Source organism: Azolla caroliniana, unplaced genomic scaffold (genome assembly GCF_043228905.1).
Source record: "Azolla caroliniana isolate FFs.n. ecotype wild unplaced genomic scaffold, voAzoCaro1.0.p SCAF_2, whole genome shotgun sequence".
Classification (NCBI taxonomy): domain Eukaryota; kingdom Viridiplantae; phylum Streptophyta; class Polypodiopsida; order Salviniales; family Salviniaceae; genus Azolla; species Azolla caroliniana.
The window spans coordinates 24371389-24497615 of NW_028230437.1; the positions used below are offsets into that span (position 1 = coordinate 24371389).

The 126227-nt window shown below is 37.8% G+C and overlaps 11 protein-coding genes across 17 annotated transcripts; 6 read left to right on the forward strand and 5 right to left on the reverse strand.

The window, feature by feature from the left end:
• Positions 1-2647: 2647 nt before the first annotated feature.
• Positions 2648-4493, forward strand: LOC147867724 (uncharacterized). Its single transcript, XM_087339621.1, has 2 exons — positions 2648-3210; positions 3720-4493. The coding sequence occupies exons 1-2, from the start codon at positions 2761-2763 to the stop codon at positions 4371-4373; spliced, it is 1104 nt and encodes a 367-aa protein (XP_087195747.1). The 5' UTR covers positions 2648-2760; the 3' UTR covers positions 4374-4493.
• A 19678-nt stretch (positions 4494-24171) lies between these two features.
• Positions 24172-32606, forward strand: LOC147867725 (uncharacterized). 3 transcript variants are annotated; one of them, XM_087315518.1, is made up of 13 exons: positions 24172-24286; positions 24394-24912; positions 25813-25941; positions 26222-26267; positions 26410-26492; positions 27932-28009; positions 28093-28146; positions 29053-29178; positions 29279-29333; positions 29440-29540; positions 30030-30098; positions 30495-31632; positions 31666-32606. In XM_087315518.1, the coding sequence occupies exons 2-13, from the start codon at positions 24559-24561 to the stop codon at positions 32229-32231; spliced, it is 2799 nt and encodes a 932-aa protein (XP_087171644.1). In that variant the 5' UTR covers positions 24172-24286; positions 24394-24558; the 3' UTR covers positions 32232-32606. The 3 variants fall into 3 exon arrangements, with proteins under 3 accessions (XP_087171644.1, XP_087171643.1, XP_087171645.1); XM_087315517.1 differs by having other exon boundaries at positions 24173-24286; positions 30495-32606; XM_087315519.1 differs by lacking the exon at positions 24172-24286 and having other exon boundaries at positions 24774-24912; positions 25751-25941; positions 30495-32606.
• A 6523-nt stretch (positions 32607-39129) lies between these two features.
• LOC147867726 (ADP-ribosylation factor 1-like) lies at positions 39130-42109 on the forward strand. Its single transcript, XM_087315520.1, has 6 exons — positions 39130-39327; positions 40278-40348; positions 40557-40676; positions 40790-40908; positions 41519-41600; positions 41807-42109. Exons 1-6 carry the CDS (start codon positions 39180-39182, stop codon positions 41810-41812), a joined length of 546 nt encoding a protein of 181 aa, XP_087171646.1. The 5' UTR covers positions 39130-39179; the 3' UTR covers positions 41813-42109.
• A 1317-nt stretch (positions 42110-43426) lies between these two features.
• LOC147867727 (pentatricopeptide repeat-containing protein At4g13650-like) lies at positions 43427-46086 on the reverse strand. The gene is made up of 2 exons (XM_087315743.1): positions 45972-46086; positions 43427-45702 (listed from the first exon to the last, which is right to left on the reverse strand). Exons 1-2 carry the CDS (start codon positions 46084-46086, stop codon positions 43427-43429), a joined length of 2391 nt encoding a protein of 796 aa, XP_087171869.1.
• Positions 46087-51348: 5262 nt separating this feature from the next.
• LOC147867728 (uncharacterized) lies at positions 51349-56930 on the forward strand. The gene is made up of 6 exons (XM_087315521.1): positions 51349-51949; positions 53235-53783; positions 55385-55465; positions 55547-55624; positions 55787-55882; positions 56139-56930. The coding sequence occupies exons 1-6, from the start codon at positions 51593-51595 to the stop codon at positions 56400-56402; spliced, it is 1425 nt and encodes a 474-aa protein (XP_087171647.1). The 5' UTR covers positions 51349-51592; the 3' UTR covers positions 56403-56930.
• A 506-nt stretch (positions 56931-57436) lies between these two features.
• Positions 57437-59592, reverse strand: LOC147867729 (calcium uniporter protein 1, mitochondrial-like). 2 transcript variants are annotated; one of them, XM_087339623.1, is made up of 3 exons: positions 59430-59592; positions 58740-59227; positions 57437-57988 (listed from the first exon to the last, which is right to left on the reverse strand). In XM_087339623.1, exons 2-3 carry the CDS (start codon positions 59184-59186, stop codon positions 57530-57532), a joined length of 906 nt encoding a protein of 301 aa, XP_087195749.1. In that variant the 5' UTR covers positions 59187-59227; positions 59430-59592; the 3' UTR covers positions 57437-57529. The 2 variants fall into 2 exon arrangements, with proteins under 2 accessions (XP_087195749.1, XP_087195748.1); XM_087339622.1 differs by lacking the exon at positions 59430-59592 and having other exon boundaries at positions 58740-59272.
• A 3599-nt stretch (positions 59593-63191) lies between these two features.
• On the reverse strand, positions 63192-67613 carry LOC147867730 (uncharacterized). Its single transcript, XM_087315523.1, has 7 exons — positions 67455-67613; positions 66128-66237; positions 65812-65961; positions 65462-65733; positions 65145-65255; positions 64973-65047; positions 63192-63870 (listed from the first exon to the last, which is right to left on the reverse strand). Exons 1-7 carry the CDS (start codon positions 67597-67599, stop codon positions 63714-63716), a joined length of 1020 nt encoding a protein of 339 aa, XP_087171649.1. The 5' UTR covers positions 67600-67613; the 3' UTR covers positions 63192-63713.
• An 8145-nt stretch (positions 67614-75758) lies between these two features.
• LOC147867731 (ATP citrate lyase (ACL) family protein) lies at positions 75759-80526 on the forward strand. The gene is made up of 13 exons (XM_087315525.1): positions 75759-75888; positions 76106-76209; positions 77002-77112; positions 77687-77798; positions 78241-78305; positions 78424-78501; positions 78865-78939; positions 79015-79167; positions 79246-79380; positions 79500-79664; positions 79751-79873; positions 79956-80027; positions 80116-80526. The coding sequence occupies exons 2-13, from the start codon at positions 76108-76110 to the stop codon at positions 80191-80193; spliced, it is 1269 nt and encodes a 422-aa protein (XP_087171651.1). The 5' UTR covers positions 75759-75888; positions 76106-76107; the 3' UTR covers positions 80194-80526.
• A 783-nt stretch (positions 80527-81309) lies between these two features.
• On the reverse strand, positions 81310-86708 carry LOC147867732 (glucose-6-phosphate 1-dehydrogenase 2, chloroplastic-like). 2 transcript variants are annotated; one of them, XM_087315527.1, is made up of 11 exons: positions 86306-86708; positions 84855-85096; positions 84323-84417; positions 84121-84235; positions 83815-84020; positions 83595-83744; positions 83264-83384; positions 82887-83116; positions 82112-82312; positions 81604-81898; positions 81310-81566 (listed from the first exon to the last, which is right to left on the reverse strand). In XM_087315527.1, exons 1-10 carry the CDS (start codon positions 86559-86561, stop codon positions 81643-81645), a joined length of 1872 nt encoding a protein of 623 aa, XP_087171653.1. In that variant the 5' UTR covers positions 86562-86708; the 3' UTR covers positions 81310-81566; positions 81604-81642. The 2 variants fall into 2 exon arrangements, with proteins under 2 accessions (XP_087171653.1, XP_087171652.1); XM_087315526.1 differs by having other exon boundaries at positions 81310-81898.
• A 1994-nt stretch (positions 86709-88702) lies between these two features.
• Positions 88703-96788, reverse strand: LOC147867733 (uncharacterized). 3 transcript variants are annotated; one of them, XM_087315528.1, is made up of 19 exons: positions 96650-96788; positions 96170-96277; positions 95406-95478; positions 95084-95192; positions 94502-94578; positions 93855-93917; positions 93727-93784; positions 93584-93650; positions 93077-93161; positions 92885-92974; positions 92417-92497; positions 92024-92155; positions 91888-91938; positions 91283-91426; positions 90677-90826; positions 90140-90265; positions 89756-89818; positions 89464-89676; positions 88703-89094 (listed from the first exon to the last, which is right to left on the reverse strand). In XM_087315528.1, the coding sequence occupies exons 1-19, from the start codon at positions 96730-96732 to the stop codon at positions 88912-88914; spliced, it is 1956 nt and encodes a 651-aa protein (XP_087171654.1). In that variant the 5' UTR covers positions 96733-96788; the 3' UTR covers positions 88703-88911. The 3 variants fall into 3 exon arrangements, with proteins under 3 accessions (XP_087171654.1, XP_087171655.1, XP_087171656.1); XM_087315529.1 differs by lacking the exon at positions 96170-96277; XM_087315530.1 differs by lacking the exon at positions 88703-89094 and having other exon boundaries at positions 89533-89693.
• Positions 96789-110453: 13665 nt separating this feature from the next.
• On the forward strand, positions 110454-113104 carry LOC147867734 (protein SHOU4-like). Its single transcript, XM_087315531.1, has 4 exons — positions 110454-111650; positions 111750-111905; positions 112096-112310; positions 112695-113104. The coding sequence occupies exons 1-4, from the start codon at positions 110682-110684 to the stop codon at positions 112885-112887; spliced, it is 1533 nt and encodes a 510-aa protein (XP_087171657.1). The 5' UTR covers positions 110454-110681; the 3' UTR covers positions 112888-113104.
• Positions 113105-126227: the final 13123 nt, after the last annotated feature.

The following is a 126227-nucleotide window of genomic DNA, read 5'->3' on the forward strand; positions in this document are numbered from 1 at the left end:
TCATTGAATCATGTTTTGGTTTAGAATGATATCTAATTCATGAGCTTATTATGATTAGACATATGTGTGCATAGGTATAAGAGTGATAGTGAATGAATCCTATAGCACGGAGTTGTTGCTACAAGAACCTCTTCATCATAACCAAAGATCATCAAGGCCCAAGCTATATGTAAGAAGGAATCCAAACTTTCATTTTATTGTGGATACAATCATCTCACTGCATACAGCATTTGTGGGTTTGCAAAATATAATATATAGATAGATAGATAGATATGTCTGCAAAAGGAAATTTGTGCTCTTGTATGTTGTTTTGTCTTGTTATGGTTGGTTGTGACTAACTTATGATGGTTTATGTTATTGAGCAAGTGTGAAACCCTTATTGATTATCATTATTGATGAAGATTCTACATGTATGTGTCAAACCATCATGATATTTGTTTCTTTTTTATGTCTTAAGTAGGATAGTTTTTGTGGACCGAATCTATTTGTATGGTCTACTCTCACAAATTAATACAACAATGTCAAACTCAAGATTAGAGTTTCTTATTCTACATGAACTAGAAAAATGCAAGTTAACTTAGTGGTAGAGTGTCATTAAATCTCTTGCCAAGTGAATTGGTGTAGGTAATGTAAAGAACACTAAAGGGCTTATATTATCTTATGCATTCGGATGGTTCAACAAGATTATCTTTAATGTGAGTGTCTCATTTCCATAGTCACTTGCACCCAAGGTTCAAACTTCATATTATGATGTTATATGCTAATGCATATGAAAGTGCTATCTAAACATTTACTTTGGTTCTTACAGATGAGCAATATAATGCCCAATCACGTGTTGGGGACAAGAAGGGTGCTTGGTTCATCACCGCCAAAGTGTGCTAAACAATGTGGTCTTTGCAAGCCATGTCGGATTGTATTGATCCCAATTCACACCATACCATTAGGTGTGTCACAGTACTACCCATTGGTTTGGAGATGTGAATGTCGTGGAAAACACTTCATTCCCTAGTATATTTTGGTTGAAGAAAGACACCACAAGCTCATGCTAGGTGCTTGGCTACCGTTGGAGTGCTATCCCAATTGTACATTGTCAAAAACATTGTGATATCCTTTTGAAGGCCATAATATTGGCATCACATGAAAATAGGTTTTGATTCATATGGTGCTCATACTAAAAACTGAGGTGCACGGATATTGATTACTTCATTTTGTAAGCTTGTGTTGAAACTATTTAGTGGATATTGAAGCATGACACATTAATGTGTGGATATCTAATACTTAATTTTGTAATGTTATATCGAAACTATTAAGGGAATCATCACAAATACCTCATGCATCTCGCTTATAATTTGTGGTAAAATGAGATGTAGTAATAACACATGGTTAAGTTAAACTAATGACCTTGCCTTGGGCAAACGAGATTGATCAAGTAGCCTAATTGGCCTAAATCTCTTTCTAGATGATCCCTCCCTTAGACTTGTCTCACCTAATCTCTAATTAATTGACTTGCCTAATGTTGTGAGAGAGGAGAAAGGAAATGGAAATGTGAATATAGTTTGTTTTCATAACTAGTTTGAAATCAAAAACTCATGAATTGTCGTTTAATTTTCAATTGATAACTTTATACACTAGTTACTATGTTAAATAGTCTCTATTTTCAATTGATAACTTTATACACTAGTTACTATGCTAAATAGTCTCTTTTTCCTGTAGCAACAAACTGAAAATTTGTCGTTCATGTGTTTATATAAAGTAGGGAATATTCTTTTCCTACCTTGCCAATGAGGAATTAATAAACCTTTTGGTTGGATTTTCTTGCATGGTTTAGCACCCACTTTCAAACAACTAACACCTCGTCAAATTGAAAGGGTTGCAAGGTTTGCTGGTAGAAAGAGCAAAGATTTGATATAAGAAGCATTTATGTGAACTAAAACATGTGGATTGAATGGCATGAACAACTTTCGTGACATGTATAAGAATTTCATGAGAAATGGAAAACATGAGAAGTGTTGCTCCTTTAAAGGCGATGATGATGATTATTCATCTGTGGTAGGCCAATAACGTGACCAATGCATTGCATTATTATAGCCATATTTGTGTATGCAAAGGTTAAAACATTTGTGGCACACACATTCCTCCTAACATTTGTTTTACTTAGGAATGATCCTATGTTGAAGGGTTTGGGTCATTGAAAAGAACCTTACTTGTCAATAAATAACTAGATTCCATTCCATGAATAAAATAAATTGAAACCATAAATTGTTGAAGTGTGTTACAATACAATACTGAGTAGACATATCAACATCTGCTTTGCTAAAGAGGTGGAATTTAAGCTATAGTAGAGTTTGTTAAATTAGTGACAAATTAGGGCAAGTATACGTTAGGAAAATCCGAATTTTTTTTTTGAGAATGTTGCCCCTTTATGTAGTTTCCTTGAGCAAGCAAAGAAAAGCATATATTTGAATGATGGTATATGTCATCTTCATGCACCAATTGTTAATACCCGTAAATAAAGAAAAGTATATACTTGAGGAATCACCATTATCTTTAACTTAGTACCAAAATAGATTGATCAGAATCTAAACTAAAATAGCAGACTAAATTTGATGAAAGATGCTATAGTATGCTAGCTTTGGGGAGTTAGAAAATTATTCAAGAATTTGGATTCCATACTTGGATATTGATTAAAGATTTTGAAAGAGAAACTATGTAAGGGAATATCATAAAATTTGGAAGATAAGTGCGCACAAAACAAAAACCATGGGGTTGGTGCAATCTAATACAGTGACTGCTGGCAGAGAAGATGGATGGCAAGCAATGCAACAATTACCACCTCAACAAGATGTATTATCGGTTAGGACAAAAACAATGCCACCTTCAACAAGGAATTTGCAACCATGGGACCATGGTAATGCTGGGGCCATTATTCCATCCAGCTCTAGTAACCCACAACAAATGCTAGGGTCTTCTTACAACGATCCATCGATAGAAGTGTGGACAAACATCTATTTGGTGTGTTGTGCACATAGTAGTAGTAACAACATGCCAGAGCTCATTGGAGGTCGAATGCCATCTGAGTTGTTGACCTTTGAAGGGAAGCGCCAGGCCAAAGCAGTGGGCCACTATTTCCTTTATCGTGGTCTCCAATTTGATGCAATCTTCACCTCTCCTTTAGAACGATCCAAACAAACTGCATTTCATGTTTGCCAGGTATACATACACATGTTATTCTTCTATTTTCCTCTTGCATTCAACCGCTTCAAGGCATGACATGCACACGCACGTGCACTCACACAATCACTTCTTGGTTGCATGCATTTGTTTGAATGTCTAGCCGTGGAAACGTTTGTGGCACATTTATGTGTTCGCGCGCGCACACACTTACCATAATATCAACTTAGGAATATATATGCATTATTACACAAGTTGCAATCATGGGTCACAAACACATACAGGGTGGTCATACACAAACATTTGCAGCATCCAAATCATACAATCAATATAGATTTTGTTTATTCATATATGTTTTCTTACTCTAGAATCGATACATTTTCACCCCATTTTTCAAATCCGTTTGCTAGTCAATTTTGATGAAGAATTTTATTAATAGGAAATGTTACGAGGAAGAGTTACATAACTTGTTTCCTAAATGCTTTCTTAAATATGTTGTTGCATTGAAAACATTACATCATTCTTATTCGACATGGAATAAGTATTAGGAACTTAACATTGGACAAGAAAAGATTGAGTTTGGGGAAGCTCTAATGGAAATAAGCCAAGGATTATGGGAAAGGTTACACAAACATGAAGTATACACAAGAGAGCATCTTGCCATGGTTTATAACTTGCATCAAGATTTTCATGCTCCCGGAGGTGAATCCCAACGTCAAGTTGAATTCCGAATGATGGACTTTATAAACAATGTGATCCTTAATAAATCTATACAAGCTGCTAACCTCCATATAGATTCACGAACATACCGTTACACTAAACAAATCCCCTCAACACCAACATTGCAAGTTCATCCTCTAGAGGACAATGTTAATAGTTGCCCTAACATGCTTGTTAGTAAAAGCAATAATGAGGCTATCAAACCAATTGAAAATAGACGAATTCATGCGACATCACCATCTACAAACATTGTAGATGATGGAAGCATTGATAAAGTGTTTTCTCAACAAATGTCACCTTATAATGTGCTTATTATCTCTCATGAGGTGGCTATAAAATGTCTTTTAAAGGGAATTTTAGGATCAAGTGCTCACATGACTAACCACATCTGTATTGACAATGCTTCTATTACCATGTTAAGCCATTCAACGCATGTTGGTTGGAGAGTCATGCATGTTAATAATATTTCACATCTTGTATGAAATTTGGGAATGGATAATATGTTTGGTCAAATGTAGCTATGATGCCATATTTTCACCATCTTAAATCTTGGCATGTGTGACTATGGTAACATTTATATATCCTGTGTAAATTTTCTTATACCTTTGAAATTTGAATTCTCAAAATTTTCGCACCTTGTTGAAAACCTTTATGCACATTTTGAATGTTTTGAAGGTCATCAATCTAATGTGACCAATTATAATCACAAATCAGCTGAAATAGTATGCCTTGAAAGAAACTTCTCAAAAGCTCACTAGATTGGAGTGTGTGGTTCATACTTTGAGCTTTTCTAGATTAAACTAAAGACGCCATAGGCCTTTCCGTGTATGAACCGCACAAATTTCTCTATTTTAACATTTCACCAAATTTATGTTCCAGAATTCAAAGGACTATTGTACTTAACCTCTTAAAACCCAAGAGGATATAAAATAAGAAAGGTGGGAACAATGAAACTTTGCAATAAAATATGCATTCCGTTGAAGGTGAAAAATCTCTTACAACAAAAGGGGATATGTGAGAATAACGATCGACAAATGCAATCATATTTGACATCATTTATTTGTGTTTCAAACCCAATAATCCTATGCTTGACCGCCTTTAGTCGTGAAAACTTTATGGGATAAAAACTACAAAAATAGTCCTTGACAAACTCGCAAGTTGTAGTTGCGTAAAAGTGCATAAGGTTAATGTCTCGCTTGGGAATCTTAATCATGGGACAAACTAATGCAAAGTTTACCCTACTTCTATTTTTGAGATGTATAGAGATATGAATGCCAAGGTATGCAATTTATATGACTACCAACTTATGGGACAAACTTGGATCAATACCAACAAAAAGGTGGTGTGGTTAGGGTTAATCTCGTGTGCCAATAAAATAAGCTTCATCCAAACTTTGAATGTCATATAGACTCCACAAGATTTAGACTAATCTCATCCAATACACCTCTTATACAATTAAGAAGATGTTGAAGAGAAAATGCACACATCACATAGTAACCAGTTTGTGTTGGGCTATAGGAATTTGTAAACTATTCTTCAATAGTTACAATACTCTCTTCCCACTCGTAACGTTTAAAAGATGTTGAGCTGAAAATGTACTAACTAGATGAATGTCAATTCTCTCGTCCAATCATGGCTTTTCATATGAATTATTCAATGTGACATGAATCCATGTTATGAAAAATGGAAATAGATTATAGGAAGTCATTTGGGCCAATATGCTCAAAGTAATAGGTATAACGTTTTCGCGAGATTTGTCAAGACGACTCATGAAGTTTTTGCTAACAAGCTAGAAATGAGGCATTCTTGCAAAGAGGCCAAGAAAGGTCAACATATGAAAATGTCTTTTCAAAAAAATTGTCTTACAATCACCTTTTAGGCAAAAACAACTCATTAAAAAGCCAAGAAAGACAGAACACCTCACTCAACCAAGCTTGCAATGTTAGACTGGATCTATAGACGACACTCTAAGGAAGTTTCTTTTGGGTAGGGATATCCTAGTTTCAAAGGGCAAAGTTTAGGAAACAAACACATAAACACATAGATTTTAGGCCAAAACAAAGGAAATGAGTTTTAGAGAAAATTAATGAAAGGGGTGTTTTGATGAGGAACCAAACCATCCCTAAATTTCAAACGGGAACGAGGGTCACGAATGAACTACGTATACAAAATTAGATACAAATCCCCGATGGAGAAATCTTCATACGGAGGGGTTGCAACTCTTTTGGATTGCTATATTTTCTTAGGATGTCATTGACAATGGCATCATTGGAGTGGGGACCTTGTCGTCGAGGACATATGTACATAATAAGGTGGTGTGCCCAAAATAAGAAGAAGAACCAAACTCGACAAAACCCTTCTATTCCCTACCCTCCTCTAGACACCATGGCCTTTTGTGTTTGAGTGTGGGATGATGTCCAAAGAGCTAAAGTGTTGGTCCACATTTGGTCAAGTGGGATTTGTTGTTCCAATTCGAGAAAACCCAGATTTCGATGATAGGTAGCTCGGAAAGTGATAAGACGGTGGCACGTTTTTCTCGGCCGATGATGATGATGATGATGATGAACGATGGCCAGCAATCACGTGGGCGTCCAAAAGGCAAGAAGAGAGGATGGCAAAACTAACAAAACGAGGAGGTCACAAGAGACAGAGAGACTATAGGTAGGTAGGTAGGCAGGCAGGTGTGTGTGTGTGTGTACGCGAAGAAGGAAAGGTCAAGAATTGGGATGGGCGGGGTGGGGAGATAAAACTGAATGGATTGGATGGAAGAAATGGGCGAGCGACGGTTGGGCTGATGGTCAGGATATGGAAGGTAAGGCGGCGCGGCCGCCCAAAGCCCCACAGCCCTCCAATTGGGAGGAGGAGGAGGAGGCGGAGGCGGAGGATCTTCCCCCCCTCCCCCTCTCCTCTTCCTCCTCCGCCACAGGCCCTGGACAAAGTAACAAACACACACTCACTGCCCATAGCCATTGCTGGGCCGGCCACTAGCTATAGCTACTAGTATGTCAGAGCTGTATGGCAGCAACAGCAGGCCCAGCTCCCCCAAACCCCCTACCAAACGCGGAAGCTCCGCCGCCATTCGTAGCGGCGGCGGCGGCAGCGGCGGTAGTGATGCCCCCCGAGCCCTAGCCCAACACTCGGGACCTTCCGAATTGTCACCCGTGGATGCGGGAGACGATAGCGCTGGAGCCGACCCCGATCCCGATCCCGATCCCAACGTCGATCCCAATGTCGATCCCGAACTCGAACCCGAACCCGAACCCGACCCCGACCCCCGGCATACCCCGGAAGCCAGCACCCGGTATCGCGGCATCCGCCGTTACGCCGCCGGCGACAACTACCGCACCACCTACGTCTGCTGCGTCACCAACCGTGACTCCCCCCACAACAACCGCCAGATATGGCTGGGCCGCTACTACGAGCCCCAGGCGGCCGCCATGGCCTTCGACGTCTTCTGCCTCTTCAACCACCGCGACGCGCACGTCAACTTCCCGGCGCTGCTGCCCTTGTACTCCCGCTTCGTCCCGCGCCGCTCCCTGGACGCCCACGGCGCCTTCCTCCCCATCTCCGCCGTCGACCTGGAGATGATCAAGCACATCGGCTTGGGCCTCATCCGTGCCTTCTGGCCCGACTCCTGCGCCGCCATCCACACGCGCCGCAACCGGAAGGCGCTGCCTATGCCCTCCGCCGCCCAGGCCGGCGTGACGGCGCAGCATGCCGCCGCCCTGCAGGCGGGCTACTATAACGAGATCGAGGATGGGGTGAGAGTGGCGGCTCTTGTGTTCATGAGCACGCAGCGTGCATTAGCGCAGCAGGCGGCGCAGCTCCTCGGGGCGGCGGCGGCTCCGCTACCTCCTCCACCACCTCCTCCGTCGGTGGCGGCGGCGTCTCCGGCTCCGGCTCGCCACCAATCCCATTCTTTCCCACCTGCATCTAATCTCATGATCCACACCGCGTCTGTCCCTGTCCTTCCACAGTCGCCGCTCCCTGCGCCTATACGAGCCAGAAGAAGATTCCTGTCAGAAGAAGAAGAAGAAGAAGAAGAAGACTACTCCCCCCCCCCGCCGCCGCCACCGCAAGCCACAAGGCTCTTAGGAGCTCATGCTGACCCCCAAGTCTCCCAAAGGCAAGGACCTCTCACCGCCATGGCTCTCAGTTTCCCACACCACTTCTATGGATCTTCATCCGCCTCTTCTTCTTCTTCTTCTTCAGCTCCGCCTCCTCCGCCTGCTGCTGCTGCCGCCGCCGCTCTCTCCAGACTCTTAGCCTCCCTTCCTCCTCCTCCCCCTCCCCATGAACCTACTTATTCACATGACATCCCTACCATGCATGCTTTCCTGGGTACATCTTCGGGCGGTGGTGCCGCCACTACAGATGCGGAATCCCCGATCCCGCCCCCGGCATTGCCTCCACTGTCTCCCACTCAACGAAGGCCGATCCCACACGAGCTCCAACTCTTCGACATGCCCGACCGACAATCACCACATCCTCCACCCCCAAACTTAGCACCTCCGCCATATCCTCCTCCCCCGATAGTTAGTTCCTCGCCGTCAACTCGGACCCTGCCATCCTTAGAGCTGTCCCTAGGATCTTTTGTCCCATCGCCCTCTAGGGATCCAATGTCTCCATTGGGTTATATACAACCACCACCTAACCAACAACAACTAGTACAACAACCATGGAACCAACGACAACAATGCCGGCAACCTCGATTGTTCACTAATGTCGGAAGTGCCCACCAAGCACTTCCGGAAGCTGCCGACATTCTGCCGAGAGCACAGCAAGCGCACGACCCTATCGCCTCGTCCATCTCGAATTCTTCGCCAACCTTAGGGGAGCTTCATGTGAGGATGGCCAATAGTAATTATAACTCCTCTTCTGCATGGAGGTCCTCCAGTAGTTTTCCACATTCAGCACATACGCTAGATCCTCATCCTAACCCTCATGATTATGAGAATGAAAGCAAAGAAGAGAAAAGATGAAGGTTGAGAGAGAGACAGACAGTAATATGTGTCAAAAAGTGTTCACAAATCATAATAATACTAACGTAGGCTTCGACTTCTCCTCCTCCTGGTGGTAGTATTCCTTCTATATATAACCCACAAGCATTCCTTTGATGCAGCTGAAGATCTAAATTTTGATTAGTGTTAGGGATAATCTTGCCAATGTAAATTTCTCTCTTTTTTCTCTTATTGAATCTTTGATCCTGATCACACACTAGTAGTTTGACCTTATTTGTAAACAAAGATATCTCCAAGTCTCATAAGATTGTGTGTCAAAATCATTCATGTTTTCTTGAGTTCTGATCATTGATAAACATCATTCGATATAACATGAGTGTATAATAATACATGGGCAGACCTATACTTGTAATTCAAATTATAACATTGGATTTGCTTGCTCGAAGAAAGGTGGTCTACAATACAATTTTCTCTTTATTGTGTATGTGTATGTGATAGCTTGATATTAATACTTATTCTTGACTACCTTTGGGATCACATGACACGTGCATGGAACATATCTTGGATGTTATATATACTTCTCCCATAAAAACCTAGTGAAGGATGAATATCTCGTCTCCCATGCTCAAGATCTAAAGGTGATTCACGAGGAGTATGATGACTTGTTAGATAGGCATGATAATATAAGTGTTATACTTAACTCTCACTTCAAAAAGTTGATGACTAGTAATTGAGTTTTTTCTAATCATGCCAAGTAACTTCTTAGCACATTTCTTGAATTGAACACGGTAATCTTTTTTCTAGTAAGTGTAAGTGTCATCGTGAAAGAAAAAACACCACCACTACGAACTTGCAATGAACTTTGGATCCCTCTAGGATTCAGACCACCAAGATTAACACATCAGTGCATTCTTCATCAATGGCTATACTCCCAAAGTATTGTTGAAAACATGATGACTATATTTCCAATGACAATTTTTTAAATAGCTTCATTTATGAACTTGCCAACCATTTATCTTAATTCATCAATGCGTACAATAGATAGAATTTGATTATTTTCCTCACCCTTGACTGCATCCAAACTCATACGGCACTTTTGACCTTCATGACATCCATTATGAAATCATTTTTATTTGGCCTACATTTCTTAATGACACTACAAGGTATGTACTTGGGCAAAAGGCATAGCTTCAATGACCTCACACAAAAACCAGGGAGAGAGAGAGAGAGAGAGAGAGAGAGAGAGATAAAGAGAGAGATTAATGTATTCTTAGATAGATTTTGGCACATTAGGCAATCGGTTACAATAATGGGATGTGTACCCATTCATCAAAAGTAAAAATAAAAAAACAAAAACAAAAATGGTTTAGAGTGGTACAAAATTGTTATGGGATGCAACATGTTCTATAAAGGAAGCGACTATGTGTTGAGACTAGTTTCATTCCATTTGAGTCTCTCAAAAATGAGTGGGGGGTTGAAAGGTTTCAATGCAAGTGCTGACCATAGCTTCTAGGCAAGGGTAATTCCCGTTCCCTTATTCTTAATTGCTTATGCACGGCAACAACTGAGTTTGAACCCCGTTATTCGAGGGCCCGACCATAGCTTCTAAGCAAGGTTAATTCTCACTCCCTTATATTCTTAATTGCTTATGCACAACAACAAGTGAGTTTGAAGCCCGTTATTCGAGGGCATTTGGTTGCTCTTTGGTTTTCTACTTCAGTGAGGGAGAGGTTGAGCAACAAGGGAGAGGTTGAGTAGTGTAGGTGTGGGCGAATATTAGATGACTAGCATTTTGTAGTTTGTCGTCTCTATGCCCTTTTACCTCTAAGATATACTTGCCTAGTGTCTTTATGTCTAAGGTATCAAATCATTATGTCAAGATGGTGGGAGAGGATCCAAGTATGTTTTAGTATTTAAATTCTCTTATCTTGACATAAGTTAGACATTTACATGTAAAATGGTACTCATCCTCTATCTCTATGTGACATAATTTACATATCCCTTCCTCTCTTGGAACTCATTATCTCATCCATTTTCAATCTCAAGTTAGTGGGATGATACTCTAAGTTGTCCAATGGCAACCCTTAGTGCATTTGAAAAGAACATATCTAGATATTTTGGTCATATAATAAAACCTAACTCAAAGAATTGCATAAAATGCTCCTTTTAGTACAATGTTTTAGATAGGAGTGGATCTAGTGTGTTGATCCATCAATGGTTAGTATAAAATTGCCATGTTTCGTGGTGTATCACTTTATGATGGTTCCCATGAGAGATTAAAGTTTTACTACAATATTATACCATGCGTCTTGGCAAAAGGTCGAGTTCTTCCACTTTGTATCTTAGTGTGAACACATCCAAATAGATAGGGCTTAGTATATAAGCTCTAACCTAACACTGTAACAACAACCTTCTTGTATCTTGAGTCCTGTAGAGAGAGAGAGTTACAAAATAACGAGAAACTCCATTGAAGCTCCAACTATGTGTCAATCTATTGTTTTCTTCCTTGTCGCATATCTGTGTTGTTTGTTGTGCACATAACCGACAGGTCCTCCCATACTTCCGCATACATATCGAACCCTATATACGACAACTGGTATCAGAGCAATCTGTTGTTTAGCGGCAACAAAACAACAGAGAAAGCTAAAAGAAAAGACAAGGTCAGTAAAAATCTCATTTCTCAAAAAGAGCATGGCTTCAACATCCGGTACAGGAATTGAAATCCAGAAGTTTGATGGAAAAAAATTTGCCCTATGGAAAGAGATGATGCATGATGTGTTGATCATCAGAAGACAGGTCGAAGCCATTCGACACAATGAGAAACCTGCTTCGATGACAACCGAAGTGTGGAGATCCATAGACAAAATCGTGTGCTCCACCATCCTAATGCATCTGGCCGAAAACGTCTACTTCAGCATGGCCAAGGAGACAACAACATTCTCGTTATGGGAGAAGTTGCATGTTGTGAATGAAAAGAAGTTCTCATCTTTGAAACTGATACTAATCAAACAATTGTTCAATATGAAGATGAGAGAAACCGATACAACCACCTCCCACATCAACACCTTCAACTGGGTGTTGTTTGAACTCTCCTCCCAAGGGATTAACTTCGAAGAAGAAGTGAAAGCCCTTGCCCTCCTATCGAGCTTGCTGGCGAGTTGGGAGGTATTCTACACGATTTGCCAATAGTTGATGAAATTTAAATCTAGAGGAAACAATCGGCCAAGTCCTCACTGAGGATATTAGATGAAAATCGATGGGAATCACCATCGACGAGTCGGCAGAAGCCCATCACTAGACCGAGTCGATCGACCGAATTAGTAGATCGAGAGAACAAGCAAACAAAACCGGTCGGAATACCAATCGGTCGAAAACGAGGGGAGACCGACAATGGTTGAAGTTGAGAATGAATCGATCAGGAGAATTCTACACCCACTGCAGAAAAGCCAGTCACAACATTTTCGATTGTTGTTTTCGATCAAGAGGAAAGAGAATGGTCGGCGATCCGAGCGGAATCGAGGGCGATTCGACTCGAACCACTCTCCAGTTGGAAACGAAGTCAATGTTGCCGACACCCGATCGGGAGAAATCCTCTCCTTAGAGGACTCAATGATCGGAGAGGTCCTCTACAGTGCGCAAGACACACATACGTGATTGCTGGATTCTGATGCCACATTCCACATGACCCTAAACATTGAATGGTTTTCAAACTATTCAACCGACGTCAGCGGCACCGTCCGACTCGCAATGGGCAGGAGTGCAGAATTGCAGGAATTGGCGAAGTACCAATTCAATTGTCGAAAACTTGTACCCAATGATGGCGATCGATCTAAAAGGGGCTGTGAACGTATCCGAGAAGACCGACCCAAACTTATGGCATGGCCGACTTAGCCATATGTCTCATGCCGGACTCGATCGGCTAATGGCGGTCGGTTACATCCCAAAACTCTCGGCAAAGACGGACTTCTATGAGCATTGTCGATATGGGAAACAGGCCCAAAGTTTGCACTCTCTTCACTATGAGATGGTACGACAACCTAGAGCTCGTACACACAAATATATATGGGCCTATGCCCGAGCGATCACTAGGAGGCTCCCAATACTTCATCACATTTGTAGATGATTGTACACGGAAGGTCTAGGCCTATTCGATTAGGTTGAAAGACGAAGCGCTCGAGGTCTTCACTCGGTGGATAACTGAAGTGGAGAACCGGTCAGGATACAAAGTGAAGACACTCTGATCTAACAATGGCAGTGAATACACCTCCAGAGCCTTCAAACAGTACTTGCCCAACAAAGGGACCCGGCATCAAAATACCATTCCATACACACCCATGCAGAATGGAGTGGCAGAACGGATCAACCGAACGATCCAAGATAGGGTGACGGCAATGCTCCAGCAAGCCGGAATGAAGCTGGAGTTCTGGGCTGAAGCATTGTAAATGATAGTTTACTTGATAAATCGAACACCGTCGAAAGCAATCAGGCCCGAAGTGCCACAAGCACTATGGTCAAGCAAACAACCGACCTATGACAGACTTTGTATATTCGGATGTGACGCCTATGCATTCATCCCTAGGGAGAAGAGGACCAAATTGGCACCCCATGAAACAAAATGCATATTTCTCTGTTATGGAACCGATGGGGAAATCGGCTACAGGCTATGGGACCCAGAGAACCGGAAGTTGATCCGGAGCAGTGATGCGATCTTCAATGAAGGCTCTATTCTCTCTACACAGAACCAACACACAATACTGGGCAAAAGGTCTCTTTTAAAATCAATTGAGACGTCGTAGAAAGAGCAACCCATCGGGCCGAATCGGTGATTCGACAAACAGTCGAAATCAACTGAGCCGACATCACCCCTACCTACCCCGAATCGGCAAGGGGTCCACTAGTCGAAAATGGGTCGACTACTCGATTGACAAGAACTGACAAAGATAATACTTCGAAGGCAAAATCTGCCATGTCAATCAATCCCAAAGAAGGGAAGTATGACGTGACACCGGCGAAATCCCTCTATAGGGGCGAGTCATCCAATAGGACTCCTGACATCAGTGGTTCAACAAGTACCGATCGACCGATAGAGCCGATCGAAGGATCCGAACTGATCACTTTGACACCTACGAGATACGGATGAATTCGAAGGCCAACAAAGTTCTATCAATCGGGTCTTGACTACGTCAACTACACCGATGTAGGCAAACCAAGCACATACGAAGAAGCTATAGTTGCACCAGACACCGATACATGGCTACAAGTCATGCAATCTTGGATGGACTCGATTCGACATAATCAAACATGGGAGCTGGTCGAACTACCAGCAGGATGGAAGTCGCTACCCTACAAATGGGTCTTCAAGTACAAACATGTATCCGACTTTGAGAAACCCAAATACAAAGCTCGGCTTGTCGCGAAAGGGTTCAAATAGAAACATGGAGTTGACTACAACGAGATATTCTCACCAGTAGTCAAGATGACCACCCTTCGGCTCCTTCTTAGGGTCGTGGCGACAGAAGACGTGGAGCTCGAGTAGCTAGACATAAAGACGACATTTCTACACTGTCATGAACAGTACTAAGACAGAGAAGGAATTAGTACTAAAAGAAGTATTAGTACTAAGAGAGGTGAAGAACTCTCGAGAGAAGGAAAGAGTGAGTGAGAGGGAGGGAGAGAGAGATCGAGAGAGAGAGAGAGTGATGATAAGAAAAAATATATATTATGTGAAGAGAATGTACAATAGTAGCTAGGAGGCTTAAGACTGGCGTTGAACCGATTTGGTTCGAAATAATGCCTTGTGCCTCCTTTTATAGTGTTCTAACGAATATTCTTGAAGTTTCTAGAATGTTCCAGAGGCAATGGGACGACCATCGACGACTACTACAAAGGCAGGACATGGGAGTTTTCTGAGAGATATCCGATGAGCTTGGGCAAATTTCCTATCCATGAAGCAAGAATTAGCTCCGGAATCTAGAAGTGCTAAGACATGTACTGGAGGAGTACTTTTAGTACTAACTGTTACTTGGGCTACGAACACATTGCTAACTTGCTTAGAGGGAATGGAACCACTAATGGGCTGCACAGATCTAGGGTTGTCCAACCAAACGACTCCTATTTTGGCTGGACTTAGTCGTTTAACTCTTCTTCTAACTGACTAAGGACATCGAATTTGTTCGCTAGATTTGGGCTATTAGTACTATTAGGACTATCAGATATCCCTACTGAAATAGACTCGGGTTTAGTACAATCAGAACTAGCAACTATTTGGTTTACCTGCATTCTTGGCCTATGGGGACAGTTTACCGCGATATGCCCTGGTCCACCGCAATAAAGACATAGTCGGTTTGCTCGGCGTCGTTGCTTTTCTTCTTCCGATAGCGGTCCACAACGACGTCTGGTGTCAATTTCCATCGGAGTTGGAGTACTTACTGGAGGCGCATTATATGACTCCCTCGGAAAAGGTTTCGCTACCACTGAGGTGTAGGTAGGCTCTGATCTTGCCCTCGGAATCTGGAATTGTCATTCCGAACGTCGTTCAAAGAGGCGGTTGTCGCATCTCACCGCGCGACTAATTGCTTCTGTTAATGACTTTGGCTCTTCGGGGAAGGTCAAGAGTAAATCCTTGACATCGTTGCGTAAGCCATAACGGAATTGCTCCATCAATGCATGATCATCCCAAGGGATATCGGCCGCGAGTAGGCAGAAATCTGCAGCGTATGCGGAAGCTGGACGATCACCTTGGCATAATCGCCGGATTTTGTTGATTGCATTCCTTATGTTGTCAATATCTCCAAAACAGGCCTTAAACTCACTTATAAATTCTTCAAAACTGTTAAGTAATGGAGAATCCTTTTCCAACAATGGAGCAAACCATGGTAACGTTGAGCCACTAAGGAGAGTGCCTACTAGTCCCACTCGTGATTGTTGAGCGGCAAGCTCAACTGGAGCCGGATCGGCTGAATAAGCCTGAGCCAGTAAGCGAGATGAATCGGTATGCCGGTGAGCAACCAAGCCGGTAAGCAGTAAGGACCGGTGAGCTGGGGAGCCGGTATGCCGGATCCAATCCGTAACCGGAAGCCTAGTATAGGTTAGACTACTAGGCAGTTATAGTCTCATAGTTAGTGTCAGATGCTTGTGTGAGCATTGAAGTACACCGTACTTCTAACAGTCCCATGTGGACTTGTATAAATAGCGCTGATGAGCGCGTTGTAGATACAGAGCACAGAGTATTCATATAATTTTGGAAAATAGTGTGTTTTGCTCTCTCTCTCTCTCTCTCTCTCTCTCTCTCTCTCCCACGTACTCTCTCTCTCTCTCTCTCTTTGTGTATTGTTCTTTCTAACGCTTCCGCAAGCAATCTTTTACAGTGATGCATCGATGGGATATCGAGAAGGATGCATTTGTATCACTAAACGTACCTGATTCAAAAAACCCCTAAACTGTGATCGGGTCCCATCAAATTTTGCAGGAAAACCGATCTTGGGTTCTTTGTGAATCCCTTGAGTGCTTGATCCTTGTTGTTGTAATGATATGATAGTCGCTTCGAGTTGTTGTACACGTAGCGTCAGCTCCCCATGTTGTTGTTGTTTTTCAATCGCTATTTGTTGAAGATCCCCCAACAAACGATGCTTTTCTTGTTCTAGTGCTACAAATTTCTCTTTTAAGCACTGGAGCTCCGAGAAAACAGATTGGTATTCCTGAGTGCTAACAGTTTCCATTTTACTAGGGAGGATAAGAGGATTAATAAGAAGATAAAAAGAAGAGGAGGAAAGGAAGATACAGAAGGAAGATCGACCAACAGAAAATCGGTTCAAACTGTCAGGAACAGTACTAAGACAGAGAAGGAATTAGTACTAAAAGAAGTATTAGTACTAAGAGAGGTGAAGAACTCTCGAGAGAAGGAAAGAGTGAGTGAGAGGGAGGGGGAGAGAGAGAGAGAGAGAGAGAGAGAGTGATGATAAGAAAAGATATATATTATGTGAAGAGAATGTACAGTAGTAACTAGGAGGCTTAAGACTGGCGTTGAACTGATTTGGTTCGAAATAATGCCTTGTGCCTCCTTTTATAGTGTTCTAAGGAATACTCTTGAAGTTTCTAGAATGTTCCAGAGAAATCTGGAATATACATCAATTTTCTATAATAAAACATAAATGAAAATAATATTCTACGTATTACAATGTATGGTCTAATGGTCAAGAGCTCGACCCATGTAGCATAAGGTCATGGGTTCGAGTCTTGCCATATCATGACATACACGGAGATCTGGAAGAAGACATCTACATATCTCAATCGGCAGGCTTCACAATGACAAGGGAGGAAGGTCACCTCCTATGTCGACTGAAGAAAAGCCTTTATGGCTAAAAACAAGCGCCAAGGATGTGGTACCAGAAGTTTGACTCCTACATTCGACTACTCGGCTACAACCGGTTCGACTCCGACCCATGTCTATATACTCGGCAATTGGTCGACGAGTCCTGGATCTATCTGATCCTATATGTTGACGACATGTTGATTGTAGGAAGCAATCAAGCCGAAATCGAAAAGCTAAAGCAGAGCCTTCACAACAAGTTTGCGATGATGGAACTCGGACAAGCCCGACACATTCTGGGAATGAGGATTGAGCCAAATCGAACAACAAAGACTCTCTGGCTCTCCTGATCCGACTACATGCAAAAGTCATTGAGGTGCTTCAACATGGAGAATGTGAAGCCAACATCAACACCACTTCCGACGTTGATCTGACTATCGGACAAAGACTCTGCTTCGACGGATAAGGAGAGAGAGCTCAAAGGAAAGATACCCTACGCATCGTTCGTAGGAAGTATCATGTACGTGATGGTGGCGACCCAACCTGACCTTGCCTATGTCGTAGGGGTCGTAAGCTGCTACATGTCAAAACAAGACGGAAGCATTGGGAGGTCGTCAGGCATATCTTCAGGTACCTAAGAAGGACCAAAGATACACAAATGACTTTCAGATCAACAAACCCGACCGAAGTCCAAGGCTATACTGACTCTGACTATGCCGAAAATATGGACAATCGGAAGTCGACATCATGATATATTTTCATCTATGGCAGCGGGCCATATCATGGAGGTCGAAGCTGCAAGAGTGCATAACTCTGTCCACCACAAAGGCAGAGTACATAGCAGCATCAAAATCCAGCAAAGGAAGCCATCTAGTTGCACTGACTGTCAACCGATTTCTCGATGACAAGTCAAATCAACCAACCAACACCGACCATTTACTACGACTCACAGAGCGCGATACACCTCATAAATAATCTTGTCTATCATGCGAAGACAAAACATATTGAGGTGCAGTATCATCACATCCGAGAGCTCGTAACAGAGAAGAAGCTCGAAGTTCGGAAGATCAACACTGAGGTAAACATCGTTGATTGCTTGACGAAGCCACTCCCAAATCAACGCTTTAGAGCACTAAGGAAAAAGATGGGACTATGAGAAGCGACCGAGTAGAAGAACGCCGAGTGTGGAGCAGAAGTTAAGTCAAAGACATGCCCGACCGGACGAGCCGACAAGGCAAAGTCAAAAGAATCGGAAGCACAAGAGCAAGCACAAGCTAACAACAGACGATCGACCCAAAGCCATAGCGCGATGTCGGGGTAGTTGTGGTTTGTGCGGCGAAGTCGCAAGGACTAAGGTTAAAAGGAGTTGGCTATATATTTTATCAGGCTTGTGCAACAATGTTAGAAAGATTAAGGATAAGAAGAACAAGAGTTAGAAGTAATATGCAAGAGACGGATGAGCAAAGATAAGAGATAAGAGACAATGTATGATTTAAGAAGTGAAAATGTATTATAAGAATAAGGTTTATATTAACAACACAATATTTTACCAAAGTTACAATGTCGATCACAAGATGAAACCCTTCTCTACCAACTCTTGATTTGAACCCTCAACTTCAACTCCGAGAGACAAAACATTTCCCCAAATGCACTAGCTTCTTTGCTTGATTATATTATTTGATTTCTTACTTTCTCTTCTTGATCACCCTATTTTCCCTTGATTCATCCCTTAATTCCTTGCCTCTCTTTATAAGTTCTCTCATGCATATGATGATATGGGGGTGCATGGCATGCATGGCATGCATGTGATGCATGATCACCATTTGGCGCACATGCTTTACATGTGATGCATGATAGCCATCATGCTCATCTAAGTTCTAATGTATGAAGATACACATGTCATAAGTATGATGATAAAAATATAAGTATAGAAAATAACTTGTCCTAATGGTATATGCTTCGTCCTTGGTGTGTGAGGTTATGGGTTCAAGTCTCTCAAATGTTACTTAACACAATATTGAAGGTTGTTTTTATATCGTGAAGCAAATCCTTCACGACACCCACCCCCTCTGAACTTGCACATTGGATGTGCAAAGTTCATCCAAAATCTTGAAAAAACTCTTCATTCCCTTTCCGAATTGGATGTTTCCTGAAGCACTCTTTGTTTCTTTCATGGTTAGGCCTCACGGTTAAGAATTGTATTGTCTTCCTTCCATCCTGAGTCTTGATCCTCGTGAAAGCCAAACCATCATCAATCACGTTTGTTTCCATCTTTATTACATTGATGTATGGTTGACCAAGGATGACAAAGTAGGTTGATCTATCATGCGCAAAGAAATTTTGATCCACCGACACATCTCCCATTGTTACTTTCACACTGGGACATGCTCCCAACAGATCCTCCATAGTCTCTGTGGCAACTCTTATTTTCCACCCATGATCTTTGTCGATCTACCACCATCCTTGAGCATAAAATTCCGATGAAATCATGTTAATCTTTGATCCATGATTGATCAAAGCAATACATGGAATTTGTTGCTCCCTAATTTTTGCAGGTGCCTTTGTTGTTGCTTGAGCCCAATGGTCCCTTATATAATGACTCCTATCCCCTTCATGAATCCCAACATCATTTATCTTCTTTAAACTTGCACCATTAATTGTGCCACAATCCAAATCTTGGAGTATTGTTGCACACCCTCCCGTAACTTCTTCCATCAAATGTTTTATATTTGTCACACCTTCTATGTCCGAAGCAAGCGTGAAAGTTGGGTATGTCTTCCATTTTACTTTATTAGCTTCTTTTGACTCAGGAGCATCCTTTTACATCTCTCTTCTCTCTTGTTCTTGTGTCTCATGCATTTTAGCTAGATTAGCCTCCTTGGCCCTCTTTCGCTTCTCTTCCATTAGTACATCTTGTGCATTCACTTGGGCAAATGCTGATAGTGAGTCGACCGGATCATTCCATCTAGTGAAGTTTTGTATTTCATCACCCGCTCTTTTTAATTCATCCACTCGAACCTTCCCTTTTCTTTCATACTTCGTCACATCTTGCCAAAAGCTAGATCCACCATATGAATCTTCTACTGGTAACCCTAAGGTTGTCAAAGATTGTATTGCTTGAATTGTTTTTATCTCAACATCTTTCATTAGCTTTTTCATTCCACCTTGCCCGAAGTTGAGTAGGAGTGGTTGTCGTGTCTCGGTCGAGTGAATCTTACCATCTTGATAGTAGATTTTATCATGATTAAGAGCGTTCCTATGTTCTTGATAGTCTTTCTTATGATGGTTGATATTGTCACAGCACATACACCTTCGGATCATTCCACCTCCTTGCCTTGACGAAGTTGAGCTTTGTCCCGATTCTAGCTTCGTCACTTCGATCGACAAGTCTTTCATGCCTTTCACCAACTCACGCAAGAGTGAATCTTCTATTTTCTTCTCTCCCAAGTTGTTTCCCATTTTGTCTCCCTTCCTCTCAGGCAACTCCATAAACCATAACTTTCTTTTACAAAAATGGTTGCACACCCTTTTCACCTCCTCCTAGTCTTTGGTAAGTCCACTTGGACTATTCTGATCTTCCAGAAGCATTCCCAAGTCCATCCTATCTTTAATATTAGTGTCTTGTAGAAACAATATTATTTTATCTGGCATTATTATATTTCTATCCCTAACATTTAATTGCTCAAATCTTTCTGAAAACTCTTTTAACACTTCCAAAACACTTAAATGTTTATTAGACTCTACCCAATCCTTGAAAGCTCGCCTTGTCATCCTTGACATATCGTTGAGGTTGTATTCATTCAGTAATGCTCTTTCGAAAGTTGCCCATGTCTGATGCTCCCTCTGTAGCTCTTGGATCCTTTGTTATAGCCCAATCGTAGCAGCTCCCTCTGTAGCCCAATCGTAGCGACTCGACTAAAACTATTAATTTTGGCAGCTTTGTCGACTCCATGTTTAAGAATTTCTTCATTGTAAATCTTCAAATATCTTGTTAAATTTATACCTTCGAAGATTCCTACTCGTGCAAGAATATTGTCGACGGCTTTGTCAATGCTTGCTATCATCCCTTGCTCCCGCATCATTCGTTCCATCATCGTATACATAAATAAGCCTCATTTGCTCCTCCATTTTTCCTTGTCGTCGCCTTCACGTCGGGTTCACCAAATTTGTCAGGGTAGTTGTGGTTTGTGCGGCGAAGTCGCAAGGACTAAGGTTAAAAGGAGTTGGCTATATATTTTATCAGGCTTGTGCAACAATGTTAGAAAGATTAAGGATAAGAAGAACAAGAGTTAGAAGTAATATGCAAGAGACAAATGAGCAAAGATAAGAGATAAGAGACAATGTATGATTTAAGAAGTGAAAATGTATTATAAGAACAAGGTTTATATTAACAACACAATATTTTACCAAAGTTACAATGTCGATCACAAGATGAAACCCTTCTCTACCAACTCTTGATTTGAACCCTCGACTTCAACTCCAAGAGACAAAACATTTCCCCAAATGCACTAGCTTCTTTGCTTGATAATATTATTTGATTTCTTACTTTCTCTTCTTGATCACCCTGTTTTCCCTTAATTCCTTGCCTCTCTTTATAGGTTCTCTCATGCATATGATGATATGGGGGTGCATGGCATGCATGAGATGCATGAGATGTATGAGATGCATGATCGTCATTTGGCGCAAGTTCTAATGTATGAAGATAAACATGTCATAAGTATGATGATAAAAATATAAGTATAGAAAATAACTTGTCCTAATGGTATATGCTTCGTCCTTGGCGTGTGAGGTTATGGGTTCAAGTCTCTCAAATGTTACTTAATACAATGTTGAAGTTTATTTTTATATCGTGAAGCAAATCCTTCACGACATCGATACACTTCATAAATAATCTTGTCTATCATGCGAAGACAAAACATATTGAGGTGCGGTATCATCACATCCGGGAGCTCATAACAAAGAAGAAGCTCGAAGTCCGGAAGATCAACATTGCGATAAACATCGTCGATTGCTTGACGAAGCCACTCCCAGATCAATGCTTTAGAGCCCTAAGGACAAAGATGGGACTACGACAAGCGACCAAGTAGAAGAACGCCGAGTGTGGAGCAGAAGTTAAGTCGAAGACCTGCCCGACCGGACGAGCCGACAAGGCAAAGTCAAAAGAATCGAAAGCACAAGAGCAAGCTTGAGCTGACAACAGACGATCGACCCAAAGCCAAGAGCCAAAATCGGACATGAGCCGATCCAAACAAAATGAGCCTACTCGATAAAAGATGTTGCGAACAAATCGATCCGACCGATTCAGATAACCAGTCGAATCAAGTTAGAGAACGACTTCACCTCTGCCTACTCGGCTAGATGCCAATTGATTCGTAACTATAACTGTAGATTAAAATTGTAATCTAGGTTTACGGGGGAGATAAACCCATACAATTGTAAGTATAAAGAGTAGTCCTTTTACATGGGAGTTTGTTGGTATAAGAAGGCCGACTCCTTCCACTTTGTATCTTAGTGTGAACATGTCCAAATAGTTAGGGCTTAATATATAAGCTCTAACCTAACACTGTAACAACAACCTTCTTGTATCTTGAGTCTTGTAGAGAGAGAGAGAGAGAGTTACAGAATAACGAGAAACTCCATTGAAGCTCCATTTGTGTGTCGATCTACTGTTTTCTTCCTTGTCGCATATATGTGTTGTTTGCTGTGCACATAACTGACAAGTCCTCACATACTTCTGCATACATATCAAACCCTATATACGACAATGAGTTAGTCTCTCCGAACTCCTAAAGTGATGGAGATGCCTTGAAAACTTGACGAGATATCCTATCTAGTGATTAGCTATGTATCCTATTAATAAAAACTATAGTTGGAAGAAGTTTTTCTACTAGCATGGGGGATAAAGTGAACCATGCTCTAATGATTTCATGTGGCACTAATAACATCGTGACAAATGGTCTCTCTAATTGTGACCACGTGAAATATGGTAGCCCTCGACCAAACTACTGTTGCATACATGAGGGAAGGGGTTACTAATGAGTTTAGGCTCTTAAAAGCATGCTTGGTGGCATTGTCTCTCTAAGAGTGAGAGGGACACATATCATCTTGTTAGTCTATCTCTTATGTTGTTTGTGTCATCGAAAATTTACCTACACTTAAAATGACTCTAAGATATACATATGATCTTACTACCTCAACTTGTCTATTAGATAGAGTTAGGTGACATTTCGTCCTAACCTAAGCATATGTGTGGAAGATAAGAACTTTAGTTATCCCCAGATTCACTACCAATCTTCTTTGTGCGCAAAAGTCATCTAAGGCATTAAGATGGCTTTGTAGGTCATGTTTTGACTCAGAGAGTAAAACTATATATCGTCTGCAGAAAGCAAGATATTGAGTTGTGTGCCCCCAGGTCTACTTCGTTGCCTCCCTTAAGAGTCGGTGATAGGGAACCACCTTGTTTTACACTAATGGTGCTAGTGAAGCAATTGGATAGGCCACCCATACGTTGTACGCACTTGAAGGCTTGCTCATATAATGTAGAGATGGCCCAAATCATTTCATCTAGTATCTCAAAGCTTTTAAGCCTATCAAACAAACGCTTTTGTAGGGACTGTGTTAAAGGCATAACGAAAGTTCACAAAACAACGATATAATTTCCTCTTGCGAACCTTGGACTAGTCAATTAAGAATCTAAGCATGAAGATATGGTCAGTAGTAGAAAAAGGCTCATCTAAAGCCGGCATGTTCGGTTGCTTTGAAGACTCAATGTGTCGATATAAATCTTTGAGCTATGCTTCCATCATTACACCATATAGTGTAGAGAGAGAGAGAGAGAGGACATAGTTTCTTGAGACAGAGAGGAAAAGAGCAAACGAGAGAGGCAAAAGAAAATCCTAAAATTGTTGTAAGCTGAAGGAGTAGTAACATAACTATTTATTCTTGAGTTTTACGAAGGGTTATAAAAGCAAGTTAATAAATATTTCCATATTCACATATTTGATCTACACAGAGGGAGAGAAGGGGTAGAGAAGAAGAAGAAGAAGAAGAAGAAGAAGAAGGGGGTTTATTTCCAGAGAGACCCACTTCAACAAGGAGCTCCGTCTTCCTCTCGCCGCTTTCCAAGGTAATCTCCTGTCTCCATGAACACACAGAATACCTAATCTAAACAAGGAAAACACGATTCTTGTTTCAAACCCTTGCTTCTTCTTCTTTTCTCTTCTGATGCCAAAGGCGGCGGTGCTCGTGATCCTGTGATGAATCTATCATCCATGGAAGAAGCTCTTTGATTGAGAGAACAATACTACCGGTTTCCACAGGTTTTTCTTAGGTTGTCTAGTTTTGGGCGGTTTTCATTTTGGGTTCTCTTCTTTTGGGATTTTTTCTTCGGCTTCAATCATGGCCATGCCTAGTGGTGAAGAATGGAAGGAAAACCAAGATCAGTTCACAGCATCTATGGATACATTCACACCATCAGTAAGAGCTTCCGAAATCTCAAAGGAAACTCATTCCATAGTATCTCAACCAAAAGAGATGCGAGGAACCCGGACTGATTTTGTTATACCTAAAAACAAGCTCTCTGGGGCGCTTGTTCCAGTAACTAGAGCTAGTAAGTGGGAGCCAATCGAGTCAAAAACAGAACACTTTCCAAAGTTAGAACATTTGTCGAGTTCATCTTCGAGGAAGACTAAATGGGCGCCTGATTTGTCTGAAGATCCTGATGTGAAACGACGACGAGCCCTTGCGTTACAGGTAAGCATCATACTTGCTTGGTTTATTTCATGTATTTGTTCTCATTACAATGAATCTCACTCTTTTGGAAATATTTAGTTTGATCTGAAATATTGGGAATGGGCAAAGAGTAGGGGAGATTTTAGAAACTTAGCCTTCATATTGGGTGATATATGAAAATTACTCTGATAAGCCGTATACATATCAACTTATGCTCATGTGCAAAAGGGAAAAAATAGTTATCCACGGATCAAAATATATATACTTGTGACCATGCTTAACTCTGTCGTAGATGATCAATGTGGTTAGTAACTAATTGCTTATGGTTAATGAACTTAGTTTAGAGATTAATTCTGCATTAATCACATAGATCTTTTCTCAACTAGTCTGATCAAGTTCACATTAATCTCTTTATAAAAATATTTCATCATCTACAGTGGCTCCATAAATTGTGATAAGAATCCTAAGGTTATTATGTAAGATTCTCCAAAATTAAATAGTTTAGAGTAAGTGTAATTACTTTACCTTTCCTATACAAGGACATAAACTCATCCCACAATGTTGGTACCAACTTTGTTGAACATTGTAAGGGGCATCAAGAAGGAGCCTCAAATTTAAACAAGAATAACTACATTTCCCTTTCTGACCATGACATAATAATTCGATAAATTGGGAAAACTGTAAGAGTTAATTTTTTATGTATAACTCAATATGGAGGGCGTTTTTGTAAATTTCCCTAAAAGTAGTACATTCTGAAGGGCGATGCATTTGAGTTTGAAGATAGGGTGCTAGGGGGTGGCCAGAGGGTTTGAGGTGAAACACTTCCCATATGGACACCATACCATAATATATATTCCAGGTGCAATGTGTGTGCATTAAGCGATGTTGCTACCTGTGTCTGGTGCTACACATTTTGAGCAGACTCGGGCAGAGCAGCTGGCTGCACAACTGGAGTCTGGTAGCTTGGGAATCGACTACAATGAAGCAACAAGGTCTCCTTCACCACCACCTGTCTATGATTCATTTGGGCATAGAATGAATACTCGCGAGGTCAGCATATATGCTTTTTTCAAATAAACAGCTTGCCAAATAAATAAATAGTGTCAATTTGTTACATGTCACTCCTAACACCTTGAATTTGAATTATATCACTATCTGATTATAGAATAACACAGCAGAGGTCATCGTACTTTTCTTTTAAAGTAAACAAAAAAACGAGTGAATAAACAAATAAAACAGTGAATATCGAAGATAAGTTGTTATGTCTTAGGATTAACTCATGTTCGATGCCTATCAAATTTCAATTATCTATATGTGACTATTTTTATAGGCGAGGAAACGAGAACAGCTGGACATGGAAAGACGAGATGCAATAGGTGAGCCAGAGGCCACTTCACTTTATGTTAATGAAAGCTTAACATAAAATTTCCATTTTTGAATTTGGTTGATCCCACGGGCTAATCTATTTAAAGGTGATTACAGGCTACTTAAAACTTTTTGTTAATCTTTTGGTTGTAGGGGAATGCCTGAAGCTGAATCCAACATACAAGCCTCCACCTGGGTACAGGCCTGTACTTAAAGAGGCCAAATTGTACATTCCGGTAGGTCAACTATTACATATATTTATTTATTTAAAATGTATCCTCTTCTCCCTTGCACATTGTAATTGTCAATGATTGCTTCAGCTAATTATTGCACATTATTTTTATCTTTATATAAATATTTTCATTTCCATTGCTTTTGCTTTTTAGATAATTTCAATTTCATTCATTTGAACTTATAGGTTTTGGGGTGCTTCTCTTGAAATTAGTGACTTCGATTTTAGACATTAGTATCTACGCTGTACAATCTAGATGTTGGTGTATCATATTATCTGAGACTGTTTCTATTTGGATATGTTATTAATAAGTATATACAGTATGCTATTTTTGAGATGGCCAAACTTTGTGCATATGCTTAGACATCTACGCATTGATTTATTGTCTACAGTTATCATCATCATTTTCTAGATGATCACCAAAGTTTATATCTTTGTTGTGTATTCAATTAAGTTGGAATTGCCTATTAGATCTTAATGTTTTTATATGTGTCTTTATTCAGATTATGAAAAGTCTTTATAAAAAGTCTGCTTTCCTGTCTTGCTTTTGCTGTTTCCTTTTTTGTTTCGTCCTGTATCCTACTGATAACCATGATGCAACATCTTGGCCATTTTTTCCCTCTTTGCTATATATCTAACCCAATAATATGGATCGTCACTGTGTACAATGTGCATAATAATACCTTTCACTACCTGTGAATAAACTCCCCAGTATTTTGTACCTGGTTTCTGATGGGAATAGTTTCGAAGTAGCATCATTACAATGTAATGGTCAATCTTGCATTGCATATCATGAACATGAAGAGCTTCCACTGTGCCATGTGGTCTTGTTCTTGCTGATGCATGTTGCTTCCTATAATGACTGCTCAAACTGCAGATTTATTTTAGGCATTGGAAGTATTGTAACTGACTTGAATATTAGTCATCTCAGGCACGTGTTATCATGCAATGCTGAATAAGACCTTCACTGTCTACAATAACTAAAGGCTGTGCATATGTAGTTCTAATTGCCACCAAAACAGTACTCAACGCTCATAAGGATTAAGACCTTGTACTCAGATGATAGAGTAGACATTATTTAAGAGTGTGATATCAATTTGAAAGTGTATTCTTAATGTAGTTGCAAAGTGTCAGATTTTCTGTTTATCTTTCACTTGTTAGAGCATGAAGTATTCTCCAAGTATTTTGGTTTCATCCGTGAGTTGCTGGGCATAATGGAACTGCTTAACTCAACACAGATGCAACAAACTCACTAGCCAAAGTATACCAGTTTGCTATTCATATTCTTTGTGCAGTACAAATAAGCTTGAAAATGGAAGAATTACCTTTCTGTTCTTGTTATACTTTGTTTAATTTCTACTTAATAATAGTACAAAATGTGAAGCACAATAATTGAAAGATATTAGGAGATTTATAACCGACCTTAGAAGATTTTTTTATCAGGTAAAGGAGTATCCAGGATATAATTTTATTGGTCTGATATTGGGACCTCGAGGAAATACACAGAAACATATGGAAGCGGTATATTCTCTCTTTTGCATTATCATCCATTAGACTTATTTAAGAAATTTGTAGAGCTTGACAAGTACATATATACATGGCAGGAAACTGGTGCAAGGATTACTATCCGAGGCAAGGGATCCATCAAAGAAGGAAAGGTATTTTCTGTAATTTATTTCTGGGAAATATTATAATTGGTGATAATTATGAAAAGTTCTTAGTTTGGATGTGAAAATGAAATGGACACTCTTTCTCATCTTAAAAGAGTGGAGAGTCCCAAATGTTCAAAGGTATGTCTTGTGCATAATCGATTGAGTTTCTTTTTCCCCTGAAACCTCTGTTTCGATGTGTACCAATTAACAAGGAAAAGGATATCATGTGTGTTTGAATCATTTCTTCAGAAATAAGAAATTTAATCGAAGATACTTCTACTTCATAAGTGCCTCTTGAGTCTTCACTTTATTACTGACACAGGCTATGGTCCTCAATGACTTTAGTTGGGAAATCTTAAATTCTGTAAATGTGCATCTCAAATTTACTGGGAAATCTTAATTACATAGATTTCCATGAGTTCTATGCAATTTTAGATCAACCAGCCTACACTGTTCTTATTTCTCCGAAAAAACAGAGCTGACTAATATTTACATGTTTTTGTTTTATTTACTATCTGGTAAGATTTGAGTTTTTTCCCTAATGCTCTTGAAATATAGTGTAATGTCGTTCTTAGTTGGGATCCATGCAGCATTGTATAAGTAGTATCACTCTTTGACAATGCCTAGCTATTTACAATGACGTATTCATTAATGTATTATTTATCTGGTCACTTCTGGTGTATGTTTCACTCTTTATTGCCTTAGCATATGCAAACGCTGGATAAATTGTGTATTTTTTGTGAATTGTTTTTAGACCAATAAATCTCTTTTCATCAAAATTGCATGATTTCTTCAGATTTTTCATTCTTCATATTCAAATGGATTCACTTTTTTGCTTGGATTAAAGGGTGATAATTGTGTTTGCAATATATGATTAGTTTATCTAAACATGTCTTAACCTTTTGGTGGCAGGCACCTGTTAAACATTCAAAAGAAAATGATTATTATGAAGATTTGCATGTACATATCTCAGGAGATACATGGGAAAAAATTGATGCAGCAATAACTCTCATCAAGCCACTTTTGACACCTGTTGATGTAAGTCTTATGGGTAATTTTCAGACGTTTTAATGAACAACAAGGTGTACCAAAACTTTCAAGATTTTCTTATTTTCATTCTATGTGTTACTTCAAAAAGGAGTACAGGAATGTTCATATAATGAAGCAACTTCGAGAGCTTGCAGAAATCAATGGCAAGTGCTACATTTAGTTAATCTCACCTTTAGTTGTCCCACTATGACAAAAACGTTTCCCAGATGATAACCATTTTATCATCGGTTTGAAATATTATTGATGCAGGAACCGTAAGAGATATTACAAGATTTTGTGGTATATGTGGAGAAATAGGACACAGAGACTGGCAATGTCCCAAGGACAAGCTTCAATCTTTTCAAGCAAAGGTAATTAATGATCATATTGGCATATTTTTTACATCACATGATGATATTCCAATGTTATTTTCAAAAGGAAAGAATCAAACAATGTTAGAACATAGTTCCAAGGTGAAGGTTCCCTTATCTATTAACCTTGAAAATACCAAGAACGCCTTCCTTTGCCTTATCATTTCACTTTGTTTCTGTGCTGTTCAAAGCTTCCTTAATAAGCCCATGGGATTATGCTAATGAAATAAGATTTAGCCATATTACACATACACTTGTTCTAAAGCTGTTTATTATGAGAGAGAGAATCAATTGATTACAAACACTTAAAACCCTTAGTACTGATCAAAATTCAAGTTTGTAAAAATTTATAGATAATAAATAAACCTGCTAAATTCTATTAAGCATGGAAACAGGTGATGGTAATGATGTGTCAATAAATTTTGTTAATTTTGGAACATAAATGAATTAAAATATAGCAATTGATCCTTGTTTTATTATCCTCTTCAGGTTATCTGTCGGCTATGTGGTGATGCCAGCCACCCAACATTTGATTGCCCTATGAAAATTGGTGGAGAGGTTGGTATTCAAATATTTTTGCTTCTCTTAATGGGGTAGTGAAATGCCATAATGAGGGTAAAGGTATAATAAGGTGGTCAATTGCCATAATGAGCTAAAACCATAATAAGGTGTTCAATTTCCATAATGGTGTTAAAGCATACAAGAGTGGTTACTCTACCAAGTTAATGCATAATTAGATACTGCTCAATTACTAATAAAATAGGTATTGTCAAGAACTTTACCTTCTGACCACCATTTTCTGCCTCTATTTGTGGCAAATAAAGGCAAGTGCGGCTTATGGGGCAGGGCCCTAAACCACTCCCTATATAACCTTCAGTTGGAAACGTGTAGTTTAAATTTATTCAAGTATATGAGTTTAAATTTATTCAAGTATATGGTGTTGTCTCACTGCAGGGAAAACCAATAGACAGGGAATACTTGAATTTCCTCGAAGAGATAGGTATTGGACGAGTAAATTCAGAAACACCTTCAGCCTCGGCTGTGGCAGCCAAGGTGGGAGTTGATTCTACTACAGCAGAATCAGCACATTCAGGCTCATCCTTCAATGCTTTCATGGCTAGACCAGCGGCTGAAGGTTCAGGTGGAGGTGGAAGCGGAGGGTTTCCTAGGCTTCCTTTCCCACCCCCGGGACCAGCTAGCATGCAGTTTTTCAATACTATTCTTCCCCGCCTTTTCCAAGGTATGTTTCGAGGGTCTTTTCCAGGACCAGTAGGTCTTGCGATGATGGCAAGGATGTTTGCTGCTTTTGGAGGAAGATTTCCTTTTCCTCCTCCACCTTTTGGTTTTAGACCTAATATGCGTCCCCCGCCGATGCCATCAACTACTCTTCCTGAGGGTGTTTCTCCCCCCATACCAGTGGACAACACAACCAATGTCGGGCCCGGAGATAATAAGGCTGCTTCAGAGCAAGGTACTTTTAACACAAGTGATACACCAATGGAAGGCAGAAGCCTTCTCAATTCACCAAGTGTATCACATGGAACTACAACTGAAGCTCCTTTATTTTCATCCACACCGTTCCCCTCGAGTATTTCTTCAACAGTTGCATCGGCAATTCCACCTTTTCACACCACGTCTGGGGTATCGTCCTTTTCATCATCATCGGTGGGGGGTATGAATCAATCAGCAATGTTCCCCTCATTTAATTCTACAGTCGCCACTGAGGTTCCATCCAGTTCACACTGCAGCATCCCAAATCCACCAATACCAGAGACCTCACCTCCGCCATGGCCTCCTTCAGAATCACCTATTTCAGCTCCGTCAAATCCATTGATACCACCATGGCCTCCAGCATCAATTACTCCCATTGGACCATCTAGTACAGTATTTCCAGTTTTGCCGTCAATCCGACCAGTTTTGCCTTCGGTTAGGGTTCCAGTTCCAGTTCCAGTTCCATCACAAAGCCTTGGTTTCACACCACTAGGAGGCCCAGTACATGTTCCTCCATCAGTATCTGTGAGGCCAGTTATACCCTTGATCCGCCCCGCTTTACCAATGTATACTACGCTAAATTCAATAGATACACAAGAAGGTACTAGATTCACACCGCAAATGGCACAAGAAGTTTCTAGATTCACACCTATGACACAAGAAGCTTCCAGATTCACACATATTGGTCATGAATCCTCTAGATATACACATATGGCAGAGGAAACTTCTAGATTCACACATATTCCAGAAGATGCTTCAAGATACAGATATATGGCAGAAGAAGGTTCTAGATTCAGACATATGGCAGACGAAGGTCATAGGTTTGCATCTGGGTCTGCATGGAATGTGAACATAGATAAATATCATGTGAACACGGACAGCTATGCCATGGGTGAAGACAGGTATCCAGTTAGTGAGGACAGGTATCCTGTGAGAGATGATGGGTATCTCGCCAACAGGGATGGTTATCACATCAACAGGGACAGTTATCATGCGAACCCAGGTGGTTATTCTCAACAATCTCGACCTTCATGGGTTCCATCTCACTATCCTCAACAACACCAATCTTTTACCTCAGGCTATACACCATCTATTGCCTACCCTAGAACAACATTTACTCCCGTGGCCCCGCTACCAGGGGCGGGTCCTTCTTTTGTATTAGAACCTCATGGAAATCCTGCTCCCAAGTCTTATTATTAACAGGAATAAATTCAGTGTGTGGAAAGCAAATAGTTTTTTCTCATCTTTTGAAACTTACTAATGTATGTTCAGGTATCTGATTCAAAAAGCAACAGTTATTTCTTCAAATGAAATATTGAATGTTCACGGCAACCTTTGTGAACTTTTTCAATCCATTTAGTTGGAGGTTTTATGTTAAAAGCATTTCTTCAGTTGGCCAACTAATTATAATGCGGTTCTGAGCAAGGAAGATGTCCCGTGTAGGATTTGAGCCAAAGCACTCTTTGGAGTGTAGATCACGTGTAAGTTTAACACTCTAAGAGCTGAATGTAGCCATGTCATTGGGGTTTTGCTGTACACAATTTTTTATGTTCGATGGTTGATTCTAGTTGTATTATTTATGTTAGTGATCCATACTCAATGGAAGAAACCTTAAAACCTTCATTTACTCTGGTTTGGCTAAATGAGTATAGTTAACTAGAATGATGAAGTATATAGTATGTCTGGCTCCTCTGAACATTTTCTTAAAAAAAGGTTTCTATATGCCTCTGAACATTTTCCTTGAAGAAATTGTTTCTCTGTGAACTAATGAATCTTGCTAATGTAAAACTTTTTAACTACATTTCAATCATTCATGTTTTCAAGCTAAAAGGTCTTGAATTGACTAATAGTGTCTAGTAGGATTTATAATGGGTTTATAGACTAAAACATGTTTTTATCAAAAAATGATGGTGCAAATTGATCTGGACGAAATGGTAGTGGGTTGGTTATCTAATTGTGGTGGTATTAATTGTTTACTAGGGTGTATGGTTGGTTAAAAAGATTATTTTGAACTAGACCAAAGATTATTTTGGTGCAAATTTTAAGAGGGTGCATAGATAAAATTTTGGTAAATTGGGTTCTCAATGATCTTAGTTATTTGTAATTTGTCATTGTGTTGATTAGCATTTGATCTATCAACACTACCTTTGAAGTTGAAGAAAGTGATGGTTAGATATGTGGTAGTTTTTGCATTTTTATTTTCCATGTATTTACAAAGTTTTTTGTAAGGTGACTCAAGAATGATTGTGTTTTTATTTTACTTGGATTTGACTCAAGGTAAAATTTGGCCTATTTGCTCCTCATTGATGTTGGTGATTTGAGAGTAATCTAGTATTTTTATTGATTGCACCTTAGTTGCTCTTGAAGAATCATAAACCTTCAAAATAGGATTTGTGCATGTTTAATGAGCATTAAACCAATGCGAAAGATGACATGACTAATGATGCGGGTGAACTAATGGTGGCCAACTATGGACAAGGACTATGATATTGTTATATCCATAGATAGAAAGTGCAATATCGACATGAAGTAAAAATCCCTCTCATAGATCCCTCTGTGTGGAAGTAAGGGTAAGTCCTATTTATGATGTAATGCGAAGGAAAATGTTCATGTTCTTTATTAAGAAAACTAATCATACTCTAAACCCCCAATACTAAAATCTAATTGAGCGAGAAATGACAAGCAAAAGCATACAAAACATTGCCAATTGATTAAAAGAGATGTGATGGTTTTGTCATTTTTATTTCCCATGTATTTACAAAGTTTTTGTAATGTCAAGAATGATTGTGTTTCTTATTTTACTTGGATTTGACTAAGGTAAAAGTTGGCCTATTTGCTCCTCATTGATGTTGGTGATTTGGGGGTAATCTAGTAATTTTGTTATTGATTGTACCATAGTTTTGCTTGTGTAGAATCATAAACCCTCAAAATAGGAGTTGTACATGTTTAATGAGCATTAAAAACCAATGCATACGATGACATGACTCAACCTAAAGAAAGATGATGGGGGTGAGCTAATAGTGGCCAACTATGGGCAAGGACTACGAGATTGTGATATCCATAGATAGAAAGTTCAATATCCTCATGAAGTAAAAAAATCCCTCTCATGGATCCTTCCTTGTGGAAGTAAGGATAAGCCCTATTTAGGATGTAATGTGTAGGAAAACATTCATGTTCTTTATTAATAAAATTAACCATACTCTAAACCCCCAATACTAAAATCTAATTAAGTCAGAAATGTCAAGCAAAAGCACACAAAGCATTGTCAATTGATGCAAACAACAATAAGTTGTAGATTCACATGCAAATGTTTCTTAAAATTCTTATATTTTAGCATTTTGGTGCAATGCCTTTTTACATCTTTCTAAGTGCTTGCATGGTCCATATGGCCTTTCTTGAAATCTTTATTTTTTTGAGCCAAGATTTGGGGGCTTCTGTCTATCTACTCGTCGTTGCATGAAGAACAAGATTTTATTGTTCATGAATTTCATACTGGGCTTCTCTCCTTAGCTTCATGCACATTAATAACATTTTGTTGTTTTAGATTAGTTTATACCTTCAGCTTTTTAACATGTAGACCATATATAAACCATTGGTGTGAATTTACTATTGTGTTGCTAAAACGAATTACGTTAGTCAAGCTCGGTAAATTCATACCTCAGAGTTGATGAATAAATACATAATGTGATTGTCATGATGTTAAAGCAATCTTACGACGCTATATGAGTAAACACATAATAAGGCATTAAAAACTTGAACTTGTATGTCTGCGAACTATTCCATTTTGACATTTTGTATTAAGCCGCTTATGAATATTCGTATTCATTGAGCAAGAGGATTCTTGTTTTTATTTTCCAAAAAAGAGGATTCTTGTTTTTAAATCTACATAATTCATTGATTGGGATAATATTTTCGTTTAGTACAAAATCTAGATATTACAATGTATGTTGAAAATTTTAATTTGAAACAAGGAACTCCATAACAATAAAAAGGAGAATGTATGGTGACTCACCACCATTTCTCGAACCCGTCCCCCCCTTATCGAGCTCATCTATGATCATGGCACTAATCGATGTCATTTAGTTTATCACAATAAATTAAGTAATGATGACAATATCTATTCATTATGAGATACTAGTTAATGATAATGAATATCCTATGGGTTGATGAATCTCCCAAAGAACATGTTGTCAATCTAATATTGGGTTTTACAATAACGAACACCTCAAACAAAAATATTATTTATTTTTTCAGTATACTACAGCTCCTTTAATGCATTAAAATAAAATTGGATGATAGTGATCTTTTCTATTTTTGGGTAATGTCCAATCAAATCCGAAAGAAACTAACTTTGACCTTTGATAACGTGCCCATTTAAATGTTGAGATCTTCATGTGCTCTTATCCATTATAATGCTATGGTGTGTTGGTTTTTTGTTCTTGAAGAAGTACAATGTATGAGGTAACGTAAGGTCCTAGTGCCCAACACTTGATCCATATGCAAGTAGGGGCGTATTGATGGTGTCAAAAAAGCACAATTTGGTTTGTGGCTTTTGAAGCCCAATCGGGGAGTGAAACAGAGCATGAAACTGTGAGCTCCCAAGTAGTGGGAGGAGAATCGAATCCCTGACCGCGTGCCTATTGAAGAATGAGTTGGCGACTTGTAGGCATTGGCCCGGTTAAGGGGGTACCCCGGGAGCCATAGTGAAAGCGAGTTGTATGTGTTTGCATTGTTGCTCAAGTGGCCCAAGGGTTGCATATGCTCATGAACCAAATGAAAAACTATAGACAAACATATTCCCAAGTGTCGAGAGCATCAAGATCCTTTTAAAGTATCTCTAGTGTATCAAAAAGAGCAAAACATCATCCTCATGGAGCAATATAGATATTATAATTTATTACTCCCATAAGAGTAATATATATTGAGAGCCGGTCTATGGTAAGGCCATATAGGCCTAAAAGAAGTATCCTTGCTTCACTCTAATGATGCTTGTATTCTCGTTGTAACATTCTCATATAAAACTTTTATATTGTTCATTGCATATAGGGTCATGTTAGACAAGTAACAACTAAGTGAGTTGAATAATTTCTTTTTTTGTACTTTCGTATGTAATTCTTATTTTTCACCTGCTTTGAACTAAATTTATTTATGTATATTTGGTGAACTTATTCTTCAACAAAGTTGAGGGATTGTTTACCTTTCAAAGTGCATTTTCAATAGCAAACATTTTTTGTGAATTGTTCCACGTTGTGAAGGGCTTTCATGATGGGTACAACATCGTGCTTGTTTTTAACAAGACTTAAAACCACAAGCTGAGAAATTCAAAGTACAAATTGAACCACTAAATTATCATGTTTATGTTTTGAAGCTTTCCAAGTTCAATAACTTTAGAAGTTATCATGATGTTTTTGAGATGACATAGAAGGAAGAAATACGCTTTTTGCATTGGTCTTTAGCATGCAATGTCTTGTTAAGGTTTTCCCAGGACTTGTTCAAGTGTGTTATAAAAAAATGTATATATCTTCCAATTATTAGTGCTAAAAAAATTTACATGTAGAACAAGACATCATCAAGGGCAAGAGGCATTTCCCAAAAATAATGTGAAAGCTAACCCATATATCAACCTGGAAGTTCAATTTTGGTTGAAATTATATGAAGACTTATACTATTTACATGGTTTCCACTTCAGGAACCGATGCACGTTTGTATGCCTTCTACACGTTTAGGAACCAATGGGCCATACATTACCCCATATATTTTCTCATACACATGCTCAACTGTAGGATTAGGCCTACTCCAATTGTATGGTTGTATCATATGATGTGCACGTGCAATCCAAAGGCATCTTCAAAAGCAAACAATTATCAATATGGAGATTCCATCTTGACATAACCTTACTTTGACTTTTGTTCATTTATAGGCAAGGTTAAAGTAGACACAAAACAATATATTAAAAACATGGTTGAAAGGTGAATATAAAAACAATGGGCACTCAAAGGTAAGGTGAAACTACACAATAGCTTTGATGTAGAGATATTATTTGATCCCTTGCTATCGAGACAAACACTCTTCAATGTAGGGAAGACGATGCTTCCACAATTGTGTTCAATGTAATGGGCTTTTGTAGGTAGGGTGGAGACTAATTAGACATATGACTCGAGGATGCATCAAATTTCCCTACAATATATTGGGAAGTAAGATTAAAAAACAGTGAGGTCAAAACTAGCTATACATGCTTTGCCTCAATCTGCAAAAGCTCATAATGCTAGCTTTGTCATTTAAAATGCAAGAATCCCAATGGAAATCGTTTAGGGCTTCCAACCCTCTTTCATGACCGCATGTGTTTAACATGTGGTTGGGGAGAGATCTAAAACATTAGCTCAGCCTCACCTACATAATGTCATAAAGTTAAGCCAAATAACGCAATGTACCTAATGCCCTCTATGTAAGCTCATAAAGTTAGGTTATACAATGCAATGTACCTATTGTCCTCTATGAAAGCTCATAATGATAGGTCATAAGTCATAATCTAGGGATCATAGCGATAAAATATCTAGAACCTATGGGGGATCGACGACTTCATTCCTTATGTACTCATCACGAGTGTATCGAAGTTATGGAATGTTAAAAGTAAGGTGGGAAAATTTCTAGATCTTCATGTAAATCTGAAAAGTAACCCTTGTGGCATTAGTTCAATCCTCAGCTAAACCCTCTTTAACACTATAACATGCCATCACATACTCAAATGACTACCCTCAAAGGCTATAGTTTGCCATATTCAAGCGATGGGATCAGATGATCAGGAGTTCAGGATATGAGTTCATGAATACACACAATTTTCGAGATTTCAAAGATGATTTTAGTTTTGTGAAATTCGACGGTTGAGGTCGAGTGGAATACATAAAGCATTTTTTTAAATGACTATAATTAACCGCATGCGGCATCACATAATATATAGGTATGCTATAGCGGAGAAGGGTAACCAGAGTTGGGTTTGAGGTTCATAGAACCAGGAGAGTAGGCTTAAGCTTTGCACTTAACTTACATTGAAGAACTTAGGCCCATAGTACGTAATATAGTCGAATGCATGAGCAAACATTTGTTTTTTTCATACGAATGCAAACGAATGCGTATGTTCTCAAAACATTCAAATGTTTTTTTTTATTTTACATTTTTTATCTTAACTTTCTTACCTTTAAAAAAAAAGTTACCTTATAATAAATGATTAATACAAAAGTACGGTATTTACTAGCAATGGGCGCGGTTCGGTTTCTTGGCCTTGAAACCAAACCAAACCATTTATTTATATTAAAAACCAAACCAAACTGTTTAAATTTTATGAAGCCATTGAAACCGAACCATTTAGAGCGGAACCGTTTATGAAAAATTTAGAACCAAACCAAATCAGTTTATCATAAATCAAAACCAAACCAAACCTATAAACTGATAAACCTATAAACCTTTAAACCTTCAAAACTTTTAAACCTTAAAACCAAACCACATAAGCCGAAACCGCTAAACCACTAAACCGTGAAATTCAAAACCGAACCGAACCCGATAAACCACTAAACCATGAAATTCAAAACCGAACCGAACCGAACCGGATCATAATATTTGAAACCAAACCAAATGGTTTATTTATCTTTGAACCAATAAACCGTTAAGCCATGGCTTAAAAGGTTCGGTTCGGTTCGAGCCGAAACCGTGCCAATCGCTAGTATTTACCAAGCTGCGAGGGTGTTTACCATACTCGAATGGTTGAAACAATCGCGAATGCGAAAGCACGTATGGTTCCATAGTATGCAAGTTAGGCCTAGGCCCTATACCTAATTTACATGTATGGGAGGAGGGGTAGGCGATGCAATTTATGAAAACGACACAAACCACTCACCTATTTATATCCCTGCCCCCCACGCAGTGTCTGCGTCTCTCTCTCTCTGTGTGTATGTGTCTGTCTCTCTGAGAAACAAAACAAAGGCACGGACACAGACAGACAGTCGAGACTCTCGAGCAGGAGACATAGCCACGAACTAGCAAGGTCACTCAGACACAGAAACAGAAACAGACACAGACACAGACACAGACACAGACCCCCTCTCCCTGTGCTTCTCGCAGCAGAAAGGGGAAGACCCCAGGAGATCTCCGAGAATGGGCCTCACCTTCACCAAGCTCTTCGAGCGCCTGTTTGCCAAGCGGGAGATGCGCATCCTCATGGTCGGCCTCGATGCTGCAGGGAAAACAACCATCCTCTACAAGCTGAAGCTTGGTGAGATCGTCACTACCATTCCTACCATCGGTAAGATCCTCTCTTTCATCCTCCCCTTCCATTCATTTCCTTCCTTCCTTCCTTCCTTTCTTTTTGTTCTTGGTTGTCGATCCTTCCACATAGCTCTTTTTATCTGATTTATTTAGATCTTATCTTCAATCTTTGCTCCTCTTTTTTTCATTTCTTGCGTTTCTCTTTTATTGGTCCTTTTGCATTCTCCCCGAAATTATTTTGGATCTTTTGTTTTGCTTTCGTTGACAGCTTCATATTTTCGACCTTTAATGTGTTTATACTCCCAAGAAAATCTCTCCTGTTCTTTTTCTTTGATTTTCCTGCATCTTAATGCCCCTCTCCTACCCGCGTATTGCCTCGCAAATCAGAACTACCTTTTTCCCCCGGTCATTGATATTTGTTTTCGTTTTGAAAGCTTAGATCTGTGCAAGATATGTCGATCTACGTATACATTTCGAAATGTTACTTAAATTCTGAATGTTCTTTTTCGGTCTTGTAATCTGTGAGTAGTTGAAGATCTGTGTCTTGTTCATTCTCCGAATGCATTCACAAATCTTTCCCCATCACATAACCCTCGAACAACTTTAAGATCTGTCGTATGATCATGCTTTTGAATATATTTTCTGAGTGCTCTCTCAGTTCGGTAGTCCATGTCCTTTATTGAATGCTTTCATTCTCAATCTCTCTCCTTAATTACTTGGTAAGCAGTTTGCAAAGTAAAAATCCTTGTTTTTATTGTGCTATTGTGAAGATGTGATACATCATCTCTTTTGTTATTGACAAAATCGCTGTCTAAAACGGCAAATATTTTTAATCAAGCTCTGCTTGCTGGCGAGTAACTTGTTAAATCAATATCTTCTATTTTCACAGAATCTTTGAAGTTTTTTTAATGTCACGAATTCTTTCACCAAAATAATTCTTGGTTCCATTAAATCATTAATTTGTACACGATTCCTTCATTTGTTCAGGTTTCAATGTGGAAACTGTGGAGTACAAAAACATCAGCTTCACTGTCTGGGATGTCGGAGGTCAAGACAAGGTTGGAATGAAATATTTTTCGTTTGTGTATAGCTTCATATGATATGTTCAATAACCATTTCCTCGCAAATTCATCCTCTTACCGCTACTGCTGATCTTCTTCATATGCTTGATTTGATGTTGAATGTTGTACAAAACCGTTGTATGTATGTTGTGGTATGTTTATAATATTGTCTTTTTTATGCTGGCTTTATCTTGTTTTTGTGCAGATTCGGCCTCTCTGGAGGCATTACTTCCAGAATACACAAGGTCTCATATTTGTGGTGGACAGTAATGATAGAGATCGTGTGGTTGAAGCCCGAGATGAGCTCCATAGAATGCTGAACGAGGTTCGTTTTGATGTTGTATTCCAAACATGCAATGTTTCAAGTTGAATTTCATTGTTACCGTTAAACACGATCATTCATCTCACTGTTGGAATTTAACATTATAATCACTTCAGGATGAGCTGAGGGATGCTGTGTTGCTTGTGTTTGCAAACAAACAAGATCTTCCTAATGCTATGAATGCTGCTGAAATCACTGATAAGCTGGGTCTACATTCTCTTCGCCAGCGCCATTGGTATGTTTGTTTATACGCTGTTAAATGGGAAGTTGCAATATGCATCAACAGTGTAGATATTATCTGATTCATATGATTCATATGCTAATAAATATGGAAGAGTGAACATCTGCGCTTGAAGTATACATCTTTAATTTAAGACACTGTGTGCCTAAAATGTGAAGACCTTGCTTGGAGTATATGCCTAGAATGTAAGACTCTCTTTGCCAGTGCCATTGGTGTGTTTCTATTTACACTGTTAAATGGAAGGTGGCAATATACATCAACAACGTAACTTTTATCTTATTCATGTGATTTATACACTAATTAATATGGAAAAGTATGTGAATTGGAGTCTTATGGCTTGAAATCCATGCTTGAAGTATATACCTTCATCATGTAAGATACCATGTCTGGATTGTGGACCTAAAATGTGAAGATCTTGCTTGGAGTATATGCCTAGAACATGAACACACGATGCTTTAAATGTATACTTGTAATGTGAAGAGCTTCTTGAAGTATATGAAGACGTGATCTTTAAGTATATACCTATTCTATGAAGACCTTTGCTTGAAGTATATATTGCCATAATCTATGTTTCTTACTTGTAGCTTTTTGTATTTATATTCAGGTACATTCAGAGTACATGCGCTACTTCTGGAGAAGGGCTATATGAAGGCCTTGATTGGCTTTCAAGCAATATTTCAAGCAAGGTATATTATTTTAGAAGAACACCAAATTATCCATATGTTTTAAAACTACCAGAAAGCCCACGTGTAGTAGTAAATCTTTTACCACAGAGGGCTGTTTGGTAAAGTTTGGAAATGTACGGGATATTCTGGTGAATGCCATGTCCTTGTTTGGTTTTAAGGTACTTTACGTTAAGAGCTAATATTGCATTGTTTTTTTATATGTGCAGTCCTGAATATTTGAAGGGGTTTTTCCTGGTTATTCATCAAGTGTTGAGGTAACTTGATGGGAGTATGTGGTTTGAAGAAGTATATTTGTTAACTGGACACTTATCATCATTGCGTAGGTTCATAGGGATATGCAATAACTGCCCGTGTATCTTATTTTACCAAGTTTTTATTTTTATGTTCACATCCTCAATTTGAATTTCTTGTGCGAGTTCATGCAATGTTAATGATCACAATGCTGACGCTACCAATTGTATGGTCATATGATTGTCAGTGGAATGCAAAGGCAAGGGTGACATCGTTGACGTCCTGTGTTGAGTTTCCCTTAATCGTTTTTGTTTTTTTTGTTGATTTTTATTTGTTCTCTATCAGATAACTTGTGTGTTATGTGAATGCATTTCTTATAATTGCAGTTAGATGCTTCTTAGGAGGCTTTCTTGAGGTTATTTATTAGAGCCTAGGACATGTTGCGAAATCCTTGTATATTTTTGTTTCAATGATTAATATATGTAAATGTTATCATGATGGTAGTGAAGGTAGAGAAGTGTTGCTATGTCATTTTAGGCACGTGTTGCAAATCGATAATGTTCTTGTATGATTTAGCGACAATGAATGTTACATATATTACTTATTGATGGGAATGAAGAGATTGTAATTACGTTGCATGTGACTGAATTAAAAATTGTTGATTTTTTGTGTGTGTTAGTTTTCCTCAATAATATGATTTGGTGATCTTATATGTTGGAAGTCTTCTTGTATGTTTTCGTTTCAATGAATGGAGTATTACTTATGATAGAATGAAGGGCTTGCAATGACGTTGCATGTGACTGAGTTGAAAATTAATAATTTTGTTGGATTAATTTTCTGAAGTAATGTAATTTTACAATCTTGTATGTTGTATTTAATTGATAGGAATGAAGAGCTTGCAATTATTTTGCACGTGACAGTTGAAAATTGATAATTTTGTAGTATATTAATCTTCCCAAATAATGTTGAAGTGTTCTTTCACCCTCTCCTAAACGTTGTATTATTATTGATGGGAATGAAGAGCTTATATATTAGTTTTGTTTTTTCAAATAATATAATCCAACGTTTCCATTTTAGTGAAGGGTAACAATGCTATTGCACATTATCACATATTCTTAGCCATCTCATGATTCACAGGTTGCCCTTTGGGTTTTATGAGTATTCAAGTGATGGGACATGCTTTAAGTTGCATTACAGGCTATTCAAATCCTAGACTGATCTTACTTGAGGGGCTTTATATGAGAAAGGAAAACACAACATAAATGTTATGGAATAATGATTACCTCGAGTCGTGATTGTGAAGGGATAAACAGGGAATGTCTATCTTGTGTAGGCTAATGAAAAATTGACACGGGTTGAACTAACTCAATATAGTTTTGATGTGGTCCTTAAGAGGATGGGAGCATTTAATGGATTATATTGTTGGATTATATTGTTTTAATTCATGTGGATTATATTGTTTTAATTCATTAGCATGCTGTTGAAGGAAAGCTTAACAAGATATTAATGTAAGATTCATATCAACATTTCATGTTCTTGGTTTTACCCATCTTGGCTTAGTTCATTAGGGTCGAAATTATTCAATCACTAATACATTAAAAACTTGCCATTACTATTTGTTCATGACTGACATCAACAATGATGTTGGAGATACACACATATGCAGCAGTTCCTGTTTCATCCAATCTCACCACTTGTTCAAATGCAAGCTTTCCAACCTGAATATTCCTCCACTTTCTGCAAGCTCCTAATATCTTTTGCCATACAATTACGTCAGGATGCAATGGCATGTTCATAATCATTGCTACTGCATTGTCAATTTGGCCAGCTCGGCCGAAAAGATCAATGATGCAAGTATAATGATCCATAATTGGTTGCAATCCAAAACCATGAACAAAGGCCTGCAAATATATTTGGCCTTCGCTTAGTAGACCTTCATGACTACAAGCATTAAGAATACTAACCAAAGTGACTGTATTTGGCTCAATGCCAACTTCTATCATCCTATCAACAAGCTCGAAAACAATCCTGCTCTCACCAAGTTGGGCATATCCAGTGATTAGGGTTGTCCATGAGACAACATCGGCACATGGTAGTCTATCGAAAATCACTTTGGCTTCCACAAGCATACCACATTTGGCATATGTATCGATCAGAGTGTTGCTAATTAAGCCCTCTGATTCAAGACCTTTCGTCGAAACCTCAATGTAAATCTGTCTCGCCTTTATTGTAGCTCCTATGCTCCCACTTGCTTTCAATGCACAAACAAACGTGATGATGTTTGGAGAGAGTCCTTCAAGTTGTAGCCTATCGTAGCAACCAAGTGCTTTCTCCCCATGTCCATGTTCACACCAACCAGATATTAATACATTCCATGTGAGTAAATTTTGGACTGGAAGCTTGGAAAATATGTCCTCAGCTTCTCCAACTAAGCCACATTTGGCATACATATAAACCAAACTACCGCCCAGTAGCACCTCTTTTTCCAGGCCCTTTTTTGCAATATCAGCATGTATGGTTATACCTTTGTCTACATACCCTACATTTCCACAAATTTTCAAGATACACACATAAGATATTGCATTCAAAGAAATTCCCTCTTGCTCCATTTCTTTGCAACACTTGAAAACCTTCTCATTGTTTCCTAGTTCTGTGTATCCAGCCATAAGTGCCGTCCACGTAACAACATCTCGATCCAGAAGTTTATCAAATACTAGCTGTGCTTCCCTGAGAGAGCCACATTTTGCATACATATCGATCAAGGCACTACTGAGGAGCAACTCTTTTTCTAACCCTGCTCTAGTGATTTCAGAATGTATTTCCCGACCTTTGACCACCATCAGCATTCCGATATTACCACAAGCTTTTAAGCTGAAAACGTATGTTATAATGCTCTTGGCCATTTTGTAATGCTTCATCTCTTCGAAACAACTGAGTGCTGCCATATCATGACCATGTTCAACATATCCAGACATAAGTGCATTCAACAAGATGGCATTTCGATCTGGAAGATTTTCAAACACTTTTCGGGCTTCTATAAGCAAACCACATTTCGAATACATATTCACCAGAGTACCACCAATGAGAAGCTCGGATTCAAACCCTTGTCTTGAAATGTTGGCATGTATTTCTTGTCCTTTCAGAGTATTCCTTCTGGCTCCACATGCTTTCAAGGCCGACATATATGTAATGGAATCTGGAGAAACACCTTCCTTACACATTTGCTGGAAATAGTGAAGTGCTTCCTCTTCAAAGCCATTTTCCACAAATCCTATAATAAGTGCATTCCAAGATATCACATCTTGCAATTGAAGCTTTTCAAATACTGCAAGTGCAGTTTCGAGCAGACCACATTTGGCATACATATCAACCAAGCTATTCCCAACGAGTAGCTCTGTTTCCAACCCTTTCTGGGCCACATTTGCATGTATTTCTTTGCCTTTATGAACGAGCTTTACACTCCCACAAGCTTTTAAACAACAAACTAGAGTGGGTGAATCGGCTGATAGGCCAACAAGCAACATTTGTTTGAAATAATAAAGTGCTTTTGCACCAAATCCTTGTTCAGCATATCCAGATATTAACACTGTCCATGAGACTATATCTCGATGTGGAAGCCCATCAAAAGTTTCTTGAGCCTTCTCAATTGAACCACATTTAGCATACATATCAACTAAAGAACTACCCACAAATGCATCTCTTTCCAACAACCGAGTCGATGAGATATCTGCATGCAGTTTTTTACCACTTTCAATGTCATTAAGAGCAATGCAAGCCTTCAACAAGGCTATATAAGCATAGCCACTAGGATAGAATGTAGAAGAAATCAGACCCATTTTCTTATATACTTGTAGGGCATGACGAGATTGCCCTGTTTTAACATAGTTTGTGATAAGAGTATTACAGGAGAATTGATCAGGAAATAAAAGCAAGTCAAAAACATGTTGGGCATGGTTAATGCTCCCAAGCTCAACCAATACTGAAACAAGATGGTTTCCTAATTCCTCTGGGAGGTCTTTTTGTGATGTGAAAACATCATATAGATGATGGGCATGAACCACATTCCTCTCTACTCTGCATCTATGGAGTAAACTCAAGAATTCTACAAAAGAGAGAGGATGGTTTACTAACATCCTTTACCTTGTTTCATTTTAAGGATATTATTATCTCTTTCCCAAGTCAATCTTCCTCTTCCTGTCTTTCTTTTTCCTTCCTGTTTGTGGGCCTTCTCTTCTTCTTCTTCTTCTTCCACCATATTGGCAATGAATCCAATGTGGGCCTTCTTTTGCAAAGGCTAATTTTCTCTGTATCATCATGACAACTCAAGGGAAGCAAAGAAATGGAAATGGCTTGACAAGGCTGCTTCTTTGTTCCTGGAGAGCTAGAATGTATGCAAAATGAAGAGCGAAATGATGGTGGCTAAACAATCTCAATCTGGATGATGGGTGAACCAACAACGTTGGAACAAACATAGGAACTTAGTTCTACACCTCTATATTGGAATGGATGAGAAACTCGTGCAGGTAATTCCATGACATTTCTGAATCTCCAACCTTAAGTCCATGTAGAGCTTATCTTGAGGTGTTAAGTTAGGATGTGATCAAACGATATTGGGCATCTTCCCCTGAGTTTTTGAAATGCAATAGTACAATACAATCTTGGTCCTAAATTCTTTCTAATCACATACACATTTGGTCCTAAATTGTGGAAAAACTTCAACTATGTAGTTACACACTTGTGCCACCATAAGAAGCATCAAATAGACTTTTCGGTTGACAATCAAAGGGAGCTACATAAATTGTCTTGGTAGCTCCATGATTCTTCGCTCATTATACCTACAAATGGCTTCTTCCAACACCTTGGGTACACTACGCCCTCATGGAAATTCTTTATGCCAAATCATCAAACCCAAGGGCATAGTGGACGAAAAGTCTAACTAAGCCTTACAAAGGGTGCACTTTAGGAGATGCTTATGTGTATACTTTGAATTAGGTTCTCACCTTGGGAAAAGGAGAACACTTCATTCTCTTTTGGGTGAGGTATTTATTGCAAAGGATTGGAAACGATGATTCACTTGTCATGACATCTCCATCAATATCAAATTTTATCCATCAACTCAAGGTCAATCTTGGACATAAGTTTCCAAACATGCAACTTGGATAATCCTTCAAGTGCATGTTTAGTCCGTTTCCTATTAATTTATGAAGATGAAACTATCTTTTTTCCATAGGATCAGATCTTGGGCACTTTGGACCATTTGGATAACATGAAATCGTGTCACATTTGGTGAACCGCCTCAAGACAATTTCTATATGATTGCCTACCTATAGTAGGCAAAAATCTCTCTACAAACATGTCAATTTTATTTTCAATGCTTGAGTGTCAATATTTTGTATTTTTTTTATTGGTGATTTATTATTATTATATGGTTGTTTAATACTTTGGGAAGTTTAAAGTTTACATTGAGTAAAGATAAAGGTAAAAATCCTCGTAAAATACAACCAAGCCATAGATAACGATAAAAATCCTCGTAAAATATTGGACTAGTAAAGAAGTGGTATCTAGCAAGAACAATGGAGGCCATAACCTTGCTAGATATCACTTCTTACTTGGGTTTGGAGCGAACCACCCCAAGGTTACCATCTACATTTTCATCAGCAAGACAATTGAGAGTGGGTGCCAACCCCTTCCAAGCTACTAATTTATATGATAAATAATCAAACGAACTTTGATCCCTACCTATGACCTAATCACTTCACATCATTAATGATAAAACCAAATCCAATAGAAACTTCGCCATATTTGAAGACACAGTAAATCACCAATACCATTAACATTCATTGTTCCACCTAAATAATATTAAAATACAAAGATTAGGCTTTAAGGGTTGAGATTGGAAAAGTGATGAGAGAGAGAGAGAGAGAGAGAGAGAGAGAGAGAGAGAGCTTAAGCTTCATATCTAGGGATTAGAGCGAGGAAGAACCCTACAAAAAGTTTATAGTTTCACTTTTATAGTTGGTCTTTATTTAACATTATTACAATTATGTCTCTTTCAAACTTTATACCGATTAAAGTTATATATATATATATATATATATATATGTATATGTATATTAGTTATATATATTATCGTTTTCTCTATTGACGTATATTAGTAAAGTGTCTTTGTTGTATTCATGGATTGTAGCACAACGTCGAAGTTGGGGTTTCTAGCAAATACTAAACTTCCCCCTTCACCATCTTTTACTATTATTATGTAAAGTGGGAGTTGTAGCATCTTTCAATATCCTTCTTGAATGTTTGGTTTTTACTCAGACATTGTTCTTGCAAGGTCCGTGCTCAAGGACATCATTGGTTGTGTTAAGCACCCACCGAACATAGCATACCCAACGAAGATATTGGTATCTCATTCTCTATATTGTTCAACATTCCTGAGGAGCCTCTAGTATATCCATGAACTATAGTGTAGGACGTGAGATATTTGAAGAATCTTTACATACTCTTACCATATCCCATCCTAATACATTCTCTCTCTTACCATCACTTCTCATTATTCTCTTCGTGTCCCTTTTTGTCTCGCTTACTTCTAGTTGTCGAGCTCTCTTGAAGGATGCTTCCCTCACATAATATGACGCTCTTTCATTGACTCAATAGATATAGAATAAGACATGTAACCACATATTGATTATACACATGGTTACACTTCTTTTAACCTAAGGTTCACGCCTCTTACATTTCAACCATTCTTTAACTACATTGGATCATGCTACATCCCCAAGTTCTTTCACCTTCATCTCTCTTTTAATACATGCCTTGGCTCTGGTTTTATACATTTGTTAAGCTAGGTCCTCCATGACGATGTAATGATGAGGAGACCCTTGGCAATTTGTCAAATTGCATGCCTTCTCTTGAATGTTAGAACTCTTGATTGACATGTAAGTAGTGCTCGATTCACTCCCTTGGTTTTATGCACGACAACTAACTTCGTGAATGTTACATCCACTATTGATATAAGTTGGCGTGTAAATGGTTGTATCTTAAAGATACGATTTAACACACATAATAAATAGTAAGGTATTAAAGCAAACAACCACAACCTTACTGCAAGGCAATAATACTTTGTGTGTATCATAAGCATGCTTCCCCAAGTTTTGAGCCACCAATTATGGATTCAATCCTTTATAATCTCAACTTTAAATTTAAATCTCAATTCTAAGAGAAAGTCAAATACATGGCGGTTGATGCTTCCACATACTCTAAGAGGTCAATATGAGGCAATAACTGGTGAGCCTGATGATGTGTTTCGTAATCAACAAACATTTTAGAGAAATGTAGACAAAAGCAGAAGGTCTTCACCTCTTTTGGGGAGAGCATAAAGTGGAGATATGCTCCATCGAGGTGCTTTTTAATACCCCCATTATGGAAGGATCCCAATAATAGATGTGTAAATGTAGTTGTGTGAGGGCTTTTGCTATTCGACATGTTGGTTGATGTGGGTATGGTGGTTGTGTTTTCATGTATAAGTTCTTGGAGCCTTTAGGCATCTTTCCATTAATATCAAGGTGAATCTTCAAAATAAAAATCTTGATTCTCAGGTCAACTTGATCATGCAAAATCAAATCATCTACCTTAATAATTAGAGATACATGTTACATAATAGTTTGAAATGAGCATGGAAGTTGAGGTGTCACCCCACATATGTGGTTGTGTTGATGCTACTAACGTTGGGTTGACAAGCAGTCACATGACACATTGTGATAAAGAGGTGGGAAATCCAATTATACGTTATAAAAGTGACCCCCCAACTTCAATGTCCGAGAGGAAAGCAATTTATTGGACTATTTGTAGATGGACATGCATTTAAAAGATGCCAATTAGGATCCAACTCATGCCAACAAGTATCTGACTATGCCTTTTCATGTCAATGCATTGACTTTCAAATAATAGATCCATAATATGTGGATATCCAACGAATGTGAACTAACAAGCCACTCACAAGAAGTGGAATGACCTATCAAAACAATGAAGTCAATGCAAAAAGAAAAATTTCTGACATGCACCAAATTTTTTGGGGCTACAACACTAACTTGGAATAAATGCACACAAACAAATCATCAATCATGATTCATACTCGAGGCAACAAGGTTTTCCTAATTAGTCGCGTGACCAATTGAGTCTTACGAACCGCATTCTGGGACCACGATTTTTGTAATAACTTAGTTGCCTCAATGAGTTTATTCTAAAATCAATGAAAATTGGTTTTCCATGCAAATCAGGTATTGCCAACGGTTATGTACTTTTGTGGTGAAATAGAGAATCAATTTTAAATATTCATACCACAATATATCAACTTTCTACTAAATGTTCCATCACGTGCCTTGTAAACACCACAATCTAGTTTTAACTATTGAAAGTAACATCAACATTTATCTGACACTTCATTTTGAGCTTATTACCTGGTTCTTGGGTATAAAGGAGGGGCATTTCAAATGTTAATGTAAATAAGGCAACACTTCATTTTGAGCTTATTACTTGGTTCTTGGGTATAAAGGAGGGGCAATTGAAATGTTAATGTAAATAAGGCAACTACCTACCACGCCCTTGAAGTTCATCAAGTTACCTGGTTCTTGGGTATGAAGGAGGGGCAATTCAAATGTTCACGAATGTAAATAAGGCAACTACCCGCCTTCCACACCCCTGAACTTCCCAACTTGATGCCATTATGAAATGTACACCTTGAACCCATGACATTCTCATCTTTAGTGGACAACCTGACCAACTAAGCTACATCCACTCCTTATGTTTTTTCGTATCTCTATAAATTTTGATACTTATATCCCCATCATGGCCTAGGCCTCGTCCATCCCATAGATCGCAATCAATCTCCCATGGATGTTGAATAGATCTCTCCCTATCACACACACACACACACACACACACACACACACACACACACACACACACACACACACACACACACACACACACACACACACACACACACACACAACGTCCACCACTGTAACATAACTCTTCCATTACTTCTGATCAAGCATTGGTTCAAACACGGAACAAATCGTCTCCATCGACTCGCTTGGTGTTACCGTCCCTCTCATCCCCAAATCTCAGGGACAAAGGAACCATGTTACATGGTCCCCCGACGAGACGAACAGTAAAGACATGGATGGAGTGTGTGCCAGTGGAGATGTACCGAGGGAAAGGAGAGAGATGTCCGGGCGGGGGGGGGGGGGGGCGCCCAAGTGTGAAACGGCGGGGGATGCTTTCAGCCATTAAACCTGCTTTGAGCTTTATTTAAAAAAAGGCTTTGATGGCGATGGCGATGGCGATGGCGATGGCGTGATGGTGGTGGGTCTCTGCTGCCTGCAGCTTCTTTGACAAAGTAAGAAAGACGAGAGAAGAAGAGAAAAAAAAAAAGAAGAAGAGAAGAAAAGGAAAAGGAGGGTTCACGATCCTAAAGACGAGAATGTAGGGTCAACAGGAAGGGAGCAGTGGGGGGGGTGGGGTGGAATAAGAAGGAAGGAAGGAATAAGATCCATGGCCGCAAGAGTTTGAGAGCAAGACAATCCATGGCCGCTGCAGGTACGAGCTTTAAGTTGAAGAGGGAAAGGGCGTCAGGAGAAGAAGATAAGGGAAGATCCATAGCCTTTTAGAGAGTGAGCGCGAGTAAGAGGAGATAAGATTTCAAAGGCATCTCTGCATATGTTCGTTTACTGCACATACATACATACATACATACATATATGTATGTGCATGTATTTCTGTTATGCGCCATCGCCATCGCCATAGCCATGCGAGCGTACAGTCGAAGGCGAGCAACAAGACGATATTTGTTTAGTTGCTTGCTGCCTCTTTGTTTTGCTCCTCTCTTCTTCCTCTTGCTCTGGAGTCCTCTCAACAGTCCACCAAAGGATTTCTCTCCCTTCCCGCCACAATCACAGCAACGTTCTTCTTCTTCTTCTTCTTCTTCTTCCTTTCCCTCCTCTTCTTCATCACTCTCAGATCCTCTGCTTTGTTTGCATCCCTCTCATTTTGGTATCTTTGGCCGATACATGAATTGCTTCCCTCGTGTCAGAGGGCTGTGCATTTCTCCGTCTCAGGTATGCCTGCATTCTTTGCTTGGTTTAAGCACTCTAACAGGATGAGATTTTATAGAATCTGTTTGCAATTGATAAATAGATAAGTTGATTGTATGATCAACCTTGGAGGTAAAAGTATGATTTATGTTACTCAAAGATCTTTTACGCTCTAGCATGGTCTACTGAATCTGCCAGCAAATTAATAGACAAATAAATTGATTGTATGATAGAAATATGAATCAAGATACACAAAGTAGCATTTTCCTGTTCAGCTATCTTTGAAATTAAGACGCATATAGATCATTTGATCGTAATATTGTCCTCTCAGGTCAAAAATGAGATTTGGTACCGAAAAGAAACGTATTCCTGTGTAACATGGAAAATCAAGCAATCAATCGACAATATTATCACCCTGGGAGGTCAAATATGAGAGACATTTTCGTGTGTGACATGTTCCTAAGAGAGCTGTTCTTAATTGAGAGATAGGTAAATTTGTGCGATCATGTTCTGAGATGGAATTTGGTCTATGATACCTTAGAGAAAGACCATATTATCATCTCTTCAGAGGCCAAAGTGGTTGATGATCACGCAGCATTCCTAGTGTTATCAATGGTGGTTTCGTCCTTGTTAGGGGTTCTAGAAAGCTAGTATAACCTTGTAAAAAATCTTAAAAATCATGCCCGATGTCCTCCTATGCAAGGCATTCCAAAGGGACATGTTCTTGTTGTATGTTGATGCAACACAAGTCGCATCTTCTCAATATTCAGCTAGCCCTCAATTTCTATTTTTAATGCGTGAATATGTGTGCATCAGTGTGACAGCACGAATCACTCATATCGGCATGGGTAGCCATCCTCAGTAATCTGCCAATGTTGAGTGTTCATGCAGCATGTACTTTTAAACTCTTTGAAGGATGTGAAAGTAGATTGGCCTTCTTCCAGTTTCTAGAAGTATTAGAGAGTACGAGGGTGTACTCTTAATCCCTCTTAGCAGCATATAAATTTCTTTTGCATTTTCATGATTTCATTCCATAAGCTTGCTGAAATGCTTCTTCCCAAACTCAGATCCATTAAATAGATTTTGCACCATGCACGCATCGAATACTATTGCTCTAATATTCCATCTTTGGGTTGTGTTTAAGTGGCACATGTTCTCAAATTCATAATATTGGGCTGTGCTGGCTTCTTTTCTTCTAGTTAGAAACATGTTTGAAGTGTGTTGGGTAGGTATGTCAACTCTGGGATATTTGTATCTATGCACCACTTCAATTTCCTCGTTTTAGACAGAGGCATTTTTATATTTTTAGGTGAAAATCTGCGAGAATCCTTCAATTGGCTCTTCCAACAGTCCATCCATCTCAATACCAAAGGCATGTAACCATTACAATGCAAAATCATGTGAAGTACCATCAATTATGCGATTTGATGGTGAACGGCTCACATGTCCTGTTGCATACTCTTCAAGTTGCTCTATACATGAATCAAAATGGATAAGTGGTTTGTCCATGGTGGCAGATCAGCGTTACCTTCCTTATGGAAGGCCAAACCCTCACCATGAGGCAGAAAAAATCATTCCAGCATTATTGATGCAGCAGAAGTTGAGGGAACTCCTTAACAGTACCTTATATTGGTTCTCATACCAACAGGATCTTTCAGAATGGGCTAGAGGATTTTTAAAAGCCACTGGTATGGATATCAGTGTCAAATTCATGCAGTTTCCCAAACAAGATGAAGAATCCATATGCTTTGAAGATGCAGTCATATTTTCTGGACCTACAAATCTATGGTACATCCCAGATGTGACCTGGAACGAGTGGATTCGTCAACAAGTTTTGAAGTATTGCTCCATTCCCTCTGTAGGTAAAGTTGACCTTTTCTTTTTATGGATTAAAATTTCAACCGCATATTATGACTTTGTTTAAAGTTATGTCATTAAAGAAATTTTGTAATTGATCTCAGTTTTCCGCATGAATCTTTTAGTGGCTCTGTTATATTAAAAACACAGTTAAAACTCCAAATCTCCGTAACTGATGTCAGTTATAGATTTTGAAAGCCCCTTATACCCACAAACCTCCATCAAGACTACAAACCACCAAAGCTGCAAATGTAAAAGCTCATTTCAGAAGGTTCAGTTTCCTCTTCTCTTCCTAATGCATTGGCAACCAATCTATGAAAGTATAGCTGTCGAAGAGCATACGTGGTTTTGAGATGGATGCCACTGATTCATTTTCACATAAACAATTATGAAGAACAAATAGCCTGATATAATTTCTTTATTATCTTCATGGAAGAAATGGCAATATTGTACATGATCATATGGCATTTGCATGTGGTTACTGCCACAAAATAGAATGTGGATAGGAGGGAGAGCTTGCCTTCCGAAGTTGATTGTTTCTGTTAGACATGCACATTCCATGGGTGTGTGTGGTACATATCCATTCTCAGGCGATATGCATATGCCGCTATTAAGAAATCAAAACAATGGGAGTAGCAAAATTCTTTTGAATTTGTTGTCAATGCAAAGAACAAGTGCTGATTCAATTCTCATGCACATCATCTGTCAGGCTTAGTGATTTCAATTAATCAATTTTGTCAGGTATAATGTACCAAACAACTGTTTGCTGTTTGTGATTACATCATTGCAAGCTGGAGCTTTCACATAGATAAAACTTCTTGGCCAATGTTTCCCTTAATTTGAAATTTGTCCCTAAATCTGCAACCACAAGCTCTCATTTAATAACCTTGTTGGTGCATCTTTCCTTTCTCTGGGTATCCACAAACATCGGAATGGAAATATAATACCAAGAAACTTGGAAACTGCAAAGTCTGTAGCAACCAATTTAATTTGTCCGGTGTCCAATACCCAATGATCTACTACTGGATATGTATTTCTCCTTGGTTTGCACATGGTGTTTTGGCTGTTAAAGAGTCAGCCAAAAGTCCTGGTTCTTCCACTATGGCAGCATATTCATACCTACTTCAGAAGAGGCAAGGAGTTGATTTTGCTTCATGGTGAAGAGTTGAATCACATGGAGATGCTGGTGGACTCATCTTAGTTCATTATAAATAAGCACACGTTTTCACTTCAATCATCTTATCATCACAAACATTCTGAATCATAACCTTAATAAGGTGGTTTTTCTCCATTCTTGTGAAAATATTTGTTCATAGCCAACGAAGCTTGATATGCTGATCTTACATTGCTACATCATTTATAGTGATATTGTGATTTTTGTATCCAGCTTGTGATCATGGTTGTATCTGAAGTGTTTTCCTTGTCCTCTGTCACTGAAGTTTTGTTAAGCTTCAACAATTCATGCTAAAGCCCTAACCTGTTGGATGCTGACTTTTGATTGTCTTGTGTGTGCTGTTCTAGATATTGTATACTCACTGCTGGTATTACTAACATATTATCAGTTTGTTACTAACATAATTTGTGCTTTCTTCTTTCCTGCAGCAAAATGCCTCTTGGCCTTTGAAAACAGCAGCAATTCTTGACCGAGCAGGTCGTACACGCCACTTTGCAAATAAGCAGCTGGTAGTGTGTGCTTACTTTGCTTTGAAATTAGTTGTCAAAATACTTGTGACTTTTCTCAGGTTTTGTTTGAGGTTCTTGCAGGTAGCAAATTCAGTCGAAAAAGTGCTTAAAATCCCTGTTAGGCAGGCCTTTGGTGGAGTTGGGTCTTTCTGTGAGCAGGTAAAAAATATGATGAGTTGGTGAAAATGAATTTTATCTGCAGCTTCACGATATCAATGATGGGATTTGGAGATGTTCAAATTGCATTCTGCAATAATAATCACAAACAATACCTTGGGGTATGCTTAGAACTTCATGCTTAAGCCAAGAATGATCATGCAGGTTAAAGCTGTGGTCCAAGATGATATTCTTATTGTTCCCCATGGGTCACAAAATACAAATCTCATTTTTGCTCGACCTGGGACAATTATAATTGAGGTCTCTTTCTCTCTACCACGTGGCTTTGCATAGCATTTTTATGTAATATGATGTATGTGACTAAGTTCTCTTTTCTTGATTGGAACATTCATGTGCTAGTACTAGAATAGCCGGCTGTAACAGTGAAAGAGATGATTTATAATATTCTATTATATGTTTAGTATCTTGACAATCTACTTTTCTGAAATCTACTGTGATATCATCGATATGGGCAATATCTCTTATATTGTAACTACTGTGCTTTTGTGCTTTTTAGGTGTTTCCTTATCTATTCTACACCGATGCACTACGTAACTTGACACATGCAGGAGGGGTCCAGATGTTTGCAGTTCTGGGAAAACAGCCAAATAACTTTCTTATGTGGCTCTTCTCCTTGGTTGGGTGGGATCTATGTTACTTTCATATCAGATGGTGCAAGAACTATGCACGGCAACAACCCATTATTGTTGATATAGTAGAGTTCGAGAGAATATTGATTCAAATATCCCAAAGTTATACTCATCCTCCCTCTTTGCTATAGTTAAATTCTTATGGACACAAGTCTTATGAAAGTGATAATTACTTGCGGTTTTTGTAGCTTGTATTTGTACCGTTACTATGACATTTCATTTCAATCTTGTATTGCAGTTATAAGACCAAACATTTTAAATGGGTTCCTGTCTCTCTCACTCTCTGTCATTCTAGATCATTCTCTAGGGAGATGAATGCAGCATGTGATGGATGTCTTGGATAAACAAAGTGTTATGCATAAAGTTTATCGATGCAAGAAGAGGAAATCTATTCTTGATATGGATTGTCAATTCAAACGTTGGGAAGCCAAGGATAGACAACATAATAAGGTGGACAAGCTACAAGCAAGATGGAGGGAGAGATGGTAGTGATGATGTATTATTGCCCTGTTTGAGTCAAATAAAATAGAACACCCTTGTGTATGGAGATCTTGTTGTCACTCATGTTCTGGTTGACGGAACTATGTATGTACATAAGCAGTACAATATTACTTGCATTACAATGTTTGAGCAAAATGTAAGGTTTTCATGGAATAAAATGGACGTGCAAAAGAAATAAAAGCCTTCAATGTAAACAACAGCCTCAAGATTTAGAAAGGTTAAAGACATCATTTATGAAGTATGTAAGCTTTATATTGGTGTTCAATTCATCTATACATTCTAAGATAAAATGTTGCATGATTGCAGCTCGTTTTAAGCATTGAAATCTTTCTAATGGTTTTCCTTAGTCACTATCATTTTCTAAAGTTTTATCAAATAATGCATTCCATCTTCATTTATTTTTTACAATTTCAGTTCAGAGTGTTCAACTCATTTACGTTAAAAGATAAAGCATTTAATGATTGCAAAGGCAAACTTGAGCTTTCTAATGGTTTCCATAGTCACTGTAATTTGCTAATATTTTACCAAATACTTCATTCCAGATTGATTTAGTCTTACAATTTCATTTCAGTGAGGCCTAGTATTGCTGAGAAGCCTAATCTGACAAGTTTTTTATAATAACCATATTTCCAGATAAAAAATAGTTCAATAGCATCATGGTACACATGTAATGGCTTGTTTTCTATTTACTCTGTCTGAATGTCGAGTACCAATACTCAATAGTCAAATCTCTTGCTGTCTAACTTCTGTACAATCATTATGTCCTGAATGAGTGAGTAACATTTATTTGCTGTTTATCATAACGAGACAAGCAACATTGCATTTGTAGCTCCTTCAGCCTCTCAAGGTCAAACTTCTTTTCCCTCATTAGCTTTTTTTGTTTAGAAGAAAGCAATGTGCACATGAAATCTCGATATGACGGATCTCTATTGGTAATAACAAAAAAGAAGAAGCCTACCCAAAGGCTACTCGAGGTAACGAAGAATGTGATAGGCTCCATAACATCCCAGGAAAGGTCCCAGAATGTGAGGCGGAAGAAGAGAGCTGATTGTGCTGCAAAAGCACCCAAGGATCCCCATAGCATATTTCGCACTTGTTGATGTGCAATTTTGTCTATCTCTGCTTTCTCCTTTTCAAGCCTTGCAAGCTCCTTTATTCTTGGATCATCATCATGAGCTAAAGGTAAGGGTATAGCCTTAGATAATAATTCAGCAACCTATAAAACACAATATTAACTGACATATTTTAGACAGCAATCCAAGTAAAGAGCAACATTTAAAAGATACAAACTTCAAATTTTAGAGAAAAATCATGAGAAACCGGTGAAAGCTCAAAAATCAGACAATTTTTTAGTGTGGAATCTAGCAAATTTCCACTAACATTTAATAGCATTTGAAAGAAAACATGCATCGGAAGTGAGCTAAAAGAAAACATATTGACACTTGGTATACTCAGTCCTCTATGGTGTACATGGATTAGAAGTATGGAAAGAACTCCTCATGTTACTTCCCTAGATATCTAGACACACTTGCACTAATGTGTAATGCCCATGTTAAGAAATTTAATACCCTTAGTTGGAGAGAGGCAATGGCCAAGGGAAATAGGAACTCAATCTCTCATTTTCATAATCCAGCATCTGATTGCATGCTTAGACAGAGGTTAAGGAGTCCAACCTCTTGTTTATTATTGAGCAATCATCACTCTTGAACCCATGTCAGATCCACTTTTAACAAGGGATTAAGCGCACAAATCAAGTTAGATAACAAGAACCATTTGATGACCACATTGCAAGCTAAATGCAAAATCAATCTAGCCAACGATACCCTGTTTGAGGGCCAAGCTAAATGCAAATTCCATCTATATAAATGGAACCATGTGAGTGCCACTTTACAAATTATGATCATAACTCGATTTAGCTAGCAAAGAAAGAAAACAAACAAAAGAAGAAGGTATAAGATAAGCTATACCCGTTGAGGATCAAGGAAAACTCTCTTGCGAAAAATAAGTATCACCCCAGCTTCATCAAGCCTCTTGATCACTTGCTCAGCTTCGGCATCACTGATAGCTGAGCCAATTTGCTTGCAAAGCTTGATTGCATCATCAAGAGAAATACTATCAGCGGTTCTCTTGGATCCAAATAGATGTTGTTTGAAATCATCCAATTTCATATGTTCCACTAGACCTCGGGTTTCGTTTATAGATAAGGATCCTTTCTTTTCTGAGAGAGGAGGGGATAATGTGCTAAAGAAGTGGCAACTCCTCCGATACAAGTTATATATGGAATCTATTTTTCCCGAAAGATTATCCGTGGAAACTATTATTCTAATAGATCTAAGCTGTTCATTATGAGGTCTGGAGTTAGCACCAACAATAGCTCTTTGTATCAGCGCAGATATAGACTTTCTTGATGCCATTTGGGTTCCCACAAAATGTAAACCTTAATCTTCAAACAGACCTACAAAATACTGCGCCCATGTGAAATTTGGCCCAAAATCGAAGCCCTAATCTTTTACACAAAACATGAGAAGGAAAATTTTTAAACATTGAACAGCTTCCATCGTAAAACAAACAAAGAAATATGGAAACCCAAACTTTTACCCATAAAATCCTTCTTTCTGCTATGGTAAAAACGGAGCATATATATATAACAAGCACACCTTGAGAGAAACAGAGGCAGGGGGGGGGGGGGGTTTGGGCAAGAACCGCAAATTCGAGTGAAGCTTATGCCTCAGAGCTCAGAACTCAGAACCCACGAAGCAATGATAAGAAAGAGGGAAGAGGAGAAGCCATGAAGCGATTCTGCTCACTCCATGTGTCTGTGTGTCTCTGTCTCTGTCTCTGTCTCTATGTCTACTGAAGCAAGCGATGGAGATATTTTTTGGTGGTGGGGTACGGAATCCCACAGTATGTATGTATGCATTGGATTCCTATTTTTCTAAACTTAGTTAGTTGTGTAGACAAAAAAAAAAATCAGAATTTATGTTAAGGGAAGAAGCTCCTTCACAACACCTCTCTCTCTCTCTCTCTCTCTCTCTCTCTCTACAAAATAAGAGCTTCTGTTATAAAATAAGATTCACAAGGAAGATAGTTCTCTCTCTCTCTCTCTCTCTCTCTCTCTCTCTCTCTTGTGTTGCCATAGCTAACAACTTCTCCCTCACATGTATCTTGGGCGTTGGATAACAATCAGCAACAGTTCAGTTTAAACGAACCGCGAAACCGCAGCTTAACGGTTTAAACGGTTCGGTTCAGGTTCAGGTTTTTTTTAACGGTTCGGTTTGGTTTCAAACAGTCAATCAGAAACCCGCGGTTTAAATGGTTTAACGTTTTCTTTTTTTTATCAACAAAATTTTAAATTTTGTTTTTAAAAAATCTTTTCATTTTTAGACCTTATTCTCACATTTTAGGAACATCTTTAAAATTTTAAAAAATTGAAATAATGAAATATTTTAAATTTAAAAAATTTAAAATTTGACCTAAGTTGAAAACCGAAACCGAATCACGAAACCACAGTTTTAATGGTTTAACAATTTCAAAAAAATAATTAATGGTTTCATGGTTCGATTCAGTTCGGTTCAGGTTTCAAAATTTTTAAACGGTTCAGTTTTGACCCTCTCAAACCGAACCGAACCATTGCCAATTGTTAGCGTTGGAGAAAAAGGGGGCAACTTTTTTGGCTTGCTATCGATCAACAAAAAGAGATCAGTCGACCGTCTGTAGCCTTAGTGAACCAGAAACGCAAGTGTGTGTCTCCTTTTTTCGAATGCCCTACATATGAGAACCCCTTAGCGCGATTGTGTTTCTTTTTCCTTTTTTGTGATGCATACATTACCATTAGAAAACCTCGATAGTTGAAATAAAGAGATTCATTTCACTTTGTAGACAATCATAAAGAGATATTCCTGAAGAGGACTTGAAGAAATTGAAGTCGGCAATCCCGTAGGGTTGATTGAAAGTACAAGTGGTTGAGAGAGACAAGGCAAAACATCGACCATGGTTGGACTAGCATAACCGTGATCAAAGTCACGTTTTGCACATGACTACTAGTATACTACTTGTACCACTAATCGAAGGATATAACTTCAATGGTTATCATGTCAAGCTCAACAAGAATGGAATGTAAGCAACTTTGGTTATGAATGGTGGCAGATCTTACAATGTATTTGAAGATTTGGGTCTACCTTTGAGATTTACTCTAAAGAGGTGTGGTCTAGCGATAGGCAATTGCTTTTTGCATAGTTCATACTATGTCCAGTTCCTCATCAAATTTGGATTACATTCTCAAATTTGGCAAGTTGTCACATACTTATCAAAATCCAAGACAATGAATATTTGCACAATTTCTATGGCCCAAATTAAATCTGGAGATGGAAGTAATTTTTCTTTGTTTGAGATATTAGGATATATATAAGTTTTCATATTTGATGGTAAACATGGAGTTAAAAAGCATAATCTACAAAATCTTAAGGGAATGTTTATCTTCCAATTTGTTTACTATAGCAAGTCAAAATTCTCCTCAACAAAGTGTTCTTCTACCATTTGTTCTTCACATTGTCTCATACCTATGTAGTCGTGACGCAAAATAGTTGTAATATTGTAGCGTTTTGAACATGCAAGTAACATCATGTATGTTTTCATTTAGAGAGAGAGAGAGAGAGAGAGAGAGAGGGTGGTATGCATATTAGTATGCTTGTGAAAATTTTCTAATGTAGATATACGTATATACTATAGGTAAGTAATTGCACAAGCAAAACATTCATCTCACAAAGTATACATCATCCTTATGTATAACACACATGGATGATAAGGTGTTATTGTACCCCTATTCATATGGATGATAAGGTGTTATACATCATCCTTATGTATAACACACATGGATGATAAGGTGTTATTTGACCTAACAATATATGAAAATTTGTGAACCAATATTCATACCTAGTAACGTTAAGCACGGGAACACACGACATTCATTCTCACATATCTTGGGAGAGCATGTGTACGAAAGTTCATGCATTAACATTCATACCTAGCAATGTGACGTAAAACAACTTAATTCAATTTCCCTCATGTTTTCTAAGAGTAATGAGGAACTAAGTCTAGCACTACGTCAAAAGTCGTAACACATACGTACAATTTTGTGTGGAATAAAAAAAGTTTATGGCACACATGAAGGCAATTCACGAAACTTCCAATGATTGTAAATCACTCAACCATTTTGCATGATTCAAGCATACTTCATTAAGCTTTTGAACAACTTCTACATATTTTTCTAGTTAGAAAAAAATGAAAAAGAACCTACCTTGATTTGATTGTCAGAGTGAAAATATGATATTCTCATAAACTTGAACCTTGCATGTTGTGATCATAGGAGTTTTTATCATGTTGATCACAAAATGTTAATGGCTGATATTATAAAAGTTAGACAATAATATGCATAATGCATGTGTGCCAAGCCATAACTATTAGACAAATGCATGATTTATCATAACTATATTTTTCTTTTGGAACTCTTTTAAGTTTGATATGCCAAATGTTAAATACATAATGGCTTCCTAAAAGCAAATCCATATGTAAAACACATCAAAGTTGGTGCAAATTCTTACACCTTGCAATATATGATGGATTATGCATTATAAGAGGTTATCGTAAATGCATTAACATTTTAATGCATGTGTGGCCAAGCCATAACTATTAGACAAATGTGTGGTTTACCATAACTAGACTTTTCTTTTGGAACTCTTTTAAGTTTGATATACACTATGGTAACTAGAAAATTGCTTCCTAAAACCAAATCCATACATAAAACACATCAAAGTTGGTGCAAATTCTTTCATCTTGTATTGATGGATTGTTACATTATGTATCATAAGAGGTTTTCGTCAATGACATGAATAGATTGTTAAGAAGCAATCATTTACAAAGAATAACGTAGGTTGTTTACAATGCAAGGGTTTTTTCTTGCAAGCATACTTTTCAATGGTTGGTGCACCTTTGACACAATTGTTTCAACACTCTAAGCAAAATTTACGGACTTCCTCTCTATATCGTCTAAAACTTAATAGCTTACAGCAGAGATTCTAATGTTGAAAAGATTCAACATTCAACATTAGTAGCATGTCTCACATTATCTTTAATCAACTGAAAAACAAACAAAAATCATGAAGAATCTCTTATTTATGTTCATTTTCACTAGGGCAACTAACCTGCTTTTACAGCCTACTTTTACATCTTACAGCCATTTCCACTAGCAAGGTTTCTAACTTTCCCAGTATGGTCTTGAAACCTAACAAAAGTCATTATAGGATATAGTACAAGACAACAAATACCTCAAAAAAAAATAGTACGCCACAAGTAGAACAATTCCTTTAGCACAAAACAAATTTACTTATATATCTGTTTCATGAGTTCATATAGTCATAACACAACAAAGTAGAGTTAAAATATATGGTTGAATGATCAAAAGTAATAGCAAACAATATTCCAATGGTGCTAAAGAGTTTGCCAAACTTCCCACCAACATAACAAAACATGTTGCTGAAATAATAAGTTAAATAGGTAAATGTCATCAGAGGCACTATTTTCGAACCATCATTTATTTTTTTGCCCTATTCAACGGTGAAAATAAACCAACTTTTCCAAATTACAATAGTGTCAACAACACTCCCCATCGCGAGACTCTTGGTTGGATTGGGGGGGTACCCTTCCTAGCCCGTATGTGAAATTTTGTCAGACCAATCTTAATGTTTATGTTAGTGTAGTGTGACAAAATATTCAATTAAATATCATTCTGTGTTATCTGATATCATCATTGTTATGGTTTCTTCTGTAAAAAGGTTGCAAATGAAAAGAGTAATTTGTCAAACTGACAAATTCTTACTCATTTACAAGCTTCTTTCATTCCTAGCTACAGATTCAAAAAATTCAAAAGCTATCTTTTTTACAAACTATAGTACCACTGATTGACAAATGTGTGAAGTGACATCTAACTTCAATGACTTCCATATGTTAGATCTTTCTACCTTTGCTTTCATCAATGAGAAGAAGCGAGATATCCATTCTTCATGCTCCCCATGTAAATTCAATTCACCTGGCACAGTAAAACTGCAAAAAGAAGCAAAAATAAGACATGCATACTTTTTTTGACAACATGAGTGAAATATCAAATCAACGATGCAGTGTACTACCCTATATATGTCAAAAAAGACTCAGTTTTAAGTTTACTATTAATAGCCCTATAATCCATGGATTGGGAGTTCAAATCCGTTAGATTATTAAAAAAATAGTATTGAAAACGATCACATTTTTAGTTTAGACTAGTTTACCCTGGAGTCAAATTCCACTTTTGCCTTGGGGCCTTATAAAGAGAATGACATTTTCTATGAATAATGTAATGATGAAAAAAATTGATTAAAAATGAAACCATTTTTAAGTTTGTTACAGAGTATGCCTGATATATGAGCAATACAATCAACTCAATGATATGCAATGAATATAAAAAACACACCAAATTTATGCCACGAAAACCTGTGAGCGTGTACAAAAGTGATGTAGAACCATGACGATTCTGAACCAGGAGAAGTGTCTCATCAAACGTCAATTCCAACCCCAAGTTATCCCATAGAAGTGTGGATCATTGCTAGGGTAGGCTTAGGTGATTTTTCACAAGACAATTAATTTATTTTTGAAATCATTTTTTGATGCTCGAGATGATTCATCAAGATAGGTGCTAGAGACAAATCCCCATTGGTTACTAGAGATGAGTGTCCTTACGACAACAAAAAAGGGGCACCGTTATTACCAAATTTGAATAAATGATCACTTATGGCCCAAGTATGTCTTGAACCTGTGACCTTTATATTACTAGCCAGATACTCCCAACCAAAATTCCCTAACCTTTATGGGCTAGAGTCGAATCATCATTGGTTACTAGAGATGATTAGTCCTTAGGACTACAAAAAATGAGCACTGTCATTACCAAATTTTCATAAATGATAATTTTTGACCCATCTATGTCTTGAACCTGTGAACTTTTATGTTATTAACCGGATACTTTTAACAAAAGTCCCTAACCTTTATGTTCATTGCCCGATAAGCCATAGGTCAAGAGTTCAAAGTTCAGTGTCATCCTCAATTGAAGGTGAATGGAACAATAAACAAAAGACAAGAAAAGGCAGTCAATTCTTAAGTTTGTTAGAGAACATACCTCATGATGTCATTTGTAGCAATATCATGCATTTTTTCTTGTTGCCCTTGTACTGATGGGAATGCCAAAATCTCCCTACCTTGTTACAACACAATTCAAATCAAATCGAGGCAATTTATTACAAATAAAAATAAAACTGCCCTATCAAACTCTTCCTGTACTACGAACAAACCTTTGTAGCAAGAGCGTGTACCGATGTAGTGAGGTTGAAGACAAAGTCTGCATGGCTTTAGATATATTTTCTTTCTTGAACAAATAAACAACAGGATAACCCAAAAGCCACCTGCAACAAAATACAATGTAAGAAGAATGTTAAGCTACTTTCACAAATAAAAACCGTTTACTCTTGTATATAAATTCTAACAAGATGAACTCTCGGCAATATATGCCGAATATGGTTTTACTCTATTTCTTTGTGCAAAAAAGTGAGGAAAAACCATAGGATAAACATAAATAGATGAAAAAAGAAAAGAAAATCGGTTTCTGTACCCGTTTAATGTAGGCAAAGCAAGCTCAGAACATGACAAAATGTCGCCCAAACCAAGAAGGCGAACTGTTAAAGATGAGGTGTGAGTTTTGTTCTTCTCGCTTTCAAAAAATTGATTCATAGTGAAAATTGATTCAATATCGGCAACACCATTTTGGGTATCGCACTCCATATATAAAGAGTAAAAACCTTTAGAATGCATGTGTGAACGTAAATGTTCGCAGAAGTATGCAAGATGCTTTGATGCCTCTTGCTTTTCTATATTTATTGCAAACTGCAGTTACAGACTCTGGTCAATAACAAGAAGCTGAAAATATATGACATATATCAAAGAGCTTAAAATTATACCTACCCTGGGAAGGATATCATCAAGGATGATAAAGTCCGGGTTTACTATCTCTTTCAAAGTTGCATCCATGTATCTCATTAGGTTATTGGGATGAATAATGTATACGATATCCTCAATGCACATAACTCCCAAGTGAAATATAAGTTTGAAGTCCTGTTACGAATACTGCACATATGAAATTTTTGTTTCTCCTTAAATAATTTTGGGTATTCTACAAGGTAAGTTATTCCTGGAAAAACTCGGAGGAAATATTGATGAACTACTCAAAAGAAATTTTTCTGCAGGACACATCTTCTGGAAAGATTTTTTTTCTTTTAACCTGTGCAAGAAGATTCAAGAGTATGAGAAGTGGATTTTGTAGTCCTGATGCATCCCATGCATAATCTACCATAACAACGTTGCGCAAACCTGTGCACAAGACAGCTATATCTGCAAAAATAGACGTACAACTTATTGCAATTTGTTTTCTCAAAATACAAACAATTCTTCTACTTCTAATCGTATGCCTTCCAAAGGAAGTCATTGAACCGGTAAGTCTTTGGTTGGATTGTCACTAAATTCTCATCATGTGCACCATAACAGAGCATCAATATGGAATTTATGATTAACAATCGGCAACAGTTCGGTTTGGTTCAGGTTTAGGTTTTTTAAAACGGTTTGGTTCGGTTTTACCAGTCAGAAACCGCAGTTTAAACGGTTTAACAAATTTTTTTTATTTTTTTTATTTTTTTATTTTTAAAAAATTTAAATTTGTTTTTAAACAATATTTTCATTTTTAGACCTTATTCTCACATTTTAGGAACATCTTAAAATTTTGAAAATAATGAAACATTATAAATTTTTAAAAATTAAAATTTTGACCTATATTGAAAACCGAAACCGAACCAGGAAATCACGGTTTTTACGGTTTAATGGTTTAACGGTTTGAACATTGTTTAACGGTTCGGTTTGGACCCTCTCAAACCGAACTGAACCGAACCAAACCATTGCCGATTGTTATTCATGATGTGCAAAAGGTAATGAAATGCGTATCAAAGCACCAAAAAATTCTAAAAACACTTCTCAAATGTAAGGCAAACTCAACACAAGGACATCAACGTTGATTCAATATGTGGAAATTTAAATGCATAAATTTCATTTGGAATAATTCATTCATTCATTCTGGAAATTTTAATAAATTCATATGGATTTTTGAATGAATCTATTTTTAAAATTACTGATTCTATTTGGAATATATCATATGGCACCCAAAAGATAGCCTCCTATAATCTACTCAATTCCCTCTTCTTAAAATTAAAGCGCCAATCCTTTATTTAGAGATTCTAATGAATATTCAGTGATTTTTAATGAGCTTATTTAAGGGTTTTAATGAATTTATTTTGAGATTGTAATGGATTTACTTTGGGATTTTAATGAATTTATTTAGAGACCTTAATGAGTTTATTTGGAAATTAATGTAGAATAATAAAAATCATCCTATAGAAACATGGGGTGTTAACCCTTTCTCTGCACAGAGATGAATATATATGTTGATACCCTATGACAATGGTGAAGGATAAAACTATGTGTTTTAAAAATAAGAAGAAAAAACAAAAAACTTCAAATTTTTAAGAGGGATGGGATGTTGGGATGATTTTGACACATACCCAACAGAAGTCGTTTCTTAGCAGATGCTTTGAGACGCCATGGAACACGAAGGAGGTAACTCTGCAGAAGCTTCTGATCCAGTTTCTTTAAGCTCTCTTCATCCTCAGCACGCATTTTGTTTCTGCAATGATGAATCCTTTCCATCCTCTAATAAAACTATAAATCTAGCCCTTTTCTCTATCCCCATTCACTCGATCGACCACTACAAGTTATGAGTTCTGAGTTCTAACCCATTCGCCCGATCGTTAGATTCTCTACTAAAAGTTCTAACCCATTCACTCGATCGCTAGATTCGCTACTACATTTTCTAACCCATTCGCTCAATCGCTCGATTTGCTACTATAAGTTATGCTCGTGATCATGAATCAATGTGATTTGTTTCATACCTCCGCACAAACGTGATTTAGGGATTGCCTCATTAAACCTCTCGCTAGGGTTTTGGATAGCAAGCCCCCTCATTCGTTGATATCTAGAAGTTGTAGTTTGAAAGTATCTATAAATCAATCAAAATCTAGCAAAGATATGCATACATTTCAGGTCTTTTATAGACTGTGCTAGATATCTCAAGGCATAGGCAAAGTTGCTCGAAGGGCTATTCGTGAACATAATTGACCTCATTGTATGACCAGGTAATGTCATGTGCCTTGTAGTGGGAGTGTGGTACATTGAAAAGATGGCATGTATTTTGACAGTGTTGATCTTCAAACTATTTTGGAACATATTGGCATTGCTCTATGACTTGGAAATGTCACGTGCCTTATAAGTGTTACCTTGACAAGGTGATACGAATTTTGATGGTATCAAAGTCGGGATAAGACACTAGAGAGTCGAGATGATGTCAATAATGTCCTCAAGGGGGGGGGTAATGGTAATTGTCAAGTTGATGTCCTCCTCAATTTTGGATGACGTAATGGTAGAGATAAAAAAGGGACATTAACATGGTTGTAGTAGATCAATTCATCAACTATAGGCTAAGGCATATCGAGGTTAAATCCCATGTAAGGTGACAAGCCATGTATTGTGCTTCACTTATCATATTATAGATCTAGGTACTAAAGTAAGCTTAACATAAGGATAAAGAAAAGAAAGATAGAAAGCAGAAAGAGAAAGAAGGGTGCCGATCCACCCGACCACCCCCGAGCGAAGGGATCGAGACGGACTCGAGCCTCGATCGGCATCCCATACCACTGCCGTGGCGTCGAGTCGTACCTGGTGCTGGCGCGCTCGCTACGAGAGTTGACCCACCACACGAGCAGAGTCTCGATGTAGTCAAAAGATGATCAAATGAGGGTAGCTAGGCCTCTTATTTATAGCGATACCCAAGGCCCCCAGGCAAGTTCACACTTGACCTAATGGGTTGTCTCAATCCCGAGGATTAAAAGTAATCCTCCCCTTCTTTACACTCTCGTTTAACCCTCACACTTATCCACGTGTATAGAATACTACGGTAAATTCTTACCACGGGATATTATATGGTCATGCCCGTAACATACTCCCCCTCTTTAAAACATTGCACTCTTGCAATGGAAAGTTAGGGAAGTTAGTTCTAAGAGTATTTTCGCGTTCCCATGTGGCATCTTTTATTGATTTATCCATCCATTTTATTTTAAATTCTCGGATTTCTTTAGTACGTAATTTTTTTGTTTTAACATCGAGAATTCTTTCTGGTACATGTGGTTTAGAAGATAATTCTTCAGAAGTAACCAGAGTTTCAGTCGTAACTGTATTGTCGCCAGAACCTAGAAGTTCTTTTAGACGACTCACATGAAAGACTGGATGAATTCCGACACCATCGGGAAGAGCGAGATGATAGGCTGATGACCCAATGCGTTTGAGGACTGTAAAAGGTCCACAAAACCGTGGGGCTAACTTAGCGCACTTACCCGTAGACAATGTCTTAGAATTGTGAGGTACACGTAAAAATACCTTCTGTCCATGGTTGAATACACGAGGTTGCCTATGATGATCAGCATAAAAACGCGCTCTATCTTGAGCTGTTTTTATATTATCTCGTGCAATATGCAACATATCTTGCATATCCCGAAGAAAGTTTTGCGTACTTTGCAACTCATCATGATGTATATTAACATCAATCGGGGCTCGTGGCTGAAAACCATACATCAACATAAAAGGACTATATCTCGTCGACGTATGCTTGGAGCTGTTATAAGCAAACTCCAAAATTGGGAGATAACGTTCCCATTTTGTTGGTTTTGCACCAACGTATGCTCGAAGCATGTCCTCAATAATTTGATTTACTCGTTCTGCCTGTCCATCGGATTGAGGATGATCCGTGGAGCTCATGCTCAACGTAGTTTCTAACTTCTTAAAGACTTGTGTCCAGAAGTCACTAGTAAACTTTGGATCTCGATCACTCACGATATCCATCGGTAACCCATAAAAACGAAACAATTCATCAACGAATTGGTACGCCAATTCAGGAGCTGTTACCGTGGTTTTAGTAGCAATAAATCTGGCCATTTTAGTTAGTCGATCAACGACAACCCAGATGGCATCATGACCTTTTTGGGTGCGAGGAAGGCTAACAATAAAATCCATGGATATACTTTCCCACTTATTATTGGGAATGTCCAAGGGATGTAAAAGTCCTGCGGCTTTTAGTCGCTCGGCTTTGTTAACCTGACACTGGTGACATTTAGTCACATAGCTATGTATGTCAGGACGCATCTTAGGCCAATAAAATTGAGTGGAGATGAGAACGAGTGTACGATGTATTCCAGGGTGCCCTGCTGAGGGTGCATCATGGCATTAAAAAAGAATCCTCTTTTTGACCTCGGATAAATCTAGAACACAAACCTTCCCATTACGGTAGAGCAAACCGTTAGCAATGTGGAAGTATTCCTTCGAGGATGTGGTGGTGTCTGTTCCAGACTCAACTCTTGCCCAGTATTTTGCGAAATAACTGTCATCAGGATACTTTCCTCGAAGGTGATCATAAAGATCTGGTGATATTGCAGTGAAGCTAAGCATGTTAACTTCACGGATGCGACTTAGTGCATCAGCGACAGTGTTCATGGAACCTTTACGATATCGTATGGAAAAATCAAAGTCCTGGATGAGATCAGCCCATCGTGCCTTACGACCTTTCAGGTCTTGTTGGTCACAAAAATATTTCAAGGACTTGTGGTCCGTAGTTACCACAAAGTGATTTCCATAAAGATAATGGCGCCATGTTTTGAGCGCATGTATAACTGCAAATAATTCCTTTTCTTGAACGGTATACCGACATTGAGCAAAATCAAGTTTCTTACTCTCGAATGCTATTGGTTTACCATCTTGATACAAGACAACACCTATAGCATAGTCGCTTGCATCGGTTTCAACCTCAAAAGGTTTTGAAGGATCAGGTAAAAGAAGTGAAGGAGCCTTGCAAACCAGGTCCTTGAGTTCCTTAAAGGCGAGGTCTAGTGTAGCATTCCACATAATAGGTTTTGTAGACTTACGCGTTTGACCTTTTAAAATATCAGTAAACGGCGTCGTCAATTGGGAGTAATTACGAAGAGACTTTCGCAAAAACCCCACAAAACCAAGGAATGATCGAACTTCTCGAATATTCCGAAGAGTGGGCCAAAGCTTGATTTTCTCAATGCGAGAAGGATCAATTTCAACTCCTCGTTCGGTTATGAGATGTCCTAGATAAATAATTGATTTCTTGAAGAACTCACATTTTGAGATCTTCGCATAAAACTGTTTGTCACTCAATGTTTGTAAAACAAAGCGGACATGTCTAGCATGTTCTTGTAATGTACGGCTATAAACTAAAATATCATCCAAGAAAATAACGACAAATTTTCCAAGTTGTTCTCGAAAAATGTCATTCATTTCTTGTTGAAAAGTAGCCGGAGCATTGGTCAAACCAAAAGGCATAACCAAAAACTCGTAATGGCCATAGCGCGTACGAAATGCCGTTTTAGGAACATCGTCCTCACTTATTCTTATTTGATGGTAGCCAGTACGGAGATCAAGTTTCGTAAAATACCGAGCTCCCTGGAGACGGTCAATTAGATCGTCAGCCCGGGGCAATGGATACGAATTTTTGATCGTCACTTTATTCAAGCGTCGGTAATTAATACACATACGACATGTGCCCTCTTTCTTTTTAACCAAGAGAACTGGTGCACTCCATGGAGGTTTACTATAACGTATATAACCCATTCGTAAATAGTCCTTGAGTTGCTTAGATACCTCATCTTCTTCGGATCGACTTAAGCGATACGGAGGTATACTTATTGGTGCAACACTAGGTACAATATCTATACGATGGTCTATATTACGTTTAGGAGGTAACCCATCAGGTAGTTCACTTGGAAAAACATCATGAAAATCATTTAAGATTTCATCAAGTTGTTGTTGTTCAAAATATGTTAATGATTTTTGGATTTGGGTTCTAGCATGGTGAACATAGTCTTCTAGCGAGGAAAATTTCCTGCTAGAGAGGTTCATTAAAGCTTGTGCTGCCTCAGTTCGAGAGGGAGGTTGCAGAAATTGGCCCTTAAAAACCGTGACAAAGTCTGTCCAGGTATCGGGCAATTTCCCCATAATACGGAGCCCACGCTACCAGGCGGCGGCCTTACCCCCGAGTTCTCGGCCGACATATGCAATCTTCGTACTATCTGGCGTGGGATAGAGCTCAAAATGAGACTCCCATCGTCCCAGCCATGTGCAGATTGCTTCTTCGGTTCTTTCCTTTTTGTCTCCGGTAAATGGCTTAACGACAAATGATGGTTCACCTTGTCGCTCATCAGGTCTATTAGTCTCACGTTGTAGACTAATGACACGTGCCTCAAGAGCACTCTGAGATTGCTGAAGTTTGGTCATCTGTTGAGCGGTGAAACTAAGGTATTGGGTTATTTGTGCCAAATACATCTCAGTGGACATTTGTCCAAGAGGATTCCCTTGAGTTCCTTCCGCTTGAGCGGATGACATCGGGTCGTTAATTTGAGCCATTAAAGATTATTTCTGGAAAAGAAATAGGATAAGGTCAGAGATATAGTCATAACATCATGTCGTGATGTAAACATATCATGGGCGAGCATTAATCGATATCATTATCTCACGTCAATACCCCTCTAGACGTATGAGATGAGGTTCAAGATCAGGTTACATGGTAACACAAAGGTGTTTTAAAAACCATGGGGGTGACAAATAAATGTCTTTCCCTGATCTCTATATCAATTTTTTTATGTTGGCTCCCCGAGGCTCAACCATGTATGTTCGCATCATGAATAGTTTATACACGAAAAAAATGTGAACAATAAACTATGTTTCGGTGCCCACATAAGTGGTTTCGGCTCTTTAAGTCCTATTACGAGGACCCCGAGGTGCACTTAGACCTTAAGTCTAAACATGTGTTATAGTCATATGTATCAAGGATGTTGTATGGTCTTGGTCATATTTGAACTCGAGACCTCGAGAACAAATACATTAAACACTTGAGCCAACCAAGTAAGTTGTTGTTCTCGAATGCTTAATGTTTGATGCGTATAAGAGATATGCGAGGCAATTGATCATATATGTTTTTTTAAAAGAACATATATGTCAAGGGTCCTTATTTCGCCCTCATTTACCAAAACTATGTTGGTACGTTACCTAACCTCAAGTCTCGTAATTACGATGGCATACGCCAAAGTGCAACCTAATGGTGAAGCCAAATGAACCCTTGTTTCGTAGTAGGCTCACGTGGGCCATCACATGGTCACGTCATTACGAATGCCTCTCGTAAGAACGAGCTCATGGAGGCATCGTATCCATGTAACGAGGGAGGGATGTTGGATACGTGTGTCATTGGAGCGACCTCACTTGAAGTGGGTCAAGCCCTACGTACTCAACATCATTATGGCTATTGGCGTTTCTTTACGTAACGAAATCGAGGTCATCAACGGGGTTATCAACAATAAAAAATTGTTGAAAAAGGGATGGTGACCACGCCATTCTCACAAAAATGTGAGGACGGCCACCAACATCCTTTTCCCGACAAGGACAACTTTCGATATAATCACGTAATAACGAATATACACATATGTTTACTTATCACATATATACGATCAAATACGTATATATGTGACCACATATGCCTATATTAAACATATCGTTATATTAAATAGCCACAAATGATGTGATCGAGATACGTAATCGAGGTATATACCTCTACGCACACGAAACATCCACAAATAAGAGATCATCATAATACGCAATGGAGGTATTGACCTCTTACGCATACGAGACCAAACGCATATCGTTTACAACAAATCAAGGTATTAAACTCATACGCAAACGTAACATATGTTCGTGAACGTAATACGTAATTGAGGTATTAACCTCGTACGCATACGACACTCATCACATATTATTAATATGTCAAACGAGGTATTGACCTCGTGCACATATGTAAACGTTTTAGATAATCAACTAAAGACCACTACAACATCATTGACTTAATGAAAAAAATTACATATAAACTAAACACATGATTAGATGGGAGAAGAGAGAATAAAAAGAAAAATTATGGAAAGAGTTATCGAAGTTCTTTGTTGATCGTTGTCTGGATCAAGGCCAACCACACAACGATCGACCAGCATCAATCAAAAGACAAATGAAAAACAAAGAAACATTAGTACAAAAATCTGATACCTAATATTAGAGATCTAAGTACTAAAGTAAGCTTAAGATAAGGATAAAGAAATGAAAGATAGAAAGGAGAAAGAGAAAGAAGGGTGTCGATCCACCCGACCACCCCCGAGCGAAGGGATCGAGACGGACTCGAGCCTCGATCGGCGTCCCATACCACCGTCGTGGCGTCGAGTCGTACCTGGTGCTGGCGCGCTCGCTACAAGAGTTGACCCACCACACGAGCAGAGTCTCGATGTAGTCAAAAGATGATCAAATGAGGGTAGCTAGGCCTCTTATTTATTGCGATACCCAAGGCCCCCAGGCAAGTTCACACTTGACCTAATGGGTTGTCTCAATCCTGAGGATTAAAAGTAATCCTCCCCTTCTTTACACTCTCGTTTAACCCTCACACTTATCCACGTGTATAGAATACTACGGTAAATTCTTACCACGGGATATTATATGGTCATGCCCGTAACATATCATCTCACAAAAAGGTTATTGCATCTAACCCTACTATCATATTTTCATTAAGAGTGTCGACGTCGTGATGATCGCATGTTGTTGGACCTCCAGTACAAATTGTTCATTCATGGATATTGGGAATCCATTTTGTGCATAATGAAATCACTTCCCAGTGAGATCATGCCCATGGAAAGGGTTATCGAATAAATGCTTCAGGTTCAAAATAGTCCCTCACATTGACTTCCTAGAATCCCACGGAAGCAAACAAAAAGATCCAAAAGATACGTAAAAGCAAAACATTGTATTTTAGTTGGATGCAAGATATCAAAATAGGGTTTGGAAGATGGAATGCAACACATTTTCTTCGTGATGCATCACTAGACTCCTATGTAAACGAGGCATTTTTGCAACGCTGATGTATCATGATACGGGAAAAATGTAGAGGCTTACGCTTCACACATTATACTACGTATGCTGCATCTAACTACAAAAGCATATTCATTGTCAAATGGGGAAACCGTAACATCCATACATGTCATAGCCTATCCCATTGTCTGCCATCTGAACCACTGCTTCCATGCAACTTACCTCACACATGCATCGTGATGTGAGACAAGGCGTCGGGGCACAAAGTGATGAGAGTACTCGAATATGCAAACGAGTTTGTGAGTATCACACTTTGAATACAAATGCTCTCTCTCTCTCTCTCTCTCTCTCTCTCTCTATCTTTGATCACATTCGACTATGATTTTCCACACGTCTTCGACCAAACCCCAAAGCCTTGCACGAATTTTCTCATAAGAGTCACAATGTGCACTCTCTCAATTGCAACAATCGTTGGTAAAGTTCCTTCTTGAGCATCAAGAGCCGTGGCTCACTTTGACATGTATTACGTGAAATTGAGTATTTCCGGTCTCACAGGTCATATGATGTTCTACCGTTTTCTTTGACCCAATGGGGGGGTGCATTGTGAGGATACAAGAGAAAGACAAACATGCTAATGGAGTGAGTGAGAGTTGTTTTTATCACACAAATTGGTCATAAACAAACAAACCCTACACAACTTGAACCGAAGAAGAAGAAGAAACAAAGAAGAAGAAGAAGAAGAAGAAGAAGAAGAAAAAAGGTCATTGATCCAACATCTATCTCCCTAAACAAAAAATTACTGTTTCTGCACCTCTTCTTCTTCTTCTTCTTCTTCTTCTCCAAGTCTCGATCGAGAGAGAGGTTTTTCTCTGCATTTCTTCTTGTTCTTCTACTCTTTTGCTTGAAGTCTCGATCGGGACTTTCTCTTTTCTTCCGTCTCCGTCTGTCTGTCCCTGCTGCGAGCTCGTCCAGGTTTGTCTGTCTCGTCTCTTCGCATCTCTGATGCTTATCCTTGTTTTTCTTTTGCCCCTGCCTTTCCCCGTTACTGCATTTCTGATGTCGATTTTCCTTTTTTTAAATTTATTACGCCTAACCTAATTTTGCTTATATCTTCGCCTTTCGGATTCTTTATCTAATTATCTGTTACTTCGTTTCTGATCTCATTTTTTGGTTGTTTCCATTTCTGCAGAAATGGCGATCAGAGCTGCTCGCCGTACAGCTTCCCTCTTGCGATCGTCTCTTTTCTCGTCGCAGCATCAGCAAGTTCGTCACCTCAACATCCATGAATATCAGGTCTGTTCTTTTCTCTTTTTAGATCTCAAAGGTTACCGCAGCATTTCATTGTCTAGAAGAAGCAAAGCAGATGAGCAAAAACGTGTTACCTTCTGTGATTTTCCCATGAACAAGGAAATATATTATGAGAAAAACGCTACATTTTCGAGTTTTCTTTTTCCCTTCTTCTTTTTTCTTTCTCAAGTGAAAGAGCTTCCTTTTCAAAGAAGAAGAAAAAATTAGATCAGGAAAGAATGCTTTTTGATCTGAAGAGTATGATTTTCATTCTCAAAAAATGAAGATCAAAGGAAGATGATAACATGTTTCAATCTCAAGAAAAGTTATTCCTTTCTAAAAAAGCAAACAGATCGGAGAAGAATACTTTTTGATGTCAAGCATATGCTTTTCCTTTCCATAAGAAGCGAAAAAGACGAGCAAAGAAATGTTACCACATTAAGCGTACGGTTTTTCAGTAAGAATCAAGAAAGGAGCTTAAATGCGATCCTATTGTAGAAAAGAAGACTACCATATTTTTGAGTTTTTAGGGTTTCAATGACAAGGGAGTGGCTTTCCATTTCAAGGAAGACGGGAAAAGATGAGAAAAAGCATGTTATCGTTTCAACTCGATTTTTAAGAGGTGAAAAGAAATGCAAGAAAGAAAATGAGAGGAAGAAACCTACTATCTATTAGGGTTTTTTAGCTTTGTTGATATTGATAATGGTTTTTATTTTCCCTTCCAAATATGAGTGAAGAATGCTACCTTTGTACAAACTTTTGTAAGGATCAAGTCAAAATATAATCTTCCTTTTGCAGGGTGCTAAACTGATGAGTCAATATGGAGTGAATGTGCCTAAAGGTGTTGCCATATCTTCTCTCACAGAGATCAATGATGCACTGAAGCAAAACTTTCCCACTGATGAGGAGGTATGTATGGGATTAAAATGCATCTTGCTAACATTGTACTTGATACTTGCGTGCATATATGTATGCCAATTATAAGGGTATCCTGATATCATAGTTTTTATTGTATGAAAACACTTTCTATGCTTCAAAAAATTTCCTATTTGTTCCGGCTGCGTATATCGTGAATATGCTAAACTAAGTGAGTCGTCATGGTTATCATATAATAACAAAGAGTAAACTTATTAGATGTTCAATTCTTGCTTGATTCTTCATCTGATATGTATGTTGGCCTAGTATTAAATAAAATTGTTATCTATCTATGTTTTGTGTGCTGTATTCTTTTTAAATTTTATCTAATGAAATGTGAGAAGCAGTGAACTTGTAAGTGCTAAGTTGAATTCATGTGCGGGGAATGCAAGGAATGTACATAATGAGCTAGATGGCTTATTTTATGCAATTTATATTATCCTTTTTACATATAGGAAGTTGTGGGTTTTAAAAGCTAGCACATGTATTGGTTCATATACAGCAAATGCAGTCACCAAAAGCTGACAGCTCTTTGCATTTTATTTTTGTTGTGGACTGTTGTTTGCAGCTGGTTGTGAAAAGTCAAATATTGGCTGGGGGTCGAGGTTTAGGAACTTTCAAAAGTGGATTCAAAGGTGGAGTACATGTCGCCAAGAGGAATGAAGTGGAACAAGTTGCAGGTTTGTGTATATTGTCATTTCAATTTTTTCAATTTAAAACGTGAATTGGAAAATGTAATGCAGATGGGCCTACAAATGGGATAGACCAATACTTGGACAGGCTTATAGCTGTACTCTATTTCAAATAAATTCCAGCTACTTTCCTATACAATGTTTTGATTGAATACAGAAGTCCTGCATTAAAGAGAATACCAAACTTCAAGATTATCCTATTTATCGTGTTATTTACCCTACAATTGTAAAGTTAAGATCCTGAATCATAAGTTCAGGTCCTACATGGAAACTTCCTGGAAAATCACATGACATGTTGCTGATTGGATAGGGTCTAGGTGGTTTACTGGTTGAACTGTCCTTTACCGTTGACATTGAAGATGTGAGAAATATGAGAGCATGACTTCTATGTACACAATTAAAACTGATTATATATTAATTTTCTATGTAGGCAGCATGCTAGGTGGAATCCTTGTAACTAAACAGTCTGGTCCTGCTGGTAAACCCGTAAATGAGGTAGACTATATGTTTGTTTTCTGAGTGAAAAACCTAAACACACAATTATGAAGTTAGTAAACTGAAGTGGATCTCTTAGAACTGTTTCTCTGTCTATTAATTTCTCTTTTTGGTGTAGGTATATGTATGTGAAAAGCTCTCTCTCGTAAATGAGATGTACTTTGCTATAGCTCTTGATCGTGCCAGTGCTGGACCAGTAAGTATCCTTTCCATATATACCCCATAAAATTTAGATGCAAACGTAGACTATGCATATAAATTTATTTTGCTTTTAATATCTGTTCCTAGCCATGAGTATGTAAGCCCATAACATGGTTAGGTATAACAGAATTAATCAGGATAGTGAATGGGTATAGGACACTGAATAATGGGTCTCCTATAATTGTGAAGTTTCATCTGTGTATATAGAGCTGAAACAAATGTTAGCCATGGATAATAGTCTTAATGAGTTGTGGTTCCAGACGTCAGTATTGTGCCTAGATTTATTGAGTTTCTTTTGCTCATTAAAAGACCTGAATACTGCTTGATAAAATTTAGGTCTGATTATTGGCTACTTTAGGTCATTATTGCATGCAGTAAGGGTGGAACCAGTATTGAGGACCTTGCAGAGAAGTATCCAGATATGATCATAAAGGTTTGAACTCTTACAGTCTCTGTATTATGATATCATCTAAACTTGTCTGACTGTGAAATCTCTGGAAGGGATCAGGTCCCTGTGGATATATGGACAGGTATAACTGATACTGAAGCTGCAAAAGTGGTTGATGGTCTAAATCTGCAAGTCTCAGAGAAGGCAGCAGCTATTGAACAGATTAAAAATCTTTACAAATTGTTCAGTGAAAAGGATTGCACTCTACTGGAAGTGAGTATATTTTTTGGGATTTACTGAATCTTAAATGGCTTCACCTAATGTCCTAACACTTTGTTTTGTCATCTGTAGATCAATCCATTAGCAGAGACCTCAGATGGAAAACTGGTTGCAGCAGATGCAAAACTCAATTTTGATGACAATGCAGCATTCCGACAACAAGATGTATTTGCGTTGCGTGACACTTCACAAGAAGATCCCAGAGAGGTATTTTAGGGAGAAACTCCAAAATATCTGAGTTTTTCTTTGTTTCCCCAAATGGCCACAATTATTGTTTGACATGTGATTTCCATCAATAAACTCATTATATTTGAAATTATATGTAGGTTGCAGCAGCCGAAGCAGACTTGAATTACATTGGTCTAGATGGAGAGATTGGGTGTATGGTTAATGGTGCTGGCTTGGCAATGGCCACAATGGACATTATAAAGTTGCATGGAGGCACACCGGCTAACTTCCTTGATGTCGGAGGCAATGCATCAGAAGGCCAGGTTTCATAGCAGTGCCATCTTTTTCTCAACTTTAATCAAACCCTTGTATAATATGTACATCATTCTATTTTCTTGTATTCCTGAAGGTTGTTGAAGCATTCAAAATCCTGACTTCAGACTCTAGGGTGAAGGCAATTCTTGTCAATATCTTTGGTGGCATAATGAAATGTGATGTTATTGCGAGTGGCATTGTTAATGCAGCGAAGCAGGTGTAACTGACATCATGATTCTTTGCGAATTGGAAAATTAATTGGATTATAGCTACCTCTTAACCTTTGATTATTGGATTAGGTCTCTCTTGAAGTACCTTTGATTGTTCGATTGGAAGGCACAAATGTTGATATGGGGAAGAGCATACTCAAGGTAATTTTTTGTATGCAGAGTTTACACCGAGCTTCTGCTGTTTTCCCTAATGATGCTGATCATGTTTTCTTGTTTGAGATATTGTCAGGAAAGTGGAATGACGATAATTGCAGCTGAGGATCTTGATGATGCAGCCCGGAAAGCTGTAGAGTCTATTAAGGTGTAAAGCGTCTAAACAACTATTTTGGCAGCTTTATCTGCAATTCTCAAACGCTTTCATAAAATTTTGTGCCCAATCTATACATTTGTATTACATGGCCATCTGTAGCTCAAAGGCATTGGAGCTCAGAAAATTATGTTGTGATGATTGAGCAGTCTGTCCTTCCTAAAAACGAAAATAATTACGTTAAAAGGGTTTAGGATCTGAAAATCCACAACAAAGCCTTTCATTATACTTCAATGTTTTATTCTGACAGTCAAGCAGTGATGATTTTGACAAATAATGTGGCCCCCAAAGATATACTTATTACCAATATTTTGATAAAGCATTTTGGGCTTATATTTTTTGTTGAGTCACAGGAACCTATCACTGTATTTCCTAGGCCCATGTTTTTGATGTTTTGATCATGTTCATGAAAATCTTTTTTGGATCTTTGTGCAAATTATAAACAAGAATCTTATTTAGTTTATTGATTTTTTAGTCTATTGATGATATAGTAAAGGAGTTTTCATGTTTATGTCTCCTTTGGTTTTGATGTTCATTGTTACATCCTTGCATTCATTCAATTCGAATTTCAAAGTATGATTGAAAATTTGAAAACTTCAGCCTGTCGTCTATAAAATGATATATTGCAGGAAACTGGGCTTATAAACGTGAATTTTGATTGGGAGAGATGTAACATTCAACTAGAAGGGGGCAGTATAGAGCTTTTATAGACGACAGGCTGAAGTACATGTATCTCTTCTAGTTTTTGAGACTACTGTCATACATGTACGCAGTTATAAGAAACATACATGTAGGAAATATACAGCGTAATAAGAAACCCATTAAAGCAAATTATGTATAAGTTCTTGAATGTAAGTTATATAAGTGAAAAGCATGACTAATTATATAATTGAGTTGTATATAATTGAAGAGCATGACTAATCATTAAAGTTGGTAAATGTACCATATACTCACTCTCTCTATGGTGCCATTATGCTTAGTTTCTAGTGCACATACTGAACAATGATTGTTATTATGAAACTTTTAAAACTTTAACAAGGATAAAGATACTTTTGCTAAATGTTCAAAACTAAAACAAGAAAATATTCACCTAGAACAGGAAAGACATTCAAAGTATGGACAAAACTTTACTAACAATTAATGATTTGTTTTGATACATTACTCTCAAGGCACCTTATTGTTGAACAATCCACAATGAATTGAGAACCTCCATTCAATGAAATCATAGATAGATTTGAGTTTCTAGCACTATCTATGAAGACATTGTCACTAAGTAAAATTTCGCTTTAAGGGGTATGAAATAAATAAGCTATATCTTCCTTTCAGGTTTTGAGGAGTTGTCAGCTGTTGGGAAAAATACCCTCCACTCCTGGCTATTGTAATAATTCACACTGCCAAATTGTCTAGTACAATGGGGCTAACCATTTACCTTCAGCACACAACTCTAGCTTAGGCTTTCACTTCGACATTCATATCTCCCCATTGTACATTGTATTTTGCAGCCAAATAATATGCTCCAGCAGGTCCACGGCTCCTGTATGGATAGAGTTCAGGAGCCACCTTTCTCATTTCAAGCTCTTTGAGTAAAGGCGTAAAGATAGCCCATGCAGCATCAAGCTCATCGCTACGAATAAAAAGTCGCCTTTCACCTTCAATGGCATCTAATAATAAGCGCTCATACGCATCTGGTATCTCTCGTGAGTACCTGCATCGATTGTGAAACGAAATCTCAAGATACCAGGACCGAAATTGTTGGGTATTCACCCCTAAGTCTTGAACATTAGTAGAGTACCCTTAAGTTTTCAAACAACACAGGTAATCATTTAAAGTTTGAAAGATTAGGGTAATTCGTAATTGTTGGAGTATTTTCGTGTCTTTCCATTACTGTTTTAGGTTGAAGATAATGAAAAGTGCCAACCTGTCAGCATAATGCAAGTTGAGGTTACTTCGATCCAATCTCATGCCGAGTCCCGGTATCTTGTTATTAATCTTCAGATAGATAGCTTCATCTGGCTGGATTCGTATCACAAGTTCATTAGTAGCTTGATCCATGTCCGTTCCAAAGCTTCTTTTATATAGATTCCCTGGTACGTGGCGGAATTGAACCCTAATCTCCATCCTAAGAACATAAAGAAGAGAATGATGCTACAAGATAGGTTTACCTAATTTCTCCATTATTGGATTACCTTATGAATTATAGGCTTAGAGGTGTAGTGTGATTCTCAGTCATTTGTTATATGAACTTACGTCTACTGCAAACCACTATCATTTAATTATCTGGCTCTTCTATCACCATTAATATATGCACCTCACCCGAGGGCTCATGCTCACACAATTATTGTCCATAATCTATATGAGCATCCCAGAATCTAGATGAATTAAATTCTCTAGTCAACGCAAGTATGTATCATCAACAATATATTAGATTACACTATAATCCTGTAAGCTTGCTTAAATATCCTAATATACTAATAGGTTTACCCTAATTGGTTTTAGCATTTGATGCTCATTATGGAGACATGACTTGTTTATATGTCAAATGGAAGTAACATTTGCAGGCCCAGCAATATTTCTTTACATACACCATGGATAGATTGAAACGTATTGAGAACCTTGAAGTTTATGCTAGTCCATGGTACTATGGGAACAGGACCCGGACTTTAAAATGACAATTGAAGATGAGAATCTCGTACCTTCGACTGTGTAAAGCTTTTCCAGCTTTCAGAAGGAAAGGTACACCATCCCATCGGGCATTATCAATGAACAAAGCTGCAGCAGCAAAGGTGGGTGTGATGCTGTTTGAAGGAACGGTTTTATCATCTGTGTACCCTGGGTACTTCACTCCACCCCTTACATGACTTTTGTACTGTCCAACCACAACATCATCCAAGTTCAAAGTCCTCATCGATCGAAGTACTTTTACCTGAAATAAAACAACTTACCATGAACCAAAAATGTAAAGCAAAATTTAGAGAATTAAGGTGACAAAAGATAAGGAAGCTTTTCAATGATGAAAACCTACAAACAATGTCTGAAAAGCAAGAAAATAAATAAATAAAGTATTTGTTACCTTCTCATTCCTCATATCCTCTGCATCTAAACTCACAGGAGGCTCCATTGCAAAGAGAGCCACCAACTGCAGTAAGTGGTTCTGCATGATATCCCGTATAATACCATAGTTATCAAAATAACTGTAAGATGAAAAAAATCACCCATTAATAACAATGCAACCATCACACGATATAGCCATGCATCATATTTTGTTGCTTATGCAAGGTTGTGATCTTTAATGATATATTATTGTGTATGCATGCAAGTCAATAATTCTATGAGGTTGCGTATGCAAGGGTGCCGCTAATGATATGGTGCTGCAAATTCAAGGGTTGAATTTGTATAATTACCCTCCACGGCCCTCAGTTCCAAAGTCTTCAGAAAATAGAAATTGAACATTTCTTATGTATTGCCGGGACCATAACGGTTCAAACACAAGGTTGGAGAATCTTAAAATCGACAGGTTTTCAACGAGTTCCTTTCCCAAATAATGGTCTATCCTGCAAATACATGATCTTTTAGATGCAATAACTCACATTTATCAGAATCCATTAAGTTAAAGATATGAACCTATAAATCTGTTCTTCTGCAAAAAATTGTTTGAGGCCTCTTGTCAGCTCGGCAGAGGATTCTGAGTCTCTTCCAAACGGCTTTTCTACAATAACGCGAGTCCAACCTTGGGTTGAGTATGAAGCACCGCTGGCACATCTTGCAACATCAATAAATATATTGGGTGGGATTGACAGATAGAATAACCTATTGGCAATCCTGCTTCCCTGTATGAATTTCCAAATAAAATGATGCTATGATAGATATAACCCATTAATATATATTTTAGATTGAATGACATCCTGACAAACATTGCTACAACATTACCTCATGAGCCTTTAACTCTGTGTCTAGTTTCCTAAAATCTTCTACGGAGTCGTACTGTCCTGTTTGATAGAAACAACGCATCAGAAATTTCTCCATTTTATCGTCACAGTTTTCCCTGGAATGAATTAAATCTCCAAAAAATGAATTCACCATTTTTTTCTGAAAAGATCACAAGAAGTATAAAAAGAGAAGAGGGAAATACTGCTGATCAATCCTGCAATTTAGTGTTTCGCTAATTGTCTCGCGAAGATCTGCATCTGTCATCTTGCTTCGAGCATATCCAAAAATTGTGAAATGCTGAAACCCAGATTAATTGCCATTATATCAGACTTATGTGCTTATCACTCAGGCCAACACAGAAATAGTAGGCAATACTTGTTAAACTAATGTTAGAAATAAAGTAAACTAATGTTTAATGAAAGAAATAAGCAGAACGAAATGAAATATTCAAAATGGTTGCTTGCCCAGACACATCCGTAAACCCTAGGTCTAGCATCCGAAACATGGGCATTTGTGTTTTCCACCGGGAGGCTTATTTTGATTACTATTATTAACTCCTAATCAAGTTATGTGTGAGCAGATAACATACAAGTAATACAGAAAGGGTAACTAAACCATACCTATCCAGAGTAAAATGCAAGGATAAAGCCACCCAAAGGAAAATCACCTATCTCTCACTGTAATAATTAAATATTCTAAAACAATGGCATTCAATAAATCAACATGTTTGTCACCTTTGGGAGGCAGCCTTCATAGTACAGAGCAAATAATGCAGGGAAGATTTTCTTCTTGGCGAGATCACCAGATGCACCAACAACAGTGATGCTCACTGTGGATTCACCTTCATTATCAGAAATGGGGAGAATTCCCTCTAATGAGACATCTTCTGTTTGATATAATGTGCCATTGGTTTCTACTACATCTTTGCTCCTTATTGGAGAAGATAATAAATCCATTGTTTCCTTCGTGGCAATACCTGTGTTAAATAAACATCCCAAAACTGAAACACCCTTTAAGAGTGTCAAAAGATAATAAGTTTGCATAAGGAAAGTTAAAACAAGCGTACAGGAAATCATGGCACTATAGCCAGGATAGTATTTCAGTGCATAGAGGCTGTATGTACACTAGACATTGGAATGTAGAACTAGAAACTGCAATAAAGGAAGCCAGACAAGTATAAGTTAGAAACCTAAAGGTTGAATCGCCTGAAGAAAAAGAATTACAACAAGATTTGGAAGCATAACCAAGAAAAAGCACTGTAGCTGTGAAAATTCTAACCATGCAAACAAGTAACAAAAACCTAAACTGAAAAAGATTTGAGTTCATAAAGCGAATAAAGGCAATGTGGCTGGGGATATTTACTCATGAAATGAGCAAGTCAGATTTGGTAATTAAACTTAAAGATTAAGACTCCCTAAAAAAGAACTATACCCCAAACAAAAAGGACCTAGCCTAAACCCTAATATGATTAACGTGAATAAAGGCATTGAAATGCAATATTTAACGCATACAATGGCAACTCAGAGATGAAAAATAAACCTAATAACTTGATCACTCAAAAGAACACTAGACCCTAAATCAAATTTAGCTGCATAAAGATAATGATGGCACCGCCACCACGGATTTTATATTTTAATGCACACAATGTCCAATTCAGCTATGAATTTAGCCTCCATACCTGAATTGTTCATTGCATGCATTAAAAGGATTGAATCACTATGGAACTCATCATTTAAAACATAAAAATATTGAAGTTTCCAGGAAGATTGAAGAACATCTTCAATTCCTTCCAAACCATTTAAAATCAGAATATTGAATCTTCCAGAAAAAAGAAAATAACCTTAAACCTAAATATTGAACCACCCAAAACATAAGAACAAAACTCTAAATCCATGAGAAACAGCCGCTAAGAAAACGAACTACACAAGAGATTGAATCGCCCAAAACAAAAACTAAATACCAAACCTAAATATCGAATGGACAAAAACAAGAACGAAATTGATTAAACCCTAAATCCAAATATTGAATCACCCAACAAAGGAACCAAATCCTAAATCCTAGTTGAAAAGTGCAAACTAAAGTTTTGGAAAATAGCAAAAGGGCCAATTAAACCCTCGAACATGCATGGAACATGCAAATTAAGAATGTGGGAAGAAAAGAGACAGGGGGGGTCTTGAATAAACACCTTGGGATGATGCAGAAACTGATGACGGAGATGAAAATGGAGATGGAGATGAATGTAAACCCACACGGGAAGACAAAGAAAGATTCATCAAAGATCTCCATGGGAGCTTGGAATTACTACTGCTCAATGTTTTGAGTGCATGATAAGAAGATCGCTTCTTCTTCTTGTGGGAGACCAAAGGAAGCTGAATATGTTGTTGTCTATAAGAAGAGGCTTCTTTAAGTAAACTTCCACAACTCTGCAGAAACGCCTCCATTGAGAAGAGATGAAGAGCCTCTCTGTCTGTCTATCAATTGGACTCAAAACCTTGTTTCCGTATGGTTAGTTTTTGCACTTGTATTGTGTTTTAGGAAGAAGAAGAAGAAGAAGAAGAAGAAGAAAGAAAGAAATGGAGTTGTTTGAAAGAAGCTATAACATTTACATATGTACATATGTATATGTATGTGTATGTATACACAACATGCTTTGGTGAGAAAGGAGCAAAAAGCTCCTTTTTGTTTTGTTTTTTTGGTTATAAAGTTGTCACAGGAAATGAGTCTTCCCAATTTGATTGAAATTTGTTCTTGCACCTCTCTCACACTCCTTTTCTTAGTAAACTCGAATCCTCGACTCGAGAACTCTCGGCTCACCTCTCCTTCATCTCTCAGGTCTGCGATGCCTCCAGTTTCAAAAATAATAATCGGTCCTCAACCACACGTAGTACTAACAAGTGTATCGAGTACAGGGTGGGTTCAAGATCGTTCCAAATTTGATTTGCCACGAAGCACTGAAGCTTCCAATTATATTTGGAAACCCCTTTGTTTTGTAAACACGAAGTTCTTATTGTTTTGTGGTTGGTCATTTAGCATGAAGTGACTTATGTATGTCCCTCATTCATGGTTACCCCCGGAGACATAATTTCATGTTGGTTGAGTGCAAAATCATTGGCCACAACAAAAAAAAGGTGTGATGGGTTTTATTTTGTTTACATGGAGTAATGGTGCATGAAACGTAGTGTAATGGGTGGTCTACATAACTCCTTGTTTTCGTATAGCAAAAAATCACAGCAAAAGTGAGGTTGACAAACATCCTATCCATGTTGTAACCACTAATCTTAACTAGACGCATCTAATTAATTTCAAAAAACTCATTTGACTACTTTGGTAGAAAACTAATACATATGAAGATTTCTAAAAGGTGGTTCGATTATGTGCTAAATAGAGATAACGTATACTTGTAAAGCAAAACTTAACTAATTTCTTCCTTAAACTTTAATTGCCAAATGAGTGATGACAGTTTGCTCATTCAACGATGGCCTTTTTTTTTCAAAATCTCGAAAATTCATGAAAGATTGTGGACACTTTGTCAATCGATTTCTTTCTAGTATTAAATTGAATGAGTAGAAAACGGAGCAAAACTGTTGGCTTCCGTAAACAAGCCTATCCATGGTGTGTTTAAGCAGATGGGGTATATCAATTGGGTCATATAGGCATACAACCAAAACTTTCTAAGAAGAGGTATTGACAAGCCATCACAACCACATAACAAGATGTTATATATGCATACATATGGGGCCAAAGGCCAAAGGAGAACCCCTTTTCCCTCCTCATGTAGTTCTTTGGACTTCAACAAATGAAGGAAAGAGCCGTAGCACTTTTATTCACCCCTAGCCACAAGCCATCCCCATGTTTTGCCTCATACATGAACTCATTCCTCCAAAGCCCCTATGGAAAAGAGGAATTAGTAAAAGAGCTTGATTTTCAACTTGCTCGAGGCTAGATCAATTCGTTTTGGGTAAAGTGGAAACAACACTAAAGATTCAACCTCATTGCAGCAATACCTAGAGTCTATTGCCAATGCATGTATGTGTGAAAATCTCAGGTTTCAAAGGAATGCTCTGTTCTCTCATACGGTTCTCACTAAGGATATATGCATGTAGTTGCTCTGCAGAAATCAAGTGAAAAAGGAGAGTAGAAGAAATAGTAGGAAATAGTTGAACATCACTAATCATCACAGATTGATATTGACCTTATTACATGCAAGGTAATTGATTGTTGGTAGTGAAGGAGTCATACAAACAAGCAAATTTAACAAGCACAAATTTGCTTTCCCTACTATGTGTCCACAACTCTATATAGTTTCTTAATGACAGAAAAAGAATATAATGCTTTGGTAATTCAACAATATCTTCAAACAATGGCGGATCTGGATCCAGGCATTTCTGGACCTTTTATAAAATGCAACGTTGACATTTTGAAGTGCTTCCATAAATAAGAACTCAGGACTTTCATAATTAAGAATATTACTTTGCTCACACCTTCAGTTTTGTGTCTAGTATTATGAATTTGTTTGCTACACATTTTTTTAACTTCCTAAAGGAGGCGTTAACAAAGATACACCTGTAGTACTTTGTATGCATTTAGAGAAACTAAAATGAATTTGAGCTGCCATTACAGATGTGTTCATGCATCAATACATGATGAGCTAGACTCATCCTATACCTTGTCTGACAATCTGATTAAATAACTTCTGTATCATATGCCAAAAAAAATGTTTGTGACAAGTCACATGCCCATCATTCGTAACAATTTGATCTAAGACACAAATGCAGTTAACATCTTGTAAAGTTATTCTCGGCAGTTCAGAAAAAACCTCTTGAGTAATCGTGCCTCATAAGAAATTGTTACCCTTCCATTATCTCCTTCTGGACCGTTGATTTCATAGTCATCATTTGTTGTATATAATTTTTTCGAGTTTATATCAACAATGTCCAAGAATTCATCCATATCTACATATGTTGAGTCCCTCAGCTGTAGGACAAATTTGAGCCAGCATCTCTAGTATTAGAAAATATATCATTCATTGATTGATTAACACAATAGTATCCATTCCTGTTTCGGATATTTGCCACAAAACCTCAAGATTTTAAACATTTTGTAAGAATACCCACCTCTTTAAGAACGTTTTCAGAACTGTGTGAGGGTGGGGTCTTCAAATAAGTTTTCAGAACCCATGGTTATTCAGGAAAGCAAACAAAATGTTAGGGGAAGGGTACATTTAGAAGTTTGTTCCCAGTTGATTTTTATAGTGATCATCTTGCAAAGAATTTGAATCATTTTATTGTTCTTGGCAAGAAAATACACCATAGTTAGTAACATTGTAAGTTCTTCATTTTTTACCGTGATCATCTGCTTTGCAAGGTTGTCTGCGAGAGCTAGGAAGCATCTTTTCGTATAGAACCAAGTTTCAGAATCCAGCTTCTTATTGATTGGGTCTAAACTCTTAATGATTCGGCTTATCCCAAACTCGAAATTTTGCTTTGTACAATATAATGTTCCAATAACTAGGTTCACAATGCAAAGATGAAGAAACTGCCCTTCCTTTTCCTCGTCCTACATCATACCGCTTCCTTTCCATTAGCATTTCAAAATCAGAAATTTACCTAAAAAACAGTTTAACTAAACAAACAACCTCATATTGTGCCCTTTCCTCTTCTTTCTCAATCTTTTGCATTAGATCTTCTGCCTCGTTATTCTATGAAAAAGATGAGCTTTTTTTATCAGTAGGATGTGTACAAAAAACATTACGATATTATTCGGCAGTGTTATAAAAACATTAAATGGCTTTTCCCACCAAATTCATAATATTTCATAAAATTATCAGAAATTCTCCTTATGTTTTCAAAATGTTTTGTAAGTCTCAACATAGCCAATATTTCAGGCAAGTTTTTACTAACCCATGCAAGTTTTTATTCTAAACCCTTAACTTGTAAAAACCATGTTTTAATTAAACATTGTCTATACTTTCTATTCCTCAAGATTTTACTTAAAAAAGACACGTGAATAGTATTAATACCCGGTTTGTCATTATGTAGGAGACACATAGATTTGCAAGAACAATAGCTGGTGCAGCCAGAATGTTGTCTCCAGATTTCTTCACTATGGGTTCATAGTACTGAATTGCTTCCTGGTACCTATTATCCTGCACCATAATCACTGTATTGTTATAGAAACTTTTAACTACTTTTATTATTATAAAAACAGGTGTTTATTTTGTTCTATTTTACTTAATTGTTGCATCTCTGTGATATAGGTTTTTCTAATGGCTCTATTTACAATGTAGCAAGAGGAGCATTCATCACATTATCCTTAGCATGTAGTGTCTTTGTTAGAAGAGACATCCAGAAAGATGTCGCCTTGATTAGAGCATCTAGAAAATCGGAATCTTGCAATATTTTCTCCCTAAGATGCTATTGGATGGACGACAAAAGAATGGCATAATCTTATGGTAAAAATCTCAAAGACTTAACAGATCCTAGTAGATAAGAGGATGCAGGTTTCTTCAAGTGTCATGTTTTGTTATATACAAAATTAAATCGCATTTAATTTTCACCTGCATGAAGAAATTATGAGCGACATTCAGCCTCCAAACAGAATGTTCGGAACAAAAATCAGATGATTGTTGAAAAATGCGATCAACTTGCATGTAGTTGCCTTTATCCCAGAAGATCTTTGCCATTGCCATGATGACAGGTATATAATTCTGTGAAGATCAAATTAACTATCAGCAAGACTGAAAAAAACTCTGAAATACCCCTGAGATTTTCTTTATTTCTCCAAATGCGCCTGAGACTTCAGTACTTCCCAACACTTTTGGTTAATCCCCCAGAAAAGAAGAAAGGGGATGAGTTGACCATATATTTGCTGAAATATCACATGTAACTGAGAAAAACGGTGTGAAATGACCATATTATTGCTCAAATAGCACATATAATGGCTCTTCTTGGCGTTATTCAAGGGCATCTGTGAGACTGGAATAAAAAAACTTGGAGCATTTAGGAAAATGCAGAAAAACTCTGGGTATTTCTAAGTTTTGCCCTTGAGACTACCAGTTGACAATTTGATGATGCAGCAGAAACATCTTTATCAAAAGTCGAACAAAATTACAGGCCTTGTTTAACCTACTGAAATGTGAATTTTATACCAAACTATAGCTTACTTCAAGCAATCTCTCATAATCCAAAAGACACTTTCTATGGGCATTGTGATTTCCCGATATATGTGTATCTTGCATTTGCTTGATAAGACGCCTCATCGCTTCTCCATACCGTACAGCCAATTCACTCAATTTTTGATAAGATTCCTATAGACATAACATAAAAATCACCTTAAATCATTTGTAAATCGGAATAGAAAAAGAACTTGTTAATTCAAGCCACATCAAGTTTCTTTCTGCAATAAATATTGTATGCACACCATTTTTTAAAGAATTTACCATTTTATACATTAGATTGAAACATTTGTAATAATCCAGGGAAAATTCTCATCCAACTAAAATTTTGGCCATATTTCCAGATCCATTCCAATCTTCTTTAGAGACATCATATAATCTACCTCTTGAAGATACGCACATGATAACAGCCAAACTTCTCCAAGAAATGTTCAAAATTTTTGTTTCTTGGGTATTGCCAACCCAAAGCAGGTGGTCTACAAAGTTTTGGAATTTAATGATATAGAACACATACATGTGCATGTACTCCACAAAGTTAATTTACTCGGCATTACAGGATTAAGTTATTCAGTATCTCAAAAAATTAGACATACCACAACAGAAGTCCGAGTAAGAATGATGGCATCCAAAAACTCTTTCAAATCCTGTTTTCGAGCATTCAGTCAGGTTATGTTGGATGAACAATATAAATAATGAAAATAAAGAAAATGGTCTATAATGAGCACAAACCTGAGATATAACCTTGGACGTCAAATCTGGGTTTTCTTCCATTAAAAGAGCAGCAAGATCAGTCAATTGGCCTGATGGCTTGCAGTACAAAAGCAATAAATTCCTAAATGTTTCGGGTGGGAATGGTGGATTCTGCATGATACTGTTATCAATCAAGATATATCCATCTGAGGAGATACAATAAAGAGATCATCTGCATTGTATGATATATCCTTATCAATTATGCATGACCATTCCATGTGAGTGAATATAATGTGTCTTTTTATGATGAGACAAATCAAATGTAGATTTTAATAAAAATTAATTCCGTGTCACAGGTCATTTTGACCTTTACAAGACATCAATAAATCTTTACTTCATTCTTTCTCTATTTCTAAGACCAAGAAATGTCACCTGTAAAAGAAAATTCAGTTTACGGAATCCAGCAGCAGGATCCACATCCATGTAAAATAATGCTTGATTGTGTAGTGTCACCTGTTTAGTCATTGGAAGATATACTAAAAGATCTTGATCAATACAACCCTTTGAACTGGAAAAGGAAAAATATTCAAGCACTGAAATGTAAAAATTTAACTGTCAAATATAGGCCCACTGAAAGCTGGTTTGTAGAAATAAAAGGAATGACTGCAGGTAATTTGATAATATCCTTTATAAAGAGATTACAGCATGCTGATGCAGCTTAAAACAGCGCTATTAAGTCATGAATGTGAGTACATGAGGAAATTGTTGTCCAATTTGCAGCCAATGAGCTATCTCTCTTCCTGGAAGTCCTTAATCTTTTTCACTCACCATTTTCTGATTCTTGCATTATATATATCCAGAATGTTCTACAGATGTTTGAAGTTTGGGGTGAAGTATTACAGAGTCAAGTTCTTCTTCAGTCCGCGGTGGCATATCATTTATAGTGACTTTTGCAGCATCAATGTTTCCAGTAGCATATTCAATTGCTGCCTGCATAAACAATTTGCATGAGAAATTAAAATGCCTTCAGTAACTTACACACGGAATAGTTCAGCTCAAGTATTAATATAGAATAAGATATACTACAGAGACCTTTAGGTTGAAGGCATCCACAAGTTTTGACGATTTGAGAGTGTGACTATTTCCCACACTACAAAGCTCCATACCTTCCACATGACTATAAGGTACAAAAGGCACATGAAAAACTTACATTTGTGATTTTAAAGGAAAAAAGTTCAAAATACCCCCTAGCTTACCCAAATGCCCCTGGTCATATCCCCCTAGCTCCATACCTTCCACATGACGTTGAAGTACAAAACACGCATTAAGACTTATACTTGCTATTTTATAGGGAAAAAGTTTAAAATACTCCCTCCATTTCCTTATCCAAATGCACCTGAGAAGGAGACGGTGAATCCATGTAATTGCCATAGTTTAGCCAAAGGGGATGAATCGATTATATAATTTCTCAAAATAATATATATGGTCTCTTGAGAGGGCTTCAGCAAGGGCATTTGGGAAATATTGAAAACTCAGGTATTTCCAACTTTTTCCCTATTTTAAATGTCACAAACTATAGTTATATCAATTAAACCATACCTTCCTATGCTCAGTTCTGGATACTCTTGTAAGCCGTTCTCGATCATCTCTGACAAAATCTTCAAAGCTGCCCAAATGTTTGAATTCGTCTGAAAATGTGTCATGCGAATATCATTAAATGACATAAAATAATAAATGTTTACCTTCAACATAGCGCTTTAGTTGATAGAAGCAAAGCGCTCTATTGTAGGCCAAATCAGGCTGCAAACGCACAAGTCATCAGCACTTGAATACACTCTTATATCCTTGTAGAAGTAACATTAAGAAATACCTGAAATTCCATAGCACCTGATGCATCTTCAAACTTCTCAAGTGCTTCCTCATAGGCTTCCTCCTGCATAACCAAACAAAAATGAATTCTGAGGTTACAACATTCGCTTCAGTAGGAAAGAGATGGTTAACAAAATGTGTTTTCTGCACTTGCAATGCTTCACGGATGACTGTGTAAGTCGAGTTTCCAGAGAAGATGAGCACAAAAGAAGATGTGGCATCATGTTATCGATTCTAGCAGGATATTCTAGAGGGTTCCTATTATTGGTCATGGCGCACTTATATTTGATTCTGTACGTTGGAATTTCAGATTCTGTGAAAAGTGCAATTTAAAGTAGTGCGCTGAATATTGCATAAATCAAAATTTATTCTAATATGTATGAAGCTACATTAAGCAGATCCCTCGACATCATCTTCAATGTTATTCAAACCAATTCTTGAATGTTGCAAAAAACACCACGCACTTCAGATCATGTAAAAAACCTTTACTGCAGTCTGCTATTATAGATTCATCAAGATCATCTTCAATGTTCTTGAATCGATTTGTGAATGTTGAAATGTACAAAAGATTAACTTTTTTAAAACAAGTTGCGATTAGCATGTAAACATTAAAATATGAATGAAATCCGAAGAGAATATATGTTTGACCTTATATAAACAGCATCCCAAGTTTACTACAGCATCAAAGTTCTCTTGCGAACTGTTCTCCCATATCTGTCTGCTTCCTTAATGTACCAAAATACAAATATTGAAGAGATCATAATTCCACTCAGATATATGTTTGAGATCACTTAACAATATAGCACAATCTTGAAATACAGACGAGATCATCTGAAAACATTGTAAGACACTGCAAAAATATGTACGAGATAATTTGAAGATATTTCAGAATAATGCAGGAATATGTGGGAGATCATTTGATGACACAATTGCGTACAGCAAAAATATGTATACATAATTTGATGGCATAATAGCATAATGATATCAAAGAATTGCATCATAATAGTAATGATATTGTTGAATTTCATACCTATTGTATTTTGACAGAATTATAGCATAAGGCAGAAACATGCAAAACATAATTTAAAGAGATTATAACATAACAATATTATTGATGATACCTATTGGATTTAAATGCATTTTAGAATAATGATATCATAGAATATCATACATATTAGATTTGAAGAGATTTTATAGCATTGTGATGTCATGATTCATAGAATAGCAAACCTATTGTATCATCTTGCTCGAATTTAATGCAAGCTTTCAAATTCTCTACTCTTTCTAGATTACCATCAATTGCATGGCATGCTTTTTCTGCTGCATCTAACATGGACGCCTGAACAAATTATATGAAGTAAGAAACATGCTTTTCAGATTTTCATTTACAGGCTAGTTCTTTGACATGACTGTACTACAAATTATAAGACTATAATGACCACCTTTTCATATTTTCATTTATCTGTTGCTTCATCATGTTAAACAATGTATCCTGAGAGATTATCCATGTACAATGTAAGTTAAAACAAGAAAACTTTACAACAAAATATACCTTATATAAAGACTGGGCATGGTAAATTTGGTATTTCTGCTCCAGTGGATGTAATCGAACAAGCTTTTGGTACCTGAACCTCAAAAAATGGAATGAAGAATAAATGTCAGATCTCAGATCAGAATAAGAAAAAGAATGAAAGTAAAAGATGGAAGGTAAGAAAGGTTTTAAAACGTAGCATGTATCATTTCTGCACATAAAAATGCGAAATGCAAGTACAGAACGGAAAGAATGAAGCAAAAAAGCAAAAAAAAGTAGCATGTTCACAGAAGATTAATCAGAAATGAAAGTAGAAATGGAAAAGAAAGAATGGCACGTAAAGCACTCATATTTCCAGATTAGATTAATCAAAAATAGGAAAAAAAGTGGATTTTGAAGCAGAAAAAGTAGAAACAGGCACAAGAATTTGAAACAAGGGACGTCAAGTCAAAAGGTAGAATATAGCATATATTACAAAATGCTAATCAGAAAGAAAAGAAAGACATGGAATTTGTAAATCAAACGAACGAATTTAGAAATATAGTAAGATTTATCAAAAAAGCAAAGTGAAATTTTGAAACAAAGTCAAGAATGCATGTAGCACAAGCATCAGACAAATCAATTTGACATGACATTGATCAGAATCAAATGAAAAACAATGTAAGCATCAAAAAACTGATTTGAAAATCAGAGTAACGATTTGAAACAAAGAAAGCATAAAACAAATCACCTGAATTCTGTACTAAGAGTGATCAGGAAAAAAAAGGACAATGTATAAATCTTACACTGAAGCAGAAGCATCGTAGTTTCCAAGATAGTAATGGCAGTAAGCAAGGAGAGAGAGAGTAGCCTGACTGTCAGGAAATGAGACCATGACCTGGTCTTCGAGAAACCTGTAGATATCAAAGAAAGATGAAGAAGAAATAAGAAATTAAGGAAGCAGAATAAAGAATTACCTCATGGAAGGCAAGGATGATCTGAATATGAATAAAACGGGGAGAAATATATATATAGATATAGATATAGATATATATATTAACGGAGCGAGAGAGAGAGAGAGAGAGAGAGAGAAAGGTCCGAAGAAACGGAGAATGGAGAAATGAAAGAGGAAGAAAAGTGGATAGAGAGGGTGAGAGAATGAAGAAAGGAGAGAGGATGAGAAGAGAAAGACGAAGAAACAGTAGAGGTAAATAGAGGTTGACGAGAGAGAAAACGAAGAAACGAGAGAGACTGTGTGTGTGTATGTGAGAGAGAGAGAGACTTACTTGATAGCTTGGCTATGGTGAGAATCTCGGATGAATCCATAGAGCAGACCTGTAATGCTCCCTCCACCCTGTAGCTTCGCCATGGCGACCGACTCACAGCAATGAGAGAGAAGAATCGAATGAGAGAGAGAGAGAGAAAGAAAGAAACAAAGAAACAAAGAAAGATATATATTAACGTCTTCTAAGAGGCCGAAAATGGCCTATACGTACATATAATACCAAACAAGAGATTTCATCTTAAAGTGTTGTCTCGTCGTTCAGAGGAAAAAGAAATGAATAGAGAAACCGAGAGAGTGAGAGAAAGAAAGAAAGAAAGATAAATTAACGTCTTTTAAGAGGCCAAAATGGCCTATAAGACCGAATAAGAGAGAGAAAGAAAGTCACCAAGTTTTGGCAGAAACTCTGGAAACAACAACACGTGAGGCGATTTATCACGTTCCAATGGCTATTAATACATAAGTGCCTACCGGTGGGAGCATGGCAACGTGGGAACCTTAGCTCTCCTAATTGTGTAGAGTGCCCACATGCAGTAGAATCAATACGACATGCTTTGTGGGACTGCCCAACGTCCCATTGAATATGGTCGTGGATTGGCCACTTGTTGCAATTATGTCAGGTTCAAGGCTCAATCAAGTGGGGAAATATATGTTGGCTATCATGGCAGACCGCAATTGGCAGATACGAGCATCAGGATGAGGGGATGACTTTGGTGATAAAAGCACAAGAGGTCTTTTTCTCCTCTAATGGCAATGTCCACTCCACTCCTCTTAATGACAAATATCAAGAGATGTTGGAATTGGTCAGCCCAATAACTCTTTGGATTCTATGGAAACAACGATGTAGGTGAGTCTTCTCCAACCAAACCGCACATCCAACAAGGTTACTGCAAGAGATATGGAGTGAAATTGGAGCCACTCTAAAGAGCCAATATGATGGCCTCAAGGACGGCTCTGAGGGAGTTGAAAGACAACGAATAGTCTTCATCCAACAATGGTCATCCTCTCCCTTTCTTGAGTCAATGGGCATCCACATAAGATGGAACTATCACGTCCCTTTAGGGATTTGTACATACTTATCACATTTGTAAATTTTTATAACTAATGGAAGGAGGTTTTTTTGGAAGAAAGAAAGAAAGATAAATATATTGACGTCTTCTACGGCCAAAATTGGCCACCAAGAGAGAGAGAGAGAGAGTGTGTGTGTGTGTGTGTGTGTGTGTGTGTCAAGAAGAAAGACAGAGACAAAGAGATTGTGTGTATAGCTCAGTTCGTAAGGTTGCCCAATGGAGACCCGGTGGACAGAGAGATTGTGTGTATAACTCAGTTCGTAAGGTTGCCCAATGGAGACCTGGTGGACAAAGAGATTGTGTGTATAGCTCAATTCGTAAGGTTGCCCAATGGAGACCATGTGGATAGAGAGATTGTGTATAGCTCAATTCGTAAGGTTGCCCAATGGAGCCCAGGTGGTCATGGGTTTAACCCCTACATTCCACAGTGGCATCTAGTGAAATAAGAGAGAGAGTGTGTGTGTAGCTGAGCTAAACGTAGCTCAGTTGGTAAGGTTGCCCAATGGAATGACCAGGTGGTCATGGGTTCAACCCCTACATTCCAATCCACTATAGAGTAATAGAGAGGTGGGAAATTTGGGTTTCGAACCCAAGATGTCCCAAGATGTACTACTAATAGTGTAAACGACTTACTTACCACTAGGGTAAGCTAATTACCATAAAAATAAGACATGTGTGTGAGTGTGCATGTGTGTATATCTCGAGAGGAGTGAGAGGGAGAGAGACCCCGAAGTTGCTCAATTTGTTGGATCAATGTGGGTGGGTGTTTGTTGTGAACGCCCCCTTTCTCCGTTGATTCACGAAAACTCTCCCAAAAAGCAGATAGTTTTGATTGCATGAAAAATGCAAAAGACAACACGTACCATTGCTGATACCCTGTTTGTATGAATAAATCCGAGGGGTAATTTCATCGTTATGAAAAAAAACTTAATAGGGGTGCATCCTTTCCCCTCTAAAAACCGACGTATAGCTAGTGCATGTGTGCTATTTCTGATCTACTTAGCATGAAGAATAAATATATTTATATACTTTGTTGGGGCCAATTCACGTGATGCCTTATGATGCTGACACAATTGGCATCTTGTTGGTTACAAGAACATGGCTTCAAACAAAATTGAATTGTCGAACACATGGTGTGTCCAAATCTGCCATGTGTCTAGTCAATCAAATAATACTTCCAAGGACTTGGCATAGGTCTTTTCTGAACATCAACGCTACTCTTATTAACCAAATCAACTCATAATAGGTGTTTGCAATGAATGCACACAATGTGTGATATGCTTGGTGTGAAATTAAATCATAAATTTTTGGAAAAAGGAAAAAAGAAAAAAAATCATAAATGTGCTTTGAATATGTAATTTATTCAAAAAGATATCCATAAATCATGCGATGATCTCATTTTTGTTAGACTTGATTGGTGCTAATCACATGCAATGGTGCGATTTTTAGTTTGTTTTGTGGGTTGCGAGAAGATCATGGAAGGGGTTGAGGTAGGATTAACAAACTAATAGCATTAAAGATATTAAGACATGTTGAGTGGATTGCGAAGAGATTAATGGAAACATTAGGATGCCATATAATATCTAATTCAAAGGGATGAACTATGAGGATGGTTTTGGTTATTGCTCTAGACCATTCATCAATATCATGATTATTGTGCGAGCTTAATTAAGATTTTGATACATGCTTGATTGCTCGTTGATGCCATCATAGTTTTTTTTTCATGCAAGGATGTTATAGTCTAATAATTAATTGCCATAACAGCATCCTTGAAGAGTCTGACGTGACCTATGAAACTTTGTTCCGAAACAAAACATTCATACTTCCTCATATAAGCTTTGTGAATACGAGGAATGTACATTCGATTAACTCCCATTTAGAGAATAAATTTGTCTCAATATCAATTTCTTGAAGTTCATACAAGAATAGAGTTTTCAAAGCACATGAAACTTTTCGCCCATATAAAATTATGTGCAAGGGTAGGCTCGATAATCTACGTTCCTATGGAAAAAAGTGTACATAAAAACAACGTGCTTTATAAAGCATTCTGATCTACAAATCATTTTTGCACTTACATGTTGCTTCAGTGGGTGGATAACAATTTTCGCATGTGCATGATCTCTATGGTTAACACAATGACTTTGACGAACAACACATCAAAGCCCATTGCTTAAACGTGGAATCAACAACCTTACATTTCAAATCTCAAGCTTAAACCATGTATACACCAAAATACATTTGAATTTCAAAGTTTCAATGAAGTAGGTAAAGGAATAAGTAAACAATCATTTGTGGTGAGATCTAAAATCTCTTATATAAAGCTATAAAGTTAGTGCTTTTACACTCTACATGACATACGGTGTCTTGTTTTATATAAACGCATGTGGCGTGCATGAGAGAGACTGAGAGAGATTTAGTGCAGGTCATCAGTTGGTAAAGGTTGTTCAACAAAGGCAATAAGGGCGTGCACTCTATCCTTACACTCCCGAAGGCCAAGTATGGGGAACAGTATAAATATGTTTCAACGGTACGGTTTCTTGTCCCTTCAACCATCAAACTGGCATAGAACATTGTCACATTTTGATTTATGTAGGACTAGAATTATTGAATGTTTGGGTGTGGCTGCATTATTAAGTCTATGGCACTAACTTTATATTTTCACATTACTATTCAATACACATAGATGAATTTTGTAATGTGAATGAAAATCAAGGGCATGCTCATGAGTACATATTTTCATGAGTTGGCAAAATGTTGTTCCATAATAAAAGTGTAAGAAAATACATGTATTGCCATTGTTTACAATATGAGCCTCTCTAGTGCGCCGAATTAAACTGTAGCAACTTGACATACGTTGAGATATATGGTCAAATCAAGAATCATAATCAAGATTGAGCTTTAATCGACGATCTCTAATATATTAAATTGGGAATTATTAACAAGATCAAGTACCAACTTCAAGTTGCAACACTAGGATCATGAGTTAATGTTTGGTATTGACATCACCACAGGATGTTCGATCAAGATCAACACTAGATAAAACGACAATGATTTGTTTCTAATCGTTGTACTCTTAAGGGAAACTAAGAAATTTGTTCATGTCAACATGATATAGCCATTTCTTTTGGAGTAAGTTGCTAATGTGTATAATCTAGTACAAGATCAATATCGAATGTATAGGCTTCAAATCGTGGCTTGCAAGCTTGGAAGCACATGATTACATGACATAGTAATGTTGATACTCACATATGCATGTAATCTAGTTGTAGTTAAATCTTCCACAATGATTTGTCAAGGAACCAACTCTTTTACATAAGTGATGTTTAAAGGCAATGTTATGAGAGAATGGTTAACATGTAATTTACACTTTAACATATATAATTAAAATGCATGCTCATATGCTTATGATGATATTCCATCTTAATGATTTTTTGCCAACTGATACACAACCATAACATTGAAGTTAGTGTCAGTTAGAAGGCCAACATGAGCTTGGATGCTAAGGGAGATCATAAACTACATGGAAATGTTTTTGAATATTCATGATCAATGCATGACTTGAGAGTTGTACTCGATGGGATGGTTTGTAAGCATGATAAGACACCAACATCTAGAAATATCGCTTGCATTTGATAAATGTTTCACTCTTTATCTTAAAGTTTGCAATTTGTCTCCTTCTATCTAGTGCACCTAGTTGACTATAGTAGAAATCATGAGCTTCAATGTTTACATTCCCTTGTCTTTTCCTTGAGGTTATTTTTTGTTTCTTTAAAAAAATCGTAGCTAGCAGTTTTAAACATCAAGCAAATAGGTTCGTTCCATAATAAAACAACAGGCACATGATAAATTGAATCTAAATAATAAAATATTGATTATAGAAATGCTTATTTTGAAGGGAGGAGAGGGTTAACCAGACTCAAGAGAGAGAGAGAAAAAAAAGAATTACAGGGATGAAAAAAGGGAGGTCATTTTGATCTTTTAGAGGTAGCACAGATTGTGTCATAATTAAGATATATGCACAAAGTTCTCATGTTCAATGGTAGACTTGGAGGGAAGGCATATCGAGGGAAGTTCAAAGGCAATGTTAATATAAGAGTTCTACTTATTGTAGCAAGTGGAGACTTTGCAAATCGTTCTCCCTATTGATGGGCGCTTCAACATGTCCCCTGACCCATGGATAAGGGGCTAAAGCACTAAAAACATGTTAGTGAGATGAAAAGGTTATAGATGAAAAAATTAGATGGATGGAGAGAATGAATTGGTTTTATACAAAAGAATAATAAAAAGTTATATTCTTTATATGAAAGAAAATGAGTTGCTAAAAATATGAATATATATATATATATATATATAATAGAGATACAAGGAGAACTAGGGTTAACAACGAGTTACATGGTTTTGAAAAGAGGAAAATGGTTGTGGAGAGATAATGAGGGTTTTAAGCAATTTTGCAAAGGACTAGACAAGCGAAAAGAAGATTGTTTGCGCTCATCTTACACACCTATTTCTCAAACCACTGCTCACTGTTTAATGCTGCTTGATACTCTATCCCCTAGGCATTTAATGTAGTCTTGTGGGCCATGTTTTATATCAGTGTATCCATTAACAACAACGATGTTGTGAGCACAATGAAGGTTGCTAAGTTGTTGCCATAGTAGCAATATGCTTCGGGGTAGATGTATGCATGATTGAAAGGTGAATTTAGTATGTGCTTAACGAGTGCACTATGACTTGTGTCACTTGAGAGGAATCTTTAATGGGTGAAGAATTGTGTTGTCTCTAGTTGTTTTATGGTGGTTGTATGATGTGAATGTGAGAGTATTAATAGATGTCTCCCACTGTGTTGCTCAAATGTGTCAATGTAGTTTGTTTTTTGTTTTTTTTTAAAACTACACCAAAGTTTCCATTACTAATCCAATAAGCGTATACAAGACATATAATGATACAATCTAGTGGCGGGTAAGATATGCCCCATTATGTCATAATTGAAACCAACCTCCACATATGGAGGAAACAACCATCGAGAGGGTACATATTACCAATCCATTTTTTTTTCCAAAAAAAAAACTCCTTCCATTAGTTATAAAGATTTTACAGATGAGATTATTATATACAAATCCCTATAGGGACACGATAGGTCCATCTTATGTGGATGCCCACTGCCTCAAGAAAGGGAGAGGACGACCATTGTTGGATAAAGGCTAGTCGTTGTCTTTCAACTCTATCGGTGTCGCCCTTGAGGCCATCATATTGGCTCTTTAGAGTGGCTACAGCTTCACTCCATATCTCTTGCATTAACATTATTGGTTGCGCACTTTGGTTGGAGAAGACCCGTCTACACCGTTGTTTCCATAAAATCCAAAGAGTTATTGGGCTAACCAAGCCCAATACAACTTGAGATTTGGCACTAAGGAGTTGAGTGGATATTGCCGATGGTGGAGAAAAAAACCTCTTGTCCTTTTATAACAAAAGTCATCCCCTCTTCTTGATGCTCATATCTGTCAACTACGGCCTTTCATGATAGCCAACATACATTCCCCCACTTGATTGAGCCTTGCACCTGGCATAATTGCAATAAGCAACCAACCCCTCGCCATATTCGATGGGATTCTGGGCAGTCCCATAGAGCGTGTCGTATTGATCTTACTACATTTGGACACGCTACACAATTAGGAGAGTTGATGTTCCCACTCTGCCATGCACCAACCGATAATGACCTATGTATTAATAGCCATTGGAAAGTGGTGATTCGCCTCGCGTGTTGTTTCCAGAGTTTATGCCAAAACTTGGTGATAATTGTGTAAGGAACATGATAATGTTTTCCAAACCTTGCAGCTGTCGGATCTCGGGCAGATTGAGCAGCTATAATATAACGACCCAATCTAGTTGTGAATTGAAAGAAAGGGATAGGTTTGCTTCCTTGACCCGCGTAAGGATCACACCATGTCCATTGCAAAGGGTCCCAACTGACCTTACGTAGCCATGTGTTTTCATGAGTACATATGTGCAAATCTGGTTGTAATTCGATTGGATCAGGATCTATAATCCATTTATGCCCAGTATATGCTAGTACTAGAATTGCCTTATGTTGTGTTGATGTCTTGTTGTCCTACAATTCAGAGCCTTTGATCATGTCTCTACCTCTTGGAAGCAAAGTGCCCTCCTCCTTGTAACCTATCCATTTCTCCGTTGTCGTCCTTTTATGAGCATCTTCCCTAATTAGTAGAGCGTTAATGATTTCAATTCTCATAGCCCATCCGTCCCTGATTCCATGGAGGATGTTGGCTTGGTCTTGTATTGGCAATGACATAAACCGTCTCCAACAGTCTATACTTTTTCTTGGACCTTCCAACATGTATCCCCATGATAGCCCCTTGCTTGATCCAATTAGTTGATTAGATTCATCCCTGATACATGATCTTGTATTGCCAATCCATTTTGTTATTTCTCTCCACAAAAACGAACAAATCCTTCCACTTGCATTTAAAGGATTGTTGCTTCAGAAAAATCATATCTTCATTACCAGTGAAGGAGTCATATTGACCTTTTAAAATAATGTGTCAATGTAGTTGCAAGCTAGAGAGGGATAATAACACAAGCACCATGGTTTAAAACTTTTTAAGTCTTCATATCACTTAAACTTGGGCATGGATTAGACAATGCCTCAGACCAATGGTATAATCTTACAAGTTCTAACGAGCTCGAATAACCATCATAAACACCATGGACAACCAAGTTTAAATGAATAAGTTACTTGAAAAGCGATTACTTTACATGCATTCTCCAAGTTTAACCTCTAATATATACATCAAACAATTGAGATTTATGATCAAATTTATGTTGAAAATGGAATGTAATCATCGATGACCTTCATGCATGTAATCTAAGATAAGAGTGATATTTGATATTCATATAGTGTATAGTTTGTTATTTGTCAATAAATCATACTTGAATAAGAACAATTCATGAAAATTGAAATGTGGCCACTTGAATAAGAACAATGATAATGTTAGTTTATCTTAACCATACATTTCACAACATGTCGAGATAACATTTAGAATGAAATTTGGATTTTTTTTGATGCATTGATTTATTACCAATAAGCATTGACAACTACTTTTAACTAAGAGGGATACTCATCATTCATCTAGAAATATGGCGTGCCATATTTCTCTATCATCATAGAAGTTGAGCAACACTATAATAAGAATTACATGTGCCAATCATATCACCCATCCATACAAATAAGGAATAGAATCAAAAGAAAAGAAAAAGAAAAAGAACAAGACGCTAACTCCATCCACACACCCATAGGACAGAGCAACCATCCAATCATAAGAACAAGAAAATATTAACTTGATCAATGTGCTAATATGCATGGTCACATTTCTCTAAGGAGTCAATCATGGGTGTGGGAGGCTTAGGCATTCTAAACCACAATTTTCTATACATCTAATAGTGTGAGCAGAGTTTCCACTCAATGCCTTCATCAAGGAGGGAGGGATCATGATCATGTCAAAACCACCAAATTAAGACATCATATAATTGAGTTAGAGCATGAGCTTCTTGGGTGAGAGTTATAGTAATAGGCACTCAAGACTACGAGACAAGGTAAAGCATGAGAAACCAAATATGAGATCCATCAAAGATGGTCAAAATGAGAATGACATGATTGATGCTAAGGAGACTATGTTACATATTTGGGACAATGTTGAAAACAACATGTTGGGAAAAAGCGGCATTGCTTTGGACTTGTGCCAAACCAACACAACAATTTGCCAAAATATCACATGGACTTCCTAAAACACAAAGAACATGAGTTAGGCAAAGATCATGTAAAAGAGCATAGCATACTCTCACTTTGTCATACCACATAAACAATTACTCCAAAGAGAATGTTGAGGCGATCTAGTGCGAGAGGGGAATCCAAGTACAAACACAAGAGCTCTTGATTTGTATCTTAGGAGCTCCCAATATTTGTGATGTGGTGACATTGCTCAATGATGGTAAGAAAACATATAATTAGGATGGAACATTCATAACACTAAAGTCTGAATGGATAAATTATCAAAGCACAAAGGCAACACAAGGACGAGTTTGGGGACTTCCCAAACATAAAGTGTTGTGATCTTCACAATAATCAATTCAACACACTCTTCGACGATATGTTTAGATTCCCTTCATATAGATGTATAAAATTGGGTTCCTCCTCTTACAGATACATACCTTAAAGAGGCACCTCCTAGATGGTTAAGTGTAACCATGTACATAAACCTCTTTATTATGCCCACACAAGGTTAAAGTTGTTGGGATATTGACTAATACAAGGTCATAGTTGGGTGAAATTGTGTAGAGGGCACAATATGAAGAAATTGAACACTATTGTCAAGTGGTGTGGGGGCAAGGTGATACCCATTGGGCCTCATAGGAGTGCTTGTTTTCAAGTAAAATATTATATTCAATTAGAATTCATGGATTACATGATATTCTACATAACATAGAATAATGTACTTGTAGGTTAATGAATGAAATTCCTTTGGTGGGGTGGTTCATAAATCCTAATACAAAGACATCACACACAACTATTCAGCTACCATAGGATTAAGGTGGTATTTGGTGGGTTGGGTGGTAGAACAAGATAATAATTGACCATGTTGTTTTGAGCTAAAGCATACTTTCCAGCAAATCCCTCATGATATGTTGTCATAAAGCATGAAGAATCATACACTTAAGCATCCTTGTCCTCATGAAATAGTTAATCGGTATACATCAATTCATTCATGGCAAACAACTAATCATAATGATTTGAATTTCCTTAAATATGTACACTAAACCATTTTGATGATTTAACAAAATCTTCGATGTCCTTGGAATTTGAAGTATTTTTCTCCCACCTAGAATCACTAATTGAAATATGTAGCAAAGCACATGACACGATGCAAGAATTAACGCAAATCACTTAGAAGGGACGGAAATCCACAAGGTAACTTGTATGTGCAACTTTGTAAAGCTCAAATGCATGCCTTCAAAACTAGTTTCAATGCATTTTTTGTCTAATTTATTGTTATATACAGAATATTGATTCGACTGCACTTCCCATTCCTATCATAATCCAGATTCCAAACTCCCTTTATGTACTCCACTTCACACACTTAGCACGCTTGACACAATCTTCTTGTCCACCACCTACCTTCATTTCATTGTTTCCTTTCACATGAATTTTAAAGTAGGCTACCAAACATGTACTTTTCCATCAAAAGACATGAGGCACTTCAAAGGGCCTACAAGTGCATAGTTTTGTTGAAGTGTGCTTCTTTTTGGTGAAGTTGTCCATTTTGGAGCATGCCATGTTTTGTTGAGAGATACAAGGTGCCAAAAAGAACTTGGAGTTTGGAGTATGATATGATCTTCTTTTCAACAAAAAGGAATTATATGGGGCATTTCCTTGTTGGACAATACATAAAATGTTGAAAATGGATTTGTCTTGGAGTCTGTCGTGTTTGGTGCGAGATATGTTCACAAGGCTCAGAAGATTTGGTGCTCTTTCTTAAATTCACAAGATGAAAGATGCATACAAGCCTCCGATGTGTTGCTATTAGGGGACTATGGGTCGAGTCACAAGTGGGCTTCTCATCGATGAAGTTGAAACTATTCACCCAAGAAGATACAAGTCCCATATAGAAGGTCAAATGTGGAATTAAGGAGATTTCTCCGCAAACTACGAGTTGTAAAGGGAAGAGAGAAATATTTGGTAAGTATGAGAAAGAAAGAGGGAAATACGCAGTGAGATAGAGTCTCCCATGGTGGTTGGAAGGGTTAAGTTCCAAGTGGGCTTCTTTTTTGAGAAAGCCGATTATCTAAGACAAGACACGAGACATTGCAAATGTGGAGTCGAGGAGGCCCCTCCCTAAATGTGCTGCTAAGGTTGGGGAGGGGGGAGGGGAGTATGTATGTTTGTCTTCCCTCTCTCTCTCTCATGTGTTGGAAGCTGAAGTAGAAGAACACTAAATGACTTTCTCTCTATGTGTTGAAGATGGAAGATGGAAGTTGGAACCCTTTTCTTACTTTAGGCTACTTCTCTCTCTCTCTCTCTCTCTCTCTCTCTCTTGTGGGTGGTGGAATATTAAATGCATTTTTCTTATTTAGACACACTCTCTCTACATATGTCCTTTTCTTCCCTTAGTTCTTATGCCTCTCTCTCTCTCTCTCTCTCTCTCTCTCTCTCTCTCTCTCTCTCTCTATGTGTCGAAGATGGACCACTAAATTGCCATCCTCTCTTTCTCTATACATACATATGTATGGGAGCACTAAATGCCATTTTATGGTAAAGAATGTGTGTTCATCCTCCTCCTCTCTCTCTCTCTCTCTCGGGGTGTCTTGAGGGGAATCGATATGTAATCTTGAGTGTGGACAGAAGGAACGAAGCTCACGGGGGCTTCGTCCCCGATTTGAGAGGACGAAAACATGGTATACGGAAACTCAATAAGAATGAAAAAGGTCAACATTTCAGGCGTGTTTCATTCTTTAGGGAAGACGTTCCACATGAATGCAAGGGAACTTTTGGGATGGAAAGCCATCCACATCTCTCTCTCTCTTTCACACACATACGCACACACAACTCTTTCCAAATGTCTTAGAATATCTCTATCCCCATCTCCACATGTATTTAAAAAGAGAGCGGCATGTTCTCTATTTGTCTCATATGTTTTGAAGATTAGTTTATTCTCTCGTGCTAATGTGTTGAAGAGTAGCTTGTTCTATAATGTGTTGAAGAGTAGCTTGTTCTCTCTCACAGGTGTTGAAGAGTAGTTTCTTATCTTTGTCTCTAGAGCGTCGACAAACAACTGCTTTTTTTCCCCATGTGTAAAGTTGATTGCCCATGAGGCTACATTCAAATTTCATTGTATCAATTATGTTAGTAGATGCCATTAGTGTGAAATGTAAGTGTTTAAGGCTAAGAGTTAGAGTGTGTAAGGTTATTCCCTTCATCGAATGCAAATGTAGGGGTTACAATGCACGGATGACCTTGTAATCTTCGATTGAATGTAAGGATAGGTGTCAAAACACATGAACTTCTCTAGTCTTTGACTAACTAGCTAACCTTATTGAGTGAGCAAAGAATGAGGGTTAAAATCTCACTATATGCACGACTACATCACTGGACACCGAAACCGAATGTGAGGGGGGGGGGGGGGGGGGGGTCGTACTCCAAGCAAGACGTTCCAAACTCATGACACATATAGAGAACCTTGTCAATGCGAGGGAACAGAAGGGTTCCAAAAGGGAACGTGATGTGAGAGATGGGATTCAGTCGGGACAAAACTATGGAGCGCGGCATGGCGGAAGAATGATGATCAATCAGGGGCTCTAGAGAAACAATGCACAAACCGTCTCTCGTCTTGTAAGCGCCGGACTCTCATCTGGTGACCGGCCCGGCAGCCCTCAATGCCCTTCTCTCTCTCTCTCTCTCTCTCTTTGTGCATGTCTCTATGTCTCTCTTCTTTCTCTTTGTCTCTCTCTATGTCTCTCTTCTAGAGTGTGTTTTGAAAAGTTTGCTTTTGGACCTTTTGGTTCTCCTCATCGCTCTTTTTCTTTCTTTCTTTCTTTCTTTCTTCTTCTTCTGATACACTATCTATCTCTCTATATATTTGTGTGTTGTAGCTACACTTGTTTCTCACAGTTTTTTTTTTTTCTGTTGTAACTCTCCTTTCCTCCTCCTTCCTTCCTTCCTTCCTTCCTTCTTCTTCTTCTTCTTCTTCAATTTCTTCTTCATCAATTTCTTCTTCTTCTTCATAATCCCCCTTCTTAACGGAACTCAAGAAAATGTTTGAACTCTCTCTCTGTTCCTCTCTCTCTCTCTCTGTTTGTCTGTCTATGGCATATGCCCTTAACTCTCTCTCTGTCTCTCTCTAATCTAGACTCTCCGTCTCTCTCTAGATATATATATATATATATATATATATCCAAGAAAATGTTTGATCTTAGTGTGTGAGTTCTCTCTCTCTGTCTCTCTCTGTCTCTCAGACAAGAAAATCCCCCCCTCTTTTTTTCCTGCACGCTTCAGAGACGCCATAGCCAAGAAGATATCATCATCGCATCGCATCTCATACATATATATGTATACATTATTCCTCTCTTACGTCTTTTCTTACTCCCGTCTCTATGCTTCCCCCCTTAAATTGATCCCATGAGAGAAGAGAGCCCCTCCTTTTCTGTGCCCACAATTCTAACTGCATATATATAACTCAGTTTAGTTAAAGATTATCCCTCGCCCACCTCTCTCTCTCTCTCTCATCTCAGAAAGATATATGCATATACATCTTTTGGTCTCTGTCTATCCGTGTTTCTCTCTTTGTCTCTTGTTAATTCTGCTCTCTCCCCAAGCTCTGTGTATTCACGGTTGCTATTAGGTTCGAGTCTTCTCTTTGCTCTTAGTTCCGCTTTTACTGGCTTGCATTGTCTCAGAAAACCCTAGAAGACAAAGCTTCCACAGAGCAAATCAATCAATCATCAGAAGAAAGTGTTATCCTCCTCAATATGAAGGAGAAGAAGCTACAATGTTGGGGGTTAAAGAAGCAACTACAGTATTCAGCTATCTCTGGCTATAACACTAGAAAAGAATAAGCTATCAACGTATCTAGATTTTCGACTGAGCTATCAGAGTTCATCAATCAAGCAGAGAGGAAAGCTACAGTGTCGAGGTAACCCTGCTTAAAAATCGAAAATCAAATGCTGAGTTAGCTCTGGTTTTTAAAACCAAGAAGAAGAAGAAGAAGGGCAATCCTGTCAATGGCTTAACTCTGGTTTAAAAAGGAAGGATATGGAGGATGCTTACAATAATACCATTTGAAAACTCTGATTAAAAGCAACAAGTGGAAAGCTCCGCGTGATTACAAGAAGCAAGTGGAAACAAAATAGTTACTTCTCTTGTTATCTCTATCTCTATCTCTTGGCTTGAACTAATCCATGGGCACTAACACGACAAGGATTCCTTCACATCAGTTAAGCAATGGCTTGTATGTCTCTGGATTCCCAGAACAATACAAAGAAAGGCAACCTTCCTTCACAACCACAGCCATGCCCTATACAGGTGGAGATATAAAGAAATCGGGAGAGCTAGGAAAAATGTTCGATATAGCTGTGATTGAACCTCCACCTAAGTCAAGGAAATCCACTCCCCAAAACTATCATCAAAAGAGAGAACAATATGGTACCCATTCCGGGCCCCTTTCATCTAATGGCTTACCCCGCCCATCCACGGCACAGAATCGATCGGGACCCTTGGCCCCCCACCACAATCGATCTGGACCTTTGGTCATGTCTACTCACCATGATCATTCCTCTGGTTTGACGACGTCGACCCACAATCGATCTGGACCGTTGACATCGGCCCAGAGTCGATCCGGGCCGTTGGCATCATCGACCCATCACGAGCATCAGTCTGGGAATCGGTCGGGATCGAATAGCCAAAGAAATTCGGGCCCTTTATCTCGACAAAACTCTGGAAGCTTAATTCCAGCCACTGGTCTTATCGTTTCGGGTCCCACCATAACATCCGATCCTCTTTCTTCGTCGGTAAAGAAGACAAATTTCTCAGGTCCGTTAGATGCATCTGGAATGCCAATCAAGGCTTCTCATAATGCTCTCAATAATATTAGCCATCAAGGTAAAGCCATCAAGACAACCCTTCCTATGGTCATCTTGTGGGTGGTTGTGCCCTTATTCATCATGGGGTTTATAGCCGGAGGCTTTATCCTTGTGACTGTGCACAATGCCATCTTGTTAGTAGTGATTGGAGGGCTTTTCTTGTGTGTAATGCTTCTTTTGGCATGGAATCTATTGTGGCCGAGTAACTCCGATGCCAAGATCCTCGATGCTTATGAAGATGCTGATTTACGCGATGCCAAAGATGGTGATTATGTTAAAGTCACTGGGGTAAAGGCTACAATATATCATCAATGTTTACTGATAAGAAAATTTATTGTGTTGGAACATAATGGCATATTGTTTTTGGGCATTTCTTCATGTGGATAGGTTGTCACTTGTGGAAGCTTGCCACTTGAATCATCATATCAAAGGATGAATAGGTGTATATACACATCTACAGGGCTTTATGAATACAGAGCATTTCATTCGAAACCAGCCCGACCTGGACACCAACGATTTACTTGGGCATTGAGGTATTTGGAGGTATGCATTAATGGCATTCTTTATACATTCTTAAGTTTGTGTATGTTTTTATCAAATGTAGATGGGTGTGATAGATAACCCTTGATATAGCAACACCATAGCCATCTAGTACTCAAACCTCCTCACAATGTATTTGTATGTATACACATGCCCATAATGCATATGTTTGTTTTCCTGCTTTTTTTTGAAGAGACACGTTGTAGACTTCTACATCTCGGATTTTCAATCAGGGCTAAGGGCTCTCGTTAAAGCTGGGTATGGTGCGCCTGTTATGCCTTTTGTTCATGAATCTTTGGTGGTTGAGGTGTGTGCTGGGAATAAAGAGCCACTACCCCACGATTTTGTGCGTTGGATGGGCCACAAAAACCTCTCATGTGATGATAGGTTGATGCATCTAAAGGAGGGGTAAGCAGAGTCGATCGAAATGTATATGTGCATGTGTATGTATGCACATACACATACACATACACATACACATACACATACACATACACATACACATACACATACACATACACATACACATACACATACACATACACATACACATACACATACACATACACATACACATACACATACACATACACATACACATACACATACACATACACATAGACATAGACATAGACATAGACATAGACATATACATATACATATACATATACATATACATATACTCCCTAAACCCTACGGGTAAATGTAGTTGACTATCACATCATATTTTCACTTGGTAGGCCACATGTTTTGTCGACTTATTAACCGGAATTTCCTTCCTTGCCATGTCAGGTATATCAAAGAGGGAAGCACAGTGACTGTGTTTGGAGTGGTGCAAAGGCATGAAAATGTGTTAATGATCGTTCCACCACGGACCTCGATATCTACTGGGTGCCTATGGAGCAAGCTAGGGTTTCCAAAAACTGTGGATGGGCTGATCATATCATGTGAACAAGAGTTCAAGAATGATGGAATACCTCTTTAGTGCACATCCTATCATGTCATGGTATAGACATATACACAGTGTTCTCTTTGTATCAGGACCCAAAGCTTGGACTAGTGTTATGACATGACCCTGGAACTCCTCGAGAAACAAAGTTTGTACCAACATCACTAACCCACTTAAAACCTCACCGCACCTCACTAACAAAGTTGTAGTGTTTTCTTAAAAAGCATATAATCAAAAACAAATTTCATGTTTCTTTTCCAGCGCAATTTTGCGATTTTGTGTTCTTAAGCTATCATGAAGTGAATCTTAGTTTTTATCTTTGTCTTGATACAAAAATTTTGGGATGTGGAAGGATTTGGGTTTGCTTGCAACATATCGAATATAAGTATTTGAATGTAAAAGGTTGTGATGTCTGAGAAAAGAGTGAATGAGCGTTCACATATTTGAAATTTTATTCGAACATAAGAAGGAATGTCAGTTTGAGTAAAGGAGTGTGTTTTATCATGAAGTACACAGAAGAGCTCTAATATCGAAAGTTGGATTGCATATAAAATTCTAGTAAAACCTTCTAGTCTTCTTTTGTGTGTTCATATGTGGAATGTATTGAGATTTTGACGGTAAAGGATTTATGTACAAAAGGAACTGAAGTATAATCATGGGTAGTGGGGTTTATATTGAAAACCCAAAACCCTAGAAAGACTTAATACCCATACTCCCATAGAAGAGAAACTCGAACAAAGTGCATAGATACCCACCTTGAACCTTAAACATATTAAACAAACCTAAAAGCTTGCAAGGCGGGTCTTTTAGAGCTAAGGTGATAAAAGATCAGCACCATTTATCATGTTTCCATGTCAAAGAATTATTTGGAAAGAGGAGAGAATATGATGAATCACTAGTATGTATCATGTTTCCGTGTCAAAGTATTAGTAAGAAAGAGGGGAGAGAGTATGAAGAATCGACAAATCATAGAGGTTTTGACTAATGTTTTGTCAAGGTCTCACTACTTATCACTCTTATTGACACCAATCCAAATGCCCCTACTACTTAAAGGAGTATAAAATATTCTACCTTTTAGTATTAAATAAGATGGTTTTTTCTTTGTGTAAATGATTTACGGGGCTCAAATCTATAAAAAAATGAGGAAAATACAGGGCTCTCTTTGCACAATAGCTTGTACTTGGAAAGGCATTTATACCACACACACAAATGCATGTTGCAACTGCAAGAGAGAATTTTGTTTTTTGATATGCATATTGGCCAATGACAATAAGAGAAAACACAGGAAAATAGAGTTTCCATGGTTATCACTAAGAAAAGTACCTCAGCCACTTAAGCTTTGATAGTTGAAACTTGAATTACATTACATACAGTATTTATTGAAAGCATTGCTTATGTAAAAAGGTCACCCTACACACTATACCACACTAAAAGACCCTAATCCCAAAAGCTCTAAAACCTAAAACTCTTGGATATGTCAAAAAAAACATGCTCCAAACAAGAATGTGAGGCATGAATGCCAAAATTGCAAGTGAGGTATATGTTGTAGAGATTGGTGGGTATAGCAACATTAATTGTTATAATCTATAGAAGATGGTGTCATAAGAGAAGCTTTTAGAGAGCATGATGTGTTATTGGTTAGCACCTTGGGGCCATGGCAAGTTTCATTTTTGGATCCCGTAATCGCTTCACCATGAGTATTTTTCCCTTATCGATGACACCTTTCACGTTAAAGTTGGCCTTGCATTGCTAAGCGAGGCGCCATAATAGGTAGAACATGACATGGCAAGCAAAAGAGAAAGGAAAGTTGATTGAAATGTTTGTATGAGACATTATATGTATTTAATTAATATGTATTCTCTTCATCCACATGTCCCTTGTAGATTGATTTCCTCGATCAATGTGCCTCTAGAACTAGAAGCAAGATTCTCATTTCTTTTTCTAGCTCCATATTGATGTTTTTGCGTAAGTCTTGACCTTATACCAAAAATAAAATATCGTTCTAAAGACATGACTCACCATAGTATAAATGTTATAGCTTCCTTATAACTTCACCATACTACACCATCATAATCTAAAGATATGTAAACATGATGCTATGGTAGAAAAGCTTTTTGTTTGCAGTAATAAGGTTACGGAACCAGGTGCCCAATCATGTGTTTGATGTTGTTCTCGTTATAAATGTCTTGCTTTATAAATTTGACATTGATGTTTTTTCGACAACCCAAACAAGATAAAACCATTGCCCTAATAAACGTCATAAACTCGTTTCATTGTTTATCACAAGGGTTTGTTTAATGTACAAGAACAATTTCAAAATATAGCATGAAGATATATATTGGGACAATGAAGATGCATAATTTGATATGGATTATTGCAAAAAAAATTGTAAGTTGAATTGACATAATGCATGCTCTATGATCAAATTTGGTTTAAAAGAAGATGAGCTAAAATAACGCACCAAATGCTATGGTATGATGCAATGCTCGGTATATGACAAATTTTGGCTAATGGGAGGAGTTTGACAAGTAGTAGTTACAAGACTATGGGTCTTATCACTTGAGACCTCTAGATATACGAAGACGTGGGAACTAGAGATTTTATTGACGACGACGATAATGTTGACATCATGAATTCTACAACATCCTTAAAGCAATCAAAACATATAGGATAAGTATAGGCCTCCTAACCCTAACCCATTCTCATAGCAAAAAGAAAGCTCAAGCAAAAGGGAGATGACATAAGTACAAGCCTAATATTGAAAGTATATCTCATATGTAGAGACCATGATGGCCACAACATACTACACTCATAAACATTGAGAAAAACAAAATGAAAGTTTAAACAAAAGGAGGATGTTCATGTAATGTATTCAAAATATATGCCATGTACAAGGATAAAGATCATGCCATCAACAATAACACCTTAGCAATCCAAAGAATATATCTATTTAAAACTTTTTTTATTATAAACACCAATAAATCAGGATGAATACAATGCTTCATGATTGGATCCCATAATGACTAAATGAACAATAGCACCTCAAGCCGTCTATAGAATATGTTTTATTTGGAACTCTTTGCTTGTTTACAAATACCAATCAATCAAGATGACTACAAGGCTTCATGATTGGATATCATAATGATTAAATGAAGATGGTGAGAATCATTTTTAGGCATTGTTCCCTCTTGTAACTTGTTTGCTTGGTGCTCACGACCCAAAGGGAGCCAAAAGCCCCCTTATAAAGCAACTATTGGAACCACTTAACACCCTTATTTTATCCTTACCGGTGCAACATCAAAAGTTTCCATCGATTGAACTTGAATTTGGAAAGATCTTTCGAATCCACAAACCATTAATGGGATAACTATGAGAGAGATTGCAAAGTTTGCACAATTGATCTCCCTCTCAAACATGACATGCAAGTGTGCCAACATATTTCCCTTTCCACCTAGGCCACATTAGCCTACCCATTCACAAGAGAACTAGCCATTTGGGAGTTCTTAGTACTTTCATTTGTAGTTTAGTTGCCAAGCTTTGGCATTGTGGAGCATTTATTTAGGGACAAAGTTATGTAAACCTAAGAATATCAAGTAATGATTTGATGTAAATATCGAGAAGTTATATAATATGCACACGTTGAGGCCAAATTGCTTGAATCTTGAAGCCAAAAGCTTCTTAAGACTATGCATCTCTAATCAATAGTGTGTGTAGAGATATAATCAGTAGGCACGTTTAAAGTCTCTTGTGTGATGTATCATGCTTTCACATTGTGCTAAAGCAATGCATCATTAACTTGTTGATGGATGCCATGCCGTTTCTTTTCCAAGGGGATAGTATTATATTTTGAAAACTTTTCAAATATTACTTTTCGTATAATTACCGGAAACTCAAAACCACTTTTGAAATTTTGCGAGACGTGGCAAAATTCAACATTTGAAGCGTGACAAGAAAGCCTTGTGAACACAACCACCTCTCTCTCTCACACACACATTTAACCTTGGAAGCATGAAAACCTAAATCTCTTGTGTAGAGTGAGTAAATCATTCTCTTCTTTGAGTTCGACTTATAAGACTTGCTATTGAACCCTGTACGGGTGTGAAAACAACCTCCTTCCTAGCACACCACTCTCACTCCTAAAAAAATGTCGTATTAATATCTCTCTCTAGTAAAATAGTAAAGACTCTTGAAAACAAACACACACATACATTTGGATGTCCTCGCATAAGGAATTCAATGCATGTCCTTCAATTATATACTAGATAACATAAACTATAACTCTCTATGGATGATTGTCTGGTTGGTATCAATAATAAATAGATATATATTAAAATACAATCATAAGTCACATTGAAATTTGAGGTATTACATTGGGACCATAGAACACCATAATTCTACTACTTACATGAATCTAATCCGAGAGCAATATTAATAATGTTGTTAAGTAAAAAAAATATTATGAGTTATGGAATTATGTCACAAGTCGCGAGAAAGTAGGGATCGGCAATGGCTCGACTCAAGCCTAAACCGTTTGGCTTAGCCGGCTTGAAAACGGCTTTGCGGCTCGGCTCGGTTTAGGCTTGAACTTGGCTTAACGGTTTGAGCTCGGCTCGGCTTGGCTTGAGCCTCACCAAACCGGCTCAAGCCGGCTAAACCGTTTAAGCTGTTTATAAACTTTAGAGAGGGGGAGAGAGACAACAAACAAGGGGAAAGAGAGAGAGAGAGAGAGTGAGGAGGGAGAACTACATAGACGAGGAGAGAGAGGTGAGGAAATAGAGATATGAAGTATATAATAGAGAGGTGAGGAAATTGGGTTTCGAACCCAAGACACGGTGCTTGTAGTGTTATCAACTTACCACTAGGGTAAGCTAATTACGATAAAAAAAGAGAGAGAGAGAGAGAGACTACATAGAGGGTAGAGAGAGAGAGACAGAGAGACTACAGAGAGAGAGAGAGAGAGAGAGAGAGAGAGAGAGAGAGAGTCGAGACCACAAACGTGAGAGAGAGTGGGAGGGAGAGCTTGTACAATGTATAGTATATAGTATATAGTATATAGTGGATCATCTGAGAGAGAGAGAGAGAGAGGGAGGTTTCTAAACCGGTTTACAAGCCGTTTACCAAACCGCTTTAGGCTAAACCGGTTTGTGAACCGGCTCGGCTCGGCTAAGGTTTGAGATCCTATAAACGGTTTAGGCTTAGCCGGTTTGGCTTGGATCAGGCCAAACCGGCTAAGCCTAAACCGAACCGTTGCCGATCCCTACGAGAAAGCATACCAAAAATCTTGATGGTCCAGACTCCAAAATATAAGTTCAAATGTACCAACCTACCAAACATCCAAGGAATGTATGACTTCATCCTAAGGAGACTAAGTTCAAAATGAAAGACTAGATCTTACAATCCTAAGTAAATCAATAACTAAAGATAAACCAACCACTACAACTCTTTTTCATAGACCTTGTCGATTATCGAGATACAACAATGCAAACCATAACAAAGAACATCATGCCACAACAAATAATTTGATTGATCTTCTTCTCCCCAGAAACAACCAAGAAGCATAATCAATCAACGTATGAAAAGCTTCATCATGCTTGACATTTGGGAGAGCTTTGTGCTCAATAAACAAGCATGTAGCCAAGACTCCACAAAAAGTTCATCCATGGGAAGGCAAGATGCTTAATAAACCCCCTTCAATTAGGCTCGAAACATGGAGATGATTAGTAGGCATTCAAACATCTCTCGTGGATGTTAATGATATCTAATAGACATTAATGTAAAAGAGATAAATATAATTTATCTATCATGTAAGGGATTCAAATCTAATTGTATATGTTGGTAGCATTTTCTCTATAAACGTAGCATATAAAACAACATGAAAAAAAAAACTCTTAGCCCCAACATAGTGAGGAATTTATGACAAGGTAGACCCTCTAGATTGTTGTAAAATTAGTTGACATAAACGCACCTCCTCCAAGGACGAGGTGCTCATACAGCTTAAATTTGAAATTTGCCAAATTCAATTTCCGTTAAGCCTACATACATGTCATGATGTTTTATGAACACCATCAAATAAGGACCCATTTCTCATATTCCAATTATACCACAAACCCTAATACCTAAGGTAGTCAAACATCTTCGAATGAAGAATTGTTGCGGTACCCTTTGATTTAAAAATTTATTTTATCTGATGATAGGGGTGTTTTGCTTGGAAGTAGAGCGCAGTTACATTGGGCTGAATTGGATAATGGTATAGTTGCCACGGTAGTCTCTTGGGGAAATTATGTTTGCCATCTTCATAATTTTCACCTTGATGCTTCCATGTGTAGGGGTTTTAGATCTATATTTGATGCAATTCAATTATCTTTTGGAATTTTCTCTTTAATTGGTCACCTTTTGTGCATGTTTGGTTTGGATACTTTACTCCATGGTGTTATTATAGGAGTAAAAGGAACAACGTCTCAAGGAGATTGTTATTATTATGAAGTATTTGAGGAAGGAAGATTTTGGCAAGCTGGTGATGAAACTTCGATTTGGCAAACAACATTGCAACATCCAGTGAGAGTGGTTGGTAAATCAAGTAAAACTTGGATGTTAGATCCTTCTTCTCTTGATAGTATGCTATTTTGCCAACTATGGGCATATAAAAAAACGTCGTCATTGGATCTGCATTGGGATCCATCAAATTATCTTTGGAAACATCCACATTATTCGCCTCAAACTAAATTTTTTCAATATTCTATGAAGTTCGGACGGAGTTGATCTTAAGTAAGAAATTGTATATGCCATTCGTTATGAAAGTATGGTTAGCAAATGGGGCCTCTTTAATGGGTGCATCTAAATAATTGGAAGTGGTTATGGAGTATGCAAATTCCCAAGAAGATTGTACTTTTTCGTTGGTTATTGATGCATTATGTATTACCGGTTCCCGCCTGGTTACGACAAATACATTGCAAGCCGTGTGGATTTGGTTGTCACGGTTGTATGATGAAACCAATTAAGCATGTGTTGTGGTCTTGTCGTAAAATTACGCAAGTATGGAAGAGAGTTTTAAGGCTCTTGATATTGATACATGCTAATTGTGTGATCACTTGGGGTGTTGTTAGGTTGGGCATTCTAGAGGGACAACTATTGTTGTCTGAAAACGAGGATATAGTGGAAGCCTTTCACATAATTCCTCCCCATGTACAAATGGTTCAGCCTTTTTTGCTTGACAAGTTGCAAATTAGGGATGATATTATTTGGAAAACAATTTCATCTATTCTCATGTGGATGCATCTAAATAATTGGAAGTGGTTATGGAGTATGCAGATTCCGAAGAAGATCATATTTTTTCATTTGTTATTGATGCATTATGTATTACCAGTTCCGGCCTGGTTATGGCAAATACATTGCAAGCCGTGTGGATTTGGTTGTCACGGTTGTATGACGAAACCAATTAAGCATGTGTTGTGGTCTTGTCGTAAAATTACGCAAGTATGGAAGAGAGTTTTAAGGCTCTTGGTATTGATACATGCTAATTGTGTGATCACTTGGGGTGTTGTTAGGTTGGGCATTCTAGAGGGACAACTATTGTTGTATGAAAACGAGGATATAGTGGAAGCCTTTCACATAATTCCTCCTCATGTACAAATGGTTCAACCTTTTTTGTTTGACAAGTTGCAAATTAGGGATGATATTATTTGGAAAACAATTTCATCTATTCTCATGTGGGTGATTTGGACAACGCGATGTACATAAGTGTTTGACAATGTCACTCACGATGCTTCTGTTATAATTGCTGAAATCTGGTTGTTGCTTATTCATACATTACGTGGTCAATACGAAAGTTTTATAGGCAATGTAGATGTTATTTTCAGGAAACAAATGCATTTTAAAAGGTTATTGGATTCAATACTCATTTTTAGGGAAGACGGAGATCATAATATGGATGTATATTGTTCCTATCATTTTGTGAAACAATGTCTACTAACTTTGAGAGGACAAGGTCTGGTCAACGATATCTTCTTTAGTAGTTTGGGTATTGTGGAAGGCTAGATGTAAATGTGTATTTCACAAAGTAAAATAGAATGCGGTTGAGTTAGTCATGGAGATATGGTTAATGCTCTTACATACTCTAAGAGGTCAATATGAAGCAATAACCAATGAGCCTAAGGTTGTGATTAACAATCGGCAACGGTTCGGTTCGGTTTGAGAGGGCCCAAACCGTTTAAATTTTTTGAAACCTGAACCAAACCGAGAAACAGTTAAACCAAACCGTTAAACATTTTTCAAACCGTAAAAACCGCGGTTTCGGTTTTCAACATAGGTCAAATTTTTAATTTTTAAAATTTATAATATTTCATTATTTAGAATTTTTCCAATTTTTAAGATGTTCCTAAAATGTGAGAATAAGGTGTAAAAATGAAAAGATTGTTAAAGAACAATTTTTTAAAAAATTTATAATTGTTTTATAATTTTTTTAAAAAAATTTAAAAAGAAAAAAGAAAAAAAAGAAACCGTTAAACCATTTAAACCGCGGTTTTTTATTGTTGAAACCAAACCGGAACCGAACCAAACCGTTTAGAAAAACCTAAACCTGAACCGAACCGTTGAAACCGTTAAACCGCGGTTTCGCGGTTCGGTTCGGTTCAAACCTAACCGTTGCCAATTGTTAGTTGTGATTCGTAAACAACAACAATTTCGAGAAATTTGGAAAAAGGCAGAGGTCTTCACCTCTTTTGGAGAGAGAATAAAGTGGAGATATGCTCCACCAAGTTGGCTTTTTCTAGACCCCGTCTTGAAACGACCATACATGAGGGCTTTTGATACTTGACATGTTGGTTGATGTGGGGATGATGGTTATAATTTATTGTATGAATTCGTTGTAGCCTTTAAGCATCTTTCCATTTACCAAGATGAATCTTCATTTATTTTTTTAAAACTTTGTTTATGGATTCTATTGCTACAAATGATGGTGGTATAGGCTACATTGCATGTTCATGAGGAGTAGATTACAATAATCATGGAGATATGGTATACAAATATGTGTGGTTATTGTATATACACATAAAATCGGCCATGATGTGAGTACAAGGGGATCGGTTGGTATATTCGTTTATCCAATACAACTTTTGTCTTTCTTATGATTTTATAAAACCAAGGTGTAACTTTTTGTATAATAATAATAATAACGGTAGTCAAACATTGCCTAATGAAGCGGGGAAATATAGCTTTGGTCACACATCATGTGAGGTCTCATGTAAGTGAAACCTTCACCACCAATCAATAGACTTATGATAGACGTTATTTGTGTACACCACAATAGCATTAATTTATTAATCCAAGCTTTCCATGGACCCTTTGAACCCTTGGGGAGGAGAGTAAACCCCATAGTAAGAGAATTTTTTAAAACCTTTGACATTGTGCCACATGTTTGGCTTATGCCCTTGCAATCCCTATAGATATTCATTGGGATATCTATGTATTATATGAATCCATGTCAAGAAAAATAAAGTCTCTTAATTTGGTTTGTCTGAGGTTGTGACTAAGGCAATTGGAGTAAAACAAGGATGCCAACTATCACCCACTCTCTTTAGTCTCGACTCTCTATATCGATGAGGTATCACATTACATAGAGAGGTTCGAGGTTCATGAGCATGCCTAAGGGGTACATCCATACAAATAAATACTATACGTTGATGATATTGTGTTGGTTTCCAACTCTCCGAATAGGCTAAAAAGACATTTAAACACCTTAAAAGTATTTTATATAGACAAAAGTTTGTCGAAAAACGAGGAGAAAACTACAATGTGGTGTTTAACACCGCTCAAGCATGAGTAACAACCTCATAACCAAACTTCTTCTTGAAAGGGGAAAGGGGCACACATTATAAAGTCACCAACAACAACAAAATACATGAAGCTCAAGAAGACACTAGGAAAAGGGGGATAGAATAAATATCACTAGAAAGCTTGTAGCAAAATGGCACCCTAGTGTCAAAGAAGCCCAACTTCATTGTAAGAAGCTATAAAAGTGTTCTTCGTCCTTCTTTGCTCTCTCCTTTTCTTTATTGTAATAGAGCTCTTACTCTCTCCTCTTAATCTTTCATTAGACCTAAATAGTTTAGTAGTTAAGCCTAAATTACTCTAACTCTTGCATGTGTTGCATAGCTTGTAGATTGTGCTCCATTTGTTCCTTATATGATATCATTTGTTTCATCAGATGTTGGTAGTAGCTTTTGTATTACAATAGAGGTGAGATGAAATGTCTCCTTCTGTTTTCTATATGTACATTTCTCAAGTAATATACTAAGGTGTCTTTCTTGAAAAAAAAAACTCTTGCATGTGTACCAAACTCTCTTTGATAATAAGAAGTGGTGTACTATTTATCTCTTTCTCTTCTTTAGTGTGCATTGTCTATTCTTTACTTCTATTAAGTGAGGGATTAACATGAGGGAGAGCAAGTGCAAGCACTACAACCTAAGGTTATCAAGGCTAGAAGCTTGAGGGTGACCGACAACCACTCTTGCTTGGTTCACCACCAATAGGGTAAATGCTAGCCCGGATCCTTGGCCCAACAATATCAACAGAAGGGAAAACTCCATCAATTCATAGACATGCTCGGTGCGCACAACCTCGAAGTAACATTCATAGGGCCTAGGTTCTCCTTACAAGAGGTTGCTTGTGCTTGACTTTCTTGTGATATGCAACCCTTGGTGCTCGTGAAAGATAGTGTGCACATTTGTAGTTTCAAAGGCCATGAACTAAAGTATAGCCAGTTGATACACTTTGTCACCAATTCTTTGATATGAAGTAGAAAATTGAGGAAGGAGTCTTAATGAGGCAAATTACTAGAAAATTTTATAGAGACTGTTCGTCTGGATGATTACATGCATGATGAGGAATGCATTTTTGCCCCAAGATATAATCTGAGTAGAGATGGAAACAACCCCTATAATCATCAAGGCATTATTCCTAAAGTTCATTGAATGTCATTCGGTGTATGGAATGTTAGCTTCGGTCAAAGTGGCAGATTAGACTCCTACATCCATAACTTATTACCTAGTGATTGAATTCGTGTTCCAAAAATTGATGTAAATTTGTACCCCATTCTAAGATTCTTGACCTAAAAATTGCATAAGGATCCTTGTTCTATCACAAGTTACACCCACAATAGGATTAACAAAAATAATTTTATATGGATATTCAAAATAACATATTACATTTATAGTTTAAAACTTGAATCAAATACAATGAGATGGAACCTCGACTCTGTTACATGGAGTGGCTTATTTGGCAACAAGTAGGTAAAATAGAAGATTAATTCAATAAAAAGACATTTCTCAAGGAGATCCTCGAGTTATGGTTTAGTAGACCTATGAACACGACTTTGTCATCTTTTATCAACGCCAGTCTTTAACACCCTTTTGATTTGCAACCATAAGCTCAAGTAATGTCTTGGCCATAGATTGACATATACGTGATATTCTTATTTGAGAATAAGAAATGGCCAAAGAATATTGTGGTGTGCATGTGTTCCTTTGTGCCACCCTTTTAGCACACCCTTTTTAGGACCTAAGCCGACCCACCTTTTTAGCTAAGCCAACCCAAATGGGTACCTTTGTATCAACTATAAATTGAGTTAGAAGTAAGACGCTAACTAGGCATGTGCATTTCACATATTGGTGGAAATGTGGGGTACCAGTTCCCCACATCCAAGCATCCACCTCTTCCCCCTCACCTTAGGTTGCCACTAACTTCTTGTCCCATGAGTATCTCTAATACCCCTCCTACACGATAGCCCTCCTGTCCCCCACCTCAGCCAAGTTCAAGTGGCCCTCAGTCCATAGCCCGTCCAACTATCAGGGTGGACAGTTCCACAGGGATGTCCTCAACGTCATTGCAGCTCAACTCGGTGTCCAACAAAGGTTTACATTGTCGTGAAGATTTTCAGCAATGGTGTGAAAATCACATAAAACGTACAAAATCAAGTGTCAATCATATAAAACAATAATAGTGAATATATTAATTCTAAGTAAGTTTAATATCTTAGTATAAAAGACGAAGATCTTGAAGAGGTGCACTTTACTACATAAGAAACGAACATCTAAGTGTCAACTTATGTGGGTAAGAAGTTGCGAAAGAAAAAGAGAAATTTATGAGATATCGCACATAGACAGGATGAATAAGGCTCTCACCATATATAATGTAGAGCAAAAGTTATTATCTTTGTGTCTATGTGTAGAGAATAGAGAGTTCAAGGTAACTTGAACTAAGAGTGGAGGTGGCCTTGCCACTCGTAAAGGTTTTGGCCAACCAAAACGGGAACTGGACGATAACCGATGATCAGCATGCGTCTACGGCAACGGAGCCGGTGACCCGACAAAATCAGAATCTGACAAAGCCGACGAGGCGACAACTAGATAAATAAATATATACATATACATATACATATACAAGGAAGACAAGTAAGGATTCAAACCCTGCACCTCCAAGTTAAGAGTCAATTGGCTTACCACTAACCCAAGATATTTAGCTGAATATATATATACATATACAAGGAAGACAAGTAAGGATTCAAACCCTACACCTCCAAGTTATGAGTCAATTGGCTTACCACTAAGCCAAGATATTTAGTTAAATTATATTTCTATCATTGTACGTTTACATATAAATTCTCATACATGAGAGCTAAAATGAGTGACATGGTTATCATGCACCACATGTAATACATGAGCGCCAAATGGCAAACATACATTTTATGCATGTCTTGAACCCTAAAATACATGAGGGCATCTATAAAAGAGGGAATGAAAAAAGATCAATGGGGGATTTTCTTGGGAGAAAAGAAAGCTTTGTACTTTAAATCAAAATTAATATTAAGAAGAAAATTCGTTATCCTTTTGATGATATACCTTGTTCTTGAAATCTAAAGTCAAGAGTTCTTAATCTCTCTCTCAATCTAAAATTAAGCGTTCTATCTTATCTCAATCTCTCTCTCTTTCAATCTATCTTAATTCCTTTCCCGCTAAAGCTTGTGCAAACTTCGAGTCCTTCCGGTCCAGAACCCCGGCGATTCCGCCTCGCGATCCGCGCCTAGTGACAGATCTTCACGACAACATCCCATACCATCATCAGACAAATGGCCTCACCGAACGCCTCAATAAGACCCTCAAGAAGGGGATTGTCGCTTACATTGATCCATGTCACAAAACCTGGGATCAAATCTTGCCTTTCATCACCCACACCTACAATACATTTGTATAAGCGTTGACGTGGATCAATCCTTTTTTATCACTCTATTGTCATAACCCTCGCCTCCCACCAGAATCATCCATTGATGTCCATTCGAAACCTGCCACCATGGATAATGCCACTTGGGAGCCCTATCTCCAACA

Coding starts and splice junctions, on each gene's coding strand:
- LOC147867724 (XM_087339621.1), top strand. CDS start 2,761: ATGGGGTTGGTGCAATCTAATACAGTGACTGCTGGCAGAGAAGATGGA. Junction 3,211..3,719: donor CTGCATTTCATGTTTGCCAG/GTATACATACAC, acceptor AATAAGTATTAG/GAACTTAACATTGGACAAGA.
- LOC147867725 (XM_087315517.1), top strand. CDS start 24,559: ATGGCCATGCCTAGTGGTGAAGAATGGAAGGAAAACCAAGATCAGTTC. Junction 26,268..26,409: donor GGAAAGACGAGATGCAATAG/GTGAGCCAGAGG, acceptor TTTTGGTTGTAG/GGGAATGCCTGAAGCTGAAT. Junction 29,334..29,439: donor AGAGCTTGCAGAAATCAATG/GCAAGTGCTACA, acceptor TTATTGATGCAG/GAACCGTAAGAGATATTACA.
- LOC147867726 (XM_087315520.1), top strand. CDS start 39,180: ATGGGCCTCACCTTCACCAAGCTCTTCGAGCGCCTGTTTGCCAAGCGG. Junction 40,349..40,556: donor ATGTCGGAGGTCAAGACAAG/GTTGGAATGAAA, acceptor GTTTTTGTGCAG/ATTCGGCCTCTCTGGAGGCA. Junction 40,909..41,518: donor TCTCTTCGCCAGCGCCATTG/GTATGTTTGTTT, acceptor ATTTATATTCAG/GTACATTCAGAGTACATGCG.
- LOC147867727 (XM_087315743.1), bottom strand. CDS start 46,086: ATGGTGGAAGAAGAAGAAGAAGAAGAGAAGGCCCACAAACAGGAAGGA. Junction 45,703..45,971: donor TATCCTTAAAATGAAACAAG/GTAAAGGATGTT, acceptor ATGTTAAAACAG/GGCAATCTCGTCATGCCCTA.
- LOC147867728 (XM_087315521.1), top strand. CDS start 51,593: ATGTATGTGCATGTATTTCTGTTATGCGCCATCGCCATCGCCATAGCC. Junction 51,950..53,234: donor TGTGCATTTCTCCGTCTCAG/GTATGCCTGCAT, acceptor TTATATTTTTAG/GTGAAAATCTGCGAGAATCC. Junction 55,625..55,786: donor TTGGGTCTTTCTGTGAGCAG/GTAAAAAATATG, acceptor ATGATCATGCAG/GTTAAAGCTGTGGTCCAAGA.
- LOC147867729 (XM_087339623.1), bottom strand. CDS start 59,186: ATGGCATCAAGAAAGTCTATATCTGCGCTGATACAAAGAGCTATTGTT. Junction 57,989..58,739: donor TTTTCCTTGATCCTCAACGG/GTATAGCTTATC, acceptor TGTGTTTTATAG/GTTGCTGAATTATTATCTAA.
- LOC147867730 (XM_087315523.1), bottom strand. CDS start 67,599: ATGGAAAGGATTCATCATTGCAGAAACAAAATGCGTGCTGAGGATGAA. Junction 65,048..65,144: donor TACACGCTCTTGCTACAAAG/GTTTGTTCGTAG, acceptor GTAACAAGGTAG/GGAGATTTTGGCATTCCCAT. Junction 63,871..64,972: donor GCTACAAATGACATCATGAG/GTATGTTCTCTA, acceptor TTCTTTTTGCAG/TTTTACTGTGCCAGGTGAAT.
- LOC147867731 (XM_087315525.1), top strand. CDS start 76,108: ATGGCGATCAGAGCTGCTCGCCGTACAGCTTCCCTCTTGCGATCGTCT. Junction 77,799..78,240: donor TGAAGTGGAACAAGTTGCAG/GTTTGTGTATAT, acceptor TTTTCTATGTAG/GCAGCATGCTAGGTGGAATC. Junction 80,028..80,115: donor TGGGGAAGAGCATACTCAAG/GTAATTTTTTGT, acceptor AGATATTGTCAG/GAAAGTGGAATGACGATAAT.
- LOC147867732 (XM_087315527.1), bottom strand. CDS start 86,561: ATGGAGGCGTTTCTGCAGAGTTGTGGAAGTTTACTTAAAGAAGCCTCT. Junction 83,385..83,594: donor GGAACTGAGGGCCGTGGAGG/GTAATTATACAA, acceptor TTCATCTTACAG/TTATTTTGATAACTATGGTA. Junction 82,313..82,886: donor AAAGCTTTACACAGTCGAAG/GTACGAGATTCT, acceptor TTATGTTCTTAG/GATGGAGATTAGGGTTCAAT.
- LOC147867733 (XM_087315528.1), bottom strand. CDS start 96,732: ATGGCGAAGCTACAGGGTGGAGGGAGCATTACAGGTCTGCTCTATGGA. Junction 96,278..96,649: donor CACCATAGCCAAGCTATCAA/GTAAGTCTCTCT, acceptor TGATATCTACAG/GTTTCTCGAAGACCAGGTCA. Junction 92,498..92,884: donor CTGAAGAAGAACTTGACTCT/GTAATACTTCAC, acceptor ATGACTAAACAG/GTGACACTACACAATCAAGC.
- LOC147867734 (XM_087315531.1), top strand. CDS start 110,682: ATGGGCACTAACACGACAAGGATTCCTTCACATCAGTTAAGCAATGGC. Junction 111,651..111,749: donor ATTATGTTAAAGTCACTGGG/GTAAAGGCTACA, acceptor TCATGTGGATAG/GTTGTCACTTGTGGAAGCTT. Junction 111,906..112,095: donor GGGCATTGAGGTATTTGGAG/GTATGCATTAAT, acceptor TTTTTTTTGAAG/AGACACGTTGTAGACTTCTA.